The 136,225-nt window shown below is 46.6% G+C and overlaps 1 protein-coding gene across 1 annotated transcript; it reads left to right on the forward strand.

Moving 5' to 3' along the window:
* Positions 1 to 2,324: 2,324 nt before the first annotated feature.
* On the forward strand, positions 2,325 to 113,475 carry ADRA1B (adrenoceptor alpha 1B). Its single transcript, XM_066273180.1, has 4 exons — positions 2,325 to 2,461; positions 65,658 to 65,722; positions 66,207 to 67,353; positions 112,437 to 113,475. The coding sequence occupies exons 3-4, from the start codon at positions 66,405 to 66,407 to the stop codon at positions 113,030 to 113,032; spliced, it is 1,545 nt and encodes a 514-aa protein (XP_066129277.1). The 5' UTR covers positions 2,325 to 2,461; positions 65,658 to 65,722; positions 66,207 to 66,404; the 3' UTR covers positions 113,033 to 113,475.
* The last annotated feature ends 22,750 nt before the right edge of the window (positions 113,476 to 136,225 follow it).

The raw sequence follows: 136,225 nt of genomic DNA on the forward strand, positions 1-136,225 counted from the left end.
TTTTCCTCGTTCCCGGTCCAGTGCCTTTTTTATTTTTCTATACTAATTTGAGGTAAAATCCTTTTCCCCTTTTGCTCTAGTTTTTCTTTTCTTTCTTATTTATCAATATTTGTGTTTGTGTATTTGCTTATTTAATTGTTAGCCTTGTGCCTGGCACACAGACTCCTATCAATATTTGTTGAATGAAGGATTGCATGCACATATGAATGCACCCCCCTCCGAGGGAAAGCTTAAAAAGCCTGTTTGGGACCTTTAGAAACCTCCCACGTGGTACAAACACGATCTTGTAGGACAAACTGCGTTCTCGATGGAGGTGGAGGTTGCTAGATGGACGGCAGAACTGCAGCTGAATTCAGAATGACAAGGAGTGATGGCACGGGGGCGGGGCCACCTCCCGGAGGGTTCTGGGCCCCGCCCCACGGCCTGAGACCGAGAGCAGTCACCCAGAGTTTGCACCTTGGCAACGTTGCAATTGTTTCCAGCTCTAAAATTCTATAATCCGCCCCTACACCAGTTGACTAAATATTAGGGAATCACTGCTACAGGCCATGATCACATGTACACCCCCCAAACACTTAGCCGGATGTGATTTGGGAGAGGGGAGGGTTATTTTGATCCAAAAAAGCCACAGTGGTTTCCACCTAAGAAAGACGTCTCCGGACACCAGCCTGTCTCCTTGCAGCCTGTGCTTGTCTTTCTTAGGCTTTGCCTACCTGTCGTTAGCACCAGAGCCCTGCAAAGCAAGCCATAGGCTTTACCTTTGTTTATTTAAATTTTGCTCTTCACTAGCCATCCCTTTCTTTTCAGTAAAATGGGCTCGTTGGGAACACAGTTCTTTTCCAACAGCACAGACACTGACAATGAAGAACCTAAAAATCCCCGTCAATGTTTTTCTGAGCATCCTCCATTCCCGTCTCTGAATCTGCCATCCGGCATGTTCACCTCGTTTGTCCTGCCGCTTCCAGTTCTCTGCAACTTTGAGTACGCTGGGCTGAGTCCTCACTTAATTCTCTTAGCACCTGTGCACTGGCGATTATTACCTACAGTTTCCATGTTGAAAACTGAAACTCAGGGAAACTGTGACCTGCCCAAGGGCACACAGCACGTATGTGACAGAGCTGGGTTTCAAATCCGGGTTCACCTGATTCCAAAAATCAAGTCTAAAATATAGATATATAGTGATATATATTTCTACCTTTACTGTGTGCCAGACACTGTGCTAAATGCCTTATCTGCGTTATCTGAGACCTTTACGGACAGTTGATAAAGCAGCTTTTATTCTATTGTTGGGAAATCTGAAGCATGGAGAGGTTAAGTGGCTTGCCCAGAATTACACAGCTGGTGAAAGGCAGAGCCAGAGAGCAAGTTCAGGGTCTGACTCCTGAGTCCGCGCTCTGGACCAGGACACTACACGGTCCCCTCCGTTTCACCAGTCGGGGCAGATCTATGCACATATGGAGTCACACTCTACACACTGTGCTGTGACTTCTTTGTTTTTCTCATAGGTAAGAGTAGTGGATTTTCAATCCTTGCCTTTGAACTTGAGATGACATGACCCAATCCTGATCCCTTAGGCCAACCGCTGGCCCCTGCCCCACCTGGTGGCCCCCACTACTTCATCACCCCCCACACCCCGACCACTCATCAACCCTCTTGCTCTCTGTCACTCCTTGACTACTCACATCGGTCTCACCTTCAGGTGGTCACTTCACACCTACCTCTCAAACCGGGCACTGCATAGAGACCCACTGACCCAGACCTCAGCTTCCAAACGAACCCTCATCCCATGATTTGGCCACTCCGACCGCTCTGGTGGGCCATCTCACGCCATCCAGCCTGCTCCCCAGTACCCAAGTTTTGCTCTGCAAGTGCTCACCACCTTCCCAAGATTGGCCCTGGCTGAATAGACAAGTCAGCAACAGAAATTCTAACAATAAGCACCTAATTCCCTATAGCTGAAAAATAAGATCCAGTGTGACCACCTCCACACAAAAGGGAGACCAGAGTTTCCTAGTCAATATGCACCAACTACACTAGCCTGAGGTTGAATTATGTCCACTGTTTCGCTTGAAGTAATCTCACTGTGTGACTTTAAGCAAGTCACTTTAGCTCTCTTGCCATTAATTTCTCTGTCAAAAACAACAACAACAAAAAAAAACAGAGGGTCCCAGGCCCTGGCAAACTCTGAAATTCTGTTGTCCTATGATTAAAGAAATGGCAAGCCTAGTGGATATTACTCCTATCAGTTTCTGTCCAATCATTAACCAGACTACTGAGTCTGTTTATGCAATCCAGCTGCAAAGTTCACTGGGAGGGAGAAGGGGAGGAATCAGGGTAGCGGGACATTTCGGGACGTCGCTGGGGGCCGTTAAGTTGATGGCAGTGTGCTGGCCACAGAGAAAGGAAATCGGGGGGCTCCTCGCAGGAATGGGGTGCACTTTGGAATGAGGGAGCATTTTTGGTGAGTAAAAAACTGTCATTTGGCTGAAACCAAGATAAAATCAACTTTTTGAAAAAAATTTTTTTTAAAGTTTGGCTCAATCTCTTGTTTTTCTCTGTTCCTTATGTAATCTTGTGGGATGCGGCATCAAAAGTCATAAATCATTCATGGTGCTCTGAAAAAAATGTCACTTGTGCAAAGCAGATGCAACTTAAAATGAAATAGGAGAGTGTTTGCGTGAAACACAGAGGAAACTAACTCGGCAGTTCGTAGCCCACGCTGATCGCCAGTTCCCACAGTCGCTGTGTGGCTCAGTTTTGCTTCTGGCTTCTTGGCGTGCTTCATGTTAAATGGAGACTGAGTTAAAGATATAGCCTGTAGCCCTGGCCGGTTGGCTCAGCGGTAGAGCGTCGGCCTAGCATGCGGAGGACCCGGGTTCGATTCCCGGCCAGGGCACACAGGAGAAGCACCCATTTGCTTCTCCACCCCTCCGCCGCGCCTTCCTCTCTGTCTCTCTCTTCCCCTCCCGCAGCCAAGGCTCCATTGGAGCAAAGATGGCCCGGGCGCTGGGGATGGCTCTGTGGCCTCTGCCCCAGGCGCTAGAGTGGCTCTGGTCGCAACATGGCGACACCCAGGATGGGCAGAGCATCGCCCCCTGGTGGGCAGAGCGTCGCCCCCTGGTGGGCGTGCCGGGTGGATCCCGGTCGGGCGCATGCGGGAGTCTGACTGTCTCTCTCTGTTTCCAGCTTCAGAAAAATGCAAAAAAAAAAAAAAAAGATATAGCCTGTCACAACTGTACTGCATTTTCCGAGGTGTTTTAGAAAAGAGGCGGTAGTTGTGGCATTTGTGGGGATGACTAAAGCTGGCCGATTTTATCTCCTGCTTCATGAAACCAAGAAAGCCTCCCTCTTTAACCAAAAATCCCTTTTCCAGTATGCCCGTCACTGCATCACTGCTGTCCGTAATTCCATGGGTTAAATTCCCTTTGTAAATATAAATAGTCTTCCCTAAAACCCACGTACAAAAAGAAACCAAGCCCCCCTCGCACTGAGGTAACCCATATAACTAACTCCCAAATATTAGCTTTATAATTTTTAATGTGGCAGCTAGCTGTGATGAGGTTTCTAATAAACAAGAAAATTATGGGTTTCCAGAAATCTCCATATTCGTGAACTCATTCAAGCTTTGCAGAAGTAGCGAGGACAGGTAAATACTCATTCATTAATTCATTCCTACAACGAATTTTATTGGCTGTCAAGTGCTATGCTAGGGTGCTAACGGTACAGACAGGTAAAGCTGCTTGCCTTGAATGACTCACAGTATATGAGGAAGCACTTGTCAGAGTTGTGTAGAAGAGACTAAAGTTCTTGTAAACTGCTGAGGGCAGAACAGTAGCCACAGCTGGAAGCACCCTGGAAGCGGTTTTCAGCTTTGGTAAGGAAGAGCACCTCGGGTAGGAGCTTAGTGAGTCTGCATTGCCAGAAAGCATCTGGAGAATTAATTCTCAGCATAGCTGTAGGAGTCATTTCTGCACGGGCTCGGAAGTTACCCCAGAAGATATATACATGTCCGCCCAGCTCTGAGTCCCGAAGTCCCTCACTGTTTATCATGAGTCAACAAATATTTAGTGATGAGTGCTGACTCTGGGACCATCTCGAGCAGGTTTAAATCTCGATTCAGCCACTTTCTCACTGTGAGGCTTTGGGCAACTCAGCCTCTCCGTATCTCAGTTTCCTCAACTGTAAGATGGGAATAATAGTAGTTCCTGCTCATAGAGTCGCTGTGACGCTGAAAGGAGATGATTTATGTAAAGCACTCTTGGCCAGTGTCCAGCACATAGCACGCAGTCGATTAACATTAGACCTTGGTAGCAAGTTTCATCATAGCAGGTCTCAGACACTAAGCTACACACTCGGTCCCCAGGATTAAGAACACAAACATGAACCCTACCTTTCTTGAGTTTAAAGTGAGCCAAGATGTGGGAAAATATAAAAGATATTAAATGAAAAGCCACAAAAATACAAATACAGCTTTGAGCTATGACGATTGTTATGAAGGGGAAGAAAAAAGGATCCCGTGGATGCATATGATGGAGGAGAGAGGACTCATTTGGACAGGGAGGTGCGGGAAGAGTTCTTCGAGGAACTGTCTGACAGTTAAGCTGAGTTGCGATACAGGTGTAGTCCAGCGTCCAGTGGTTTGAAGAAGTGCCTCGGTGTCAGGCATTGTTTTAAGTCAACGGAGAAAGGAAGCCAGCTCGCTATCTGCAAGGGTCCCCTGTCCCTGTCCACCTGAGTCCCAATTTGTGCATCAAACCTCACATTATTCACTGTAAGTGCAGACTGGCTCTCTTTGCTTTAGCTATTAGTTTCCATTTGATTCTTCTCTTAAGTCTATAAACTCATCAGTTTATCCATCCATCCATTCTTTTTTCCAATCTGGGAGGGAGGGGGTTTCTCAGATAGGTAGTGCCCTATCTCAAGGAAGTCCCATAAGGGAGGCTGATGGGTGCACAAGTTCCTATATACATCGGGGAGATGTTATGGAAGTTTGAGGAAGCTAGAAATTCAACACAGATAAAGGGATAAAGGGAAATTTATTTTTAAGGTGGCATGTTGAAGCCTGCCAGGTAATTCGAAGCAAAGTCAATTTGAAGGAATCCAATCTTACTCAGCATTTGGATTCTAAAACCAAGGCATAAAGCCAAAAAATAAAATAAAGTCATGACAAGATAGCCAAAGTACCCTTGAAAATTGCTTCCGCAGGACTGGGTTGGAAAAATGACACGATATCTTTCAAGAAGTACAGTACAGTCAGTGTATCCTCTAGTCCTGAAATCAATTGCTGTTGCTTCCATTGAACATCAGATGAATGTGTGAGTTTGCCTTGAGGTGCCAGGTTGTGTGAGAAGTATGAATTCTTAACTGCAGGACGCACACAGAGTGCGAGGTCCACGGGACAGGAGAGCGGGCACATCCGGCGCCGCGCTCCCGCGCCCTCCAGGGCCAGCACTCACCACTCCCTGCGTGACTGGGGGGGGGGGGGCACGGACCCCAGTGGCCTCACCCTTAGTTCCCTCTTGCTGTCTGCCTCTTTCTACCAATCCATCCGTTAGCCTAGCTCTCTTTATTTTTGTTAGTTAAATTTGCATGCATTAAATCCAAATATGATATGCATTTCCAGCAGAGCATGGTAAAAGACCTGAGGTCAGCCAAGAGCGGGGCTTTCAGGAATAGCTCAGCGACACAGGATAGCTAAAATCTGGGGTCTGGGTTAGTTTTCTAGGGAGGCCATAACAAACCACCACAGAGTGAATGGCTTTAAAAAGAAATTATTCTGTCCGAGTTTGGAGGTCAGAAGTCTGAAGTCAGGGTGTCAACACGTCCACACTCCCTCTGGAAGCTCTAGGGGGGATTTTGTTCTTTATCTCTTGCACCTTCTGGTGACTCCCCAGCTCCTTGGCTGATGGCAGCGTAGCTCGAATTTTTACCTCTGTCTTCAAGTGGCCATCGTCCCTGCACCTCAGTGTCCCAAACCCCCCTCTCCTTTCTCTTAAGAGGACGCCAGTCATTGGCTTTAGGGCTCACTTTAAATCCAGGATGATCTCATCTTGAGGTCCTTCGTTAACATCTTCAAAGACCTCGTCTTCAAATAAGGTCACATGCATAGGTACCTGGGGTTAGACCTTGGACCTATCTTTTGGGGGCCACTGTTTAACCCACCACAAGGCTCAAGAAAGAGAGTGATAAAAATGGGTTGAAGCTCCGTCTTGACAGGTGTAGAATGCCCATTTTAGACGTCTTTGAGAGTCTAGTTCAGAAGTCCCCAAACCTTTTACACAGGGGGCCAGTTCACTGTCCCTCAGACCATTGGAGGGCCACCACATACAGTGCTCCTCTCACTGACCACAATGAAAGAGGTGCCCCTTCTGGAAGTGCGGCGGGGGCCGGATAAATGGCCTCAGGGGGCTGCTTTGCGGCCTGCGGGCCGTAGTTTGGGGACGCCTGTCTAGTTCTTTGCAGAATTGTGATGCTGGCAACTTTGACTTCCACTGCTGTTTAAACACTGTCAGGTCTCCTCTGCCTCTCTGCCACCATCTGACACCCTGAGGCCTTCCTCCCCTACTCTAGTTACTCATCAGGGGACCCTGCGGTGCAATAGGCCTTGACATCCTCAAACATCTGTTTTTCCATGTCCTCATCAAAATTCCCACCGCATATCCCATCCTCTACATGAGTGATGGTTAATCAACTGAAATCATCTTTATTAAGCACTGGCTTGTCAACGTTGTTAAAACCTGTACACGTAGTCCGTCAAGTGTGATCCTGTTCAACCAGCTCCACACTGTGGAGATGCAGCCGCTGCCAGAGACAGGACCTGAAGCTGGTGGGGAGAGAAATGCCCCCAGCTAGCCCCTTCTTCTTGTCCCCAGATCTTCTACAGTTGGCCAAACTCCGCTAGAAGCCAGCCGATCCAGGGCCCTGGGAGCAGTAGCTCGAGAGATGAGCTCCCGTGACACAGCAGAGGAGGGACGGAAAGGAAAAGTGCGGCGGTGCTCACATACAGTACTACTTTCAGTGACGCTGGACGCACACGTCATGGCTCCGGAAGCGCGTCGTATCACTTGTTACGGCTAGCAGTGACAAATATGGAACCGGACATTGACCATCTCATTAGCCATAAGCAGGCCCATAGTTCCCGTTGAAATATTTGTCAGTTTGTTGATTTAAATTTACTTGTTCTTTATTTTAAATATTGTATTTGTTCCCGTTTTTTTTTTTAACTTTAAAATAAGATATGTGCAGTGTGCATAGGGATTTGTTCATAGTTTTTTTTATAGTCCAGCCCTCCAACGGTCTGAGGGACAGTGAATTGCCCCCTGTGTGAAAAGTTTGGGGACCCCTGGAGTAGGACAGGGAACTCAGAGAAGGTCATTGATCTCCCGGGGCCACAGAGCTGGGAAGGATTACTGAGGCCCTTGAACCAGGTCTGCCTGAACCTAAAGTTTGTGTTCTTGCTCTGCTCTTGCACCACCGCAGACATCTTGGCGGCTTTGTCCAGCTGCCCTGACTGGGTACATTGCTCAGAACATGGGGCTCTGAGAGGCTGTCCTCTGACTGTCACATCTACAGGAGGACATTCTCTGGGTGTGCAATTTGGCTTTTGTGGAAGTCACAGAGATGCCCCACTGAGATCTCCCTTTAAGGAAGATCTCAGCATGCCTGCCGCTGTCAGTGCTGTGAGCTCACTTTGGCCCGTAGCCCCTTGGTCGACAGGTACTGGTTGATGATGGCTCACCGTGCGTCATAGTGGAAGCAATGAGGGTGGTGTCACCATCTTTTCCCTGAGGCAGTCTGTGAGTTTCCAGGCCTGCCCTCACCATGATTTTTCTGGATAATTTGGCCTGACAAGCAAGTAAAGCTACTACTATCAGATGGTGAGGCACTTGTTCATTTTCTTAATGACCATCCTTTGCTGGTTCCCCTAGAATGAGTTACCAGGAAAGAATTTGGTCTATGGAAATACAACCACCAACTCTTTAACCTCAGCTCTGTTTCCATACAGAGGCCGGGCAATGTCTTCTGAACAACTTACTATCTTGGTGGTGGAGACTAAAATACATCTCAGCATTCCTTAGCACTTCTGTCTGGGATGTTGGGGTCTCCCTAGAAGGGGCCAGGGCTGGGCTCTGCCTTTCTGAGGAATGCTCCTTCTGAAGAGCCCAGAATGCTTGGAGAAGTGCTCAGGGTCACTGATTTCTCACTGCCTGCCCCTGTTGTGACAAAGACCTGGAACTTGAAGGGGCTTCTGGAAGCCATGAAGTCTACCTCTCTGCCCTTGAAGGAGGACCCCTGTAGGAAGGAAGGAAGGAAGGAAGGAAGGAAGGAAGGAAGGAAGGAAGGAAGGAAGGAAGGAAGGAAAGAAGGAGGGAGGGAGGGAGGGAGGGAGGGAGGGAGGGAGGGAGGGAAAGAGAGAAAGAAAGAAAGAAAGAGAGAGAAAGAAAGAAAGAGAGAAAGAGAGAGAAAGAAAAGAAAGAAAGAAAGAGAAAAAAAGAAAGAAAGAGAAAGAGAAAGAAAGAAAAAGAAAGAAAGAAAGAAAGAAAGAAAGAAAGAAAGAAAGAAAGAAAGAAAAGAAAGATAGATCCTATTTATTTTCTTGGCGACCCAGTCAGATGGCAATGAGCTACAGAAGCTCTGGGGACTGTAGCTGCCTCCCCACATGCTGTTTTCTTCCCTGCCCACTAATCCTGCCTTAACCTTCTTAGGTGTGGGTACAGCACCTATTATTCGTCCTTCATTGACATTTCTTCTCAATCCCTGAAGCTGCTGGTGACTCACCTCTCTTTTCATCAAAGGGCAGCAGTGGGCTGTGCACAGTACACTGCGTGAAGTCTCTTAGCTTTTCTCTGATACCTTTCAACAGAGGCACTCCGAAACTTTCTAATTTGACGACCGAGAGGCAAACATGAAGATTTTCAGTTTTACAGCCTGTGGACTTAAATTAAGCAAGCTACCTGGGTCATGCAGGGACCAGGACTCTGGACTTGCCATTGGGGAGCAGAGTCCCCAGGTCCATGGAAAGTTAGCTTAACAAAGGTCTTCCCTTGTTTGAACTTACCCACCCACCAAAATGCTCTTAGCACAGAAGGAGAATGATACTTCAGTTCAAGCCCCTCTCTGAAAACAGTGTCCTTGGATTTTCCATAGGATATTTTTATTTTGCTGAAAAGAACTGAGCACTTATTGGGCTCAGTGGGACTGAAGAAGCTTGCTCCCAGACGAAAGCTGTGTCTACAAGCACTGATGGAGCCATATAGAGTAGCACTGTCCTAGGAGGCTGCAGTCGACTTCCTTGCCTCATGGCTGTTTGGTAGACTAGATTCTTTTCATCCCTGTTCGTAGAGCCTGAAGCATAACGATGCTTGGGTAAGTGAAGGGAACCTCTAATAGTGGGACTTACTGGAGAAAGGCACAGTGGCCCTTTCAGTAAAATCGCACACAAGACCTATGTGAAGAGAAGGTTTATCCTGCAGGGTAAAAGTTTGTTGTCCCTCAGACGTTCCACTTTAACTGCAGGCCAGAGTTCTGGTCCTTCTCCTCCCTTCCCCATCTTCTGTCTCCTATTTTTGTTTCACCCACACTCACAACCACAGCCCCACCCAACAGCAAAATCTGAAAGAAGTCACAGATAGCCCACACTTGAGATCAAGCCCAGGAAGGGATGAAACTCTGGGATTAAAGCCAGGTCACATCAGCGCTGGCCAGTTGGCTCAGTGGTAGAGCATTGGCCCGGCGTGTGGAAGTCCTGGGTTCAATTTCCGGTCAGGGCACACAGGAGAAGCACCCATCTGCTTCTCCACCCCTTCCTCTCTTGTTTCTCTCTCTCTCTCTCTCTCTCTCTCTCTCTCTCTCTTCCTCCTCCTCCTCCTCCTCCTGTAGCCATGGCTTGATTAGAGCAAGTTGATCCCAGGCACTGAGGATGGCTCCATAGCCTCTGCCTCAGGTGCTAAAAATAGCTCCAGTTGCAATGGAGCAACACCCCAGATGGGCAGAGCATCGCACCTAGTGGACATGCCGGGTGGATCCTGGTCAGAGCGCATGTGAGAGTGTGTCTCTGTCTCCCCTCCTCTCACTAAAATAAAATAAAAAATAAAAATAAAGCCAGGTCACAAATGTGTATTCTCTGGACTATACACAGTGCTCAGAAGTGCTGGTTAGGTCTGTTTGATGTCTCTATTTAAAATTTAAATGCACATATAAAATTGAGAGATTCCACATAAAAATACAGTTTTCAGATTTATCTTAAAGAATAAAAACATCTGGTCATGCCCTGCTAGCACTCCTAGCACTCCTGCATGGCCACCACCAGTTGGAGCTGAGTAGCCAGCACCAGCCCCTTGACAAGGAGCACTCACTTTCCAACTAGCTTCTCTAAACTGACCAATTTCACCTTTCTATAGTACTTCCCTGGCCCCTGCAGGCATCCAAGTTTGAGTCCCTTGGGTTATGGTAGAGAAGAGAGAAGAGAGAAAGAAAGAAAGAAAGAAAGAAAGAAAGAAAGAAAGAAAGAAAGAAAGAAGAAAGAAAGAGAGAAAGAGAGAGAGAGAGAAAGAAAGAAAGAGAGAAAGAGAGAGAGAAAGAGAGAGAAAGAAAGAAAGAGAGAGAGAGAAAGAGAGAAAGAAAGAAAGAAAGGAAAGAAGAGAGAGAGGGAAGGAGGGAGAGAGAAAGAAAGAAAGAAAGAAAGAAAGAGAGAAAGAGAGAGAAAGAAAGAAAGAAAGAAAGAAAGAGAGGAAAGAAGAGAGAGGGAGGGAGGGAGAGAGACAGAAAGAAAGAAAGAAAGAAAGAAAGAAAGAAAGAAAGAGAGGAAAGAAGAGAGAGAGGGAGGGAGGGAGGGAGAGAGACAGAAAGAAAGAAAGAAAGAAAGAAAGAAAGAAAGAAAGAGAAAGAGAGAGAAAGAAAGAAAGAAAGAAAGAAAGAAAGAAAGAAAGAAAGAAAGAAAAGAAGAGAGAGAGGGAGGGAGGGAGGGAGGGAGGGAGGGAGGGAGGGAGAGAGACAGAAAGAAAGAAAGAAAGAAAGAAAGGAAAGAAAGAAAGAAAGAAAGAAAGAGAGAAAGAGAGAGAAAGAAAGAGAGAAAGAGAGAGAAAGAAAGAAAGAGAGGAAAGAAGAGAGAGAGGGAGGGAGGGAGGGAGAGAGGGAGAGAGACAGAAAGAAAGAAAGAAAATCAAATGAGAAGATGTTTCCCTAATGTATTAGTCTGAATGCCTTGGGTTATGGTAGAGAAGAGAGAAGTCAAATGAGAAGATGTTTCCCTTATTAGTCTGAATGCTTTGGGATGCAAGTAACAGAATATCTGACTAAAAGTTGCTTGAACAATAAGGACTATCAGTACTTTAACATAAAGTTTACCAGCTGGCTATTGGATGCAGGGTTTGATTAGTGGCTCAACAATTTCAACGCTCTAGGTCACCTTCTCTGCAGTGTTCTTGGCCTTCTCCTCATGGTGGCAAGATGTCTGCCACAGCTCCAAGCAGCCTATCTTTACCCAATGACATACAAAAGAGAGAAAAGAGAGAAAAGTTTCTCCTCCCATGTCTCTCTCTTATCAAAGAACAAAATCTTCCCAGAAGATTCCAAAAGACTTTGCCTCAAGTCCCATTGGCTAGAGCTGGGCCACATGACCACCTGTAAAACAAATGTTGGCAAATGAGAATGGACTTGTCATGTTTAAGACCAAACATGGTTTATCTCTGGATCTAGCAGAGGGGTTCACCTTAGTCCATTGCTTCCCACATAGTTCTGCTAAAAAGGAAGATGGTGAAGATGGTGAAGATGGTGAAGATGGTAGGTGTTTGTAACACCTACCACCTGTGAAAGGTGTGGACAGGTAGGGCATCCTAAGATTCTACTCTAATGGCCCCATGTCAACTGGAATATTGAGGAAGAACTGAAATGTGGCTAAGGGGCATCAGCCGCTGTGTTTGAAGGGGGTATAGGATAAGGCTGGAAAACAAAGGAAAGGACTATTTGTGCCTTCTTCTGGATTCTGTGTGCCCAGCTGACAGTAAGACCATTTTGTTATCAACTCCCCAGCCCTCCCTTCCTGTCGGGGGCCTGCTTCCTGTGTTCCAGGTATTTACTGCCCGATAGGACAGCCGGTTTCTATGCTGACCCAGCCCCAGCATTTGCTCTCTGGGCCCTCTTCCCGCTGTGGGGTGCATCAAAAGGGCTCGCCCTTGGGAGTGGGCCTGGGCCTCAGTCCTGCGGCCAGAGGGCAGTTCATTTGGTTGAATTGCCTTCCCAAAGGGACTTATGATACAGCTTTTGGAATGGGAATCTCGGGTCATAAATCAGGGCTTGTTGCCTGGTCCTTTGTCACTTCGTCTTCGGCTCACTCAGTCCCAGGCAGCCTCAGAGCCACAGGCTCTTGGAAGCAGCGAATAAAACTTTAGCTCCTGGTCTGACATGCCCTCCTTACTTAATAAACCACTCTGCTAAGCTGAAGAACCAAACAACACCAGTGGCCTCAGAAGGCCCTGGGGCAGGAGACAGACCTTCTCAAAGACCCCCTCACTGCACGTGGCTGAAATGTCATATGGAGCCAGGTGCCCAATCCATATCCAACAGCATGTCAGTTGGCAAATTTCAAAAACCAAAAATAAAATAATTAGCTTAATACTCTATGTGACGTCATGTTCTACAGCCTTCTTTTAAACACATTCAAATCTGTTATCTCATTGGATCCTCCCGACAACTCTGAGCAGCCACCAGGACAGAGGGTAAATACAAAAATAAATCTCAGGCATCGTAACTACCATATTATTGGCTGCCTACTGCGTACCAGGCATTGTGCTAAGTGCTTGATATCCATCATCTCATTCAATGCTGTCAGCAGCCCTGTGAGACAGGGACTGGTACTGACCCCATTTTATAAGTGAGAGCCTAAATCTCGGAAACATGGTGCCGCTCACCCAAGGATCACACAGCCAGCAGGTGACAAAGCCAGGTTTCAAGTTCAGGTCTGTCTGGTTCAAAAGCCTGTGCTTTTAATAGCCACCACTACCCTCTTCTCTCGGTCTAGGAAGTGGGGTTTTAGTGGTGGCTGGAGTGAATACTCTTTATCTCAAGAGTAAGGATGGTGGTATACCATTAAGGTGACTGTTCTCCACTTCCTGACTCTTCTTTTTCTTCTCAGCCTCACTCTGGCTCTCTTCTGCCCTCTGCCCGCCCCTCCCCCCAGGAATAACTTCAGAACTCCAGTGCTACATTTGGTGCTCTCTACCCCAGAAGGGCAGGTCCACGGCACTTCAGCATGGTCCCATCAGGATTCCAGGGCTAAACTAGGCTCAGGAATCAGAGATGGAAGCTGAGAGGCAGGACCAAAGGGCAGGCCAGTCTCAGGCAACCCTGACGTGTTGGGGACGTCAGGACCCGCACACCCAGATTGACCCACTTGAATCAACAGAGTTCAAAGACAAGCAGTGGCTGTTACCTAAGCCATGTTCAGGTCCAAGAGTCAAGGACCAAGAGGAAGAGGGGCTGAGGGCAGAACACAGTGTCCGCACTGACGATGCGTCCAGTCCCCAGGGTTTCCTCAGCCTGGAACAGAAGTTCAGACACACATATGTGCAGTGGGAGCTGAGAGGAGAACCCACACTCCAAACAGGGCCACAAATTAAAGGCCAATAGAACAAACACTCCCAAGCAGTCTTGGGGGGCTATCTGTTTCCTGCCAGATGCATTCTTGTCAATTAATTCAACTAAAGTAACATTGGCTGATAATAACATCACGTCCCTTTCTCCCAGGTGACACATATAGTGAAGTAACACGCTTGTACCATCTCTAATCCTAAGCACGGACCCCAAAACATGGTAGTTATCAGTGAGTTCCCGTTTTACAGATAAGCAAACTGAAGCTTAAAGAGATTAGGTGACCTGCCATGGTCTTCGAGGAAGAGGCAAGATTAGAGCCCTGGTCTTCCTGGCTTCCTATAAAATGTTCTTTCCTCTCTAGCGTGCATGGTCCCCAAGGACAGTAACTGGGATGCGCATGCAGTAGGAAATTAAAGAGATTTTGTATACCCACCTTCTGCGTGCTCCCTCTAGCACACTGGGTGCTAGAGGTGCCACAGTCGATGAGACACAAGACTGCCCTCGAAGAACTCACTTCCCCCCACCACCACCACCAAATTTTGCTGGTGCCTCTCAAAGCTCAGCGAAGAGTCAGCTGCCTCTTTCTACCCTCGCCCATGAAGGAAGGTTAAGTCCAGTGACATTATCTTCATACCACTTGCTCAATTCATTATATCAATATAAACCACAGTAGTGTTGACAGAGGCAGGACCATCAGGCCAATGGATTAGACTATCATTTTGAATCTAAACTGCATCCTCTGTGATCAGTGGCCTGACAGCCCAGGGAGGTTTCTGTTTGCTCAGAGCTGGGAGGATTTGCCGGGATTAGCATAGTGATTGCCTGTGCGCTGGGAACGGCCCCGCGGCCGCGGCCACCGCTGGGGCAGCTGGAACGCGGATGGCTCAACTCCTCCCCACGGACCCCAGTCCTGGAGTGACGCAGCACTTCTCTGGGCTCCTGCGGCAACAGGCGCCTGCTTCGGAGACAGCGCGATGGTGGGAATGACATCCCTCGGCTATCTTATCGCTCGCCATCACTGGAGCTCCTTAGGAATGAGTTCAGCCCCCCTCCAGCAGCTGGAGCTAAAAATAAAAATTCCCCGGAGATGCTGACTCCTGCCCTTCATCCCAGCCGCCTGTGACTCAGCCCACAGACAGATTCATCTTCCATTTTCTTGATTTTGGAGAGAGGGAAGTGGAAGTCTGCCAGTTGGTGTACTCGGGCGTGCATGGTCACGCTTGTCTGCATGCCATGTGCATTTACTGAGGTGCACGCATGTGCGTCTGCTCATGGAATTCCTCATGTACACCTGTCTATTCATGGCCCTGTGTTTCATCTTTATGAGTTGAGGCGAGGTGTATTCTCATACGAGTTTTGGTGTAGCAACTGTAAGCTAAGACTGCGTGTTAAATCTCACCTACTAGTACTTTTTAAATCCCTTCTCTGTGCACAGCCCTATGCTAAGCAAGGAAAACAAGACACAAACTTCATGGACTACTGCTGCTTCAAGCACATAAAATCCCTGAAATGGCAGCAGCATTTGAGAAAGCAGCATTTTGTGAAAAGAGAAGTCTGACCTGCAGCAGGGAAGAGTCAGGAATGCACTCACATACTGAGGTTCATTTATTCCTCATGACAACACAGTCATAGGCCATACCACCCTGAACAAGGCCGATCTCATCTGACCTCGGAAGCTAAGCAGGGTCGGGCCTGGTTAGTACCTGGATGGGAGACAACACAGCCGAAGGGTTTCTCATCCCCATTTTCACAGACAAGGAGACAGCCCCAGAGAAGTTAAATAACGTGCCTAAAGCCACACGAGCCATGAAGGTCCAAGGTCAGATTAGAACCTGGTGCTTTGGTGAACTATCTTAGAGGTCATCTCATCTGAACCCTCTGGTGTTTGCTTCTGCCCTGCAGAATCCCTGAACACTGGTCATTCAGCCCTTTGGTAGGAGAAACTCGACTCCTGAGACAAACTGTTCCGTGTTCAGACAGCGCCACACTGCAGGGAAGCTCTGTCCTAGGTTGAGTCCCCCTTCTCATTTCTGCCCATCAGTTCCCTTATGCCCTCTGAGGCTAACGAGGCATGTCTAGTTCCTCTTCTTGTCACTTCCCTTCAGATAGAGGTGACAGCCATCATCCTGCGGCTTCCTCTCCGAGCCAGGCCCTTCAACTGCTTCACATTTGAAATAATTTTGAATCCTTAAATGTTTGTGCATCACTGTGTCCCTCCTGCTGGTGTCCACAGTGCTGGCACATTGAGGTTACGTAAATATCAGTTGAGTGAATAAAGAGATGAATGGGCCCTTGCAGGGTAGATGGTGCCATACTTTGTTTCATTAAGTCTTTTGTCTTAATTAAGGGTTGTCTGGTTGCCAGGCACAGAGCCTGTTCTGGCTAGTTCAAGTGAAAACTCAGGTTTGATGGGAGGATCCAAGGGACTCTAAAGAAAGCTGAATGTAGGAAAATGCAAAGGTCTTGTGGAATGAGAACAATATCAGAAAGCACTTGTTCTCTCTCTCTCTCTCTCTCTTTCTCTCTCTCTCCTTCTCTCTCTCTCCTTCCCTTCTTCTCCCTCCCGTTGTGTTTTCTGCCCTCTACCTTCTTTTTGTGTGTCTTCTATGTTCTCCTCTTGCTATACTGCTTCCTCTATTGCTCGTGGCCCAACATGGCAGCTGTCCCAGAGCCATATTCCCATTTGGTTGCATGTCGATCAGTATCTAAGACAGGAGCTCTGTGTCTCACCGGAGAAGAGCTGATTGCTCACACTTGGGTCAAGTGGCCACTCCCGGGCCAGTAAGTGAGAGCTGGCAAGCAGAGGGAAGGCTCACCTAGTACAAACACACATTCTTTCGCACCTCTTTAGCAAGGATTCAAAGGTTTTGTTAGAGGGGAGAGAAGATTTTCTGGGAAAGGAGTATGGGTGAATAATAATGCTAGCTTCTCTTATATACCTTTATGTTTCACCAGTATTATAAATTCATCCGAAAGGCTTAGGGTGCTCACAGAGAATCATTTTATCCTTAGGATGTCCTAACATGTGTGTGAGGGACTTGGGGCCTTCAGAACCTCTTCTGCCCAAGTAATTCAGTGTCAGCACCATGAGCCATGAAAGGCCTGAGCTGTGGCCATAGGTCTCCTGAAGAGGGTTTAAGCTCTCCTCCTGCGGGAGGTTCTGCTGCTGGAATTTGTGATGACGACTCCTGAGCATCTTGTCAGTGATCCTGGTCATCTCCAAGTCCAGTCAGCACGTGCCAGACATGCAATCAGCCCGTTTTCTTCTTCCCTTTGTGCATGGGGAAGGAACGAGTACATAGAGTGATGAGGGTTATGGTTAGGGAAGGGCTGGAGAAAGGGGGAATGGAACTGTTCCCCTAAAGAAATGTATTGGATTATAGACCAGATAGTCCATTAGAGATCACCCTTCCATAGAGTTATCAAACTGCATTCCTCTAGGGCTCCCCAGCAGTACCTCAAGAGCCAAAAGGGGAAGTAGCAGGGAAGACAGAGCAGGGAGACTCCCACCCACTGCCACCACCTGGCCCGCCAGGGTGCTTTCAGCAACCAGAGCAGTTCTCGCAATTATGTGTCGGGCTGCCCTGTGTTGTTGACTCTTTTACAGGTGAGGAAACTGACTGTGGAGAGGTCGAGCAACTTTCTCATGGTCGCATGGCTAGCTAGAGCCTGAACTTCGCTGGCTGCCGGCTGTGCTGACTCCCAGAACCCTCTTGCTGCTGGCACAGGTCATTTTGAGACAAGAAAGAGAGCAGTGATTTTTGATAAGTATCATGGCAGCTAACCATCTGTGTTTTCATCCTGCAGTGAAGCGACAAGCATTCACTGCGGACACATTACCGTTGCCCGGTAGCCCAAGCGTGTAACCATGGTTGGCAGTGTTCAAGCAGCAGGACAGTGATGAACTGGTAGCTTCAGGGCTCAAGCCCTCTAAATGGTCATACTGGCTCCTTGGGTGTCTGTTTTGTAATTAGCTCATTCATAAAGGGACCCTAAAACTGTTAGGGTAATTTAATTGCAATCAACAGAACCCAATTCTAACTAGCTTGAAAGACAGACTGAGAGAGGATGTGAGGAGCTCTCCAAATTGACAATGTCCAGTAAGCATGGCTAGAATAAATGAAGGTCAACCAATAGTCCCCAGAGATAAGGTCCTCAATGAGGGAGATTGATGGATGAGCTTGGTTTATATGACCACCTTCTTAGTGGCCACTGACGCTTTGTCCAACTGCTATTCCAGGGCACCATATTTACTGCTGTCCTTGTGCCAAATCTTGGGTAGCATGGTTCCAGCATTGAGAGGCTCTATAGCTCAGTAGTTGGTCTGGCTCCTTCTCCCGTCTCCCAATCTGACCTGGTTCTTGTCATGCCTCCACCACTCCAAGAACCGTAAGACCAAACTCTTGTCAAGATCCCAGAGTTTCCTTGGTTTTTCAGTATCTCGTAGCCTGGGATACTGAACTTTCATTTAACTCACATATACCATTTCTCACCATTCTCTCTCCTCCAGGAACTTGGGAGAGGTTTATTTGGGATTTGAATAGAGGGCAAAAAGTGTAGCATCTAAAATTATCCCCCTTCTTTCACAGGCCTTCCAAGAACTGGGCTCAAACTTAGTCAGTTCAATTCAAGAATTAAGGGGCAACCGTTGTTCTCGTCTTGGTTCAAGAATTTTAGCCTAGAGCAAACAGTCAGCTCCAACATTTTCCCTCACTGGTTCTCCTAGAAGGCCTACGGGGACTTCATACAAACAGAATTTCTGTGTCCGAGTCCCTGGAGCAGACACAAATTGGGTCCACCCCCTGGAATTTGCTGCTCAAAAACATTTAAACGCATAACCTCCAAAGTCACTTGTAGCTCTAAAGTTTCATGACTCTCTGAAGAAGCAAGAGGGAATTTATTTCTAAGAAGGGGGTAATAGATATCTTACTCAATGAACCATAATTCACTCTGCCAGATTCTGGAGACTTCTTGGCTGATCATTGAGAGCACTCTCGTGGTGCTGAATTTCTGCCATTTGCCCGGGAGTTTATGACATCAGAGAGCAGGGTCTGATCTGACCCTTGGAGGAAAAATGTTTTCTAATCTATGAGATAATAGAATCGTTTCTACCCTCAGAACCAAACACATCACTTTCTGGTCAATTCAGGCCAGTTGATGAGCTGCTGAGGGGTTGCTGATGGTTGATTCAAGTGACTGCTTTCAACAGACAGGAGAAGCGATGCGTGCTATCTGCTCAACAAACAGCCTTCATTGTGGCCAAAAGCCAAAAATAAAAGAAAGAAATCAATTCATTTATGCATGTGGGACCAAGCTATGTTTTGGGGTGGGGGAGCTTTAAAAAATCAGTTACTTCATATAACTAAGGAATATCTTCCCAACCCCTAAATGGCATGCCATTATGTTTTGAGGTTTTTCTTCAAAATGGGAATGGTTTTCCACCAAGACCGCCCACACTGGTCCTTCTTTTTTAAAAAAAAAAAGTGAGTCCACAAAACACTGAGGAGCTATCTCAATGAGGTAGAAATGTTCAGATCTACCATCCTTAAGTCCAGAACACTATTTGAGGTGGTGGGTTTGCCATCTTGAGTTGAGGAAGCATTCCCTGGTAGGTTCCTGAAGTAGGAAAAGGCGATGCTTTGACATATAATCAATTGTATGCTCAGCTCAGTTACCCAGCTCACTGTTGTGAGTGACAGATGCTGGGATCTTGAAATCACTTTCCTTTGGCTGGTTCTTCGTAGCTTGGTTTGAGGTATCTTTAAGAGGGGAATGAAAACTGGAAGCAGAAACGGTACATTTCGGTTGCTCTCTCATCAGAAGAGCTAGGAACCATCTTAGCCCAGCACACACTTAGAATACTAAGTAAGAGCAGAGTCATGAGTCTCAGGACCAGAAGAGAATGGAAAAACAAGCAGTCCAAAGCAGAAACTGATTTAAAATAATAGTAATAATAAAAATAACAATAGTAAATTTTACTGATGGTGGAGATTTCAGTGAGATGCTTAGCCAGCATTTCTAACTCCCTTCTTTTTACCCAACATAACTTCAGTTTATGTTCAGGCAACCAACCAACCTCCTCCCATGTAGCCTCTGGTAAAGCTGACTGTACCCCTCAAGTCCTGTCTGAGTTCCATAGGTCAAGTGCTTCTTACAAGCACTTGTAGAATAGACATGTGACCCAGTTCTAGCCAATGAGATATAAGCAGGTTTGCTGATGGGATACCAAAAAAAAAAAAAAAAAAAAAAAAGAAAGAAAAGTTTTTCTACTTCAAATAGTCTTCAGAGACATGTCCTTCTGCCCCAGGACACTGACACGTCTAAATATGGTACCTGGGCATGAGGCAGTCACTCTGAGACCAGCCTAAAAGTGGAGCCAACACTCAGTATCACAAAACAGGAACATAGAACCAGGTTCTTGATGACATTACTGAGGAATTAATTTAACCAAACTTGAATATTTCCTCTCCTTGAACTTCTGATGACCTGAGCTGTTCCATTCCCTTTTATAAGCCACTCTGAGCTGTAGGTTCAATTACTTGCAGCCAAAAACATCCTAAGTCAGAGAGAATGATTCCCATCTGCCAGTGCTTGGTACCCACTAAGCATTGTTTCTCTTAATCCCTGTGGCAACCCTATGCATATTATAGTTATCTCGTTCTAAAGTTGAAAAAACTAGCCCTTGGGGAAGTTAAATAATTTGTTCAAAATCAGTTGGAAGGGGCAGAGAGTAGATTTAAAATTGAAGCACTTCGACTACAAGAACTGCACCCTTAACCTCCTTGCTTTACAACCCAGGAAAAGGAAAGACTTTCTCCTAAAGCACCGTAAGTCGGTATCATTCAGAGATTGAAACTGAGGCTCAGTGTTCTTTCGATGCTCGTGTGAATGGTGATGATTTTGGAGCTCAGGAGCCGCTGTGGTCTCTTCCACCACCCTTTCCCTAAGGCATCTCTTCTCATGGAACCCATGGTCTGGCTTAAATGACTGGCTTTTCTTTCTAATTGTTGGCTACATTGCTGGTTCTCTGTGCTCATCTCCCTTCCACCTCCTTCTTCATTTCTGCCTTTTTAGCTCATTAATTGACTTCTTGCAGCCACTGAAGACAGACGTGTCATTCTCCTGGAAAAATCCCCCAGGGCAGGGGCAAGATCATTGCCAGTGGGGAGGGATTCTCACCAGCAAAGAAATTAGTCTGCCGGCTGGGCGAGGAGGATGAGTTGGCAGGTTTCCCATGCTAATTGGTTTCAGTCTTGATTCAGTGGGTCTCCCAAGCCAGGTGACAGCTCAGTGGTGTCCAGCAGTTCCAGACATGGAAGGAAGGCAAACACTTGAAGTTGCTTCAAGCAGAGGATGAGTCACCAGGACCTCCACCACAGGAACACACAGACCTGGGACTGTCCGTCCGGCTGACGATGGCATGACAAACTGACATCATGGTGCTAATAAGACAGACAGGATTGAGAAGCCCACCCTTGTGTGGCGGGGTTCTGGAAGTGAGAAGGCAGTAGGGTGCCATGGTTATGAGCGTGATCCTATAATTAATAAGATGTGGATTTGACTCCAAGTTCAGTTACTTGCTAGCTGATGAATGCAAAAGAAAAGTGAGTAATGGAACTTCTCTGAACCTCAGTTTCTTCCTCTGTAAAAAAATAAGAGTAGGATGCTTATGGGAATTAGATATGATGAGCATTATGCCTGGCACATAATAAATGTTCAGTGCCTTTGAATACAGTGATACTGGCTGCAAAGATGATGACAATAATGATGAAAAATTGAGTGGATAGCAAACGTGTTCTTTCTTGCAGTCCAAGTTTCTCCTCCTTAATGGCATCTCCAGCCAGGTCCCAGCCTCTTTTGAAGAGGTTCTTGTCTTCTGTTTTGCCCCACGTTCCCATGTTTCTCCCCTCCTTAAGGAAAGCACAATTCAGTACACTCGAGCGTTACTTGAACGTTACCCGAACAATCAACCAGCTCTTCTGCAGCTGGCTACAAAGATGATTTTCTATCTTATCGAGCTGTGCTAACAGTGAGCACTCACCTCCACTCAGTCGGGTCAATTAGTCAGACCACACACAGAATTGGAAAAGGTGAACCAACACCAAAACAACTAATTTCAAGAGGGAATATTTGTTGTGGGGTAACTGAGGCTCAGTACTCAAAGCTTGTATAATGATCTGTCAGTACTACGGTAAACTGTTGGGCTATGCTTATTCAGATATCTCCCTAGGATTCCATTTACATCTGCCAGTGAGTATGGTGTGCTTTTCCAGTTGGCCAAAGTTTACATGTCTTATTTGACACACAGCCTTGGAGAAGATTTGTACCCAAGTTGCTAAATGTGTTGGTTGAAGTAAGGCTGTGTGCAGGCTGTACTATTTGAGCAATATTTAATTGGCTCACCAACTTGTTCCTGTATGTGTAAAGCAGAAATATACAGAGGATGTGGTATCATGCAGAGGATAACTTTTCTGCACAGAGCCCTAGAGGTGCGGCGGGCGTGTCACCAAGGGCTTGTGACAGAGGGAGCACTGGAGTCCACAGAACTCTGCAACGCCCACCCTTGTCCTCACCCAGAGCACCTATTTCTGGTTTCCAGATTAAGCTTCTACCTAATATTATTCACAACGTAAAATAAAATAAAGTTAAGAAATTACCCTCCTGATTGGACTCACTCATTTTTCAGGACAGGAAATTATAGCCCAGAAAAGTCAACTGACTTGTCCAAGGTTACACAGCCAGCTACTAATGAAATCTAGACGACCCTACCAAGGGGGACTGGAATCTGTGCTTTGCAGGGGTCCAGGCCCTGTGATGCAGAGCAGGGAATGGAAGGGAAGAATGGTGCTCAGGATAAACAGGCAATTAACTAGTGTACCATATTTTCTAACTGATGTTCTCCCCAGAAGTTTCTCCAGGGCCTGTGCTCCCTGTCCCCTGCAAACACACGTCGGGCCACTGATGTGCCCACAGAGGAACAAGTCCAGAGCAACCCAGTAGTGGACGTCTTCCCAGTACCCGAAACCTCTTCCTTTTGGGCGAATCCCCCATTGTACAAACATGAAACTCTAGAGCCCTAACTTGCCAGCTCCTCTTGCAGCTAGGTGGTGGCACAGGACCAAGGCTCAACTAATCAGATGCATCTGTTTCTAGACTTGAAACTAGGAGCTGATGACACAAAAAGTAGACACATGGAGGTTCCATCTTGATAAATAGCCACATTCAGATTCCATGGGCTGTGGCAGCTGTGCCTTTACTGAGCTGGTTCTGTCATATGATTGGCCTTTAATTCCTCGCCTTCCCACGGTTTTGAGAATTATCCAAATCTTTCCAATAATTTCACTTTCATCGTAATTCATCTGTTGCTTGCAACCAAGAACCTCTACTAGCATTAACTCTTCCCTTGTTTAGTGACCAGAGGTCTTCTTACATCTTGAGTCTAGCACTATGATTGCACATAGGTTTTAGGGGACCTCCTCTCCTACAATATCCAAGAGAAATGGGCATGGAAGTTAGATAGGTCTTAGCACAGAACCCTTCAGAAGTACTGAGAGGCCGGGGTATGCTGGGAGCCTCCATCTCCCAGAGGTGTGAAAGCATGCTCTATCCAACCATGATGATGGAGAAGAGTCATTTTCCTTGAGGACTAAGTTCATAACCCAGCAGCAGAGTCTGAGTCATCTCCGTGCCTGTCCCACAAAGATCTGTCCCACCCAGGAAGTTCTGGGCTTTGTTGCAGCTTCTGCCCTCTCCCAGACCAGGCACTGTCAGAAATCTGTGACCTCTACTCCCCTTCAATTTCAGAAGCTCCAACCTCCTTGAAATATCAGCCAAGGATCTCCAAAGGGTCAGATACTTGCTCTGTTTCTCCTATTCTAAATGGCCCTCTATTAAATTGGTCATCTATTGCTGTATAATGAACCAGTTCAAAACTTGGTGGCTTGCCTGACCTGTGGTGGCGCAGTGGGATAAAGCGTCAACCTGGAACACTGAGGTTGCCGGTTCAAAACCTTGGGCTTGCCTGGTCAAGGCACATATGGGAGTTGATGCTTCCTGCTCCTCCCCCTTCTCTCTCTCTCTCTCTCTCTCTCTCTCTCCCCCCTCTCTCTAAAAATCAATAAATAAAATATTTTTAAAAAATAAAACTTGGTGGCTTAAAACAACAGTAGTCAGGTATTTCCTCTCATCCTTTCCAGGGGTCCAGAGTTTAGTCAGGGCACAGAAGGAATGACTTATCTCTGCTCCACAATGTTTGGGGGCCTCAGCTAGAAAACTTGAAGGCTGGAGGTTGCATTCAGCTGAGGGCTCATTCACTCAGACGGTAGTTGATGCTGGCTGTAGGGTGGCATGATCTACTGAAACACCTCCCACACATGGCCTCTCCTGGCTTGTGCCTCCTAACAACATGGCAGCTGGGTTCCATGAGCCAGGCAGAAGCTGTGTGGCCTTCTGTGATCTAACCTCGGAAGTCGCATGGCATCACTCCTACCGCCTCCTGCTGGCCAAGACAGTTACTAAGATCCACCCCATTTCAAGGGGAGGGGACAGAGACCGCCCACTTCTCACATTGTAAGGCAAGCCTGTGACATGGGAGAGCTGTGGGTGCAGGCCGTCACAGTCCCCTTCAGTAATTCCTGGGGTGAGGAGGCCTCCGTGGACTCACTCTCCTTGGATCATGTAGCAGCTCACTCTGCACCTGTCCTACATATAGTCACCATCAGTGAGTCTGGAACACCCTAGCCCACCCACCTCCTAAGACGGGGACTGCACTCAGTGAGTCCCAGAGTGTGTTCTAGGTCCTTCTTCAGAAGAAAAACAAATAAATGCAAATGGCATCTCAGCAGCACTCCCTGCTGCACACGTGACCCCCAAAGATACCAATGTCAATTACCCCTCAGAGCTGTGCACGCTTTATAGCTCACACTGTGCTTGCTTTTGCTTGCACAGGCTCATTTAATCAATAAGCTCCAAGATGACTTTTCAGAGGAGAAAAGTAAATAAATAAAACTACACAGTGTTAAGTACCAACGTGGCTCGCAAATCACTCACGCTACACTTCCCCGGCTTAACTTCTGCCGCCTTGAATTATATTCATGAAGACCCAGTCCCCAGGGGGCAGACGCCTCAGCGTGAAATATGTTCCACATCAACGAGCCTGTTGAGGTGGGAGAGGAAACCCCGCAAGAAGGTGTCGTATACAACAGGAAGAGGAGGTCCTGGCAAACTTGAGTTAATGTTCCCAAGCTAAAGATCATGCAGGGGCTGGATAATTTGGAGGTAGAAAGGCACCAAATAAATTGACTGTGCTTTTAGCCCTCAGGCAAAAGCATCAGTGATTCATTGCTGAGAATGTTCACAACACCCTCCCGCAGCCTCAGTTCAGTTCTTCGGCTGGAGGCCAGGCCTGACTCCATCTGAGACCAGGGCAGGGTGGTGTCAGGGAAGCCGGAACTGGGTACTCACTCTAGGCTGCTCAACAGCCTAGAGACTCTAGGCCCCAATTGTGGTCGAGGGGAGTCTCTTTAAGTTTCTACCGTGATCATAGAATCAGAGTCACTCGAACTTGTCAAAAAGCTTGAGTTATCAATACTGAATTTTGAAATGGGTTCCTCATGGCAAATGAAAGTAATAGTTATCCTTTGGAGATGTTTGGTTCGTGCCAGCCACTGAACTATGGCCTTTCTAGGTATAGGCTTCAGCAATGTGCTTCCATAGAACGCCCAGCTCTTGTATCTATTCCCCAGAGTTGAATGGCACCAATCCTTTTTTTTTTTTTTTTTTTTTTTTTTGTATTTTTCTGAAGTTGGAAATGGGGAGGCAGTCAGACAGACTCCCGCATGCGCCTGACTGGGATCCACCCGGCACGCCCACCAGGGGGCAATGCTCTACCCATCTGGGACGTCACTCTGTTGCAACCAGAGCCATTCTAGCGCCTGAGGCAGAGGCCACAGAGCCATCCTCAGCACCCGGGCCAACTTTGCTCCCGAGCCTTGGCTGTGGGAGGGGAATAGAGAGACAGAAAGGAAGGAGAGGGGGAGGGGTGGAGAAGCAGATGGGTGCCTCTCCTGTGTGCCCTGGCCGGGAATCGAACCCAGGACTCCTGCACGCCAGGCTGACACTCTACCACTGAGCCAACCGGCCAGGGCCAGCACCAATCCATTTTAAGTCATCAAATGTGTCCCTGGAATTCCCAGGTATCCCTCCTGATTCAGGAAAAAGGTGTGAGCTCGGGAAAGAGAGGAAGAATCTGACGATCTACTGTTCACCAAAGGTGGGTGTGGGAGGGCAGAAAGGAAGGAAGGGCCACACGGGTCCCTTATTTCTCAGCATTTGGAAACAATATCATGTGAACCAGCTGCAAGTTGAAGAGCATGTTAGGTCTGCTGTCAAATCCGTTCGTTTCCTGATGTGGCCATCTCAACGTAACACAATCATCAACCATGCTCCACTAGAATCTCAAATCTCTGAGCCCCCGTGACAAAATGGTCAAGGACAGCACCAGGCAGAGAAATCATCTTAGCTCTCCAAGTCACCAAGACGGAAAGATGCAGGATCACTGCATATATTCCATCAGATAACAGGTGAGAATGCCTAACTTGGAGCCCGGCACATTGGAATCAAGAATTTCCTTCTGTAATGAAAGAGCTCCAAGTAACCAAACTCTGTCTAGATCTCAAATAATGATATATAAATGGGAACATTTAGAAATTGCTTACCTTTTCCTTTTATTTTCCTCCCCAGCAACCCTCTGAGGCAAATTGGCAATGGCTTTTTTATCTCCAAGCAGCTAGAGGAGAAAATCAATGGTCAGACAACCAAGGAAGTGACCCAAAGTCACACAGCAAGGGGGTGGCATGGCCGGGGTGCAGCGTTCTTGACCCCAAGGGCTGTTTTCTCCTCTGCCTCCAGCATTGGCTGATTTGGCTCTGTGTAGAATCCCGCCCATGAATGAAGCAGGTAGTCATTTAAGCAGAGTGATTTTTGTTTTGTATTTTTCTAAAGTTAGAAGTGGTAGGGAGGCAGTCAGACAGACTCCCACATGCTCCCGACCAGGATCCACCCAGCATGCCCACCAGGGGGCGATGCTCTGTCCATCCAGGGCGCTGCTCCGTTGCAGCCAGAGCCACTCTAGCGCCTGAGGCAGAGGCCATGGAGCCATCCTCAGCGCCCAGGCCAACTTGGCTCCAATGGAGCCTTGGCTGTAGGAGGGGAAGAAAGAGATAGAGATAAAGGAGGGGGGAAAGGGTGGAGAAGCAGATGGGCACTTCTCCTGTGTGCCCTGGCCAGGAATCAAACCTGGGACTTCCACACGCCAGGCTGACACTCTACTGCTGAGCCAACAGGCCAGGGCCAGAGTGATTTTTTAAAAAGAAACTCTCTGCTCCCCAAAATGTCTTATCCGAGGCCTTGTAAGGTACCTGATATCCTTGCTCACCTCTCTTTAAGGTCAAATACTAATAGGTAACCCTCCACAGAGTGGCCTGTATGAGTCTTCCAAACAGCCCAGGCCTGTGCCTATTGGTGAATAAGATTTTGCTTCTGGACTCCTGGTGCCTCTATCTAAAAAATGAAGAGCCTGGGTCAAATGATCTTCAGAGTCCCATCCTGCTGGGACATCCTCTGTCACTCTGATCTAACTGGACATCTAAGGGGATGGCTAGCTCATCTTTGTTCACTTAGAAAAGGCCCAGTAACAGGGTAAGGACATGGGGCACCGGTGCCTGAAAATACCAGTTCCGGCCAGAGACTGGCACAGCCCCCTGTTCCAATCCTTCAAGCTAATAAAGCTCACCACCCCATCCTGCTCTCACCCCTCGCTCTGCCTGGTCACACTGGCAAACCCGGGCAGGGAGGCCCCGGGCAAGGCTGCTGATACCACCTGAAGAAGCCAGCTGTGCTGGTGTCTGTGGTCCCGCCCAGTGTGTGCAGCTGCCTCTGCACTGCCCGTGAAAGCATGGAAGGGTGGCCTCCCCTGCCACCTGCCACCACCACCACCACAGCCCCACAAGTTCCCTGATTTCCTGTGAACCCAGACAGCTGAGGGGGGTGGGGAAGAAGAGAGAGAGAAAGCAGAGAGACCGACTCAAGAGATGGCCATAAGACTTAGGACAGAGGTGACGTCACGGAAATGGCGCCGTGAGAAGCACGTCCGACAGCTCTCCCCTAAATCACAACAAATTTATCAACTAGAAACAGAAAAATTTATCCTCGAAGCATTCCGGAGTTCCACACAAACTGAAAGCAAAAGGACTGTTATCACTTGAATCTGAGAGACGAGGGTGTGGAGGAAGCCACCGCAGCGACGCTCATTCAAGCCGCCAGGGAGTGCGCCTGCGGTGAGTCAGCCCATATACTTGGGAACCGCAAGCCGCCGCAAGCGGCCGACCGCGAGCCCCCGCGAGCCCCCGGGAGCTGCCGCGAACCCCCGTGAACCACCACCGCGAGCTGCCGCAAGCCCCCACGAACCGCCACCGCGAGCGGCCGCCACGAGCGCCGCGCGCGCGCGCCCGGTCCGGTTGAGCACCGCTGACGTTCCCAGCGGCCCGCACACTGCGAGTGGGGGTCGCCGGCCACCGGTGCCCGGAGCGCCCCATTCGCGCGCGAGCCTTGGGCATTCCACGCGCCCAGGGCGCCCTACTGGCCCGCACACCCAGGGGGCTCCATTATCCTGCGCCTGGTGCGGTCCAGCCGCCAGCGGGGCGAGCGGGAGAGGCTTGGGAGATTCTCTCCGTGGGCGGGGCACCTCACCCAGCCATTCAAGCTAACAATCAAGCGTTGGGGGAGGGGCGCGCGCAGGCAGCCTAAAATACCTTCGGAAGCACAGCTGCGACCCAATCACTGAAATTAGCTTAACCCATAAAATCTGCGCACCCTCGGTTCTAATTGATAAGATCTCTCTCAGTTCAGCGATCCAAGACAAGAGGCGTGATATTTTTTAGTGCCTCTCGCTAAAGGGGCGGGGGCAACTTCTGATTGATAGAGCCTCCATATTCAGGGATAAACGCTAACAAGAAGGACTTGGCAGATAATAAGGTCTATACTACACTAGTCGTAAGCAGAGACTAGTGCCTCTTCTTCCCTGCAAAAACAGGCTACAAAGTGTGGAAAGCCTGGGTTGAGAGGTCCAACTAAATGCTAGGCACTGAACAGTCACCTTGACAACAATTGACTCCCACCCCCGCCTGATTACACTGGAGGCCCTGACTGTCAGAGCCTTTCCCAAAGCCTTGCACTGAGTGGGGATAGAGTGGGGATTTCCCAGCTCTTTGAGCCTCTTACTCCCCAGGCAGAAGCAGTTGCAGCCTTATAGCTGGATCACCAGGCTGCTAATTCAGAAAGGGGGGACTAGGAGAGAGAATCCAGGAAAGCAAACTCTCTCATCGTTGGACCCTGCAAACGCCAACAAGCCTTTACTTCCAGCAAGACTAAAGCCAATTATATGACATTGCCATAGAATCCCATCAACTGCAAATCCCTACCTAAGAGTGACACAGGGGCAGAGCCTGGGGTACAGAGTCACCGACTAGGAAGAGGGAGAGAAAAGAAAAAGGAAGAAGTTAACCTCTCAAAATCAAGAAAAACCCACAGACTTTACAACTTGATCCACTAATTTTTTTTATTGTTGTTGTTGTTGTTGTTTGTTTCTTCTATCTTTTTGCCTTTATTTCCTCCACCTCAGTCCTTCTATTCTCTGCCCATCTTATGCTTCCCCTTTCTTGAACTACACTACCCATGAGTGTTGCATTTTATTTTTCTTCTTCATCCTCACCCTCCTTTAAGGTTATACTCCAAAACACTTAACTCTCACTCTCTCCTCTTTTGTTTTTTTTTTGTCTTGCTTTATTTTGTTTTTTTCTCCTCCTATTTTATTTCTTCCTTCGTTTTTCTCTTTTTCTTATTTTTTCCTTTCTATTCGTTTTTTCTTTTCTCATTTTACTTTCCTCCCATATAATCCTCAATCACGAACAAATTAGTTAATTTGGGACTCAAGGCTTTTTTTTGGCTTTATTTCTCTTTTTTGCTTTTGTTTTTATTTTTTTTTCTCTTGTTTGTTTATTTTTGTGGCATTTTGGGTCCTCCCAACCCAAGGTCTCCATTGTATTTAGTCTTCGCTCCACTTAATACAACAGATTTTTACTTATTATTTTTATTTTTTCTTCTTTATTATTCTTTTTTGGTCCTTTTTTCTGATTCCCTCTTATCCCTCTCATTATATCTCTTAGTTGACCATCACTTACAAGCAAATCATCTTATGCTTGTCTAAGATTTTCTTCCTTTTTTTTTTTTTTTTTTTTTTTTTTTTGCATTCAGTAGGTCCCTACTCCCTTTTTTTGCCCCTTGAACTCTTCACCCCAAATCAGGCCCTCCATTATAGGCACGATATTTCCCTGAGGAGGGGAGAGGAGGGAAAGAGAAGAGAGAAAAAAAAAGGGGGAAATAATAAATTATTACTGTTTTTTTTTAGTGGGGTGTTTTACCCTTTTTTTTTTTTTCTTCTTTTTTTTTTCTTTTTTTTCTTTATACTCTTTATTAATTCTAATTAGTGCTATCAATAAGACCACCCTCAGATGCCGATAAGAAAGAGGAAATCAAATATTATGGATACAAAAGAAAGAGAGGTAACACAAATAGATGTGGAAAAATCTATGGAGAAAAGACTATACATATTGGAAGCCTTGGAGCTAAATGACAGAGAATTTAAAATAGAAATCTTGAAAATACTCAGAGATATACAAGAAAACACAGAAAGGCAATATAGGGAGATCAGAAAACAACTCAATGAACACAAAGAATATATTACCAAGGAAATTGAAACTATAAAAACAAATCAAACAGAAATCAAAAACTCAATTCACAAGCTGAAAAACGAGGTAACAAGCTTAGCTAACAGAACAGCCCAGATTGAAGATAGGATTAGTGAAATAGAAGACAAACAACTTGAGGCACAACAGAGAGAAGGAGAAAGAGACTCAAAAATAATAAAAAATGAGAAAGCCCTACAGGAATTGTCTGACTCCATCAGAAAGAATAACATAAGAATAATAGGTATATCAGAGGGAGAAGAGAAAGAAAATGGAATGGAGAATATACTCAAACAAATAATAGACGAGAACTTCCCAAGCCTGTGGAAGGAACTAAAGCCTCAAATTCAAGAAGCAAACAGAACACCAAGTTTTCTTAACCCCAACAAACCCACTCCAAGGCACATCATAATAAAGATGACACAAACCAATGACAAAGAAAAAATTCTCAAGGCAGCCAGGGAAAAGAAGAGTACAACATATAAAGGAAGGCCTATTAGATTATCATCAGATTTCTCAGCAGAAACTCTACAAGCTAGAAGAGAGTGGACCCCAATATTTAAAGCCCTGAAAGAGAGGAACTTTCAGCCAAGAATACTATACCCATCAAAGCTATCCTTCAAGTATGAAGGAGATATAAAAACATTCACAAATACAGAAAAGATGAGAGAATTTATCAACAGAAAGCCCCCACTCCAGGAAATACTAAGGGGGGTTTTCCAACCAGATTCAAAGAACAAAAGAAAACAACACCACAAGTAACAGCTCCACCAAGAACACAATAAAACCAAACTTAAACTGTGACAACAAAGGAAAAAAAGGGGGGAGAGGATGGAGATTAACAGTAGCAAAGGATGATGAAGTGCAGAAATACTTATAAGATAGGGTACTACAATGAATATGGTAGGTACCCTTTTCATTACTTAATGGTAACCACCCTTAAAAAAACCACCACAAAAACACTTGACTTAAAAAAGGTAGCAACAGAGGAAAGAAGTATGGAACACAAACAAACAAAAACAAATGATAGAAAAACAAAAGAGAAGAATCAAACTAGATACAAAACTAACAGAAAGCAATTTATAAAATGGCAGTAGGGAACCCACAAGTGTCAATAATTACACTAAATGTAAATGGATTAAACTTACCAATAAAAAGACACAGAGTAGCAGAATGGATTAAAAAAGAAAATCCAACTATATGCTGCCTACAAGAAACACATCTAAGCAACAAGGATAAAAACAAATTCAAAGTGAAAGGCTGGAAAACAATACTCCAAGCAAACAACACCCAAAAAAAAGCAGGTGTAGCAATACTCATATCTAATAATGCTGACTACAAGACAGAAAAAGTACTCAGAGACAAAAATGGTCATTTCATAATGATTAAGGGGAAGTTGAATCAAGAAGACATAACAATCCTTAATATATATGCACCAAACCAAGGAGCACCAAAATATATAAGACAGCTACTTATTGACCTTAAAACAAAAACTAACAAAAATACAATCATACTTGGAGACCTCAATACACCGCTGACGGCTCTAGATCGGTCATCCAAACAGAGAATCAATAAAGATATAGTGGCCTTAAACGAAATACTAGAACACCTGGATATGATAGACATCTACAGGACACTTCATCCCAAAGCGACAGAGTATACATTTTTCTCTAGTGTACATGGAACATTCTCAAGAATTGACCATATGTTGGGCCACAAAGACAATATCAGCAAATTTAGAAAAATTGAAATTGTCCCAAGCATATTTTCTGATCATAAAGCCTTGAAACTAGAATTCAACTGCAAAAAAGAGGGGGAAAAACCCACAAAAATGTGGAAACTAAACAACATACTTCTAAAAAATGAATGGGTCAAAGAAGAAATAAGCGCAGAGATCAAAAGATATATACAGACAAATGAAAATGAAAATACGACATATCAGAATCTCTGGGATGCAGCAAAAGCAGTAATAAGAGGAAAGTTCATATCACTTCAGGCCTATATGAACAAACAAGAGAGAGCCGAAGTAAACCACTTAACTTCACACCTTAAGGAACTAGAAAAAGAAGAACAAAGACAACCCAAAACCAGCCGAAGAAAGGAGATAATAAAAATCAGAGCAGAAATAAATGAAATAGAGAACAGAAAAACTATAGAAAAAATCAATAAAACAAGGAGCTGGTTCTTTGAAAAGATCAACAAAATTGACAAACCCTTGGCAAGACTCACCAAGGAAAAAAGACACAGGACTCAAATAAATAAAATCCAAAATGAAAGAGGAGAGATCACCACAGACATCATAGAAATACAAAGAATTATTGTAGAATACTATGAAAAATTATATGCCACCAAATACAACAATCTAGAAGAAATGGATAAATTCCTAGAACAATACAACCTTCCTAGACTGAGTCATGAAGAAGCAGAAAGCCTAAACAGACCAATCAGCAGGGAGGAAATAGAAAAAACTATTAAAAACCTCCCCAAAAATAAAAGTCCAGGCCCAGACGGTTATACTAGTGAATTCTATCAAACATTCAAAGAAGACTTGGTTCCTATTCTACTCAAAGTCTTCCAAAAAATTGAAGAAGAAGCAATACTTCCAAACACATTTTATGAGGCCAACATAACCCTCATACCAAAACCTGGCAAGGATGGCACAAAGAAAGAAAACTACAGACCAATATCTCTAATGAATACAGATGCTAAAATCCTAAACAAAATACTGGCAAACCGAATACAACAACATATTAAAAAAATAATACATCATGATCAAGTGGGATTCATCCCAGAATCTCAAGGATGGTTCAACATACGCAAAACGGTTAACGTAATACACCATATCAACAAAACAAAGAACAAAAACCACATGATCTTATCAATAGATGCAGAAAAGGCTTTTGATAAAATACAACACAATTTTATGTTTAAGACTCTCAACAAAATGGGTATAGAAGGAAAATATCTCAACATGATAAAGGCCATATATGATAAACCATCAGCCAACATCCTATTAAACGGCATAAAACTGAGGACTTTCTACCTTAAATCAGGAACAAGACAGGGTTGTCCACTCTCTCCACTCTTATTCAACGTGGTGCTAGAAGTTCTGGCCAGAGCAATCAGACAAGACAAAGAAATAAAAGGCATCCATATCGGAAAAGAAGAAGTAAAGCTATCACTTTTTGCTGATGATATGATCCTATACATCGAAAACCCGAAGGACTCCACAAAAAGATTATTAGAAACAATAAACCAATACAGTAAGGTCGCAGGATACAAAATTAACATACAAAAGTCCATAGCCTTTCTATATGCCAACAATGAAATATTAGAAAACGAACTCAAAAAAATAATCCCCTTCACGACTGCAACAAAAAAAATAAAATACCTAGGAATAAACATAACAAAGAACGTAAAGGACCTATATAATGAAAATTACAAAGCATTGTTAAGGGAAATCGAAAAAGATACAATGAGATGGAAAAATATTCCTTGTTCTTGGATAGGAAGAATAAATATAATCAAAATGGCCATATTACACAAAGCAATATACAAATTTAATGCAATTCCCATCAAAATCCCTATGAGATTTTTTAAAGAAATGGAACAAAAAATCATCAGATTTATATGGAACTATAAAAAACCCCGAATAGCCAAAACAACCCTAAGGAAAAAGAATGAAGCTGGGGGCATTACAATACCTGACTTTAAACTATATTATAGGGCCACGATAATCAAAACAGCATGGTATTGGCAAAAAAATAGACACTCAGACCAATGGAACAGAATAGAAAGCCCAGAAATAAAACCACATATATATGGTCAAATAATCTTTGATAAAGGGGCCAACAACACACAATGGAGAAAAGAAAGCCTCTTCAACAAATGGTGTTGGGAAAACTGGAAAGCCACATGCAAAAGAATGAAACTCGACTACAGCCTGTCCCCGTGTACTAAAATTAATTCAAAATGGATCAAAGACCTAAATATAAGACCTGAAACAATAAAGTACATAGAAGAAGACATAGGTACTAAAATCATGGACCTGGGTTTTAAAGAACATTTTATGAACTTGACTCCAATGGCAAGAGAAGTGAAGGCAAAGATAAATGAATGGGACTACATCAGAATTAAAAGTTTTTGCTCAGCAAGAGAAACTGATATCAAAATAAACAAACAGCCAACTATATGAGAACTGATATTTTCAAACGACAGCTCAGATAAGGGCCTAATATCCAAAATTTACAAAGAACTCATAAAACTCAACAACAAACAAACAAACAATCCAATAAAAAAATGGGAAGAGGACATGAACAGACACTTCTCCCAGGAAGAGATACAAATGGCCAACAGATATATGAAAAGATGCTCAGCTTCATTAGTTATTAGAGAAATGCAAATCAAAACTACAATGAGATACCACCTCACTCCTGTTAGATTAGCTATTATCAACAAGACGGGTAATAGCAAATGTTGGAGAGGCTGTGGAGAAAAAGGAACCCTCATTCACTGTTGGTGGGACTGTAAAGTAGTAAAACCATTATGGAGGAAAGTATGGTGGTTCCTCAAAAAACTGCAAATAGAACTACCTTATGACCCAGCAATCCCTCTACTGGGTATATACCCCAAAACCTCAGAAACATTGATACGTGAAGACACATGTAGCCCCATGTTCATTGCAACACTGTTCACAGTGGCCAAGACATGGAAACAACCAAAAAGCCCTTCAATAGAAGACTGGATAAAGAAGATGTGGCACATATATACTATGGAATACTACTCAGCCATAAGAAATGATGACATCAGATCATTTACAGCAAAATGGTGGGATCTTGATAACATTATAAGGAGTGAAATAAGCAAATCAGAAAAAAACAAGAACTACATGATTCCATACATTGGTGGAACATAAAAATGAGACTAAGAGACATGGACAAGAGTGTGGTGGTTACCAAGGGTGGGGGGAGAGGGAGGACATGGGAGGGAGGGAGGGAGAGAGTTAGGGGGAGGGGGAGGGGCACAGAGAACTAGATAGAGGGTGACGGAGGACAATCTGACTTTGGGCGAGGGGTTTGCAACATAATTTGATGACAAAATAACCTAGACATGTTTTCTTTGAATATATGTACCCTGATTTATTAATGTCATCCCATTACCATTAATAAAAATTTATTTAAAAAAAAAAAAAAAAAAAACTTAGGACAGAGAGAATTATCCCCTCTGGATTTTAAAAATCATTATATCACAACACTTGATTTCTAGAAGGCATGTGTGTGTGCACACACATGTGTATGAATTAAAACTCTCGTAAACATCTAACTTTCAACAATACTTAGAAATCTCACCTTTAAGGTTTAGATCAAGAATACAGGCAGACATTAGGGGCTGTTAGCACATCAAACATGTACATAGATTCCAACAAGTTGATTTTTAATATTTTATTATTAAATTACTAATTATTGACCATTTATAAGATGTGAGTCACTATCTAAGGATTTTACCTGTATTACCTCATTTAATCCTTAAAACATTCGACGATGCTACCGTGGCTGCATTGACAGTTCTGTTTGGGAGTTCTCTCACTCTCTGAAGCTGGTGTCAATGTTTAGAAGCTCAGTGGACGTTTGGGAGGGGATTCATTCTGAGGACAGATTTGAGCTGCTCTCTTCAGTACAGGAAAGCAAATAGATTTTAGCTCAGGTGCCAGCTGCAGTTGAAAACTGGTGCGAACCTGGAAGGTTTGGGTGGAGAAAACTTCTGAGATAAAATCTGAGCTTGGTGGGAAGGAACAACACGATAGATAGGCAATGCCCGTCATGGGTACTCGAAGGAGGCGTGTCACTACACGTGACAAGAATTTGCCATCCCTGCTGAAAAACAAATTCCAGATCTATTCTTCCATGTCAGCTTCCTACCTATGCCCCTACAGGTTGTGCTGTACACAACTCTGGATGGCGCCATTCATGTGGGTTTCGGTTCATCAGAGCCCCCTGAAATTGTGCAGTCCACAGTTGTGTAGCTGCAGCCCCGTGCCTGTGATCGCTCAGGAAAGTGAAAACTGAGGTTGGGGAGGATGACCTGGGCTATAGAGATGGGTCCTGAAAAGGCAGCTGCTTCCGTGCAGAGAGCTCCAAACAGGCAATAACAAGTCCTTGACCCTGCTCTGAATTGGTTGTGTCCTGGGGCAAGCTCTTTCCCTCCTCTGGGCTTCAGTTGTACCACTTATGAAATGAGCTCTTTAGATCACAGGGTCCCCAATGTGTATGTGGTGAGCTTTGTTGTTGATTTTACCATTCCAACATCGCCTTCTCCTCTTGTGACATCATAGCCCAGTGTTGTTTGGGGGAACTGCCCTCCTCGTTTTAGCTTTTAAACTTTACTCTGGTTATGAGCACATGGTTAAGCTCAAAAGAGCAATGTGTCTCATCTACCCTGAACCTCCAGCCACAGTGACTGGTTCAGAGCTGAACCTATAACCCACACAGGGCCAATGAGACTCAAATCCAGGGACTTTTGTAAAGCTAGCATAGAGGGGAGCTTCGTCTCTCCTATCGTATGTCAACCTGGAAGGATGTAGTCCCAAGAAGTGTTGGTAGTAATTTGGGGGGACATGAAGAAAAATCCTGATTATAAATAGAGTCCTTAGCAAAGAGGCAAAATCAAAAATTAGAGAATTGTATACTGGTTGTACTGTCTGAGTCCTGAACCAAGCTTCCCCTGAAGCCAGACATTCTCAGATATTAATCGATAAATTCCTTTTGCTTAAGTAGTCTGATGTGGGCTCTCCAATCAAAGAATCCTAATTGAAAAGGTATGGATTTATGGATCGAAAGAGTGACTGTTGCAGCTTCTATCTCTGGCTAAAACTAGTCTTGGATCACTGACAAGAGCCCTGTGGAAATGGGACATGTGCCTGACGCTATGAGACGCTCAGGATGCATCCCAGATTCTCATGAGTGCTGCTCTCACACATGTCACACACACATAATGGAACTGGGAAATGAGATAAGTTATTACCATGCTTTCCAAGCCTTCCTCTTCCAAACGAGTGCTGTCATCAAAGCAGTCACCTGGGTAAGGAGGCTGTGGATTTACTTCTTTTTGTCAAAAATGTTTCCAGTACTCCTTTTTTTTTTTTTTTTTTTTTGTATTTTTTTGAAGTGAGAAGCGGGGGCAGGGGGGCAGCAAACAGACAGACCGAGATCCACCCAGCATGCCCACTAGGGGACGATGCTCTGCCCATCTGGGGTGTTGCTCCGTTGCAACTGGAGCCATTCTAGTGCCTGAGGCGGAAGCCATGGAGCCATCCTCAGCGCCCGGGCCAACTTTGCTCCAGTGGAGCCTTGGCTGCGGGAGGGGAAGAGAGAGAGAGAGAAAAAGGAGAGGGGTAAGGGTGGAGAAGCAGATGGGAGCTTCTCCCATGTGCCCTGGCTGGGAATCGAACCCAGGACTTCCACATACCGGGCTGACACTCTACCACTGAGCCAACCAGCCAGGGCCTTCTTTTTCTTTTCTTTTCTTTTTTTTTTTTTTTTTGAAGGCCTGCAGATCCAATGTGCAAAACCCCCATCAGAACACTCTAGATCAAAATCACAACAAACCTTTCTTGACCCACCTGTGAGGTGGAAGAGGCTATGACAAGCTCTGAGAGATGAGCAAACAACAACAAAAAGAACTCTAGGACCTCAAAGTATTTATAATTTAGAAGGAAAAAAAATAAGGCATGTGGCCAATCCATCCAAACATTGTACTCCTGCTGGCTCCTAAAACTAATCTGCAAATGTTAGGTGGTTTCCTAGGCAAGCCCTTAGGCTCTGCTCCATCCCAGTTTGGACCCTGTGGGCTCTGTAGTGAATGCCATGTCGCACCTCTTTTCTAAGAACTTCCCTCCTCTTGTCTATATAGTCACCATGGAAGCCATCCAGGAGGATGTGACCCTTCTCCCCTGGCCCAGATTGGTGACCCAGGGCTAAGCAGTAAGAGAACCATTGCCTAGTGACAGCTGTTGGTCCAAATGTAAGCTCCCGACCCTCAGACTTGTATGAGGACAAGAGTGGTGTACGAGAATCAGGATTTTTGTGGCTGCCTATGTTCTAGAAATGTAAAAATCAGGACTTTTGTGGTCTTGTTTCTCATCATGTGAGAGAAGAAAAGGGTTTCATCCTGTGGGAAGAAAAGAAGGAAACAAAGGTGAGATGTGGTGTGAGGCGTTATCCAAAAGGTCTTAAATCCTAAAGCCCAAACCCAGGTTTTCAATTGCTTGTTATACTCAACTAACATAATAAATTCCTGTTTTTGCTTAAGCCAAGTTTTCTAGAATCAAGAATCCTTATAGGCACATGGTCCTGGTAGGTCTGATGTTTCTGGTTCCAGTTTAAGTCCAACCAGCCAGATCTGGTGCCCTCCCTAATTTCTGCCCTTGGACCTGCCATGGTTGTGAGCATGCTCAGTTTCCCCTCCAACTTGATGCCTTCCATTCTCTCAGGTGGGGCTTCCCCACCTGCATGCGAGCCAGCAAAACTCACCTTGATTTCGCTGTGAAGGGAGAGAAAAAGGACAAGAGGTTCCCAGGACACTGTGACACCTGGCCGCAGGTGTGGACTGTGCTGGATCCGTGTCCATGGCACCGGGGGAGCGCAGAATAGGGAGCAAGCGGGCCTGACTGCAGGGAGGGGGAGAGTCCACGGGGACCTAGCCAACCCTGGAAGGCTGGGTAGAACTTTCATAGGCACAGAGGATCGGGGTTGTTAGGAGAAGGGCATCTTGGAAAGTATTTCCAGCAGAAGGAAAAAAACAGGCCAAAGTTTGTGGGAAAATGGATGAGTACAGTGTGAGTGGACCTCTAAATAAAATAAGCCTTCTATCTTGAGTCTTACATTATTTAACAGACTTGGCTCCAATTGACTGTGCCCTTTCAAAAACAATTTTTGGAGAGAGAGGGAGACAGTCGATTCAATGTCTATTGTTTAGAAAAGAAAAGAAAACTTATAGAAAATATGGGGGAAGTATGAAATCACCTATAATCCCTCCAACTACTCAGACGTAATTCTAGCAAATATTTTGTATGTATACCTATTACCTCTTTCTAATCATCTAAACATTTACATATTATAAAAGTGACTTTGATTATTTGCACAGTTTAGCACCGTAGGTTTTTTTACTTTCAATATTTCGTGGATGGAATGTCATTGAATATATACTATGTCATGAGTTGACATCACTGTCATTTAAATGGCTGCATAGCATCCTCCATGGGGAGTTACTGTAACATCTTAACCAATTCCCTTCTGGCAGATGTTTACCTGCTTCCAATTAGGTGTGTGTGTGTGTGTGTGTGTGTGAGAGAGAGAGAGAGAGAGAGAGAGAGAGAGAGTGTGTGTGTGTGTGTGTGTGTGTGAGAATGTGCTTTTATAGCAAAATTGTGATGAGATCTCTGTACATTTCTTTGCTTGTTTTCTTAAGGTAAATTCCAACAGGTGGGATTGCTCTGTCAATGGAATACATATTTTAGAATCCTTTGACACATTTTGCCCTTTAGAAAAATGTGCCAATTTACACGCCTACCAACACTGTGTGAGACAATTGATTTTCCTTCACCCTTTTCAGACTGTTCACACTCAGTTTTATTCCTTTCTGCCTGCCCAATAGGTAAAACCCAGATATCATTGTTGCGTAATTTGTATTTTTTTATTACTGCACAAAGTTTTGTATGATTATTGATTATACACGTTTTATTTAAGATTTACCCAATTTTGTCCTTTCCACATTTTTATTTGGATGTCATCTTTTTGTGACTGATCTATAAGGATTTTTAAGCAATGTAGAATATTAATTATCTATTATTCATGTATGTTGAAAAATGTTTTTAATATATCCTTTATGTTTTAACTTGATAATGTGGGAGGGTTTTTTTTGTTTGTTTTTTCTACAGAGACAGAGAGAGAGTCAGAAAGAAGGATAGATAGGAACAGACAGACAGGAACGCAGAGAGATGAGAAGCATCAATCATTAGTTTTTCATTGAGACACCTTAGTTGTTTATTGATTACTTTCTCATATGTGCCTTGACCCTGGGCCTTCAGCAGACCCTTGCTCAAGCCAGCGACCTTGGGTCCAAGCTGTTGAGCTTTGCTCAAACCAGATGAGCCTGCGCTCAAGCTGGCGACCTCGGGGTCTCAAACCTGGGTCCTTTGCATCTCAGTCCGACGCTTCATCCACTGCGCCACCACCAGGTCAAGAGATAATGTGGGAGGTTTTACCACATACATTTCACATTCTGATTTATACTCATACTCTTTCTTTTATGGTTTCTGATTTTTTTTTTTCTTATCAAATGAGAGGCAGGGAGGCAGAGAGATAGACTCCCGCATGGGCCTTGACTGGGTTCCACCCGGCAACCTCCGTCTGGGGCTAATGTTCTGCCTATCTGGGACCATTGTTCTATTGCTCGGCAATCGAGCTATTGTAGCACCTGAGATGAGGCCATGGAGCCATCTTCAGTGCCCAGGGGCAATTCGCTCATTCAAGCCACGGGAGAGGAAGAGAACTGAAAGAGAGGGTGGGGAGAGTTGGAGAATCCTATGAGTGCTTCTCGTGTGTGCCCTGACTGGGAATCAAACCCCAGACTTCCACATGCTAGGCCAATGCTCTACTGCTGAGCCAACCAGCCAGGGCCTGGTTTCTGATGCTGATACCATTATTAGAAGGTATGCACTAATCCTAAGAAGCTAAAACTACGCACTTATCCTTTCTTCTAGCATTTTTATGATTTAGATGTTTACATTTAAATCACTATGTATCTGGAACTTTTATATTCTATGTAAGGTGAAAAGTACGGGTCTAACTTAATTTTTTTTCAAACATCCCAGTTTGACAACATTTGTGAAGAATGGAAATGTCTCATATCAAGTCTCATGCATAGTTGGACCTGGTCTTAGAAGGTCTATTCTGTTCTAATAATTCTAATAATCTGCTGGCCTAGCCCTTTGCCAGTCATATTATCCAGCATTTTAATCTGGTAGGCAATTCCGTCCACATAACCCATTTTTCTCTAAATTTGTTTGGCTACTTTTATGCATTTATTCTTCCAGAAGCACTTCAGAATCATTTTGTTAAGTTCCCTCCAAACTCATTGATATTATGGATGGAATCATCTTAAACAGACTCCATTGTGGGGCATTGACATCTTTACAGTCCTTCCAGAAGCGTAACATATCACCCCACTCATTCACGTCCTCTTTCCTGCTCGTCACTAAAGTTTTGTCATCGGCTCCGTATAGTTCCTTCACATTTCTTGTTACAGATATTGCTGGGTATTGCATATCTGGTTGCTATTGTGAGTGAAATCTCTTTTTTTATTATGTTTTATAGCAAGTTCATACAGGTATATAGCAAGCTGTTGAGATATATAGTATATATATGATTAGATATATACATGATATTTCTGGTGGAGCCAGAGCCTTGGAAGTGATGAACCTTTACCAGAAATAGCCCCCAAGAAATAGAGAGTGGGGAGTATGTGAGGGAAAGGAGAAAGCGGGAAATGTCCTGACTGCTGTTTCTCGTCCTTTTGCCATGCCCCCCACTGACCAAACCCTGTAGGGTGAGGGGTTAGCCCCCAGCCATTTAGAACAGCACAGGGAAGTCGTGGAAGGGATCGGAGACAGACAGGTGAAGGGTGAGGGGGCTAAGTGCCTTCATGAGGACTATCTGTTGCTCCTAAAAATCACATCTGCTCTCAGACAGTGAATGCTGGACTCCACCATGGTGTCCCAAGAAGCTGCACTGCTTTAAGAACAGTATTGAAAGAGGAGGGGGGAAAATAGTTTTAATGGGATTATTGAAACAAGCTTTTCACCTCCTGAGTTAACGTACTCAAAAGGAGAGAACTTGTATATAGACATATTGGTAGTATTTTTAAGTAGGCACATTAATATGGAGTTATTCTCAATATTAAATATGTGTGCTACTCCAAGAAGCTCTGGAGTGGAGACCAAAGATAGTTTCCCTTCTGCAAGGACCCAGTGCAGCCAAACCAGGCGGTGGCACAGTGGATGAAGCACTGGACTGGGATGCAAACGACTCAGGTTCAAAACCCCGAGGTTGCCAGCTTGAGCGTGGGCTCATGGTTTGAGCAAGGCTCACCAGCTTGAGCCCAGGGTCTCTGGCTTGAGCAAGGGGTCACTTGGTCTGCTGTAGCCCTCATTCAAGGCACATATGAGGAAGCTATCAATGAACAACTAAGGTGCCACAACGAAAAGTTGATGCTTCTCATCTCTCTCCCTGTCTGTTTGTCCCTATCTGTCTCTCTCTCTCTCTGTCTCTCTCTGTCTCTGTCACCAAAACAAAACAAAACAAAAAACAAAAACCAATGAAATCTCATTTTCTATTTTATGCCTTTGAGTAGTGAGCTCAACTTCTGCGGGGGAAAAGAGAGGGAACTTCTCGGCTGGTACATCCCCTCCGGCCTCCGGCACCAGCCAGACAAGCCAGTAGGAACACTACTCTAAGAATAAAGACTTGCTACACACCGGCATGAACTAATGAACCCGCTATAACATGTAATTTCAATTCTGTATCATTCAACTTTCTTAAAAATCAACCTTGAGAAAAATTCAACATCTTTCTAAAAGCTTCTCAAGGGATTCCTTGTTCGTCTCAGCTGTCCTCGGCACCTAGTACGTGCTGAAAGAATAAAGCGAGCTTGAACCATTTGAATACAGATGATTGACATGTTCACTCTGGAAGTCATCCCACACTTGAAATCCCACCCTTGTGACAGTCCCTGTTCCGTGACTTATCCTCCTGTGTAATCAGTAGCATTATTGAGTCTGTTTTTCCCTTATCTGCATTTTCCACACAACCTAACATAGCCTGGCACAAAGCTCAATGAATGTTTGTGCAATAAATGAAGGAGTGGATGGAATAGGGCCTCAGTGTTCCCATCCATAAAGTGGGAGCCTTGCATATTTGCCGTTTGAACAGTCTGCATGATGGCGAAATTACTCTCAGTCTCTCTACTTGTCATAGGTGAGGAAGAGGGGGGTGTCTTCCTTCTGTGCCACCCACGGGTGTCTGCTCCCTCCCAATGAGTCATATGGGAGCCAGACACCATCCGTCTCGAACAAAACCTGTCAGGTTCTTGCTCAGGAGCAGCAGGGCCATGAATCTGTGCTGCATCCCTCGTGGTTACCTAGGGAACACTGGGACACAGCCAGGAAGGGGGCACCGCAGACAGAGAGGGCTCTGGCCAGTGTCCCAGTCTTCTCGGTGACAGCCCAGCTGGGCTTCCCACTCTCTAGGTTGGAACCGGTGTCCTGTCCCCTGCAGAGGGCAAGGTGGCCCCCAGCCAAGAGGGTTGGAAAGCACCAAGATCCCCCTACCAGGTATTCAAAGACACAAAAGGCATCAGTTAGCAAAATGGCTGTGCCAGGAATCGGGCCCTGCGTGTCAATCTTTCACCTTTACACAAACAATCATAGCAGATCTCCCGTTCATTCTCTGTAGGTGTGGCGATGAAATCACATGCTTGGCATAAGTCCTGACCATAGCAAACAACTAATAGAGGCAGCTGTAAATTTTATTTTTTGTATTTTTTGTAGTTTTTTGAAATTAGAAGTGGGGAGGCAGTCAGACTTCCGCATGCGCCTGACCAGAATCCACCCGGCATGCCCACCAGAGGGCGATGCTCTGCCCATCTGGGGTGCTGCTACGTTGCAGTCAGAGCCATTCTAGTGCCTGAGGTGGAAGCCATGGAGCCATCCTCAGGGCCCGAGCCAGCTTTGCTCCAATGGAGCCCTGGCTGCAGGAGGGGAAGAGAGAGACAGAGAGGAAGGAGAGGGAGAAGGGTGGAGAAGCAGATGGGCGCTTCTCCTGTGTGCCCTGGCTGGAAATCGAACCCAGGACTTCCACACGCCGGGCCGATGCTCTACCACTAAGCCAACAGGCCAGAGCCAATTTTATTATTATTATTGGTATTGATAAAACTAGCAGTATATTATCCTCATCATAATATCCCAAGTAGTATCTCACTTTACAGATGAGAAAACTGAACTCTGATTAAGTGACTTGCTCAAAGTCCTTCTACTAAGAATTGGATCGATCCACTGGTAACAGGACCAAGCTACTCTAAAGGACGGGGTTATCCTTGTGGGAATACTTCCTGTGGAAGTGTGTGAGGCTGGACAGTATCACTGAGCTCTGTTCAGCACCCCTCCCGTACAGACACCCTCACTGTGGCCTCAGGATGGCTGCAGTGCCTCCAGAACTCGCTCCACTCCTACTTCCCCTCATCTTTGAATCTCATGGCAAAGAGTCCCTGGGCTCTCACTGGCTCTGACTGCGTTAGGGCCCAGCCCACAGCCATAGGAGGGGACTAGCTTGGGTCTGAGACCTGGGGAACTCAGGGAATAGCTGGGGGTACCAAGAGAGGTTGAACAGAGCCAAAGGATGCACTTGTGTGTTCATGTGTGTGTGTAAAGTCTAGAAAATATTTGGCAAAACGTTTGCAGTGATGCATCCTCTGAATAGTAGATAAAGGGTGATTTTCCTTTTGTTTACTTATACCTTTCCATAGTTTTACCAGTAGCACCATTTGCTTTGGTAGTTTTTTTTTTTAATAATAATTTTATTTTTTTAATGGGGTGACATCAATAAATCAGGATACATATATTCAAAGATAACAAGTCCAGGTTATCTTGTCGTTCAATTATGTTGCATACCCATCACCCAAAGTCAGATTGTCCTCTGTCACCTTCTATCTTGTTTTCTTTGTGCCCCTCCCCCTCCCCCTTTCCCTCTCCCATTCCCCCCTCCCCCCCCCCCGTAACCACCACACTCTTATCAATGTCTCTTAGTTTCACTTTTATGTCCCACCTACTTATGGAATAATGCAGTTCCTGGTTTTTTCTGATTTACTTATTTCGCTTCGTATCATGTTATCAAGATCCCACCATTTTCCTGTAAATGATCCGATGTCATCATTTCTTATGGCTGAGTAGTATTCCATAGTGTATATGTGCCACATCTTCTTTATCCAGTCATCTATTGATGGGCTTTTTGGTTGTTTCCATGTCCTGGCCACTGTGAACAATGCTGCAATAAACATGGGGCTGCATGTGTCTTTACGTATCAATGTTTCTGAGTTTTTGGGGTATATACCCAGTAGAGGGATTGCTGGGTCATAAGGTAGTTCTATTTTCAGTTTTTTGAGGAACCACCATATTTTCTTCCATAATGGTGGTTCTACTTTACATTCCCACCAACAGTGTATGAGGGTTCCTTTTTCTCCACAGCCTCTCCAACATTTACTATTACCTGTCTTGTTAATAATAGCTAATCTAACAGGTGTGAGGTAGTATCTCATTGCAGTTTTGATTTGCATTTCTCTAATAACTAAAGAAGATGAGCATCTTTTCATATATCTGTTGGCCATTTGTATTTCTTCCTGGGAGAAGTGTCTGTTCATATCCTCTTCCCATTTTGTTATTGGATTGTTTGTTTGTTTGTTGTTGAGTTTTATGAGTTCTTTGTATATTTTGGATATTAGGCCCTTATCTGAGCTGTTGTTTGAAAATATCATTTCCCATTTAGTTGGCTTTCTGTTTATTTTGTTATCAGTTTCTCTTGCTGAGCAAAAACTTCTTAGTCTGATGTAGTCCCATTCATTAATTTTTGCCTTCACTTCTCTTGCCTGTGGAGTCAAATTCATAAAATGCTCTTTAAAACCCAGGTCCATGAGTTGAGTACCTATGTCTTCTTCTATGTACTTAATTGTTTCAGGTCTTATGTTTAGATCTTTGATCCATTTTGAGTTAATTTTAGTACAGGGGACAAACTGTAGTCCAGTTTCATTCTTTTGCATGTGGCTTTCCAGTTTTCCCAGCACCATTTATTGAAGAGGCTTTCTTTTCTCCATTGTGTGTTGTTGGCCCCTTTATCAAAAATTATTTGACTATATATATGTGGTTTTATTTCTGGACTTTCTGTTCTGTTCCATTGGTCTGAGTGTCTATTTTTCTGCCAATACCATGCTGTTTTGATTATCGTGGCCCTATAATATAGTTTGAAGTCTGGTATTGTAATGCCCCCAGTTTCATTCTTTTTCTTTAGGATTGCTTTGGCTATTCGGGGTTTTTTATAGTTCCATATAAATCTGATGATTTTTTGCTCTATTTCTTTAAAAAATGTCATTGGAAGTTTGATGGGAATTGCATTAAATTTGTATATTGCTTTGGGTAATATAGCCATCTTGATTATATTTATTCTTCCTAGCCAAGAACAAGGAATATTCTTCCATCTCATTATATCTTTTTCGATTTCCCTTAACAATGGTTTATAGTTTTCATTATATAAAGTCCTTTACATTCTTTGTTATGTTTATTCCTAAGTATTTTATTTTTTTTGTTGCAATCGTGAAGGGGATTATTTTTTTGAGTTCGTTCTCAATTGTTTCATTGTTGGCATATAGAAAGGCTATTGACTTCTGTATGTTAATTTTGTATCCTGCAACCTTACTGTATTGGCTTATTGTTTCTAGTAGTCTTTTTATGGATTCTTTGGGGTTTTCAATGTATAGGATCATATCATGTGCAAAAAGTGATACCTTTACTTCTTCTTTTCCGATATGGATGCCTTTTATTTCTTTGTCTTGTCTGATTGCTCTGGCAAGAACCTCTAGTACCACATTAAATAAGAGTGGAGAGAGTGGACAACCCTGTCTTGTTCCTGATTTAAGGGGGAAAGCCTTCAGTTTAGTGCCATTTAATATGATGTTAGCTGATGGTTTATCATATATGGCCTTTATCATGTTGAGATATTTTCCTTCTATACCCATTTTTTTGAGAGTCTTAAACATAAAATTGTGTTGTATTTTATCAAAAGCCTTTCTGCATCTATTGATAAGATCATGTGGTTTTTATTGTTTGTTTTGTTGATATGGTGTATTACGTTAACCGTTTTACGTATGTTGAACCATCCTTGAGAATCTGGGATGAATCCCACTTGATCATGATGTATTATTTTTTTAATATGTTGTTGTATTCGATTTGCTAGTATTTTGTTTAGTATTTTAGCATCTGTATTCATTAGAGATATTGGTCTGTAGTTTTAAAATTCGCTGGTATAGCCGTCAGGGCCTGGACTTTTATTTTTGGGGAGGTTTTTAATGGTTTTTTCTATTTCTTCTCTACTGATAGGTCTGTTTAGGCTTTCTGCTTCTTCTTGACTCAGTCTAGGAAGGTTGTATTATTCTAGGAATTTATCCATTTCTTCTAGGTTGTTAAATTTAGTGGCATAAAGTTTTTCATAGTATTCTACAATAATTCTTTGTATATCTACGGTGTCCGTGGTGATTTCTCCTCTTTCATTTTGGATTTTGTTTATATGAGTTCTTTCTCTTTTTTCCTTGGTAAGTCTTGCCAAGGGTTTGTCAATTTTGTTGATCTTTTCAAAGAACCAGCTCCTTGTTCTATTAATTTTTTCTATAGTTTTTCTGTTCTCTAATTCATTTATTTCTGCTCTGATTTTTATTATCTCCTTTCTTCGGCTGGTTTTGGGTTGTCTTTGTTCTTCTTTTTCTAGTTCCTTAAGGTGGAAAGTTAAGTGGTTCACTTGGGCTCTCTCTTGTTTGTTCATATATGCCTGAAGTGATATGAACTTCCCTCTTACCACTGCTTTTGCTGCATCCCATAGATACTGATATGTCATATTGTCATTTTCATTAGTCTGTATATATCTTCTGATCTCTGCACTTATTTCTTCTTTGACCCATTCATTTTTTAAAAGTATGTTGTTTAGTTTCCACATTTTTGTGGGATATTTTTCCTCTTTTTTGCAGTTGAATTCTAGTTTCAAGGCTTTATGATCAGAAAATATGCTTGGTACAACTTCGATTTTTCTGAATTTGCTGATGTTGTTTTTGTGGCCCAACATATGGTCAATTCTTGAGAATGATCCATGTACACTGGAGAAAAATGTATACTCAGTCACTTTGGGATGAAATGTCCTGTAGATGTCTATCATATCCAGGTGCTCTAGTGTTTTGTTTAAGGCCACTATGTCTTTGTTGATTCTCTGTTTGGATGACCGATCTAGAGCCGTCAGCGGTGTATTGAGGTCTCCAAGTATGATTGTATTTTTGTCAGTTTTTGTTTTAAGATCAATAAGTAGCTGTCTTATATATTTTGGTGCTCCTTGGTTTGGTGCATATATATTAAGAATTGTTATGTCTTCTTGATTCAGTGTCCCCTTAACCATTATGAAATGGTCATTTTTGTCTCTGAGTACTTTTCCTGTCTTGTAGTCAGCATTATCCGATATGAGTATTGCTACACCTGCTTTTTTTTGGATGTTATTTGCTTGGAGTATTGTTTTCCAGCCTTTCACTTTGAATTTGTTTTTATCCTTGTTACTTAGATGAGTTTCCTGTAGGCAGCATACAGTTGGATTTTCTTTTTTAATCCATTCTGCTACTCTGTGCCTTTTTATTGATGAGTTTAATCCATTTACATTTAGTGTAATTATTGACACTTGTGAGTTCCCTATTGCCATTTTATATCTTGCTTTCTGTTATTTTTGTGTCTTGTTTGATCCTTCTCTTTTGTTTTTCTATCTTTTGTTTTTATTTGGTTGTATTCCATACATCTTTCCTCTGTTGCTATCTTTTTTATTTCATGTGCTTCTGTGGTGGTTTTTTCAATGGTGGTTACCTTTGAGTAATGAAAAGGGTCCCTACCCTGTTCATTGTAGTGAACTATTTTGTGAGTACTTTAGCACTCCATCGTCCTTTGCTACTGTTAATCTCCATCTTCTCCCCCTCTTTCTTTTTGTTGTTGTCACAGTTTAAATTTGGTTTTATTGTGTTCTTCTTGGAGCTTTTACTTGTGGCTCTGTTTTTTTTTTTGTTCTTTGTATCTGATTGGAGAATCCCCTTTAGTAATTCCTGGAGTGGGGGTTTTCTGATGATAAATTCCCTCATCTTTTCTGTATCTGTGAATGTTTTTATTTCTCCTTCATATTTGAAGGATAGCTTTGATGGGTATAGTATTCGTGGCTGAAAGTTCCTCTCTTTCACGATTTTAAATATTGGGGTCCACTCTCTTCTAGCTTGTAGAGTTTCTGCTGAGAAATCTGATGATAATCTAATGGGCCTTCCTTTATATGTTGTATTCTTCTTTTCCCTGGCTGCCTTGAGAATTTTTTCTTTACTGTTGGTTTGTGTCAATTTCATTATGATATGCCTTGGAGTAGGTTTGTTGGGGTTAAGAAAACTCGGAGTTCTGTTTGCTTCTTGAACTTGAGGCTTTAGTTCTTTCCATAGGCTTGGGAAGTTCTCATCTATTATTTGTTTGAGTATGTTCTCCATTCCATTTTCTCTCTCTTCTCCCTCTGATATACCTATTATTCTTATGTTATTCTTTTTGATGGAGTCAGATAATTCTTGTAGGGCTATCTCATTTTTTTTAATTTTTGAGTCTTTCTTCTTCTCTCTGTTGTGCCTCAAGTTGCTTGTCTTCTATTTCACTAATCCTCTCTTCTATCTGACCTGTTCTATTAGCTAAGCTTGTTACTTCGTTTTTCAGCTCATGAATTGAGTTTTTCATCTCTGTTTGATTTGTTTTTATAGTTTCAATTACCTTGGACATATATTCTTTGTGTTCATTGAGTTGTTTTCTGAGCTCCCTAAATTGCCTTTCTGTGTTTTCTTGTATATCTCGGAGGATTTTTAGGATTTCTATCTTGAATTCTCTGTCATTTAGCTCCAAGGTTTCCAATATATTAAATTTTTTCTCCATAGATTTTTTTCTCATCTAGCTGTGTTACCTCTCTTTCTTTTGTATCCATGATATTCGATTTTCTCTTCCTTAATGGCATCTGAGGGTGGTTTTGTTGATAGTATTAATGAGATTTAATAAAGAATAAAAAGTTAAAAAAAATAAAAAAATAAAAAATCGAAAAGTTGTTTTTTTAAAAAAAAATAATAATGAAATAAAGAAAAATAAAATTAAAATTAAAAAAAAAAAGGAAATTATTCCCCCCCTCCTTTTTTCCTCTCCTCTCCTCTCTTCTCTTTCTTGAGAAAATCTTGTGGTGAACTGTGAATTATAACAAACAATGCCTGTGATGGAGGGCCTGAATTGGGGAAAAGTAATAAAGGGGCGAAAAAAAGAAAAAAAAAGGAGGGGTATGGACCCACAAAAAGAAAATAAGGAAAAAATTTGGGTCAAGAATAAAATGATTTGCTTTTAGGTGTTGGTTGTCTAAGAGTTATGATGAGAGGAATAAGAGGAAAACAGAAAAATGGGGGGACAGATTAAAAAAATACTATTGTATTTAGTGGAACAAGAGCTAGATAAAATGGAGAGCCAGGGATGGGAGCACTGCTAGTGAGTTAAAAAGGTGAAGTAAAAAACCCCCAAAATGCCACAAACATAAGTTTGAGTCCCAGATAAGATAATTTGTTTGTTATTGAGGTTTGAATGAGAGGAGATGTAAAGGAGAAAGAAGAAACTAATATAGAGGGAGAAAAGAAAGAGAGAGAGAAAAAAAAAGAGGGAACCACTAAAAGAAGAAAAAAAGAGAGAGAGAGAGTTAAGGGTTTTGGAGTGCAACCCTCATAGAGAGAAAGGAAGAGGAGAGAAAAGATAATGGGAGATGTAACACTTATGGGTAGTGTAGTTCCAGGAGAGGAGAGAGTAAGACCGGCAGAGAGTTAATCGGCCAAATTGGAGGAGGAAAAAAAGTATCAAGAATGAAGATAAGAGAAACAAACGAACAAATATAATAAAATGGAATAGGTTATAAAGTCTGCAGATTATTCTTGATTTTGAGAGGTTATCTTCTTGCTTTTTCTTTTCTCTCCCTCTTCCTGGTCGGTGACTCTGTACCCCAGGTTCTGCCCCTTTGGCACGCTCAGGTAGAGGTTTGCAGTTGATAAGTCTCTATGGCAATGTCATGTATTGTGCTTTATTCTCGTTGGGAGTCGAGGCTCATTAGCATTTATAGGCTCCGACAGTGAGAGAGTCTGTGTTCCTGGAGCCTTTCTCCTAGTCTTTCCTTCCTCAATTAGTAGCCTGATAATCCAGCTATGGGGTTGCTGCTGCCTCTGCCTGGATAGTAAGAGGCTCAAAGAGCTGGCAACTCCCCACTCTATTTCCACTCAGCACAGGGCTCTGGGTAAGGCTCAGTCAGTCAGAGCCGCTAGCATAATCAGGCGGGCTTTCCGCACACTCACAGACCTCTGGCTCTGCCACTCTGTCCGGTAACACAGGCGGGCGCCCACTTCCGGGGCGCTTGAAGGAAACTCTCGCTCAGTATCTGCGTGCGCAGACCAGGATATCCGGCCAGCAGTCTCATGCTCTGAGTGAAACCCCCAACCGCATGGAAAAGTTGCAGCGTTGGAATTGGCTCTCGCTCCGTCCCCGTGCGCGGCTTTTGCAAGGCGCTGGGGCGGCCCGAGATTCCACTTTGGCCCACACAAAGGCCCCTGACTCTGCCCCTCTGTGCGATAACACGGGTGCGCACTGCCGAGGCACTCGGAGGAATCTCTCACTCACTGTCTGCGCGCGCAGACCAGGATATGAGGCCGGCCGCGTTTCCCTCTGAGTGAAACCCCCACCAGCATGGAAAATTTCCACCGTTGGAATTAGTTCTCGCTCCCTCCCGTGCGCGGCTTTCCCAAGGCACTTGGGCTGCCCAGAGATTCTGCTTTCGGCCCACAGAAAGGCCTCTGACTCTGCCTCTCTGTGGGGTAACACGGGCACCCACTCCCGGGGCTTAGGAAGAAATCTCTTGCCCACTAACTGCGCACCAACCAGGAGATCAGTTAAAATGGCTGCCCCGGTTGTCTTTCTTTGTTTGGGTTTGGCGCAAGTGTTAGCTTGTATTGCCCGGGTTGCCATAGGATCAGTTTTTCCTCGGCTTGGATCTCCGTGCCACAGCCTGGTTCGGCCGTTTGTGCCGTGGCCTGGATCTATTCACCCCCTTTGCCTGCCTCAGTTTCTATATTCACAGTTACCAGAGAAAGCCGCCCTGTTTAGGTTAGTGAGGAAGGCAGAGCATTTCTTACTCCCTATTTCCTTCGGGGTTTGGTTATATATTTAGCCAATTTTTCACTCGACCATACCTTCGGGTGTATTGCGAAGCATCTGGAGGCTCCAAGTATAGGTTTTTCTGTTTCTGGTTGAAGATCTTGTTGAGTTTTGGGGGAGATTTATCAGTATCACTTCCTACCCCGCCATTACTCTGACGTCATCCTGCTTTGGTAGTTTTTTTTAAAAGCTATTTTCATTTGCTTAGTCATTAAATAATGTAAATAATATATAGACAGTAAGTATATTTATTTTTTAAAGTATTGGGCTGGACGTTAGAGGCTTCAGTCCTGGTTCTGGCTCTGAGTGACCATGGTCACCTCACTTGTCTGGCCTCAGTTTCCCCATCTGTGAAATGAGAGAAAGGCTATACAATTTCTCCAGTCCCTCCCAGCTCTGATTCTAATAGAAATTGATTCAAATAGAAATCAATTCATAATACAAGGGGGTACATTTATGGTGTCGAAAAAGCATCTTCACAAGTTGACTGTGCTCCCCAGAAACGCAAAGAGAGCAAGCAGCCCTCCTCAGTGCAGACCAGCTTACTCTCTCCAGCCCTGAAAATCTCTCCCTCCAATAGAGGGAAGAAGAATGAACATGACTGAGGGGGCCTACTGCGTGTCAGGCCCAATACAAAGTGCATTATGCACGCAATCTGATTTAAACTCACAGCACTTGTAGTCACTGTCATTTGTTTAGCAAGCAACCAAGTCTCTAGAAGCATTATTTAATTACCACACTGTTATTAAATGTGAGTACAGGATGCCTCCATAAACATCCATGAGAGGACCCTGGCTGGGTTGTTCAGTGGATAGAGCATTGCCCCAGCATGCCAAGGTCGAGGGTTTGATCCCTGGTCAGGGCCCATACTAGAAGCAATCAATGAGTGCACAACTAATTGGAACAATGAGGTGATTCTTTTCTCTCCCTCCCCCTCTCTCTCTTTCCCTTCCCCTCTCTCTCCCTTTTTCTCTCTCTCTCAAATCAACAGAAAAAATTTTTAAAAAGATGCATAGGAGGAAAAAACACTTTATTTATTTTTCTATGTCCCTTAGACCCCAACACGGGCTCAGTAGATACTTGCTGATCATTAGAATTCTCTTCCCAGTGCCTCGTGGGCCCCATAGAGGATGACCCCTCATATCAAAGGTCTCACCTGCTCACTGGAGCACACACCTTGGCTGAGAAAGTAATGAGCTTAGTCCACATTAAAGGAGAGGAGGAGGGACAACAGATTAGGCCATGCTCCATTGTTGGCAGAAAGCCGTCACTTTGAAGAGTGGTCCTCACACTCACCAGGACTTCAGGAAGTAGGGCATTGGACTGGTTGACTTTGCCCGGGAACAGGAGGTTAGAAAAGGTCAGGATTCGGGGGGTGGCGGAAGGCCACATGAGGGCATTGGGACTTTGGGCAAGGGTTAGAGTTGAAAAGAAGAGAGGATCACATGGAGGAGACTGGATCCCCAACATAAAGTTGGCTGCAATAAAAGGAAGATTAAAGGAATGGTAGAGAGGAGATACAAACAAAAATGAAAGCAAGCAAACCCCCTCCTACACCGTGTTGCCTCCAGGAAGCTCTGGTTCCAGGGATAGATGGGTGGTTGGCATCAAAAGGCGCAGCCACAAACAAGACCAAAAAAAAAAAGTCTCAAACAAGCAAGCTCGCTGAAACACAAAAGTTTCACAAGTTTTGCTTTATTCTGACTTGTAGTTAAGACTGAAATCAACCTGCCCTTTTCATTCATTCGCACATTCACTCCGTCATTAACTTCCTAGCTAATAAATATTCACTGAGCACCTACTCTCTATCCATCACACACCGTGCTGGGCCCTTGGACAAGCAGAAAGAAACCCCCGGCTCTCCTGGAGGCTGAAGTCCGGGGAGGGGGCAGATAAGGACGCAGTGATCACATGGGGCTGTGTGTGACCACCGACCAGCGTGAACGCTGTGAAGGAGAGGAAAGTGGTTTCCGGAGAGCAGAGGAGAAAGGAACCTCACCTGGGCTAAGGTGGGGACGAGCCAGTCTTCCCTGAGCTCGCGACCCCTGATTCGAACCGTGAAGAACAGGATGGTCCCTGGCAAGGAATAAGGAACAGCAAGTAGGGGCCAGCTGAGGCAAGACTAGCGGGACAGGTCAGCCAAAAACCGGCATTGAGACCCAGACCCTGCAGGAGCCCTGTCTGGGAGACACTCAGCCGAGTCGTCTGTACTCTCTCGGCCTCGTGGGGTGATCTGTAAATAAGGGGGACGATGGACTAAAATAATGTTTCTCAAAACGTGGCCTGCCAGTCTTCTGCAGTAGAATCATGTGGGTGACCTGTGGAAAATGTGAATTCCTGGACCCCACTGCAGACCTAGCGTGGCTGGCACCCAGGAATCTGAATTTTAAGGCCCCCGCTGGGTGACTCACGCCCAGAGAAGTCTGGGTGTCTCTAGCTGTGTATGCAAATCTTGGTCAGTTCAATGGCTCCATATTTTTTCTTCCTAAATGCCCAGGCTCCCGAGGGAGCAGCGCCCAGCAGGGGTCGCATGGGCAGTCCCCCTGAGGGAGCAAAGGGACATGCCAGCATTTTCAGGTGACGACAGAGGACAGAAATTTCACACCTAGAGCTGGTTCAGCTGTTTCAACAAGTTCCCCAGCTACACTTGAGAGAAAAGAAAACCACCTCCAGACCAAATACTTTTTTTTCTTTTCACTTCTTCACGCAGGGTCTGGAATTCAACTGAAAATATATATTCTCTGGAGTCTGTTCTCCATCCTTTTCCATCCCTCTGCCTCTCTCACAGAGCTGGCCTTCTCTGCAGTGTTGGGGAAGGTAGGGGTTCCTGGGCCCCCCTTTATTCCCCGTTGTTCCAGGGCACAAATTGTTGGCCTCTGGTGTGATGGTTTATAGTCTGTGAGCCTCTTTGGTCTGATTCACAAGGAAAATTCCTGTTGACACTAATTGTACCGGGGACCAAGAATTGCAGGTTGAGAGCCGCTGCCTCTGGACCAAGCTGTTTCCCTTTCCCTCTGCACACAGAGCTCACAGGGCCCACGCCCACCACACGCCTCTCCCCAAGCCCACCAGCGCCCATGCGGGCTTTGTCTCTAAGCTTGCTAGGACTTCTCTGCATAAAGTAATACTTCCAGCAAGCCCCACCTCTCTGCGTGTGGTAGAGACAATTTCAGAAAATGCATCTCTAGCCAGACATATTACTTCTGCCTACCTAGGATTCTTGTATTAAAATGAGACAGGGCGTGTAAAGCCCATAATACAAGCCTAGCACACAGGAAATTCTCAACAAATGTTAGTTAAGTGTTATTTGTATCATTGTATTTTGTTTTGTTTAGTACTATATATTATATATCATGGGGGAGAAAGGAATTAATTCTATCAGTTGGCAAGTAAAGCATTGGGAGATTCACTGAGAGAGTTCAACTAGGAAAATTTGTACCTTACTACAGATTCTAAGAAACCTGTTTGTTCTTGTGATTACACAAGATATTAACAATAACTTATTTATTGAAAGCTTTCTAGCTACCAAAGTACCACCGAATCCTGACAGCAACACCATGGGTAATACTGTTAAAGTATTCATTTTACAGAAGTTTAAATAAATGAAGTAACTTTTTTTTTTTCTTTTGAGAGAGAGAGATACAGGAAGGGAGAGAGATGAGAAGTATCAAGTCTTTGTTGCGGCACCTTAGTTGTTCATTGATTGCTTTATCATATGTGTGTTGACCGGTGGGCTCCAGCAGAGCCAGAGACCCCCTTTGGTCAAGCCAGCATCCTTGGGCTTCAAGCCAGCAACCATGGAGTCATGTTTAAGATCCCACGCTCAAGCCAGCAACCCAGCACTCAAGCGGGCAACCTCGGGGTTTTGAACCTGGGTCCTCAGCATCCCAGGTCGATATTCTATTCACTGCACTACCACCTGGTCAGGCAAAATGAAGTAACCTGTTCAAGTTCACAAAGCTAGGAAGTCCCAGGTACTAGATTTTGATCTGATAATAAGCTATTTCCTTAGGTCTGACTGGCATCTCTCATGCTATGTGTGGAGTCTCTCTCTCTCTCTCTCTCTCTCTCTCTCTCTCTCTCTCTCTCTCTCTCTCACAGACAACAGGAGGTTGCCATCATGACCTCAATTACCCTTGCAGTCCTTAAAGACAATTATTGGAGCAGGTCTTCCACTCTTCTTCTTGGAAGACTTGAGATTCCAGCCTGACACAGCCTTTGCGCTCACTGGAGTTTCCCGGGGAGGGGTTATGAGGAGAGATGGGACCTCACCCAGAGAAGGGCCTGGGTTTGCTGTGTAGCAGCGCACAGCCCAAAACAACTTCTGCCTCTCTGAATCGAGGTCCCTGGCCTGCTGTGGTTTGTCCAGGAATTCCTGCAGTTTTATTTAGTGGCTTGGTCAGCCGATAACCAAATGTGGGTAATGTGGGAGGTGAGAAGTATCAATTTTGAGTCAAACTCTCCTCTAATCCCATCTCTGGGTCATCTTGGGTATGTTAATTAATCTCATCCTCAGCTGACTTCCCTGCAAATCAAAGCCAACAATGTCTTCCACAAAAGTGTTGTTTGGGGGATCAAATGAGATGTTGCCTGTGAATTGTTTAGCAAAAAGCCTGATGCATAACTGTGCTCAGTCATAGTTAATTAAAACAGGGCCACAGGAAGAGGGCAGTGCCTACCTCTCACTGTATAGCACTCCATTCACACCATGCAGCTAGCTGCCATTATACCAGGCTGCTCCTGTCTAGAAGTTTCTACAAAATCTTCCCAGTCTCCACCCCTGAGCACTCACCAGTGCTGTCCCACAAGAGGTGGGAAAACTAAGGCTCCTCCTCCTTCTCCCTTCATCTTTCAGGGCTCCCAAGGCAACTTTCCAAATCTCTCGGTTTGGCGTCCAGTAAACAGCTGAGAAACGCTGGGCATTTCCTGTCCCAGCGTTCGTCAGTACACGAAGGAGATGGGCAAAAAAAAAAAAAAAAAAAAAAAAAGCTGCCTCTCACCCCCTGCCCTCCTTCGCCATGCCCATGGGGTCCGAGTGATGCACGCACCATTTCCCGAGCCTGCCCTCCCCCATCCAGGGTCCTGCCCTGTCGTCTCTGCCGGGGAAGCAGTAAGAAGGCAGAAGTCACCCAATGACATCACCTCCTTGCCTTGCTCCCCAGGGGCCTGGTCTCTCCTCTCCAAAGCTGGGCTCTAACACTTTATCCAGACACAATTTTTAGATATCCCCAAGGAAACAAGGTTCCCACCACTTTCTGTGGACCTTTCTGAACTCGGTGGCCACCGCAAGTGAAAATCCCCCAAAAGGGTTGGGAGCTTTGGTTCAGAGGGCCACACGAGAGGAAGAAGAGGAGGGGCGGAGATGTCTGAGACCTCCGTCACATATTTTATTTGTTTCCTTATTCAACTCTCACCCCTGTTTAGTGTCAGACACAATTCTCCGTGCGTCCTCAGATGCACACTCCCGTTGCTCCTCTTAGACTGTGAACTCCGGGAGGACAGAGGGCCGGCACTCGTCACTTTCTCCCGTTCAGATTCTGCTCCATCGTGAATAAGGGAAACACTGGATCCGTCCTGTTGCCCAAGACTGAACATACAGTTAGTAGGGGAGAGGCTCAGCAAACAAAAATAAGAAGTAACAAGTGAAGACCAATTAACCAAGGGGAGCTGCCAGAAACTGGGCCCTGGAAGGCCCCTGGGAGGAATTGGGGAGAAGAGAAGTGTGGAGTAAAGCCATGTGTCTGCAACTTTCAGTAGGTTCTCACTGAGACCTGAGACCTAGAGAGTTAAAGAACCACTAGCAAGGAGTAGCCCTTTCCCTTACGAAACTTAGCGTGGGAGGAAGATTAATGCATATAAAATCATGGGACATCAATATCACAATAGTAGCCTTGGGATTGAATGAGGTTTATTTATTTATTTATTTTTAATGGAATTTATTGGGGTACAGGTGTAGGTGTGCAACTCAATAGAACATCATCTTTACACGGCATCATTCCAAGCACGTAACCCTCACCCCACCCTCACCCACCTCCACCTGGCTCTCACCACACTGTTGGCTATGTCTGCATGTTTTATATATATATGGTTTTATTTTTTTTGCTTAATCTCTTCACCTTGTATCATCCAGTCTCCCAATACCCCTCCACCAGCAGCTGTCAGTCTGTCCCGTGTATCCCTGTCTCTGTTTCTATTCTGTCTGTCAGTTCACTTTGTTCATTCACTTCCACATATAAGTGAGATTATATGGGGTTTTTACAAACCAGTCCCAGCCTACGCATTGCAGACTCTAATTGTCAAAATCACCTAGTAGTATGTGCATTATCTCAAGAAAGAGAAAGCATTGTCCCCAGGTCTCACTTAAAAAAAAATGGAGTCTGAGAGAGTTTCTGTGGCTTGCCCAAGCCATACATCCGGCAGCTAGAGCTGGGATTCACACTCAGAGCCTGTTCCAGACAGCAGAAACAGGTGAGGACAAGCAAGAGTCCTGTGGTAGAATTAAACCCCCGGGCTACTGACGCTGGCTCTGCCTTAGGCAAATGCCCCCTTTCTGGACCTTTGTCCCCACATGTAAAATAAGACTAGACCGAAGCTCAACAAATGATTTCTGTGAAGGGTTAGAGAGCAAACAGTTCAGGCTCTGCAGGGCACAGGGTCTCTGTTGGAGCTAATCAGCTCTGCTGTTGTAGAATGAAAGTACCCATAGACAATGTGTAAGTGAAGGGGTGTGGCTTGTGTTCCAATAAAACTTTATTTCTAAAGAAGGCACAAGGCTGGATATGTTCCAAGGGCTGTAGTTTGCTGAGTCCTAGACTGGATGGTCTATAGGGTCCTTCTGATTCTGACATTTCACAAGTCCACAATCCTAACTGCAGCAGTGTGGCCTTGAAAAGTCACTGCAGGGAGCCAATTGCCATAAGTTTTGTTATGTTTTACTTTAACCTTTAATGGTTTCAGCAGCGTGATTAGAAAGTGCATTCTGGCAGTGGCAACACAAAGGCAGCTTGGGAGCGCCTTCGTGCCAGGAAAACCTCTGTCAGCTTCCTGCCCCCGGTCTTAGACATGGACAGTGGCATCTGTCGTGTGGAAAGCATGGTGCAGACGCTACTGCACACCCAGCTTCAAACCAGGTCACAACCAAGACACTTCCTAGATTGATGTTGGGGTCACCATAGATTCCTGGGCAAAGTGATGGGCAAAGTCCACAGCCACAAAGGGACTGCTAGAGTCATTCAAGAAAACGGCACCCTGTGCACCGTGGGCTGGTGTGGCACCCTGCTTCTCTCGCCCCGCCCACTGGAGGAACTGCTGGGGCCCCAAGGCAAACTGACCCCTTCTCCAATTCCAGAGTGAGCTGGTGTTTCACCTTCCACAGACCTGGGCCCCGGGCCCTCACGCCTCAGCCCCCAGTCCAGGGCTGGGCCCGAACACGGACTGTGAATTCAGCCCCCGGATGACCTGGCGTTTAATCCTCCCCAGCCTGCTGCAAAGGACTGCTCGTGAGGTCCCCATCTCACCTGGAAAGGCTGTGAGGCGAGAATTTCCGTGGTGGGGAGAATTCGTGCTCGGCAAAGATTGACAAATTGTAATTACCAGAGAGAAAGGCAGGTTTTCCCAGAAGGAGCTGAAATCCCTCCCGCCCGGGAGCCTCTGACCTGCTGCGTTTGGAAGCAGAGGACATGCTTCTGCTGAAACCACTGGCCCCTGCCCAGGAGAAAGGGTGTTGCTCATCCTCCCTCAAGTCCCTGGAGACCCCAGGATACCTCATGAAGCAGATGCCTCCCACCTCCAATTCTTTTTTTCCATTTTTAGCCTTATCCACTGCGTGCTTTGTATTCCAGCTGTGCCAGCTGCTAGCCCTGTGGTCTTGGGCAACCCTTCTGAGACTCGGTTTCCTTGGAGTCTATCAAATGCCAATCATAATAGCATCCACCTCATAATATTGTTATCAGGATTAAATCAGATAATGTCCATAAGGCATTTTGGGTGCAATGCCTAGCACCTAGCCAACACTTAGTAACTCTTAGCTGATATTATTACTGTTACTCTATGCTAGGCACTTTACACACATTATTGCATTTAATCCTCACCTCAACCCTGTGAGGAAGGGACTATGGCGATCTTCATTTTACAGATGAGGAAACTGGGGCTCAGAGTGGTTAGATAGATGACTCGCCCAAGGACACACAGCTAATAAATTAGCAGAACAGGAACATAAATCCAGGTCTGTTGGACGCCAGAGTTCAAGCTCTTAATCACTTTACTCTGCCGCCCAAGGTCACATTTGTAGCTATTAAATGAGGGAAGCGGGATTAGACTCCAAGTCAGCTCTCCAATTCTCGGCAGACGGGGCGCTGGCCACGGAAGCCTGGCCGGAGGAGCCCCCCTGCAGGGCCTTCTCGCCTGGCCAGTTCTGCCTTGGCACCCCCTTCCTGACCTCTGCCTCGCTCAGGAACCTGATCACATTCTGTCTTCTGCTGTAATTTTCTTCAAGGCGAACACTGAACCTTCTGCTGCCTTTTTTATTTATTTTTTTTAAATCTCAGTCTGGTGCAGAGAAAAGGACGCAAGCTTTGGAGCCAGACAACAATGCTCGGAATACCAATGCTGCTTACTCACTCAGTACACTTGGCCATGTCACAGGACCTCTCTGAGTCTCAGTTTCCTCGTTTGCAAAATGAGGATAATTCCTTGCACGGTTGTGAAGACTTGCATAAATGCACACGGAGTACCTAGCCCAGTGCCTGGCACATAGTAGGTGCTCTCTGAAGGGTGCTCTACCATCCTATTCTATCCTATCCATTGCTCACAACACCTAGATCAGGGTTCGATTGTTTGCTTGATTTAATTCATCTTTGCTTCGCCCACAGCACCTAGCAGGGTGCCTTCCACAGAGTAGGTGGCTCCTGTACACGGCTGCTTGAATGGGAAACCGGAGAGAGCAGGAGAGGGGGCGCCGTGCAGAACTGCATGGTCACATGTGCGAGCACTCCTCCCGTAGACTCTCTAAGCAGGTCTCCGATTCTCCCATTGCCTTGGTCTCCCCAGAGCTCCGCCTCAGTGGCAGCTTCTCCTAGAGGGCTCGCAGAAATGGGAGTCTGCCACACCAGAGGTTTCTAATGTAATCATGGATAATGAAAAGGTTTTTCTTCCCCAAGCCTCGAGTGAGTCAGAGCTCTGTGCTTGGCTTTGCCCCAGGGAGTACCGAGAAAGTGAAATATTGTCTGTATCCTCATGACACCTAAACAAATGGTCAACTCCATGGGTCAGATATCAGCCAGGGTGGTTAAGAGACATCTCCAGTGAAAGGAGGGGAGGAATAGCAAGGAAAGGACCATAAACAAAGGTTGCCTTGGTGGGATCCTGACACATGGCTGCTATGAAGGCTAATACCTACTTGCCTTATGGTGGGATGTTTGTTTTGTCTTCGTGAAAGACACCAGTAAATGACAACATGTCTGAATCTACAAGGATTTTGAACCTCTCGATGTGGCTCAATAATGCCGTCCACATCCTGACAACAACCTTTATCAAACATTAGTTCTCATCGAGGTAACACACTCTTCTCTTTCAAAACAAGTATTATAACCCACCTCTGAATCTCAGATTTGCTCTTTTTCTTTTCCTGGCCCTTTGCCACCACAGAAAAATGTCTGATAGTCTGAGTTTGCACACTGCAGCTGGTTACTGTGATTATGTAGTCACAGCCTCTGTAAATTTAATGGTGTGCTGCTGGCTGTTCAGTAGCTGGTGAGATGATGCCCAGGGAAGCGGGAAATGGGCCACCGTTGAAATGTAGGCTCGGAGCTCGCTCTCCACTCTGCCCAGCTCTTCCTCTCCCCCATCCCTGGCTTCATATAATCGCCAGCTTCCTGGCATTCGTCCTCTTCCCACTCCCCCTTGGGAATAAACCAGTTCAAGAGAAGCACCATCATCCTAGACTTGAAGAGACATGAGAATGGTGGGAACTGAGTGTGTGACTGCGCTCCTCCCACCATGGTGGACGAAGGGGAGTTCGGGCGGCAAGCTTGCCCTCAGGAGCCACTCCACCCAGCAAGGTTAGCTGACTGTCTAGAACTAGAAGACCCCAAAGTTCCATCTGGCCCAGCCCCTCTCTCCAGAAAGATTAATACATGAGCCACCCCGGACCGAGGACAATGTCCCCTCTTCCTAGAGACCCTTAGCAGAGGGCTGCCCACGCTGTCCCAGCCTCACCCCTGCTGTGTGAGTCATGAGTAGCTGTCATGTGTGGCTTCCCTCTGGGGCAGCGGGAGGAGCTCAGCTCTGTGGGCCAGGGAAGCAGCGTCGGATCACCAGCCCTGCACCTGACCGGCCGTGGGGGCTTCCCAATTCCTGCTGCCTCTGACCACCTCCAAAATGCTGAATTGGCAAGCAATGGTTCTGATAACTCTCGAAGAGTGAAATCACCATAAGTCTGTGAATCTCTTACTTTAAAATCTTCAAACCACTTAAGCCAGTTTAATTAAAATAGCAATATATATATATATATATATATATATATACACATATATATTTTTTTTCAGGGCTCTCTACTACAAATATCTTAATCTCAGGGAACCCCTTAAAATGGTATGTTTTGTGCATTTGGGAAGTCTGTGCATCTTGGGAAAGATTAAAACCTTATGTATGTAATAACCATCTATCCCCAAAAATATATAAAAAAAACAGACATTCAGAAGATTTCTTTAAGTTGAGGAGCTTTAAATAGAATTCACCCTGCATGACTTCCTGGTTACCTAGCCCTAGATAGCAGCTAATAGTGATTACCAAGGAGGAGCTAGGAAGTCCCAGATGCAGGCTGTGGACAGGAGGAAAAGAAGGCATCATCAATCAGGCTTTACTTTTCAGTCTCCCTCTATCACTACCCATGGCTCTGCCACGTGTCTACTAGTCGGATGACGTCAGGAATATACAAACTCTCTCTGAATCATGGTTTTCTCATCTGTCAGTGGGGAGTGGTTATACTTCTCTCAAAGTGTTGTTGAGAAGCCTGACTAGGCGGTGGCGCAGTGGATAGAGCGTCGGACTGGGATGCGGAAGATCCAGGTTCGAGACCCCGAGGTCACCAGCTTGAGCATGGGCTCATCTGCTTTGAGCAAAAGTTCACCAGCTTGGACCCAAGGTTGCTGGCTTGAGCAAGGGGTTACTCCGTCTGCTGAAGGCCCGTGGTCAAGGCACATATGAGAAAGCAATCAATGAACAACTAAGGTGTCGCAATGAAAAACTAATGATTGATGCTTCTCATCTCTCTCAGTTACTGTCTGTCTGTTCCTATCTATCCCTCTCTCTGACTCTCTCTCTGTCTCTGTAAAAAGTGTTGTTGCGAAGAATAAAGGAAAATGAGTAAGTGTGTGGCTATCCATAGGGGCTCAATAAATGTGGGTTCCCATCCAGCACTAGTTGCTTGGGGTCCCCAGAAGTTAATACTTGGAAGGCTGCTCTTTCTATAATAATCAATCCACCCCCTATCTCAAATTTAAACTAGTATAGTCACTAGTCCTCAAAAACTTAAAAAATAGAATTACCATTTGACCCAGCAATCCTACTTCTGGCTATGTATCCAAAGCAAATGAAAATAGAATCTCAACAAGATAGCTGCACTCCATGTCTATGACGTCATTATTGACAATAGCCAAGATTTGGTAACAACCTAAGTTCATCAACTGATGGGCGGGTAGATAAAGACATGGTATATGCGTACAATGAAGTAGTATTCAGCCATGAGAAAAAGAGGAAACCTGCCATTTGTAGCAACATCATGAGACGAGAGGGCATTATGCTAAGTGAAATAAGTTAGACCAAAAAAAGAAAAAGACAAATGCTGTATGACATCACCTATATGTGTAATCTAAAAATATGGAACTCATAAAAATGGAGAGGTGAGTGAGGCTACCCGGGGTTGGGAGAGCGGAAGGGGAAGATATTGGTCAAAGGGCACAGACTTCCAGTGATTAGATGAGTAAGTTGTGGGGATCTAATGTAAGGCATGCTGATTATGGTTAATGATACTGTACTGTGTACTTGAAAGTTGCTAAGAGAGTAGATCTTAAAAGTTCACACCACAAAAAAGAACTGGTAATTATGTGACGTGATGGAGGCGTTAGCTAACACTAGGATGGCTATCATTTTGCAATTTATGAGTATATCAAATCAATATGCCGTATACCTTAAATTTACACAATGTTATATGTCAGTGATATCTCAATAAATTTGGAGGGAAAAAGCCACCCCTTACCTTGCTTCTGGGGGAAAGGTGTGACACAGCAGCTAAGTGTACATCTTGGGGCAGACCCGGGGTTGGGTTCAATCCCGGCTCCTCTCCCTGGTGGCTGTGTGGACTTAGAGTTAAACTGTGCTGTGTCTTGGTGGCCCATCCACAAAATGGAAAGGATCATGAGAATATCCCTTCTCTCCCAGGCTCATGAGGAAATGCAAAGAGTATTATATTAGCACGCGGTCTGGAACAGACCAAGTTTTGGATAATTGTTAACTAGCATAAGACTCTCCATCAGCATCTTTTGGCCCATACCTTCTCTCCTAAGTACTATTCACCCACTCTGGGGAGTGTGGCCCTATAGCTGAATGTCCAATGTGGATAAAAGGGGAACAGGGGATTATTTAATCCAGATTCTATTAAGTCCCTAAATTCCTTCTCCCGAGTCTGGAAGTCTCTTACCACCACCATAATCCCCCCCCCCTGCCGAGAGCCCACTAGCTTGCTTCTCATTTCTTTCAGGTCTTTACTCAAATACCATTTCAGTGCATCCTGAGCACCCACCCAAATTTTCAAATACCATCCCCCAATACACATCATTCCATTTCCCCCTCTTCGCTTTGTTTTCTGTTATACTTGCCTGGTATGTCAGCACAGGACAACCCTCACAGTTGCCTTACTTTCTTAATGACTGTCTCCTTTTAGTAGAATGTAAACCCCTGGAAGAACAGGAGTCTTTTGTCTACTTGGCTCAATCGCTATGCCCACAGTGCCTAGAACAGTTAACAATCTGTTGAATGAAGGAGTATCTGAGTAAGTGAATGAATGAGTGAAGAGAAGCCTTATTTTTATTTTCATGGGCAAGTAAAGGATGTGATTGGTCTCAGATCTGCCTCAAGTCCTTCCCACATGCCTAACTTCCTAATTCTTTCTCTTTTAGGTACTGCACAAATTGCATAGCCCCCTAAATCTGGGGACTGACCCCAGACGCACCCTGCATTACAGGTAAGCACCCTCATCCCACTTTTTAAAATAGTCAGTAGGAGGGAAAAGAATCCCAGTGGGCCACCCCGGGGTGGGGGGCAGGGGCGACCCCATGCTCAAGTCGATGTTCCTACCCCCTCCCGCAAGGCTTGCCCTGGGGCGGCGGGGGCGCGGCTGGCGGAGCAGGCCGGCGGCGTCGGGGCTGCGGGTGCCTTCCCTAGACCCGCATTGCCCCCTAGTGCCGCGCGGAGTCAGGGCGCCGGGCTCCCCCGCCTGATGTCACCGGCGTGCATTCAGCCCAGAGGCGGCTCATTGAAAGCAGACCCTCCTCGGCGCTGGCTGGGCGGAGGCGCCGCTGTCCGCAGACCCGTGGGCCGGGCCGAGCCGGGCGCCCCCCGCGCGCGCCCTCCTCCCGCCGTTCCCCGCGAGCCCGGCCGGCGCGCCTGGCGTGGACCATTAACTTGGAGCTGCCGCCTCGTCCCCTCTCTCCTCCTCCCTCTGACAGGCGACAGGCGAGCGAGCAGCGCGGTGCAGGAGGAGACGCGCGCCGGGCTGGGCTGCCGGTGGAGATGCCGCCTCTCCAGCGGGGCGCCTCCGGGAACGCGACCACCACGGGGGAGGCAAAGTTTCGGGGCAGCTGAGGAGCCCGGCTGCAGCCCTTCCAGCCCTGTCAACCCCCTGGCTATGGAGGGTGGACTCTAAAATGAATCCCGACCTGGACCCCGGCCACAGCACATCAGCACCTGCCCACTGGGGAGAGTTGAAAAATGCCAACTTCACCGGCCCCAACCAGACCTCGAGCAACTCCAGACTGCCCCAGCTGGACATCACCAGGGCCATCTCCGTGGGCCTGGTGCTGGGCGCCTTCATCCTGTTTGCCATCGTGGGCAACATCTTAGTCATCTTGTCTGTGGCCTGCAACCGTCACCTGAGGACACCCACCAACTACTTCATCGTCAACCTGGCCATCGCCGACCTGCTGCTGAGCTTCACCGTGCTGCCCTTCTCCGCGGCCCTGGAGGTGCTGGGCTACTGGGTGCTGGGCCGGATCTTCTGTGACATCTGGGCGGCCGTGGACGTCCTGTGCTGCACCGCCTCCATCCTGAGCCTGTGCGCCATCTCCATCGATCGCTACATTGGGGTGCGCTACTCTCTGCAGTACCCCACGCTGGTCACCCGGAGGAAGGCCATCTTGGCGCTCCTCAGCGTCTGGGTCCTGTCCACAGTCATCTCCATCGGGCCCCTCCTCGGGTGGAAGGAGCCGGCCCCCAACGATGACAAGGAGTGCGGGGTCACCGAAGAACCGTTCTACGCCCTCTTCTCCTCGCTGGGCTCCTTCTACATCCCTCTGGCGGTCATCCTGGTCATGTACTGCCGCGTCTACATCGTGGCCAAGAGGACCACCAAGAACCTGGAGGCCGGAGTCATGAAGGAGATGTCCAACTCCAAGGAGCTGACCCTGAGGATCCACTCCAAGAACTTTCACGAGGACGCCCTCAGCAGCACCAAGGCCAAGGGCCACAACCCCAGGAGTTCCATAGCTGTCAAACTTTTTAAGTTCTCCCGGGAAAAGAAAGCAGCTAAGACCCTGGGCATAGTGGTCGGGATGTTCATCTTGTGTTGGCTTCCCTTCTTCATCGCTCTACCACTTGGTAAGTTGGGGACTGGAGGGGGGACCCTGGGCATTTTCTGTTCGTGACTTTACTGACAAGCTCACTATGAAGTTTTTGTGTGGGATTTTTTTTTCTTTCTTTTTTGGTTTGTTTTTTTTTCTTCTATGCAGTCTGTGTGTGTTTGGAGACTGGAGAACACTGTTTGTTCTGCAAAGGCTTTGCAGATTGGGTAGCTGGCTAAGAACCAACTCAGGTGCTAGTGGAACACGCTGAGGTACCAGTCACTTGAAATAGAACCACGAGAGGAAAATCTGGTATGCGGAATGATTCATTCAGCAGCCTGCGTTTAATAATTTAAAAGGCCACTGGACTTGAACATCACACCAGCGTTATTTCAGTAGTAATCATGTGTCGGCTAAGGCAGCGTCACGAATGCAGCATACAAAGTAGTTTGTAGTCACCGCAGACCCGGCGTTTGGGAAGCAGGGAGGCAGCTCGTGCACAGACAGGCAGTTTTCATTCAGCATTTCCAGGGCTGTTGCAGAGTGCCCCACACGGCTCCCCAGCTTTGCAGAGGCGGCGTTCCCTTCGCCCCCTCACGCCTGGCTATCGCTTCGGTGCACTCCCTTCGTTATGAGTTAATAAGAGCAGTTTACAGCCCCAGAGCCCCAACTCTCCTGTAAGTTATCCAAAGCCTGAGATCTGAAGAGGAGGAAAATGACCTGAGGATCACATGTTCTCGGTTTTCACCCCAAAATGTCCCCAACTCTGGGGATTGGTGAAATGACCAGAATTAAATTATAGTTGTCAGACATCAAATCCTGCTAGGATGAAATTGAGCCCTTCCTCTTCTGTAAAAACATGTCCACCTCCTTTTGGTTGGTGGTCCTCCTGCAGCACTGTTCAAAAGGCTACCTGATTGATTTCCTCTGAGGAAGTAGAGGTCTGGTTAAGAGGCAAACCCAGAGGAGAGTGTGACTCGCTATCCGCATGGCCTGGGAAACACCTGTCCCTCCTCTAAGGCGCTGGTCTGCTTTGATTTCTTCTCCTGTCTCTGGGGGCCAGTCCAGAAAACTGAATGGAGGCAGGCGACCACGGCAAAGTCATGTGCCGTGGCACCAGAAGAGGTAACAGCTGCTACATGCCATGGGCCACACTCACCTGCAGTTACCCCAGGGGCTCAGTTAGAACCCAACACAACCACATGCCTCAAGTATCTAAAATTCTGAAGACACACTGCTTTTAAGAGAAAGAGGCCAATGAAAAGAAAGCAAACTGGTATCAGGAGTTCCCCTTTTAAATAGATAAAGGAAAAGGCGGTTTAAACTCCTCTCCACATGATCACTTCTAAGGCTGGCTAACGCCGGGCAGAAATGTTTTCAGTGTATTAAGTGGAAAGGGTTTAAAGCTCTGCCTGCCCCTGCTCCCCACAAGTGATTACATCCCACTGCAGAGAAGCTGTCTTCTCTTTCCCAAGGTCTCAGGGTCCTTCTGCATGCTTGTGGAGTTAAAGTGGATGACAATTCACCCTGCATCCGGCCATACAAAGATCGTGACTGTATGTAGAAGTGATTTGGCCACTTATTATTAAGTTAAGTGACCTTGGGCAAATAACAGCTCCTCTGTGAGCCTCAGTTTCTTCACCTGCATAATAGGGCTAGTTATGATGTGTTTCACAGGGTTTGCCCTAGTGCGTGGATAAGACTTGGTATAGTGTCTGGTGCACAGCAGATGCTCTAGGAAAGTTAGCTCTTAGTACTACAAGCCCAACCCAGTCACCTCCCTGCTATAACTGTGTGTTTTCTCCTCTACTCATTTGCCAGCCCACACCTGTTATTAACGGCTCAGAAGAGAACTGGGCCTGTTTTCCTTCTGCTCCTGCCCACTGGCCTGCGGAGGCTCTGACCAGAGCATCCTCAGGAAGGAGCAAGGCCCAGCAGGATGCAGGGATGGATCAAAGGTGCAGGCTCTCCCTTCAGAGGCTAGGGAAACAGCTCCAAACAGGCGAAGAGGCTGCCAGCACGCTGAAATGCTGTGGGGCCCGAGCAATCTAGTCTGCATGTGAGCTTTGCCATCAGTTAGATCTGTAGCCTCGGGCTTGTTGCTTTACCTCTGTGGGCTCCAGAGCTCCCTTCCAGAGAGCCTCAGGGTTGGGCCAGATCAAGAGCTCTCAGACCTTAATAAGGATCAGAATTGTCTGTGGAACCCGATAAGCATTCAGCTTCTTAGGCCTACCCCACAGAGAATCTGACTCAGTAGGTCAGATGGATTCCCAGGAGTCCACGTGTTTACCCAGCCCACCAAGCGATTCTGAAGGGGTGGTCCACCCACCAGGCTTTGAGAACCACTGGTGGGGCGCCCTCTCAGCTTCCTGGAGGCCCCAGCTTCCCGGAGGCCACAGTTTTAAATGCCGAACAGCTTAGCCCTGCCCCTGCCACGCTCAGTGCAGCATGATGGGGCTTCTCCCTGGGTCCTGCTCTTCAGGACCACCCTCGGTTTCTTCTCGCTCACACTCTCTCCACTTTCCCCCGTTCTGTCGATGCCTTTCTGAGACCTTATCTCGCTAACACCCCAGGTCCTTGGCTTCCACGCCGTAAAAAGTGAGATGTTCTTGCCACCATAATGCTCTCAGAGCTTGTTTCTCCTCCCCTTGCTGTGAAAACTTTCTGCCTATCCATGCTGTTCTCTCCCGAGACATCCCGGCGTGCTGTCCCTGAACCGACCCCACCCACATCCTCACCCCTGGAAACCCAGGCCTTAGCAAATGAGGAATATGGACTCCAGGCTTTGGGTTTGGGATGGACTCCAGAAGGTACCCAGGAGCGAAAGGTGCCTAAGAGAAGATGCTTAGTGACCGTGTTCTTCATAATTCAGCAAGAGCATCCAAGCAAAACTAAGATGCGGGTTTCTACTCCCTCTGAGTCCAAATAACACCCAAGTAAAAGTAGCACGATGTAGAACAATAATTCCTTTGGAATCTGAAGAAGGTTCCAAATTCTAAATTTTCCATGAAAGGCTTTCCACGCATACGGAGAGAAATCGGATCTGGGGAGACCGTGGTAGGCAAACACGAGTGAAGGAAGGGGTAACTTCCAGTGGGCCATAGACTTTCAGGGGCCTGAATGGCAGGAGATTTCCATAGCCGTGTTTTCTTCTCCACGGGAGGGAAGGGCTGGGGTCCCTCTTGGGGAGGAGGGAAGATAGCCATGCCACCTGCAGGGCCCTGGTTAGGGGCCCCGCTTGTTTACCTTCCTCCCTTATTTTTATTTTTGGGAGCAGGGCTGGGCTGCCTGCGGAGTGGGGCCTTGCAGCTCCTGCAGGGCCCTCCCCACCTGGAACACACACACCCCCACCTCCTCCCCACCCTTTCCCTGCGGCGCCTCAGACCGAGTTGGGCCTGGGACCAGCTCTCACTTACTGGGGAGCAGGGATGGACGCCACCAAACAAGGGCCTCTTTATCCGGCCCCTGGAATCAGGCCACGGAGGGACAGGAAATAATGGGAATATAAAATTTCTACTCATTGGGTCATGTGCACGATGTCCAGGGAATCTTCAGCTGCCCAGCATCATGGCGAAGGCCAGCTCCCACCTGCCTGGGCAGGCCTGGTCCGGGCTGCGAGAAGAGGCTGGGCTGTTGGGGGAAATGCACTCTACTGGGGGGAGGGAGAGGGGAGGGAGAGGGGAGGGAGAGGGGAGGGAGAGGGAGGGAGGGGGTAGCAGGAAGTACTAAGCAGCCAACTGGTAGCTGGGCTCAGTACGTTGTTTAGAAAACACTGGAACCTTGCCTTGCTCCAAATCTTTCTTCCATCTTTTAAAATGCTGAAAGGCACCAGGAAGCCATTATTGAACTAACCGCTTTCCCCTCCAAATAAATGAAGGTCAGTTTCAAAGAAACAGTTGTGCTCTCTATAGTGCTGGAACCAAATAGGAATTCCTCTCACCATTGATTTGTTTCTCCAGTCCTCTCATTCAGACTGGGGCTGGTGAATCCCCTCCTCCCACAAGAGCACAGGGATGGCGAGGGTCTCAGAGATGATTCAGGACAGAGCCTCCCCCACAAGCACACACTAATCCTCCAGCTCAGAGGTTTCAAAACACAGGAACTTGAGTTGCTTACAAGGAAAACAGTTGGTTTGAGTGAAGAGAAATTTTTATGCACAGGGAATGCATCCTGAAAGAGGGAAATCCTCCGGAAGGAAAATACATTTGACCAGTAACTAAATCATTAATAAAGACTTCCTAAAGCACCTACTATGTGCTAGGCACTATATTAATTACTGGGTTGTTGGGCCAAAAACAAACATGGCTGCTGCCTGCAGGAAGCTTATAGCTTAGTCAGATTGTATTATCATGGAGCACATCTGATAAGCCAGACATTCTGCAGGCCCTTTACAGACATTGTCTTATTCCTCACAGATACCCTGACAGGGGAGAGGAATTGCTCCCTCTCTACAGAGGAATACACCGAAGCTCAGAGAGGTTAGTCTTCTTGCTCTAGGTCACACAGCAAGTAACTGATGGCACCAAGAGTTGAACCCAGGTCTGTCCAAACAGGCACATGGAAGTTCCACTGTGCCCAGGAGAGCTCTGGCCCTTTCTGCTCTCTGGTCCCAACCTGCTCTCAGAGGAAGTGTTTTTCAGGGACCCAGAGACGCCTTGTCAAAAGATGGTTATTGTACTTTTATTAGGAACTTCTACCTTTCTCCCCCTCCCCGCTCCCTGCTGAGAAAAGATGCACCCATAAAATGTCAGGGAAGTTCATCCAACGGTCTAGCCCAGGGCTGGATTTTCTCTACACCTCCTGCACAGTGTAGGAGGGGGGTCTTTCAAGGGTGGGCTTTTCCTCACCCCAGCCAGAAGCAAAATGTGGGACCTTGCCCTTCTCTAGGGGTCTAGCTCTACCTCTTTAATCAGTCATTCATTTGTTCAGGCACTCATCCATTTCGCTGAGTAAGCATGCATATATTGCACGCCTCCTGCGCCCAGGCATTGTGCTAGAGATATAGTGAGGAGCAAAACATCTGTGTTCCATGTTCTCGTAGGGTTTAGTTCTGGTGGAAAACTAGTTGCATTGGAATGAAGGGGCTGAAGCAGGCAAGAGAGAGGGTCTGAATTATGTCTTTAAGAGACAACTCGGGCCACCATGTGGAGCACAACCCAGAGGCGGGGCAGTCAGGAGGCCACAGTCCCAGGGGGAGCTGGTGGGAACTCAGACCACACCGGTGACTCTGGAATGGAGAGAAGTGGGCAGGCTCAAGGACTTGAGGATGAGTGGTCATGATGTAGGAAGGTTAGTGAGAGCAAGAAACGTGTCTGGAATAACCCTGAAGAGTCTGGGTGACGGGGGTACTGTTTGTTGAAACGGGGACAGTGGCGTGAAATACACAACCAAGAGAATTCCTCTCAGGAGCTTCTTTGGACCCCATTCATGAGGGCCCAGAAGACTCTGACTAGGAATGATCTGCCCAACACTTATGAGTTGAGTGGTCAGAGTGTCCCAACCCACAAGCCAGAGAGCCATGATCAACAGCTAATGTAGTGATCATCAGAAACATCAGGTGGGGAGGGGAGGTAAACATAGATCGTTGGACAGCCCCCCACCCCCACCCCCCGCAGACCTGTTGTATCAGAATCTCTCCTGATGGAGCTGAGAATCTTGACTATTAACAGTTCCTGCAGGTGAATCTTATGCAGTCAGCATAGATAGCAGCCGTCCTCCCATGCCTGGGCACTCCCGGAATCAGCATCCCATGGAGAGACCAGAAAGCTTGATTAAGCCTCCCCTGGCAGAGCCAGAGCATCCCAGCCTTTCCCAGTCCCGTGGACCAGTCCGCAGAGAGGCTGTCAGGAAGGAAGGTGAATCTTAAACTAGAGCTTCCCTGGAGAAGGGGAGGACAGTGAGCACGGAGGAAGCAGCATCTCCCACGTAGCGGGTGCACTGCTCAACACTGAATGCTCTGTATCGCCAGTGATTGTCACAGCCCCTCTGCAGAGCAGGTATCATCCTCCTTGTGCTTATAGGTGAGGAAACAAGAGTTCAGAGAAGTTTGGTAACTTGCCCAAGGTCACACAGCCAGTAAATGGTCAAGTACATCAGACTCCACATTTGGCACTCAATAAACATTCATTATATCATTCCTTTTGCAATTACAGTGCTTCCCAAACATTTGTCTGAGGTCTGGTGCCCATGGGTGATAAAACTTTTACTGCTCATGACAAAACAAGAAAACAAACTAGAAAAATTCTGTGTTTTTCCAAATGTATTCAGTATAAAATGACTGTCCTTTTATTCTAAAGACTATGTCCTTTCTATTTTCGGACGCTGAAATAGCATTTTATTTTGATGGGACAATGATAATAAGTGGTGGAGACGGGTGTGTGTGTGTGTGTGTGTGTGTGTGTGTAATGCCTTACTTGCAAAATAAAAAGTTGGTAACTCTCTGTACCTTCCAAAAAATGTTTTATGAAATTTTGCTGTGGAGTCCCCTAAAGTCTTGGAATCATGGGAGACACTATGGTGTTTGGAAACAATAAATATTTGTAAGAAGAAGCAGAGAGGGAGAGAAGGACAAGAATGGAAAGCAAAAAAGAAAGGAGGGAGTAGATAAATGTTAGCCTGGGCTTCGCGGTGAGACCCAGGGGGGGGGCGGGGGGCGGTGGCGTGTGGAGGGCCACGCCTGTCAGGCACCACAGCACTAGGGGCCACCCAGGGCTGCTGGGCGAAACAGGCCACCGCAGTGCCGGCGGGTGCTTGTGCTGCTGCAGTGACCTCACAGATCGGCCTATTAAGATCTGTAATGCAGGAGATGCCTTTACCTGAGTTATGTGTGTGGCTCATAAAAATAACTGATGGCCTCCAGGCCACACTGGGAAATTGATTTCTCCCGTGCCTGCAGGATACTTCCACAGCCGCTGTGCTTCCTGACCACGTCTGATGATGATAATACCAAGAGCCACCATTCATTAGGCCTGGCGTGTGCCGGGCTCCGTGTGCTGCACCAGCCTGGGGTGCTTTCTGTGCCTTCTCTCACTCGCTCCTCCCCAGAGGCTAGTGAAGGGGGCGCTATTATTTTCCCTGTGTTATAGATGAGGAAACTGACACTCAGTGAGACGGAGGGCGCTGCCTCAAGCCACCCAGCTGATTAGTGACAGAACCTAGATCATACGTAGGCCAGCAGCTGACGCTAAACAGTTCATCACCAGGGATCCCCTAGGTGTGGGGCTCTGAGCCCGCTTGGGGAAGCCCAAGAAGGAGCTGGGGAAACCAGAGTCTATTCCGAGGAGGAGGAACGGAGGGGTCCAGGCTGCCTGTGGTTCAGCAGCCAAGAGGTACCACGTCCTGGTGAGAACACAGGGAACATAAATATAATTGGGTCTCCTTTCCCCTAAAAGAGAAAACAAAATTTCTCTTTTGTTATGGGGACTCCAGACTTTGTTCAGCTTCAAAACTTAGTATTGGTCATTTCACATAACATTTTCAAGATTTTTATGAAACGTGGGAAAACAGCAGATTTGGAAAAGTTTTTCACAGTTTAGTTTCTCCCTCACCCACATCCGTGTGGCCCCAGCACCACAGGACTCTGTCCAATGAGGGACCAGTCTCTGGTCCTACCCTTCGATGTCATAAGACCGGGTGAGTCGGTATCCTGGACAAGAGAGTATTTCTAGAAGCTGTTTTTCCACTTGCCCTGACTGGCTGGTGATAAGCAGAAAGAAGAAACCGCCAACCACATACATGTATTCAGCAGAACCCAAATGAAATGGATCTGAACTCTCAGCTGGTTCTCTAAATTGCCTGTGGCCCCTGTTCTGACACCCACATGAGGGGGGATCTGACAGATGGGGGCAGAGGGCAGGTAGACAGTGGTCCTAACCAATTGCAGTTAATAGATGTTACTTTTGAAAACTTTACAAAATCATATAATCATGAGAAAACAGTTCTGGGTTCCTTCCGGGGCCTCAGAGGGCCCTGAGGCTATTTAGGCAACCCTCGTCTACACCCAGACACCACGGGAACGGCTCTTTCTAGCAGCCTCATGACTGATGGACTTCCCTGTCTCTCCAAACTGTGCCTTCTCCAAGCTATGACCACACCTTTCTCCTCTGCCTAACACAGTTGCTCACTAGTGATGTACTCACCGTGAGTTCAGTAGAATTAGGAACATACTTTAACTCAAAATAGGATTATTTGCCATTTCACAAATAAAACCTTGTCTCTTCCTTCCCCTGTGCCTTTGCTCAGACTGTTCCCTCTGCCAGGAATGCTTTTCCTGTACCCTCTGAATATCCAAATCCTGCCCACCCTTAAACCCCCAGTTCCGGGGATATCTATCTCTCTCATGGTCCTTCCTGATTCCTGCTCCCTTTCCTGGCAGTGACCACTCCGTTTATATCTTATGGTACTTGTCGCATTTGTCCATGGGGATCGGGACTGATCTGCACACCTTTAACAGAGTTCCCTGGCTGCAGAGCCCTGGGGAACGGGGTCTAGGTTTGAAATATGTTCTTATCCCCCCACCCAGAGACATGTACCGAGCTGACTCTCAGAAAACAGAGCAAGTGGAGGTATGATCCAGTTTGTGCCTGACTGTTGAGCCTCCCAACAACCCATCAGATAGGTGTCAGTGTTACGCCCGTTTCATAAATGAGGAAATGGGCTTGGGGGGAGGGGGAGGTGACTCATCCCATTCCTCGAAACCACCAGCAGCACATTGAGAGGGTCCTGAGAGGGAGGAGGAGAGAGAGCCTGACACCTGGCTGCCACAGTCCAGGGAAAGATTCGTAATGAGAGAACGAAGTGAACATCAATTTCCGGAAGAAAGATGCGACTTTTACGTGTGCGTGCGCGCGCGCGTTTGTGGGAAATAGGAGTTATTGCAAACGTTGGTCTGACATTTTCAAATCTTCAGTTAATTTACCCTGGTTACCCGAGTGAGTGACTGAGCCGGGATCTGAATCCATGGCCGGCTGACCCTACTACTTAGAGAACGGGTAACTGAAGGGACGGGCGTTTGCGGCACAAGGCAGAAGGTGTGACCGGAATGATGAGTGTCTCAGGAATGTCGGGGAGACAGGAGGGAGGGTGGGCTAAAACAAGGTCCGGGGGGAGGAGAAGGACGCGAGCTGGGCCTCGAGGACTTGTCAGGCTGGAATGACTGGAGGGGGAGGGCATCTTCACCCTGTCCGTCACCCTCCCCCCTGGCATGACGGAGCATGAGTCAGCCAGGGTGCAGTCCTCACTGGCGGGCTGGTGTTCTCAGGACTCTGTCAACAGCACCCTCGTGACCACCCCTACCCGCAGCACATCTGAGCCCCCTTTGAACGCTCAAGCACCCCTCTCTGGGGTTAGCAGGCAGACTGTGCTATAAAAGTTGCACCGATGAGCAGTTCAGGCCAAAATGTTCAGAAACAGAATGTTCTAGTACATGCAAGTGGACTGTTCCTCACAGAGCCCCATTGAATTTTTTTCATGATATAGGCCCACAGCAACTTGTCCCCCTGATGCGGGGATGCATCTGGGGCTTGGTTTCACGTGCCTTCTAAAGAAACTTTTATTGAATTGATTGGGGTGACATATGATAGTGAAATCATACAGGTTTCAGGTGCACAGTTGTACAGCATCTGTATAGTGCACTGTGTGTCACCACCCCAAGCCAGTCTCCCTCCATCACCACCTACCCCCCACCCTCCTTCACCTCCCCGACTCCCCTCTGTCCCTCCTGCAGTCCCCACGCTGTTGTCTGTGTCTGTAAGTTGTGCATGCTTTTTTGAAATTCTCCTTTAAGATAGAGTTTCCTGTCAGGCTAACGTGCATCGCTTAGAGGCTGAGCTCAGCACCCTGGCCCAGCCCCAGAAGGAGATTAAAACGGGACCAAGGGCAAGCCGGGCTCACTGTCATTCACAGGCCTGGGCCCCAGGCACCAACGCCACAGCACGGGGCTGGGCAGAGGTCCAGGGAGGCAGCTGGTTAAGGGGGTGGTTCCAAATGGAACCAAAACAATTACATCTCCAGTTTATATATTCAGGCCATAAATCGCCCCCTGGCATCAAGAGGAATTGGTGGGGCCCCTCTTTCTGCTCGCAGGTACACCCTCACAGTGTCTATTTGTGACTTCTTGTCCCTACCCCTTCAGAATTTATCTTAGCACAAGGGTTCCATGAGCCCCTTTGGCAATCTGGCGAAGCCCCTTTGCACAATAGACAGAAAATAAGAGGCCTAGGATTTCAAAGGAAACCAATTAGGTTGAAATAGTTATTACAGTGTTGGAAAAGCAAATTTATTATAGAGTAAAACAATGTTCTTCGTTACTAACATATTAAATAAACAAGATCCAGCAGCAAGTCAAATAAATAACTTCTATAATTTTGAAGTAGTGACAAGTGGAAATATTTTAAGATATCTGCAACTAATGTAATGAGATATCATAAATCTGATTTCTATTGGTGAAAAATTCTGCTAATGCTACTATGGTTTGTTGCCTACATTTCTACTGAAGAAAATACTAACTTTCAGGCAAAGATTAATTTTTTTATTTAAAAATAAATAAATAAAAAGGTGGCCCTGGCCACTTGGCACCCCACATGCAGATGTCCTGGGTTCAATCCTTGGTCAGGGCACACATGAGAAGCAACCATCTGCTTCTCTTCCCCTCCCTCTCCCCCTTCTCTCTCTTCCCTTCTCGCAGCCAGTAGCTTGATTGGTTTGAGCGTTGGCCCTGGGCACTGGGGGTAGCTCAGTTGGTCTGAGCCTTGGTCTCAGGTGCTGAGGATAGCTCGTTGAGTCAAGCATCAGCCCCAGATGGGCATGGCCAGGTGGATCCCAGTTAGGGTGCATGCGGGAGTCTGTCACACTATTTCCCCTCCTCTCACTTAAAAAAAAAAAAAAGAAATTTTTTCCGTCTTAGTTTATGGTCCTCTAGAATAATAACCCTGCCTCCCAACATTATAAAGATGTACTTCAGGCCATGAGGCTTTTCTATGTATTTTTATTTCCAAAAACGCAGTCTTAGGACCACAGGGAACTTGGACTATGCCATTGTGCTTAGTAACTATTTTGCATGACTACTTGTGGCAATTTTAGTTTATTTATTAAAAAATAATGCATAGATTTATTTAAATCAGAAAGAAAAAGAAAGCAGTGGAAAAATTCTTCTGCCCTCACTGGACCCCAGGTTTAGTGTCATTCTGCATCCTCAATTTTTTCCTCCAGAAGCAAACACTGTTACCACATTATTTGTGTATGCTTCCAGAAATATTCCACTTATTTATAAACATATGCAAGTATGTGTATATATTTGAGTGTGTGTATATGGAATGTGTGTGTTTCCACTCTGTTTATTTTTATAAATAGTATTTTATAAACATTATGGTGAAGGTTACATTTTACACTCAACAGCACATCTTGGACACAGTTCTATGTCAGCATGTTTAGAGTTACTGCTTCCCTTGTCATGGCTGTATAGTAATCCATGTATGGAATATCCTGTTTTACTTAACAATTTCCCAATTCATTGACACTTCGGCTATTTTTAATCTTTTACTACTATAAACAGTGTTGCAATGAATACTTTTACATTTATGTCTGTGCGCACATGTTCAGGATAAACTCATAGAAATGGAAGTGCTGGGGCAAGGAATATTTGGTATTTTCGGTTTAACCTAATTTGTTCAATTTCACTAAATAAAGGATTTAAAATATAGTAAAAGAGAAAGGGGTGTTAAAACACATAGGTTAGATCTATGTCCACTAAGCTATCATTTAGGAGGGTTGTTCATGATATTTACATTTAAAAAAATCGTAGAGTAATAAGTAATCAATCTATTCTTAAAAGCTATTAACTTAGTCACCTCGGCCCTGGCCGGTTGGCTCAGTGGTAGAGCGTCGGCCTGGCGTGCAGAAGTCCCGGGTTCGATTCCCGGCCAGGGCACACAGGAGAAGCGCCCATCTGCTTCTCCACCCCTCCCCCTCTCCTTCCTCTCTGTCTCTCTCTTCCCCTCCCGCAGCCAAGGCTCCATTGGAGCAAAAGATGGCCCGGGCGCTGGGGATGGCTCCTTGGCCTCTGCCCCAGGTGCTAGAGTGGCTCTGGTCATGACAGAGCGACGCCCCGGATGGGCAGAGCATCACCCCCTCGTGGGTGTGCCAGGTGGATCCCGGTCGGGCGCATGCGGGAGTCTGTCTGACTGCCTCCCCGTTTCCAGCTTCAGAAAAAAAAAAAAAAAAAAAACTTAGTCACCTCAGGGAGTAAAATGGTGTGAGCAGAAATGGGTTAACTTTTTCTATATACCTCTGTATTATTTCACATGTTACAGTGAGCACATACTCTATTTGTGATTAACAAAATGTGATAGAATATAAATTCAGGCCTGACCTGTGGTGGCGCAGTGGATAAAGCATCGACCTGGAAATACTGAGGTCGCCGGTTCGAAACCCTGGGCTTGCCTGGTCAAGGCACATATGGGAGTTGATGCTTCCAGCTCCTCCCCCCTTCTCTCTCTCTCTCTCTCTCTCTCTCTCCCCCCCCCTCTCTAAAAAAAAAATATATATATAATGGGGACTCTTACATTTTTATGATTGTAAGAGAAAAAAATCAATGGCCAGCGAAGAAATGATGATTGTCCTTAGTCATTTTGAATCATGACATACATTTATATAATTTTACTTGATTAAAACATACACGCACACACACACACATATCCAGCTATGTGATTACCAGCTCTAGAACATTTAGAAATTACTTTGACCCCTCTTCTGCTGGGTATAGCCTCACCCACTCCCCCAGTTCAAAAACATGTTCAGTTGCTTACTGATTTTTGTTTTTATATATCATATATATTTTTTTAGCAAGAAGAATTTTCTCTCTTGGTAGCAAAAATAAGTAATTCACACACAACAACAAGATAAAGAAAAGTCATCCATAAGCCTACCCTTTATATAATTATATTAAATATTTTCATATGATACTTTAAAGAATTTTCCATATGTGTGCAGATGTGTGTGTGTGTGTGCACATAAATACAAATCTGGTCACCTGGCACTTTCATCACTGAGCTTCAAGCATGGATTTCTTGACATTTCAATAAACTTGAATCTTTTCATTTTCATACATTTTTCACATCCTTTTAATGCCGCATTGCGTTCCATAATAGAACCTATCATAATGTACTTAACCAAACCACATATGACAGCCCAGTTATAGAAGTAGGTGAGACATCTACATAGTACATCCATGAGGCCCAAGTGTAGAGTGAAAAGAATGTCCCCCCACTTTGCTGGCCCCCAGCCATCTGATTTCACTCCCACCAAAAGACAACTACTACTACCAATTTCTTGCCTATTGTTTCAGAGATATCCTATGCATATAAAAATATATTTATATGCTCTTTTTAAAATACTATTTCGCACCTTGCATTTTTCACTGAGTAATGTATCTTGGCAATGTTTTTACCTCGATGTAAATAGAACGACCTTATTCTTTCTATAGTTGCATAGTAATCCACTGTAACTCTTTTCAAATAGACCTTTCTTGAAAGACATTTATGTTGTATCCTTGGCTGGATAACTTGGTTGGTTGGAGCGTCGTCCTGAAGCACAGAGGTTGCCAGTTCGATCCCTGGTCAGGGCACATACAGGAACAAATCAGTGTTCCTGTCTCTCTGTCTCTCTCTCTCCCTTCTTCTCCCATTAAAAAAAAAATATGTATGTTGCTTCAAACCATCTGTTATTACAAACAATACTGTAGCAAACATTCTTGCACATACTTCATTATTTCCATACTATCTTTATTTTTAAAATTCTGGAGTGGACTATTCTGAGTTACCTTTTTTTCTTACTGTAAACATGACCGAACTTTCCTCCATCAAGATTAACATTTCATAACAAACATTTGAGAGTGCCCACACATTCTCCGAAAGTGTGCAACCAAACTTTTTCATCTTTGCCAAAGTGACGGGTGAAATGCTTGGGAATAAGGTTCATCATCTTTCCATGTGTTAAGATAATCCTTCCCCTCTTGGTGCACGTTTGTTCTGAGTTTTCCCCTGTGACAAATATTCTCGTACACACATGTTTAATAGCTTTTGTGCACCTGCCCTGGAGGATCCCCTTAGGATAAAACGCACTTTCAGCGGCTATCAGGTGTCCCCAAACTACAGCCGGCCGGCTGCATGCGGCCCCCTGAGGCCATTTATCCAGCCCCTGCCGCACTTCCGGAAGGGGCACCTCTTTCATTGGTGGTCAATGAGAGGAGCACTGTATGTGGCGGTCCTCCAACAGTCTGAGGGACAGTGAACTGGCCCCCTGTGTAAAAAGTTTGGGGACCCCTGGTAGATCAAAAAGGCAGACTTCCTGCGAAAGGCTTTTCAGACATGGATTGTCAAGTAACCCTCTGGAAGGGTGTAACAGTTTGCACTCTGTTAAGTGCGTCTCAGCACAGCTAAAGAAACCGCTTTTTACACTGACAGCCCCTCCCTGCCGGAGGCACCTGCGTGGCAGGTCACCTTCCCCTTTGGGAGATAAGATGGCTAGAAAGCTTCAGATCCCTCCATCTCACCAGGGGTCAGCTTCCCAAGTTCAAGGCTTGCAAGCTGCCCTCTTGGAATACCACACCCTGTCCATCAGGGGAGCCAGAGCAGGCTCCCTGATCCCTGCCTTGGAACGTGTATATTTTACCCCGGACCCGAGAACAAAAAGCAGTCACCCATGGTGTGTAAACGGATTTGATCTTTCTCGGGGCTGCCAGGCCCTCCACGGTCCACATCAGTGATTCAAGGCTCCGGGGCTGACGTCCCGACTTAAAATCATAACAAAACAAAACGCTGAAAAACAGTCGAGTTTGCGGCATTGAGAGGATGAGTTCATAAGGAAGGATTTCTCTGGGCATCCAAGCTGGCCCCACCCCACCGTGGGGGCCCGTGCAGACCCAGGGAACGCAGTGGACAGCCTATATTTAGACAAAGGCAAGGCAAATGCACCACATTTTAGTTGCAAAATTCAAATTGGCTTTGGAAGATGTCAGCCTGGAGAATTAAAATTGAACTGAGCACTGTTCAAGAAGCAGGGAGCTGGCCCGCTGAGCAGATTCTGCCGGGGAAGGAGGCTTCTCGAGAGGCACATGGGTCCTGGTCAGTCAGGGGCACGGTTTAATCGTGACCTTGACCGGCTGCTCTGAAAGGAAAGGCAGAGTTATTTTCAGACTGCACTAAATCTAGAGGTGTTGGCACCAACATCTAGGACAAGGCTGGAATGGGGTGAACTTTGACCCACTGCCACAGGGTCTGGAGATCAAGTTGTCGTTAAACCAGGGTCCCGGGATCAACCAGCCATTTTCAGGACCTGACTAGAAAGCCTTTTCTGCCACCTGTCTCTGTCACTGCCATCTCACTCTCTATCCTGTGAAGAGGGCCAGTGCCTTCCCTCCTCTGGGACATCCTTGTTAGCCTTCCGTGACTCCTGTTTGAGTGGCAGCTTCGAGTACTCACAAGAACAGGGACACAGAAATCAGGCGAATCCAAGTCGGAAGTCCTGGCTCTGCAGCTCCTCTCTCTAAGCCTCAGTTAATTCATCTGTAAAATGCAGCTGAAGTCATCTGCTCATAGGAGTGTAGCGGGGAATAAATAAGAAAATGGACGAAAAGAACTCGGCCAGGTGCCGAGCACTAGTGAACAGTTCATAAACATCAGCTGTTAATGTATGTGAAGCGTCTAATACACTATCGACTTTGGAGGAAATATTTAGTAAGCTATCTGTTGATATCATGCTTATGACTGATTCTGTGAATGGGCTATGTCTTTGGAGAAAACAAAAATTGTACCAATTCCTTCTCATTAAAAGATTAGGGGGGGGTCCCTCTGTTAAGAAAGGCAAAAAGAATTTAAAAAACGAAGTAAATAGAGTGCTGAGTGTGATGGTTACAGGCACAGAAAATATCAGAAGACTTTAACCCACATTGCTATTCCTGCTGCTCTCTTCTTAAAATTGTTTTGATATTTAATAATGAGCTATCTCACTTATTCCAAAAATAATAATAATTTGAGAGACACCCAAGACTCCACCCAGATTGAACAAATGTTAACATGTGACTGAATTTGCTACATATCTTTTTTCTTCTGAGAACTAAAGTATTACAAATTCAGTTGAAGTTGCCCTCCTCTTCCCATTCATCTCTCTCCTTCTCAGAGACAACGACCAGGATGCCCTACACCTTCCCAAACATGTACTTTCAGAAGCAAGAAGAAGAATGGTCAAGACTGAAGCTCTGGATCATGTCAGTCCCGGGTTCAAATTCTGACCCTGCTCCTTTACTAGCTGTGTGGTCTTTGCCAAATCGCTCAACCTCTCTGTTCCTCCTTTTCTCTCTTTCTACAGTGAGACAAATAATAACACTTCACTGGGTCGTGGTAAAGATGAAATAAGATTATGTAAAGCAATGGTTATTGATCAGGTATGATTTTCCTCCTGTCCCCAAGGGACATTTGGCAATGTCAGCAGACATTTTTGATTGTCACAACTGGGGTGTAATACTGGCATCTAGTGGGAGAAGCCAGGGATATTGCTGAACACCCTACAGTGCACAGGAGAGCCCCCACAACAAAGAATTCTCTGGCCTAAGATGTCAATAGTACCGAAGTAGAGAAACCCTAATATAAAGCTTGTGGTCACTGTTTCATAAGGGCTCAAAAATAATTGTTCTATAAACATAACAAAATATAATTTTTAAAAAAATTTTAAGATATCATGCTAGGTACTTTCATATATATTTTTATCTCACTAGTATCCAGTTAAATCAAACAAACAAAAAAGACAGAAGGCAAGCACTGTTGCTTCTGCCAGTCTGAGAATATCCTTTTCATGGAATCCGTGATAAACATTCAAAATGTAAAATTTGGGGCTAATAGATTAACTGGAAGTTGTCATTCAGAGCCAGCCCTTCCTTGCTCTCTGTGAAGAACAATGGTATTCGCACTTTCAGCCACAAAATTGGTTTGCTTAAACCACAAAGCAGGCCCAGGGACTGGCATTGCAAAAAATAAGGCATCAGAATTAAGTGAACCCTTTTGGCCCCTGTTTGTAAGGACTGACTCCCAAAGGCTCAAGAAACCACAGAAGCAAGGTAGAAACTGGGGAGGAGGAGAGAGGCCTGATCCCTGCTCCTCTGAGTCACCCCAGGCTCGGTGGACTCAGAGGATTCCACCATGGTCCTCCCAGGGATCAGAGCCACTGTCTGTGCTGGCCAAAGAGCACCTACTGTGAGCGCCCTTCTCCAGTGGGTCTCTGAGTGTGGTCCCCAAGTGTGCTCCCCGGCCCAGCAGCATCAAAATGGCCCAGGAGCTCATTAGAGGTGACAATTCTTAGGCCCCCCAGACCTACTGTATCAGAAACTGGGCTGCACCCAGGATTCGCCCAAGCCCTGAGTGTGATTCTGATGCAAACTCCAGTTAAAGAACCACTAACCCAGCGGTTCTCAACCTGTGGGTCACGACCCCTGTGTTTTGGTCATTCGACCCCCGCCGGGGTCGTGACCCACAGGTTGAGAACCGCTGCACTAACCTAATAAGACCAGATCCCTCTGTCCCTGTGGGTTCATGTCCTGTTGTCCATGGCCGTCCTGCTGGAGCCATGCGGCTCACCAATTCAGAAGGGCAGGAGCCATTACTGACCAGCATTCTCCTGGGGCTGGGTGCTTGACAGATAGCCTTTAACTTTCACAGTAAGAATATAAAAGAGAGACCTTATCCCTTTTCCCAAATGGGAACATCGCAGCTGACAGAGCTAAAACAGCTTGCTTAGGGCCGTACCTACAGAAAATGGCTGAAACCACACCCTGGATCTGGGAGAGACAGAACACAAACAGATCAGCCCTGTTGGGGCCAAATTGTGAGCCCTTTCAAGTTTGTCTTTCATGCCCCTCAGTCACCTGTTCTGGGGGTCCACCTGCCCACAGGTAGTCAGTCCCTCAGGGTACATAACCGCCAGTGTCCTGATACTGCCCCCTAGAGGCCGTTTCCCCTACTGCAACCCTCTCCTAGCCTTTGCCTGATGTTCTGAGACTTCAGATCACCACTCTCCCTCTTACTGGGTGTGTGACTTGAAAGCCAACTTAACCTCTTTATGCTCCTGATTCACATCTGTAAATCAGTTATAATAATTCCTTCATATCAAGGTTTTTTAGAGAATGAAATAGGATGATGAACATGAAAATATCTAGCCCCGCGCCTAGTGCCTAGTAGAACGTTGACTCTTGCCTTTTTCCCATCTTCCTCTACACACCAACTGTGAAAACTCAATCCAGGATTGAGTCTCCTGGAGTCTCACTTATTGGCCATCATATCCGCTAACACGATGAGCTAATTCTCATCAAGGTGTTAGTTCTCCATAGTGGTTTTCTGTGTTGGCCTCTGAAACACCATCGGCACTTCAACCAGGGGCCCTTTGTCCTCAAAACCGTGCAGATTGGGAGTGATTAACAGTGGACATATTAGGGACGACGGATGGCCAGTGGGGAGCCTTTCCACATCCTTCACATGGCTCCCGTGGGCACGAATCGCAGAGAAACGAAAAATGAGGTTTAGGAAAAGAAGAATATACCTTTAAGGTTGCACTGGGCTTGGGAGAGAGGGGAAAATGAATTAAAGGCATTTGAATATCAGGATAATTGGGAATGATACAAACAAAAGAAGTGAAATCAAAGACTAATGGGTCGTTTGCCCACATTTAACACAGTTGTTTGGGACCTACGTACTTGAATGTAATAAAGCTTCATTAAAAAGTAGTTATCACAACTAATAAGACCCCAATTAAATTAGCTTTCACTGGGCAAGCTGCTTGTGAGGCCCTAACAAGGTTATTCGTTGCCATCGGCCTGGCCTGAAAACGAGAGAGGACTCCGCCATGTCTTCAGTGACGCCTGGAAAGCCGGGTCCCTGGCTTCACGCAGGAAATGCTAAGAGGCTCTCGTTTTGAGGGGCAGCCAGTCCATGACTATCTTAGCTCCCCAAAAATTATGGTGTGTAGCCAGAGTGAACTACTCTAATAGGTCCCACTGCTCTCAGGAGCTGGCCAGTTTTAAAGATGGAAAGGCCATTTATAGATGAACATTCCATGAATTTCATTTTACAGAAGAGGAAACAGACCATGAGGAAGTGATTTATCTCAGATCCCCGCGTAAGGAGCAATGTCCCCTTCCCCCAGCCTCGTTCACCACGGTCCGGAATGAACCAGGACTCCAGCTGCCAGGACGGATTTTTCACTTGGGAAGAGAGAGGGAAACAAAAAGTGCTGGATTCCCAGAGGCTCTTATCTTTGAGACCGTGCGTGTGTGTGTGTGTGTGTGTGTGTGTACACACGTGTGTGCGCGCACATGCAGAGTGGTCCCAGGTAAACTGCTGACCTGTTTACAGTGTGGGTTGAGCTCTCTCCAAGCCTGTATTAGCATCGTTGCCACAGCGGTCTTCCTCAAACACAGACCTGGTCACACCAGGATGAACTTCCCACGGTGTAGCTTCTGAATGCCCGCACAGGGGAGAAAAGTCCCTTCACACCTGGGCTTCAACCTGCCTCACCCCTCACGACTGAGCTTTGTGCTCAACACACTAGCACCCCAGCTCTAACCCTCACGAGCAGCGCAACCTGGGGCACATGACTTCATCTTTCTCAGCTTCCACTTTCTGCCCATAAACATGGCAGTGACATTTCACTCAGGCTACTAGGAAAACTAAATGGCCATAAATCAGATAAGCCACACATGACCCACATGGGAGCAGTCTTTCATACCTGAACATGCCTGGCTCATTCAAGTCCTAAGTCTTTGCACATGCTGTGCCCTCTGCCCACGACATCCCTTGACCTCTTCTCTGCATCACCAGTCCTTCCGATTCAAATTCTCGTTTCCCCTCTGCAGTCTTCCACAACTCCCCGAGCAATGACTGCTCCTCTCCTGTGCTCTCTCCGCCCTCCCCCCGTCCCCATCAGAACTGTCACGCTGGGCTAGAGGGACTTTTGATGTCCATCTCCCCCCAGGAGACTGGGTCTCACCTCACCCGGGCCTGGCATACAGTGAGAACTCAGTAAGTGGATCAAATCTGATCGCAGGAACTATGAGGAGCAACTGTGAGGAAGGAACGAGATTGGTTCCGACGTCATTTCTGCTCCTGTCCCCAAAACTGAAACACACACCCGCTAATGTCAGAGTAATAGCTGTGGTTATTTTCTTCTTTTTCTCTGTAGTGAACATGTATTGCTCTTGTCATAGAAACAAAGTGATAAAAACATTCGTTAAACCAAGAGGGCTGAAAGCCTAGAGCAGACACATGAAGTGAGAATTCCAAACACGCCCCGGAAAAAGTTGGGGGTTACCCGCATTTCAACGTGTGCATCCCCGATTTAAGGCATCGCAGCCTCTGAATTTCTTCTTTGTGATCCTGTGACAAAAGCTAGTTTGGAGCTGTGAGGTACAGACTAGAAGGAGGGTCAACTGCCCCCAGTATCTTTAAGGTGACTTTTGGGGAACAGTGAGTGTGTACAGAGAGGAGAGAGTAAGTGTGTCCACTGCAGTAGTCACTGGCCACAGGAGGTGAATCAAATTTAAATTCATTATAATTAAATGCAATTTAAAATTCAGCTCCTCCGTCATAGTAAGTCTCCTTTAGTTAGCCACACAGGGTCCCATTACATTGGACAACCCAGATTCGGAACATTCTCATCCCCACAGACAGTGCACTGGGCAGTACTGAGGGTGCTTCCAGCGCCCTGCGAACGTGGTGGGTGAACACATCCATTTGCACCGTGAATATGTTCTTTCTTGTTTTAAATATATATATAACTGTGGCAATGTAAAACAATGCAGCCACTTTGGAAAACAGTTTGGCACTTCCTGAAAAAGTTAAACATAGAGTTGCCTTATGACCCAGCAATCTCACTCCTGCTAAATACCCAGCAGAATTGAAAACATCTGCTCACATGAAAACGAAGACGGCGCACAGTGCGTAATTAACAATGAATTTTTAAAGCTCTTGATGAAAAGAGAAGCATACGTTGAGAGAATCTCTGTAGGAGGCGAAGAGAACTAGAATAAGGAGCAACTTTTAAAGAAACTACCTGAGAGCAATCAGATACTTTGTTAATTGAGCTCTTATAATCTCCCAAGGAAAACAAATTCAGTCTTAAACTTTGCCTGGCCCTGAACTCTGTGGGGTTGAAGCTATCCCCACGGGGCTACTTCCTTTGGTTTCCAGGGGAAAAGAGCCCCAGACCTGAAGGTCTCTAACGCCCCAGCTCCAACCTGATTAAAAGTTGTTAGTTGGATGACTTCCTGTCTGTGTCACCTGTCATCACCTCACACTAACCAGATCTCTCTGGGTAATGCCTGGAAATTCTTTATGCTTCCTGCAGCCTGTCCTGGGCCGTGAGGACTGAGGACAGTGCGTGTGACCTAGTTAGGGGAATTTTATTCCCAGGGGTCAGGGAAAAGAAGAGATTTGCTTTTCATTTGATTTCTCCCCAATTTTTTCCCAACCTTTTCTTCCCCAGATCACAAGGGGAGGGAAAAAAAAGATAAAATACAAAGGAACACAATGGAACACTTTCTCATTTTGTAGCTAAAATTCTGTGATGATTTTCTTCCAATCAGTGTATTATTACCTGGTGACTGACTGACAACCACAATTGGCTCTCATTCTCTCTCTCTCTGACTCTTGCTCCTTGTTTTATTTTTCTGGGTTCTCTCTTCCTTTCAAATCAGAGTAGCTCTTTATCCTTTGATGAGCTTCTTTACCCAAGATTTGCCCATTTATTTACATGGACATCTTTGTGAACTTCTTAAAGCAGACAGGCCTGTTCCCTCTGAACCTTTCCAGCGGGTTTTTTCAATTTTCTTTCTTTTTTTTTTTTTTAAACAAGATGCTTCTAAAGACACCAATTATTCAGGATGCCCCAGGAACAAATGGCCCCATTTGTTACAGCGAGAGCCTGGGCAGTCTGCTTCCTCACTGGACACCCTCTCCTGGCCTGAGGTCGTGCTCCGATGTTTTCGCTCTGTCCACGTCTGACTGGGGCGCAGCGGCCTGCGGGCTGCTCGTTCTTCTAGACGTGCATTCCGTCTGCCCTGCCTTTTGAAGAATGATCGAAGTAGCACAAGGTCTCTGTTCATCAGTCGATACTTATACAACACGCGGAGAATGGCTAACGCTGAGCCAAAGACACATCAGAATAATGCTGCGCAGCCTGGTCTCCCAACACGCCGTGTTACACGTTTGTCAGAGTGCCCCTGATAGAAGATGACTGATCGTGATAAATGCATCGGAGGCCTTGAGCTGGTGTACGACTCACACAGCCCTGCATTCAGCACCCAGGGAGCACGGGCCCCGTTTGTGCACTGTGCCAGCCCAGTGTGTAAGTGCCCTGCGTTCGTTATCTCCTGTCACCTCCGCAGCCACCCTGGGGGTGGGAGGAGAGGCTTATCATCAGTCTAATGTCACAGATTTGGAAACAAGTTCGGAGATTGAGAGGCTTGTAACGATCACACAGTCAGATCTCTATTGAGTACCTACTGTGTGTTGGGCACTCTGTTAGGCACTGTTGGTGCAAGCGTGAACCAGACAGTCCAAGCGTCCACCTTCATAAAGCTTTTCGCCTTGGGGGAGTGGGGGCAGAAGCTAACAGTCAGTGTGTACGCGGACAACGTGATACCATGACAACGGGATAGTCATTGGAAGTACTGTAGAGGGAATAAAGGAGGTGCTGGGAGGGTGCCTTGAGACCACAGGCTGAGACCTGAGTGACTAGGAGGGGCCAGCGCGCAGGGATACAAGCATCGCAGGCAGCAAAACCGTGAACGCAGAGGGCCCCGGTGGAGGGGTGTGCTTGGCATGGCTGAGCAGGAAAAATGGCAGCCAGGGTGCTGGAGTGGAGCAGGGTGACAAGTGGTATCAGATAGAAAGATAGCATGGACGTCTTGTACCGCCTTATGGGTCTGGATAAAGAGTTGAGAGATTCCACTAGGTGCAGTAAAAAGTCACCGGAGGGCTTTGGAAAGGGAAATACTCTAATCTGATTTTCGTTTTTTACAGACTTCTGTGGAGAAATAGAGAATGGATTGTAGAGGCTCAAGAGTGTGCTCAGGGTGGCTGCTCAGGAGGCTGTAGCAGTGGTCCAGGGGAGGTGATAGGGGCTTGGAATTGCACGAGAAATCTCGACCATTCAGGGAACAGCATGACCTAGGGTTTAGGGACAGTCCTCCGCCTTCTGGATCAGTTGTCATGAGACGCCTTCAGGCTTTGTCCTGTGGTACTGAACGTGTACAAAGTGTGTGCCACTTATTTTTCTTGAAACTTTTCACTAAAGCGTGACATCAGTACAGAGAAGTACACTAGCTGTAAGGGTAAGACCTATCACAAAGTGAACGCATCCCTGTAAGCAGTCCCCGAAACAAGAAAGAAAAGATGGTCCAAACCCCCCAAAACTTCCTGCATGCCCCCTTCCGGTCGGTCTCTGGCTTCCGACTGTGTTTTGCCAGAATGACATTCTGTAAATCATTTTGCTCAGGCTTGCTTAACCCATGACCCCTTTTTCTAAACTGAAAGTCATGTACCCTGTGCAGTCAGAGACTCCCTTATCCCACCAGCCAAGAAGATTCGAGCTTTGCAATCCACAATGCATATAATGAAGACAATTGGGTCTTTGCATTAAAGACTATAAAATAATATTGAATATGCTTTTTTCAAACGACATAAATTCTCAATCCCAGATTCTGGTATGCCCCTCACCCCATCTTAAGAATCACACGTTGCAAATTCTGGAAAGACTACAAATTGCCTTTGTCTGGAATCTGGACATCCAGTGGCACATACAGGACCAGGATTATGATGCAGAACAATGACATGATCTCAAGACTTTGTTCAGGGGACAAGACACTGGCAGAAAACTAGTATTTACTGAGCACTTACTATGTCCCTGGCCCTCAGTTAGGTATTTTAATATGTTATTTCATCTCCACAACCCTTTAATGGTGGTAGCATTCTCTCCATTGTGCAAATAAGAAATCCAAGGCTCGGAAAGCTAAAACAACTGGCCCAGGTTCTCCAGGGCTCCTAGGTGACAAGAGCCAAGCTAGGAACCAGCACAGTCTGCCCCCCACCCCCTGGTATCCTCTGCTCATTTCCCTCAATGAGAACAGCCTCTCTCAGACTTTCTTCCTTTGATCTATACTAAGTCAATTGAAAACGCTGGTCTCAACATTTGGCTTCTGCAATAAGCCCCATTTCTTCAAATGGTGTCCCTTCTACATTCTTTTTTAATACACTGACTTTCAAATTAATAGTAAAGCTCTTCATAAATGCAATAGGGCACCTGGCTATAACTTTGCATCTTTCCAGAAAGCAAGGGCTCTGTAAGCCTGATGAAGTTTAATGCTTGCTATAAATCTAGGAAAGAAAGGAATGATGAGCACAATTTAAATGGCCGAAGCCAGTCTGGCTGCCTGAGGGACACGGGAGCCACATTGCATCACCATATTATTGGTTCCTGAGGAAAGAGCCAGCAATTAGCAAAGCAATCTAGATTAACCATGTTAACATCTCTGGGGGAGCGGTTCATGTTCCCCAGCTTTCTGGAAGCTCTTCCAAGCTCAAGCTGTCCCTGGCTTCCTTGGCTTTGCATCATGAAGGGAATTGATTTGATCAATTACATTGCTGCTGCCTAATTAGTAAGCGTGGCCACACTCACCCACCGGTTTCACAGAGATTAAACTTGGGATCCAGACTGCAGATCAGTTTTGGTAGCTGAACATCGCTGAACCTTTCATCCTCAATCCATACTAAGTTGGCCCAAGTTCATAACAGGATTTAGCCCAGGAGTGGACGCAGGTCTTTGATGTCCAGATAGCTGGGCTCCTGGTCCTGCGTTACCACGCAGACTAGTTCGTGAAGGCTCCTCAGGATAAGAACCCCTGCCTTTCTGCGCCTGCCAGCCACCCCATCCTCCACAAAGCACTCCCCCCCTCGCCCTTTCCTTTGAGTCTCCCTATATCTCAAGAAGGAAAGAAGGTACAGCTTTCACTTTAGATACTAGGAGAACCTTCACAGAAATGATGACTTAAAGTCACAAAGCGGTTCTCAACTCAGATTAGTTATCCTTTAAAAAAAAGATAACTTTTATTGGGTTCATTTTGTCTTATTGCAACAAGTTATACGTGCTTATTGTAGAAAATTTAGAAGATACAGAAAATCAAAAAAAAAGAAAAGAAAAGAAAAAGCCATCCCTCGAGCATAACTCCTGAAACATTTAATGCACACTTATTCCGCTGTTTTTCTATGGGATGATATCGTACGTACCATGTTGGAACCTGTTCTTTGCCTTTTGATGTTCTATGACCATTTCCCAATCACATTCACTAATTTAATCTTTCATGGTTGAGCTGTAAAAATAATTAAACCAATCACTTATGCAAGATATTTAGGGTTGTTTCCAATTTTCAGTTATGATAAGTCATCTGGCCGCAAAATTCTTATAATCTAAGTCATGACTGATATTGACTTAATATGTACTGTGTCTCAGGCAGTGTTCTAGGCATTTTATTACTGTCTAGTTTAATCCTTTCAAGAACCCTATAGCACCTGACCAGGTGGTGGCACAAGTGGATAGAGCGTCGGACTGGGATGTGGAGGACCCAGGTTCGAGACCCCGAGGTCGCCAGCTTGAGCACGGGCTCATCTGGTTTGAGCAAGACTCACCAGCTTAGACCCAAGGTCACTGGCTTGAGCAAGGGGTTACTCGGTCTGCTGTAGCCCCCAGGTCAAGAAACATATGAGAAATCAATCAATGGACAACTAAGGAGCCGCAACGAAGAATTGATGTTTCTCATCTCTCTCCCTTCCTGTCTATCCCTATCTGTCCCTCTCTCTGACTCTCTCTGTCTCTTCTACAAAAAAAAAAAAAAAAAGGAACCCTATAGATAAATAATATTACCTCCACTTTACAGATGGGGAAATGGAGGCCTAAGTCAGTGACATAAATAATGACTCCAGAGCCAGCACCCTTAACCATTAAGATAAATTCTTAGAACTGCAACTTCAGGGTAACTTAATGCATGACATTGTCAGATCTCTGAGTCATATTACTTAAGAAAGTGTCCCAGTTTATACTCCCACAATCTAGCTGTGACCGCCCATTCACGTACCTCATTGCAACATGAGGCACTATTAATGTTTATTGTTCATTAGAGAAATGGAGCCCAGACTTGTCACGGCTTAGTCAAACTCTTTAGAGCATGCATGCAACCCAGCTCCCGATCGGGACATTGATTTCCTTTCAGTCAGAGCTTCTTATCCTTTTTTTGGTCCACGGGCCCCTTTGAGAGTCTGCCGGAAGCCATGAAGCAGCTACAGACACAATGCACATGTGCACATCAAATGACCCTTTACTTTGCAGGGGTTCAGACACTGTTAAGTACTCCTGTGCTTCCTGGAGGATTGATAGCTCAACAACATTGAAACTCAAACTGAAAACAGGACTAAGAAACCCGGTAAAATGCTGGTTTGACCAGATTGTTCTATTAAACAATCCTGCTGCGTAAGGAACCAGCTCAGAAGAGGCTGGAATAAAATGCCCCCGGCACTATCCGGGTGCGTTTGCCACGTGGGAAGGAGTCACCTAGGTCAAGACTCTCTCCTTAGGTCGTGCTGTCCTCTACCAACCCTGCAAGACCTCCCAGCAGATGGACCAGCCAGCACCGACCAGCCAGCCCCGACCTGCCTCCGTGTGTGCACTTGACCAACCTCGAAAGAACTAGCCTGGGATCCTCCTGCCAAACGCACTTCTTCACACTCTGGTGTTTTTCGTTGTCTCCGCCCTTGCGTCCTGCTCCTGGATGATTTGGAAAGCCTCGTCCCAGATCAGTCAAGCCTCCACCAGCCCCAACCGCCCCTCCTGTGACAAGCACTGGCTTAGGACGGCGGGGGCAGGGAGCAGGAGATGCAGGCCCTGCCCATCCATCCGCGGCGGCAGCTCCGCCGCAGGTCTGCCTGGGAGCCCTCCGTGCCTCTGAGAGGAACGGGGCCGTTTTCCATAAAGATCCATCGAGACTCGGGGACATTTCCGGCCTCAGGGGTGGAACATTTAGTCCCAACCTGCCAGGAAGGACGTGGAGGAGGACTTAGCACACTTGAGCGAACTGCCCTTTCGGGTGAGCCAGCGGAAAGGGGAGCTGCGTCTGGACGGACGGGCCGGGGCTGCCTGACCGCTGGGACGCCCGCCCGCACGAGGAACGCAGGCGGCTCCTCGGCCAGCCAAGCCTGCGTGGCCCCCGGTGTGGCAGCGCCCCGGGGCCACCTTTAGGGTCTCCCTTTGCATACGGCTACCAGGTCCTTTTCGGAGCATGCGCAGGGGTACTGATGGGAACGGGGCGTGCTTCCCTTTTATTTCCTGGCTTAAATCTACCTTCTGACCTCTGTTTTTCTCCATCCTATGAAAACTTACCCTTTGCCCTACCCTCTCTCTTGTTCTTGGCATTGCCCGTCTGCAGATGATGGAAGAATTTCTGAGTTAAACATTCTTTCTCTCCCCACCCCCACCCCCGGCCTCCTCGTGCCCAGGACGTACTTTCACGAGGCCAGGAGATGGCAGAAGGGTGATTTTTCAATTCTAAATAATTACAGTTCCTCCCAGAGTTGGCTGGGAAGATGAGTCATCTGAAAACTGTATTCACGCCCAAGCCTGGCTCTTCTTCCCCCTTGCACCCTGCACTCCCCCGTGGAATTTGCTCCACTTTTCAAAATGTTCTTTTAGTCCTTGGTTTCTCAGTGACCCGCCTCCCACAGTCAGAACAGCAGAAGAGGGGCAGGCAGGAACTCGTGGGTTCTAACGAGACTCTACGACTGAAAGGCTCTGTGACTCTGAGCCAGTTGCTTCTCTTCTAAGCCTCAGTTTCAACATCTGTAAAATGGGGACAGTAACTGTAGCACCCACAAAGAAGTGTGTTGGGAACAGATCATGCATGCTAGGAGTGAGGTACAGCACTTGCCACCTATAAGCCCTCGAAAGACGATAACTGCTATTGTTGTTGTCATTGTCCTTCAATTCAGGTCACTACCATCTTCTATATATTTTCTTTGAAAACACCGCAGGGGTCCCCAAACTTTTTACACAGGGGGCCAGTTCACTATCCCTTAGACCGTTGGAGGACCACCACATACAGTGCTCCTCTCACTGACCACCAATGAAAGAGGTGCCCCTTCCGGAAGTGCGGCGAGGGCCGGATAAATGGCCTCAGGGGGCCGCGGGCCGTAGTTTGGGGACCCCTGCAAGACTGAACCCGTTTCTAACTGTTGCGCGAGTCTGCATGCATGCTCCACCTTCCTTGTGATCAGGCCTTCTCTCCCAAGAACTAAATCAGCTGCCAGCTCTCTGAAACACACTTGCCCATTGCACCCTCACCCACCAAGGGGCTAGGGTGCTGTCCCGTGCTCTTCCAGCCCCTGTCTCCTCAAAATGTATAAAGATGAAATCATACTTTGCAAGAAAGTTCTCTGAAAGTAGCAAAGTCAAACACCACCTCCTTCTTCAACTGTCTCCCACCACATCTGTCCTTTCCTACATGTAACCAGCACCCCCTAGTTTTCTTCTAAGCAGCTGCACACCAAATGTTCCAGGGAAGTAACAGGTCACCCATCTGTGGGAATCAGCACTGGAGGGGCGGAGGGTGAAAACGTCCATTGCTCCGGGGCCAGGCCAGGCGTTGAATCCTGACTCCAGCACTATATAATCTTGAAGCAATTTTCCTTGATCGCTCTGAGCCATAGTTTATTTCATCCCTAAAATGGGCATAATAATTATATTCACCCGGTAGGCTTGTGGGGACTGAATAAAGGAACGCTGAAACCTTGCTTCCCCAGCCAAGGTTAATCTTCTGGGTGAAATGATCGGCCAGGAGCAGGCTCCTAGGAGATGTTCCGGAAAGACGCCATGACACAGGGCAAAGCTTGGGGACCACCCGCTGGGAGCAGGACTCAGAAAACAGAGCGTTTGTTTACATGCAGAGGGGTGGAAAGAATTGTACTGCCTCAAAATCTAGATGTTCTTTGGGGAAATACTTTAATTAGAGCTGAAGGTGGAAAGTGAGACCCATCTCCTCCCATCAGCACCCCCATCTCTCTCCTCCCTGCTACCCTCAACAGGGCTGATGCCAGAGCTACTGAAGAGAGATCAGAAATGCTCGCCTTAAGAACAGTGAGAATCTGGAGCCCCCTGGGACGATGGGAGCCGAGATGGGAGGGGGCGAGGAGGGGGCGCCGCATCTGGTCGCAGTGCTAGAAGCAGAGCCGCTGCGGAGGGGCGGCGCCCTAGGAGAGGCTGGAATGAAGTGAATGCCTCTGCCCCACGCTGGAGACTCCCCGTGGTCATGGTAAAGGAACACTCAAGAAAATGTCACCTCGCTTTCCCAGGGCAGGAAGGCCCCCCAGCCCACGGGGGACGGGGGTGGGGGGGCTGCGCCTATGAAAACAGCCCAGGCGGTACCGCTGAATATTCCCCCGTGGCCGCAGCAAGCCCAGCCTGCTGTCGGTCCCACAGGTCGTCTCTGAGTTGAGCACTGAATTGTCCTCCAGGCACCTTCACCTGGAAAGTTTCCTAGTGGGTGAGGAGCCTCCGAGCTGTGAGAAGTGTCACTCTGTGGCATGCCTGTGGACCTGGAGTGAGAAGCAGGAGAAATGCCCACTTTGCAAACATGGTTGGGGCGGGGGGGAGGGGGTACGTGTGCAGCAGGAACGACTAATTGTTTGACTTACAACACTGAATTCAAGATACCAGCCGTGTATGTGTTCTGGCTCTCAGGGTTCAGAATGGCAGGTGAGGGCTCTGGCGAGAAGACAGGACACCCTAGAGAGAGCCAGCCGGCAGCTCACTCTGGGGTTGAGAAACTCCGAGAGCAACAGGTGACAAGGAGGGCATGACCCCCAGGTGGGGCCCCCTCAGGTAGGAGTATGTCCCAGACTAGACCAGACAATTGGAAAGAAGACACAGATCTGTCCAGAGGTCCCAGGCCAACCTGAACCTGGCCAGCCAGTTTGGATGTAAGGAAACGTGTTGATTCTCCGCAGTGGAACGACAGAACAGAGGGGACGTCAGAGAGGGAAAGGCAGGCAGTGGGGACCACTGCCGAGAGGAGGGATGAGAGGCCTCCCACGGAGCCTCGGGCCCGAGCGCCCAGCCTCAGAGTCTGACCGTCTGACTCCGCCAGACCGGCATTTGTCCCTGTCCCCGTGTGGAGCCTTTCATCCAGAGACACCGGGCCTCGCGCCAGCCAGCAGGGTCACCTGTGACCTCAGAAGGAAGGATCAAGCCCTAGACGGACACTTGTTTCAGGGCGAGGCTCAAAGACACTCCAGCTGCAGGTGTCTTTGTCTCTTCTCCCCAGTTTCCATTCCGCCTCTAAGCTGAGGCGAATACAAAGCTTACCATCTGAGATCTGGGGAGGGCGGTCCTAGTGGCTAATGGCCCCTTGTTTCATACACGAGAAAAGCGAGGCCCAGAAAGGTGATGACCTGGCCTAAAGGTCGACCAGCTCCTCACCTGTACTGGTTCCCCCCCACACCCTCTCTCACTCTCTCTTGCTCTCTCTCTCATACAAAAGCAAAGATTGTTCATTGCAAAAAGAATCTCATACACAAAGTGAAAATCTTGCCACAAAGCCGTCCCCCAGAGATAACTACTGTGAACAGTTAGTTTGGTGATTTTTGTCTTCCGTGAACATATTAAAGCACATATAGGCACATATACACACACATTGTTTTTTATAAAAGTCAGATTATACTTCAGCATTCTTTCCTGAAATTGCTTTTTTTCTACTTGATTCTGTCATGGACATCACTCTGTGCGGAATAGCTTACCATTTTAGTAGATGTGTGGAGGGCGTTTCATGTCACAAACGCTGCATAATTGGTTCATTTCACAATCCCCTATGTTAGAACTTAGGTTAGTTCCAATTTCGGGGGTGGGGGGGGACATCCCTGAATTTCCTTGTGTTTTTATCTTTGCTCCCTTTTAAGAGTACTTCTGTAGGATCAATTCCTGGGTGCGGAGTGCTTAGATCAAAAGCTGTGCACATTTTCATTTTATTTGATAACACCAATTTTCTAACCCAAATGTATGTCCCTGCTCAGAATGTATGAACATGTCTTCTTTCCCACACCTTTGCCAGATTGAGCACCAGCAGTTTTTTGGGGGTTTTTTTTGCCATTCTCCTCATTGCTCCTGTACACTCTGCCCCCCTGACTCGCCCCACCCACAGGGATACGTGAAGCTCTTTCATGCAGAGAAAGTTTGCAAATTCTGATCCCCTGCCTGCAATGCCCTCCCCTGCAGCCTCTCTCTCTGCCTGGCCAGTTCTGCTAAGCTCTTCTGTCTCAGAAAGGCCTCTCCCTAGCAAAACAGGGACCCCCCCCAAACCTCATTTCACTTTGGTTATGATTTAATTTTCCATTAAATAAATAAACACTTAGACTACCTTCTAATTCTAATGTCTGGGCATTCTCAATTTAAATGTTTTTAGTATCTCAAGAAATTTTTAAAATATCTTCCAAACTAATAGACCTGTAATATTTTGCCATTTTTTAATTTGCATTATTTTCTAGAGGCATTTTACTGTGTTTTTAGTCATTCACTGGCTGTCCACCGTACTTATGATTTGCTCTGTCTTCTGTTGAATTGTTTTCTCCTCTTGGTTTGAAATATATTTTCGTGTATCAGAAATATTATTCATTTTACTGTTGTTGGAATTATAAATATTTCTCTTAATTCTTCTTTTGTTTTTGACCTTATAGAAATGTCTGGGCAAACTCATCAATACTTTTCTTTACAGACCTTAAACTTCTGTCATGCTTAAAAAGGTCTTTCCTAGGCCCTGGCCGGTTGGCTCAGTGGTAGAGCGTCGGCCTGGCGTGCAGGAGTCCTAGGTTCGATTCCCGGCCAGGGCACACAGGAGAGGCGCCCATCTGCTTCTCCACTCCTCCCCCTCTCCTTCTTCTCTGTCTCTCTCTTCCCCTCCCACATTTGAGGCTCCATTGGAGCAAAAGATGGCCCGGGCACTGGGAATGGCTCCTTGGCCTCTGCCCCAGGCGCTAGAGTGGCTCTGGTTGCAACAGAGCAACGCCCTGGATGGACAGAGCATTGCCCCCTGGTGGGCATGCCGGGTGGATCCCGGTCGGGCACATGCGGGAGTCTGTCTGACTGCCTCCCCGTTTCCAGCTTCAGAAAAATACAAAAAAAAAAAAAAAAGGTCTTTCCTGTTTCAAAATTATAAAGATATTCACTTATATTGTCTAATATTTTAATAATTTTTATACTTGAAATCTGGGATCCATCTGGGTTGGGTTTTGTTGTTGTTTTCTGTTATTGTTATTGTTTTTTACAAAGACAGAGTGAGAGTCAGAGAGAGGGATAGACAGGGACAGACAGACAGGAACGCAGAGAGATGAGAAGCATCAATCATCAGTTTTTCATTGTAGTACTTTAGTTCATTGATTGCTTTCTCATATGTGCCTTGACCGTGGGCCTTCAGCAGACCAAGGGACCTTGGGTCCAAGCTGGTGAGCTTTTGCTCAAACCAGATGAGCCCGCGCTCAAGCTGGTGACCTCGGGGTCTCGAACCTGGGTCCTCTGCATCCCAGTCCAACGCTCTATCCACTGCACCGCCGCCTGGTCAGGCTGTTGTTGTTGTTTTTGATGTAAGAAATAAAATAGAACAACAGCTTTATTCTTTTGTAAATGGCTAGCCTGTTGTCTCAACACTATTTATAGAATAATCTCTTTTGTTCCCAGAAACATTGAAATGGCATATAAAATTCTCATGGATATATGGTTCTCTTTATAAACTGCCTAATCTCGTTGATCTAGCTGCTTTTTCTTGCACTTCGTGTGCTAGTGTTATTTTATCTACTGTGATTTTACGGTAGGTTTTAATATCTGCAGGGGTGGGGCGACCCATCCGCCTAATACCAGCCCCATCATTCCTCTTATTTATTTTTCATCGACTTGGCTGGTTTTTCACGGTTATTCTTTCATATTTCGTATTCTTCCATATATTTAACTGTGGATCATTTAGCTTCCCCCTTCAAAAAACACCACCGCCTCCTGTTAGCATTTTAATGAGGTTGTCTTCAATTTCCAAATAAGTGTGGGAAGAACCGAGGTTATCTTCAGCCAGCCCTGGCTCTCCTTCGTGCAGATCTGTGTTTATGCCCCTTTATAAAGTGTTTAGAGCTCCCTTGGCAAAGCTCCCCCAGTGCTCAGTTTCTGTAAGTGTTCTACAGGGAAATTGCCATTTTCCGTGAGGTCAAAATGTGGGACACACTCAGTCTGGCATCAAAGATGGACCCTCAGGTGCTGCGGCCACCACTCCACCCCACTGACTCTCTGCTCTGGGCCTGAGCCAGGAGGCAGCCTCCCCTCTGGAAGATGGACCCTCAGGTGCTGCGGCCACCACTCCACCCCACTGACTCTCTGCTCTGGGCCTGAGCCAGGAGGCAGCCTCCCCTCTGGAAGATGGAATGGGTCAGTCACTGGGTAATTGATGGCACTGACCATATGCTCAGCCCTGTGCTAGAAATAGAGGACACAGACCCCATCTTTAAGGAGCCTTGGCCCTGCCTGGCTGAAGAGTCAAACGTCACATTCCCTTAATATAATAACATTCCCTGTTAACTCATGTGCTATGAACTCGGTTTTAATGGGAGATAAAGGGGAAGAGGCTTGGAACAGTCAGAACAGTTTTCCAGAAGAGATGGGAATGGAGCTGGGCGTGGGCCTGTGTTACCATTTAAATAAATAAAGAGAAAGAAAACAGAGTACAAGCAAGTGGTCACTCCACAACCACGTACTTGGCACCTGCTGTGAACACAGTACATGGAGAGGAGATTATGTGTTCAACAAATCTTTTTACACATTCACTATAAGCTGTGTTCTGAATTCGGTTCTAGAGAAACCAAGATGAGGAAGATCAACCCTGGTCTCAAGGAGCTTGAAACAAGGGAAATAGACAAGTCCAATAGCTGTTATGACAGAAATCTGTGGAGAGAATAGCAGAGACCCTTATTCTGGTGACAGTGTACCTCATGGGCACCTATGGATAGGATTCAGCAGGTCTGTGAGGCCCTGAAATTACAGGATCCCAAACTATTTGCATCATCAGCATTGTTAGGTCAAGAACGACCAGGGTAGAATGATTCAAAATTCTTGGCCTCTAGACACATGTATTTTAAAGGCCAGATAAAATATATGTAAAGACACCATTACAAATAGCAACTACACCAGGGGTCCCCAAACTACGGCCCCGCGGGGCCGCATGCGGCCCCCTAAGGCCATTTATCCGGCCCCCGCCGCACTTCGAGAAGAGGCACCTCTTTCATTGGTGGTCAGTGAGAGGAGCATAGTTCCCATTGAAATACTGGTCAGATTGTTGATTTAAATTTACTTATTCTTTATTTTCATATTGTATTTGTTCCCATTTTGTTTTTTTACTTTAAAATAAGATATGTGCAGTGTGCATAGGGATTTGTTCATAGTTTTTTTTATAGTCCGGCCCTCCAACGGTCTGAGGGACAGTGAACTGGCCCCCTGTGTAAAAAGTTTGGGGACCCCTGAACTACACAGTTCTAGCCTCCTGCCCAGCCCACCAGTGTTCTAAGAGCCCAGAGGTAATACTGGCTATTGTAGAAACCGCCCAGGTCTCAGACCAGGCAGATGTGGGTTGGAGTCCCAGCCCTACCATTTAATAGCTGTGTGACGTCGCGAGACTCCATTTCCACATCTGTAAACGGAGAGTTGAGAATGACAGAACCCACCCCTCCCTCCTGCCTGTTGTGGGGGTAAAGGCAGGTAAGGTGTGCGGGTCACCTGGGTCTTAGCAGGTCGACGCCACCCGCTCATCCCTTCCTCCTGCTTCCACACTTCGGGGGAAGCCGTGCATCGGGGGCTGTGGTTATGAGGAGGAGGAATCTGAGCCTGGAAAAGGTGCAGGGGAGGAGGGGAAAGGAAGGGACTTCTCACACCAGTGGACAGCGTGAATACAGGAAAAGGAGCCAGAAAAGTCAACTCGTGTTGCGAAGAATCAGACGGTTGCAGCCAAGTTGAGCAGGTTTTAAGTCCCAGCCTAAGCACTTTGAACTTGATAACTTTGTAAACTCCAGGGAGTGTTCGGGAAAGGGAGTCAATCCCAGGGTGAGCGGCTCTTGGCCCTGCCTTGGCTCCTCCACGAATCCGAAGACACCCAGAAAAACAGTTTTAAAAGGAAAATTGAAATGTGGGCTAAGGCCACGCCTCTCACCATGGGATCTCGTTAAAAAGCAGACTCTGATTCTCTGGATCGCCGAGACTCTGCAGCTCTAATGAGCACGCAGGTGCTATCCACGAGGCTTCTGCAGGAGCCTCACTGGGCGTAGCCAGGTATTAACGTATTTCAGTTTTATTATTTTGTTCACTATTATTATTCATGTCACACATGTTGGCTGAGTGCCTGTCATGTGACAGGCATGAGGCTGAGCCTGGGGAGAGAGAGACAAATCAGACGTGAATTCTCTTTTCTAGAAGCTCACGGTCTGATCAGGAGACATGAGGCATAGCCCTAAGCAACTGTATGTAATTTGAGGTAGAACATGATAAATGCCATATTTTAGGTTCAGATAAAGTGCTGTGACAGTTCAGCAAAGAGAGAGGTTGTTCCTAGTTGAGAGAGAAATTGCCTGGTGCTTAGGGAAATGAAAAGAAGCTTCTTTTTCTTAATATTAAACGATGAGTAAGAAGCCAGACTGCAGAGCTGTAGTTTACTCCTAGTTCCGCCACTCAGTCAACATGTGACCTTGTTAACCTCGGTTTCCTCATCTGTGGGATGAGACACAATAGGCGGGGCTCCCGGAAGGGTTGTGCGAGTCAAGGTTGCAGGCATGGTACCTAATAACTGATCCCTAGTTCATTGTAAATGGTGGCTCTGTTGGTGATTATTGTTTTGAGCATTTGCTTTAAAACTCGAAGTGGATCTGTTGGCCCCAAAGATATTATATTTGCTGGACAATTTTATGATCTCATTCCAGGGTTAAGTGGCTAATAAAAATGGGAAAAACCTTGCAGGGGATTTCCAAATGCAAGGAAACCTCCCTTACAAAGCTGGTGCTGAAAGAATCAGCAACTATTTCACATTTTTTTTGTTTTTATTAAGCCAAACTGGGGAGACTTGGCTTGGCTGTAGGTATAGCCAAGTGCTCCTAAGAAGACACACATTGTCAAGGAGTTCCACCCTGTTTACACGCTGATCAAAATGGTTCCCACCCCCTAGCTCCCCTGAGGTCATCGGCTTATCTGATGCTGACTCTAAAAGAAGTCACATCAAATTTATGAGCCTAGAGGCCCTGGCCGGTTGACTCGGTGGTAGAGCGTTGGCCTGGCGTGCGGAAGTCCCGGGTTCAATTCCCAGCCAGGGCACACAGGAGAGGCGCCCATCTGCTTCTCCACCCCTCCCCCTCTCCTTCCTCTCTGTCTCTCTCTTCCCCTCCCGCAGCCGAGGCTCCATTGGAGCAAAAGATGGCCCGGGCGCTGGGGATGGCTCCTTGGCCTCTGCCCCAGGCACTAGAGTGGCTCTGGTCGCGACAGAGCGACGCCCCCTGGTGGCGTGCCGGGTGGATTCTGGTCAGGCGCACGCGGGAGTCTGTCTGACTGCCTCCCCGTTTCCAGCTTCAAGACAAAAAAAAAAAATTTATGAGCCTAGAGTCCCAGCATGTTGGAGTCCAGAGGGATGTTACAAACCACCTGGGTGGGCCACGTAAATGATGCATTAGGTCCTCATGCTTCAGTCTCCAAGCCCTTACATTGGTCACTCTGTCATCCGGTATTTAATGAAGGCCTATGTTCATGAAGAATTAAAAGGGCCCCCTTTCTGCCTCACAGTATGGGGGTCCACAGGCACAGCAGGAACTAATAGAGGAGGCTGCTGGGCTTAACAACAACAGATCGCATTTCAAACCCTTACCTGTGTAGAACCCTCCTTCTGTGCCTCTGTTTCTTCTTCATCCTTCGCCACAAGAATAACCCACTTTGCTCATGGAGCTGTTACGCGAACTAGAACATAGAAAGCGGGCTGACACATAACAAGGACCCCAATAAACACAGTATCTCTTGGTTTGTTGGTTTGTTAAAAATAATATTCATTGGATTTTTCTTAATTACAAAAGTAATTCATGTTGATGGAGAAAATTTAAGAAAACACTGAAAAATACAGAGAAGGAAAGTTCTCCCATAGTTTCGGCACCCAAGGGTAAAATTGTTGGTTCTCGTCCATGTATATCCTTCCGGCCTTTATACATGTGAATGTACATCCTGTGTTTTCCCCTGAGCTGAACGGGTAGTGATCAAGAGGCTGCCCATCCTAACAAATTCTGTCACCCACCAGTGACCTTGAGCAGCTTACCTTCCGTTCCTCACAAGTGTAATAATAGTCATGGCCTCCAGCTGACATGTGCAGGTTGGACACAGTACGTCAAGGAGAGCTGTAGATGACAGTGTGGAATGGGGCCCCCTAGAACAGGGCACAGTCATGCCAGGCTGCCTTGGGAACAGTGGCTGTTGAAGGAGTAATTGGAAAACGATGGTTAAGCGTTAGGCCCAGTGGCTGACACAGACGGAGCTTGTTAAATGGTAGCTACTGTTCCACAAACATGCCGCGTGGTTTTGAAGAGTGCAGGTTCACAGAGACCTTGTGTTCACAGTTCAGATTAGTTTAATGGCACCTTCAGGCTGCCTTGCTGGGACCACATCCAGCCAAGAAAAGCTGCTCCCTGGGCCGATCCTGCTCAGCCTTAGTTTTTGACCCTTGAACTTCACAATCCCTCTAAATCGCCTTAGAACAGGCATGGCCTAAGAGCTGGGGTAGGCTCACTGCACCATCTGCTTGCGTCTTTATCCGTTCCCCTCAGACTCTGCCTTCTCCTCATCCCGCCCAGGGCTCCAGCTTCCCACTCCTCCAAGCCCTTTCAGACGTGTTGTCTCATTTGATCTGCTTAGAAAGCCTCAGTAAGAGGTTCCAGGAGGCATCAGAACGGAGCCATGGGACCTCCAGCCAGCGGTTTCCCAGAGTCGTGCCCACACTGCTACTCGAGTTCCGTACAGGTTTGAGTGGTATGCAGGACAGCTTGTCATGACAGCAAGACGTGGCACAAGGGGCTGTGCCTCACATGCTCAGCCAGTCATTGAGCAAATATTTGTTTAGCCCCCTAGTATGTGCCAGGGGCTGGGTTCTCCACTGAGAACATGATTCCGCACTCACTTCTCTTTCCACCCTTCCGGTTCCTCATAGAAGAACTCCTCTCAGTGTAGGGCCAGCGAGTCTTCAACACCCGTCAACCCTGGCGAATGTCCCTTTCTGAAAAAGAGAGCAGACCTCGGGCCCACCACTCTCTGAGATCTTTCTCTACTGTGACATTCTGTTTATAGCCATTGATGCAGGTTTTAAAATAGTGATAAAAAGCTTCCTTAAAATTTTCGTTTTAATTCAGATACCGAAAGTGAGCTGGCTTAAAACACAGGTGGTCCAGGTATTAGCGAGGCGGCTGCTTAGGAAGCTGTAGACCTGAGCTGGGCAAGGCTGAGCCTTCTGAGGGTTGCTGACCCCTTCAAGCCCACGACAGCTATGGATTCGCCCCCAGAAAAATGTGCACATGTCACATACAGTCTCAGCTGGCTCAAGCGTCCCCTGCATCCCAGGCCAGGGCTTGAAAAGAGCAGGGAGGTAAGAGTCCCGACACCCGGTGGGCACAGATCTCCCCTTCGGCTCCCTCCTCGTCTTTGTAGCAGAGACGCCGGCAATGACGGCAGTGAAGCAGTCAGCATGGCTGCACATGAGTGTGCTCAGCGTGTCAGGCACTTTCCACGCCTAAGCTCCTCTCATCCGTGCAGAAAGGAGCTGTCGCCATCCCCGTTTCCCAGAAGCTGAGCCTCACCCGCTCAGGTGGCTTCTCCAGGGCCCTGCCTACCTGTGACGTCTGAACAGCACTCTAGCCACTGACCCCCAGTGCCTCGACAGGTGTGGAACCCCGTGAAAGACAACTCGAACAGGTTCTGCCCGTCGCTCTGCCCTTCACCAGCTCAGTGACCTTGAGCGAGTCACTCACTCATTCTCACGGAGCTTCCGTTAAGGAAGGAGGTTTCCAGCGCGGGCAAGCCGTGATTCTAAGACACGGGGTGCTGCACCGTTTCATAAGCAAAAGCAGTGGGGCCAGGCTCGGGGACATACAGCAGTGAGTTTGGGATCCTGTCCCAGAGCCCAGCACAGCCCTGACTTCAGCAGAACGCGGGCTTCCAGGAACCCTCATTTCCTGTCGATATTTGCTCCCCTCTCCTGGCAGCTTCCTTGGCCCCCAAAGGTCTGTTTGGATGCCCAGGGGGGAAAGATGCCTGCCACGCTCCTCTCTCATGCCCAAGAGGCTCAGCACCTTCCCCAATGAACCAGGGTTCGTGGCTCCCGCCAGGGCAGGCCACTGTGGCAAACCGGGCCCCTAATCCCCGCAGCTACTGTGCTGCTGGGGGGAGGGGGAGGAGAGGGGCCAAAATATGCAAGGCATCCCAGGCGCCCCGTGTCCAGTCCCGGGCCCACACTGCCCCCGTGTGGTGGGCCTAGAGAAGGCCGCTCACCCCGGCAGGAATGGGCGGGCTTCCTTCCATCTCAGCCTTCACACGACTGAATGCTAAGGCCTGGGAGGACTCAGATCAAACCGCACACCTGGCGGAGAGACGGTGAGAGGGAAAGCGACTCACCCGAAATGGTACACTGAGTTACCAAACGTAGGGCTCACGCATGGGTTTCCTGGAATTAGATTTCCAGCCCAGTGACTCACAGAAATAATTATCCGGCCAGTGTTAATGCAGCGGTGGTTGGGGTGGCAGGCGCCTGGTAGTCCCCAACAGTGGATGGGAGGGTAGCCGGCGGCCGCCAGTTCAGACGGCAGTTTGGCTGGCTGTCAGCTGGCGCGTGGCACTGACCTGGTGACTCCTCAGATAGGAATTTATTCTACAGAAACACTCAGACGGCAGAAGGCAAAAGGCATGAGGCTTTTCATGATTGCAATTTGTAACAGCCAAAAGTTGGGAATCACCTATTTATTTGAGGATCATTGGGAAAGGGTTAAGTAAACTACTACATATCCAGGAAACAGTAAAATGTAATGTAACAGGGGGCAGGGAGGTGGGGGCGTGGTGTGGCCCTCTGTGTCCTGACATGGGAAACGTCTCATACAGATTCTAAGAATGAAGTCTGGAAAAAGGTATGTGTATGACTCCATTTTTAAAAATTCTAAAAGGATAAAAACAAAACTATTAACTCTGGGCCCCTTTACTTCAGTGGAGAAAGAATATTTGCTCGAAAAAAAATTTTTTTGGAACCTGTAATTTTTTAAAGTTCAGCATGTAAGCCTATTTATTTTAAGGGAAGTTTTCTTTTTTCTTTTTTTCTTTTTTTTTTTATAAATAATTTTATTTTTTTAATGGGGTGACATCAATAAATCAGGATACATATATTCAAAGATAACAAGTCCAGGGTATCTTGTCGTTCAATCATGTTGCATACCCATCACCCAAAGTCAGATTGTCCTCCGTCACCCTCTATCTTGTTCTCTCTGTGCCCCTCCCCCTCCCCCTTTCCCTCTCCCATTCCCCCCTCCCCTCTCCCCCCCCCCCTAACCACCACACCCTTATCAATGTCTCTTAGTTTCACTTTTATGTCCCACCTACGTATGGAATAATGCAGTTCCTGGTTTTTTCTGATTTACTTATTTCGCTTCGTATCATGTTATCAAGATCCCACCATTTTGCTGTAATTGTTCCGATGTCATCATTTCTTATGGCTGAGTAGTATTCCATAGTGTATATGTGCCACATCTTCTTTATCCAGTCATCTATTGATGGGCTTTTTGGTTGTTTCCATGTCCTGGCCACTGTGAACAATGCTGCAATAAACATGGGGCTGCATGTGTCTTTACGTATCAATGTTTCTGAGTTTTGGGGGTATATACCCAGTAGAGGGATTGCTGGGTCATAAGGTAGTTCTATTTTCAGTTTTTTGAGGAACCACCATACTTTCTTCCATAATGGTTGTACTACTTTACATTCTAAGGGAAGTTTTCTTAATAGGCTTTATTTTTTAGAGCAATTTCAGGCTCACACCCTGATTGACAGGAAGGTACTGAGATTTCCCAGATACACCCTGCCACCAGATGTGTACAACCTCCGCCATCACCAACATCCCTCCCCGGAGTGGTTTAATTGTGACAGCTGATGAAGTGACACTGACACATCATTGTCACTCCAAAGCCATAGCTTACATGAGGGTGCAGTCTTAGTGTGGTACATTTAATGAGTTTTGACAGAGTTACAATGACATGTATCCACCATTATTGTAACATATGAAGTAGTTTTGCTGACCTAAATATGCTCTGCCTATACGTCCCTTTATGTCTCACTCTTATAATAAAAAATACACAAATCTGGAGAGGAAAAGAAAGGAAATGAAGATGTAGTTCCTGCCCAGAAGGAATTTAACATCTGGGTGATGAGCAAAGACTTAGCCACCTCTGGGTGGCTTTGTCACTTACAGATAAGAGGATAAGATCTGCTTGCACCTATTCTGTGGCATAGAGAATAAAGAAGCCAATCTGAGGTGGGTGAGGTTAATAGGAACAGAGTCCCTGGAGGAAGGTGATGACCGGGCCAAGATATAAAGTATATTTGGAAAATGGCCACCATTTATTACTTTCAAGATGCCAGGGCCTGTGTCAAGAATTTTACATGGATATTTTCATGTATTCAGAATAACCTTATGAAACAAACATTGTCCCCATTTTATGGGTGAGAAAATTGAATATGAAAGGGCCAAAAACTTTTCTAAAGTCAAACAGCCAACACACACAAAAAAAGGGGGTTCAAAACTAGGTCTGTGTGATCCCAAACCCTGTGCTCAAGTCACTGGAGATGACCCAAACCAGCCAAGGGGAAAAAATGACGATGTTTGCACTTCCGCTGGGGACTTCTGTACAATGTCTTAATCCAAAGAAGCATGGGTGATGAGACGAAAACCTAACCAGACCACAATGTGCACCATCATCTGTCGCCCCTAAAGCTAACCCAGGATGTAGCCCATTCCCACAGTTCCCCCGAGGTGAGAAAAGAGGTCAGCGTCCTTAATCAGCACCCGTATCTGGGATTCATGGCCCTCTTTCCACATGGAACCCCTCTCTGGCTTAACCCTGTGCCAGGGCCCAGCCATCTCCCCCCAGCCACCACCCCTGGGGTGCTCAGCAGAGAAGTGGGATAATAGGCTACACCTCAAATAACCTAGAAGGTGAAGTGCCTCGGGGGGACTCAAGTGCAATCCAAAATCAAAGACAGGAGTTCTTGTGGCATCTGTGCCACCACCTGTGGGATCTCCGGCCACTCTCTGGGTCTTGGTGTCTCTGGCTGCAGGACAAGGAGTTTGGACACTATTGCTCACGTGCTTCCATTCATATAGTCTAGAGCAGGGGTCCCCAAACTTTTTACACAGGGGGCCAGTTCACTGTCCCTCAGACCATTGGAGGGCCGGACTATAAAGAAAACTATGAACAAATTCCTATGCACACTGCACATATCTTATTTTAAAGTAAAAAAAACAGAGCAGGAACAAATACAATATTTAAAATAAAGTACAAGTAAATTTAAATCAACCAACTGACCAGTATTTCAATGGGAACTATGCTCCTCTCACTGACCACCAATGAAAGAGGTGCCCCTTCCGGAAGTGCGGTGGGGGCCGGATAAATGGCCTCAGGGGACCGCATGCAGCCCGCGGGGGCCGTAGTTTGGGACCCCTGGTCTAGAAGTACGTGCTCTCTGTTCAACGGGTGGATTCACAGGCGATCCTTGGCGAGCTCACAGCCTGATAGAGGAGAACAGACAGGAATGCCAAAGGCAGAGTGCACGGTTAGGGACATGGATTGAACTTACAAAATGTTCTGTAAAGTATAAATATCATCTCATTTTAAGAAAATATTTCAATAAGAATATTCAACATAAAATAAAATCTGAAAGCTGCATGCACCAAAATGTGATTTCTCTGCATTGAGAGGTTATGTGTATTTTTAAAATAGTTTTTCATTTTGCTTTTTTATATTTTCTCATTTTCCAAAAAGGGTATTATTAGCAGCACTTAAATTTTTTTTTGTATTCAAACACAATTTAGTTTAGAATCCCAGCTATATTACAAACATGCTGTGTGACCTGCAGGTAACAAACTCTCTATGTCTCAGTTGCCTGGCATTTAAAATGGAAATTGTTTTTAATATTACCATAAAATATTTTTGGACCTCAAATTCAGAGGGGTGACTTAACATGTTTCTCAACTCATGCCACCTCACCATGATAGGTCTGCGTGGACGTCTTTATTTTGATTTACTTCATTTCATTCCCATTCCCTCGGCCTCCACTTTTGGCATCGATTTTGTGTTTCAAATGGAAGTATTTATTTTAATTTGAAAGTATTTTTGAAAAATGTGTGTGGTTGTTTGGCGTGTTACTTAAATAGTGTTATGTTATAAATCTTTTTGTTTCCCTCCTTTTTCACAAAGAATGATGTATCTCCTCCCTTTTCATATTGCTATATGGACTTATCGTCCGGGGCCTCTCAGTGCTGTATAATGTCCAGGCTGTGCCTCTACTGCGTTCCACCATTCTGTAATTCCCAGTGAGTCTTCTGCCACTCCCTGTCACCACAGACAACACTGCCCTGAGCATGGTTACACACTTCCCTTATGGACGTATGTAAAATTCTTTGAGATCTATGCCCTGGAACAGAATTGCTAGGTTAGGAGGTATATGTATACTTTTGTTTTTTTAAGTGAGAGGAGGAGAGACAGTGAGGCAGACTCCCACATGCACCCAGACTGGGATCCACCGGGCAACGCCATCTGGGGCCGATGCTCCAGTACCGAGCTATTTTTAGCTCCTGAGGCTGATGCTCAGACCAACCGGGCCACCCTCAGTGCCTAAGACCATGCTTGAACCAATCAAGACACTGGCTGCAGGAGGGGAAAAGGGAAAGAAGGGAGAGAGAAGCGGATGGTCACTTCTCCTGCATGTCCTGACTGGGGATCAAACCTGGGAACATCTATAAGGTGGACCAACACTCGATCCACCCAGCCACCTGCCAGAGCAGGTATGTACAATATATACTTAATTACACCACATGGTGGCAGAATCTTCTGCAGGTCTTCACAGCCTCTGTCCCACCAGCCATGCAGAAGGCTCCTGTGTCCCCACACTTGGCACTGTCCAGCTTTCTAATTTTGCCAGCCTAACACATATAAATTATACCTCTCTGTGGTTTTCTTTTTAATCTGTCTAATATTTTGAGCATCTTGTCATTTGCTCATTAGCCCTCAGGTTTATCTATTTTGTAAATTTCCTGATCATTTTCTTTGTCCATGTTTCTACTGGGAATGCTGTCTTTTTCTTGTTGATTTGCAGGAATCCTTAAATACTTGAAATATCAACCCCTTGACTGTCCTAGACATTGTAAATATCTTCTCCCACCCTTTTCTTGTAGTTTATCTTTTTGAGGTATTCGGTTATTTTTCTTCATCCCTAGATCAGAAAGATCATCCTTTTCATTGTCTTCTTATGCCTTTAAAGTTTTACCTTTCGAATTTAGGTCTCTAATATTGGCCATGGAAATAAATCAGTACCTACTTCATGGTGTATTGTGACGAATAAGATAATATAAGTAAAACGCCAGCATAGCGCCTCAGAGCAAGAGGAGGTGTCAGTGATTATTAGTACCATTTGGGTAGAAACTGGAGACATAGGAGCTTAGATGCTGTTCAGGTAGAGCAGGAAAGCTTTTATGGGAGGAGGGGACGTTATGGAGGTTGGCCCTATATGTGAATGTAGGAGCCATTCATTGTGCGACAGAAAAGCGAGCAATCCAGGCAGAGGAAGTGGCCTTGGGTCAAGGCCTCGCAGCACCTGCCCACGGGCAGTGTTTAGGCTGGAGCGGGTGGAGAGGCCCTGACTACTCACAAACTGCTGTCTGTCTTTCTGCCCGTGCCCACCCTGACCCTCCCCCTGCAGGCTCCATGTTCTCCACCCTGAAGCCCCCCGACGCCGTGTTCAAGGTGGTGTTCTGGCTGGGCTACTTCAACAGCTGCCTCAACCCCATCATCTACCCGTGCTCCAGCAAGGAGTTCAAGCGCGCCTTCCTGCGCATCCTCGGGTGCCAGTGCCGCGCCCGCCGCCGCCGCCGCCGTCGCCTGGGCAACTGCGCCTACACCTACCGGCCGTGGACGCGCGGCGGCTCGCTGGAGCGCTCGCAGTCGCGCAAGGACTCGCTGGACGACAGCGGCAGCTGCCTGAGCGGCAGCCAGCGGACCCTGCCCTCGGCCTCGCCGAGCCCCGGCTACCTGGGCCGCGGCGCGGCGCCGCCCGTCGAGCTGTGCGCCCTCCCGGAGTGGAAGGCCCCCGGCGCCCTCCTGAGCCTGCCCGAGCCCCCCGACCGCGGCGGCCGCCACGACTCGGGCCCGCGCTTCACCTTCAAGCTCCTGGCCGAGCCCGAGAGCCCCGGGAGCGACGGGGGTGCCAGCAACGGGGTCTGCGAGAGCGCGGCCGACGTGGCCAACGGGCAGCCCGGCTTCAAAACCAACATGCCCCTGGCGCCCGGGCCGTTGTAGGGCCCCGCGCACGGCTTCCTTTCCCTGGGGAGGGAATCGCGGGTGGGGACGGGGTGGCGGGGGCGGGGAGAGGGCAGCTGCTCTTCTGGCAGGGACATGGGTGCCAGGTACAGCGTGGAGAGCGGGGCCAAGCATGCTGAGAGCCTGGGGGACCCGACGCCGGCCGGGATTACGGCCCTCTGTGTGTGTGTACATACATATATATAAACGAGTCCCTCTGCACATGTATTTAACCGTGGGTCCACGTGCGTGTGTCTGTGCGGTGTATGTGTGGTCTGCATGTATGCGTGTGTGGGGCGGAGCGAGTGCGCGCCCAGGAGGCAGCGGGGGCCTTGTTCTTCTCGTGACTTGTACCTCTCAAGCCCCTCTTTGTACTACACTGAACGCTGGCACTTTGGTGGGGTTGGAAACAAGGTTGGACATTAAAGGTCATTTCTCCTGGATGGCTGTGAGTGGTTTGTGATTGGGGTGGCAGGCAGGGTCTGGCGTTGCCTTTCCCTTTCCCTTCAGGTTTGTCCCTCTTCCCTCCAGCCGTCCTGTGGGCAATAGTTGTGATGGCCCCCTTGAGATCCATTTCTGCCTTTGTCACTACTGCCCCACAGAGGTAACCAATTCTGACCCTTTGACTGCAAATGACTCCTTGGACTCCTCCCATAAATCCTGCTTGCCGGCTTTTGACTCAGCAGTATCTAAATCCTCCTGCTGTGGGCAGCACTGGGCAGTGTCTGGCCTGGCCCTGATTAGGACCTCAATCCTAGCTGGGGCTCCCTGGCCAGGACCCTACCTAGGTGGGCCCAGAGCGTTTGGGACCCAGACAGAGAAATGGGTTGGTGCCCTTCCCCTTCCCCTTGGCAACCCTAGGCCAAACACTCCATTGTTTGCCTGTGCTCACAGAACCTGAAAAAGAAATCCAGACTGCAGAATTTTATGGATAAGATATGGATCCAAGCAACACACACGGACCCAAGAACCCTCCTAAGCTAGCTGGCCAGCCTGCCAGGGAAGGAAGCACTGAGGAAAGTCATGTAGAGGCCTGACCTGTGGTGGCGCAGTGGATAAAGCATCAACCTGGAAATGCTGAGGTCGCCGGTTCGAAACCCTGGGCTTGCCTGGTCAAGGCACATATGGGAGTTGATGCTTCCAGCTCCTCCCCCCTTCTCTCTCTCTCTGTCTCTGTCTCCTCTCTCTCCCTCTTTGTCTCTCTCTCCTCTCTAAAAATAAATAAAAATAAATAAATTTGTTCTTTAAAAAAAAAAAAAGTCATGTAGAGCTGGACTGGACCTCAGAGAAGGTAACTTCAATTCTGCTACGGGCCCGCTGCTGATTACCGTGTGACCTGGAGAAAGTCACTCTCCCCCTCTAGATCTGTGTAATGATGGGATGATTCCACGGTCTCTTCGACCCCTCAAAGCCTCCGGTTTGCTAGGAGAAGAAAGGATGGGGAACAAAACAATTCAAAGAAAGCATGCGAGGAACATCCCAACCTCAATCCCTCCCTCTTTCTAAGTTGAACCTCATAATTTTTCAAATGGCAAGAGCCTCTTCCAATAATATTAACACATCTGTCTTTTGTTCTATAGGTGATAATAGAAAATGCTTGGAAGGAGACTTCACTTGGGGTGATAAACATACAATAAAATATACAGATGATATAGAGTTGTACACCTGAAACCTATATAGTTGTATTAATGTCACCTCAATGCATTCAATTTTAAAAAGGAAATAGAAAATGCTTTAAGGGAGGAGAGGCAGTTGTTCATGTAACTGAAAAATGGGGGTATCAGGCATGGCTGGATCTAGGGGTTTGAACAAGACTTTAGCTTACAGGCTCTTACTCTTTTATCTAGCTCCCATTCTTTAGCTCTGTTTATATGTTGCCTTTGTTTCTTTCTGCAAATACCCTTCTTACATAATTCTTACAATTTGAACCCCCCCCCCCCAAGAAAAAAAGATTTCCCAGCAGGTCTTCCAGGAAAAGAAAAATATCCTGGGAAGCTAGGGGTTCTGTATCACAGTCCTCTTTAAGACTAATGAAAACTAGATAGATACACTTCCAGAAAAATTTACATACCAAAAAAAAGTACATTTTCATATGATTTCAGGTGACTCACCCCTGTTTAAGATCTGATGAACTAAGCCTGATAGCCCAGATCCACAGATTATTTAAGCTAAGCTGGATTTCAGAATTATCTAGGCCAAGCCTGTCATCTTGATAGATGGGGAGACTTGACCACATCACGCTAAACTAGACAGGTCTGCTGCATCCCTGTCCAGTACCTTCTGTAGTCCCTTGAGCTGCCATCGTGGGCTTGAGTACATCATCCAACAGAGAGCAGGTCTCCTCTTGCCCCTATAGAGAAAAGGTCCTAGGGAAAGAGGAGCCTGCATCCCATTCCCAGGGGGAAAGAACAGTTTAGGGTAGTACTCTGAAAATTGTTTGTTGGCAACACAAATCTTCCAACCAGCCTTGCACAGAATTCTGCTGTAGGTGTGGCCCAGAGTGAAGCGGGGAGAGGAGGACAGAGCCTCGCCCCCTTGGGCCACTTCTTCCTCCTTCCCTTCTTCTGGCTCCTTCCCCTCCTCTTCCTCCTTCTCGATCCTGAGCCCTGGCCTCTGGCCTGCCTAAGCACACTAGGACTCCACACAGTGAGATTGGAGAGCCACGGTCCAGTGCAAGTGAATAAGACTGGGAGTCAGTGGACCTGGGTTCAAGTCTGCACTCTTTGTGATCTTGAGCAATTCACCTTGCCTCTTCTGGCCGGTTTCACCATCTGTCAAACAGATATGATTATCACAGTCCACCAGGGAGCAAAAAGGATTCAGTGAGATCACTGTGATATAAACACTGAACTGTCAATCGCTGGGCAGATGCAAGTTCTAATTTGGACCTCAGATAGCCGAAGCCACAGGCACCAAAGGCATTTCCTGAGCCATTCAGTTCTGATGACCTTACACATTGCTGGTATTTGGAGGTCACCCAGGCAGCAGAGGGAAGCAATGGCAGCTTCGTGCTTCTTTCCAGAGGAAGGTTTGCCAGGCGGTAGCTCACATGCCCAGAAAATGCTGGCTTCCAGATCTGCCTCCAGCTGAGCCTGCATTATGCTGACCTCTCCAGGTCACCTCCCTGTGGTCAGGCCCTTGAGGAGCTTTGTCAGGAGCCCTTGGGGCCAACAGGTCCTCACTACTCTGTCCCCCAGCTGGCAGCAAAGCAGCCCTGCTTCATCCTGTCCAGCTCCCCAAACACTGCTCATATACTTGTCATCACTGAGGCAGGCACAGGCGAAGCTAAGTGGCTTGTCAAGATCAATCCTACACATCTGGGCTCAAATCCCACCTCTGCCACTTAGTAGCTGTGTGACATTGGGCAACTCATGACATGGGTCTAAACCTCAGTTTCTGTAACTATATATTAAATAAGGATAATACTACTACCACTTCACGGGGACATTTGGAGGATCAAATGAGAGCAGAAGGGTAAAACAACACCATGCCAGTCACTTGGAGAACATCCAAGGAACAGTAGCTATTAGCAGAAGCTTTGAAGGACAATGCCTTCTGCCTGTTTAAGTGAAGGAAAAGGGGGTCAGGGCAGAAACATGAACGAAGGACACAAAATATCCAGTCTCACTACCCAAAAGTCCAATTGACCCCCATCTGAAGGGTGAGTCAGTATCGTGTGTGTGTGCGCGCGCGCAGTCCGGTATGGAGGGGTCCGGTGCACACAGCCAACGCGAGCTCCAGGCCACCCCGCACCAGCTCTTGCAGAGCAGGTATTAGTGAGGAAGCTCCTCCCTGCTGCAGCATTCAAGGCTGAGGCGGCCTCCTTCGTTCCCATACAATGCCCTGGTGACAAAATATGATCCTGAGTTAAAAACAGGATCATTCTGGCCCTGGCCAGTTGGCTCAACGGTAGAGCGTCGGCCTGGCGTGCGGGGGGCCCGGGTTCGATTCCCGGCCAGGGCACATAGGAGAAGCGCCCATTTGCTTCTCCACTGCCCTCCTTCCTCTCTGTCTCTCTCTTCCCCTCCCGTAGCCAAGGCTCCATTGGAGCAAAGATGGCCTGGGCGCTGGGGATGGCTCCCTGGCCTCTGCCCCAGGCGCTAGAGTGGCTCTGGTCTCAGCAGAGCGACGCCCCGGAGGGGCAGAGCATCGTTCCCTGGTGGGCAGAGCACCGCCCCTGGTGGGCGTGCCGGGTGGATCCCTGTCCGGCGCATGCGGGAGTCTGTCTGACTATCTCTCCCCGTTTCTAGCTGCAGAAAAAATACAAAAAAAAAAAAAAAAAATACAAAAAAGAAAAAACAGGATCATTCTGCTTGGAACAAAGCATGGTTCGGACACTGCGAGACCTGGAGGAAAGACACTTCTGTCTGGCCTCACAGGGTTTGCAGCTCTGAGAGGCTGGGGCTTGCACCGAAGGGAAGCAGCGAGCTCTTGCAGCACCAGGAAGCACACTTGGGGCTGGTCTTTCCGGCTTGCGGGAAGCAGTCCTTAAGGAGGTGGTGGGAGAAAAGGAACTCACAGGGGCCCCCAAGGGAAACTTTCTAAGAGGGCATGGGGTTTGAGAGATGGAGGATACCAGCCAGAAATATTGATTATTCACATGCTCATCACCTAGTGTGCATCCTCTGACTGGTGGGACTAGGGATAGTCAAGTTTGGGAAGAGACAGGTGCTAAAGAGGCTGGCTCTTATATCTGTACCAAAGGCTTTGATACCAAGAGTGGTTTTCAAACTTGGCGAGTAGAAGAATCACGCAGGGTTTATTAACACAGACTCATCCCACCACCTATGACCTCCTCCAGCTAATTTAGTAGGTGGAGGGAAAGCCCAGGAACCCGCATTTTAGCAAATGATTCAGATGGTCCTTAGATCACATTTTGCGAAGTACCGTGCGTCAGCATGCGCCCATCAGGAAAAGGACCAGGTTCTCCTCCCCTTGCCTACTGTCTTCTGGGACCCACTTTGCCAACCACTGAGTTGGAAGAGCCGCTCCCTTTCTCCCCTGAAGCCTGGTAGCACCGGGAGCTTGACGTATGCCAGCCCTCTGCCTTAAGCCCAGTATGGCTTCCGAGAAAGGAAGCCTCTCCTCTGACCCTTATGTCTCAGATTGTCCACACCCTCACCCCTGCCTCCATCGTGGAAGGAGCCAGGCCTGGGGGTTAAAGGGCGGTGTTGTAAGAAGCTCGGGGAGCTTGTTTTCAGAAATCAAACAGCAGTTGTTTTCATGCCTTTTAAATCACGCTGGGAGGTTTTAATTTCCTCCTGCTGCAGGCTCGCACGTATTTGGTGTTGGGTTTCTGTTTTCTTCCACTGCCAGGAGCTCTGACCGCAGGTCACCGGGCGGGGGCGCTGTGCGCGCCCAGGTGCGCAGGTCTCCCCTGCGGGCTCCGCCGGCAGGCGCCGCGGCGTCTCCAGCTGCGCGCAGCCAGGAGGACGAAGCCTCTCGGAGCTTAGCGCCCTTTCTCGCTACGTGCCGAGACTGGGAAACAGTTCTTTGGACGCTGCAGGGGCCGAGACCGCTCCACGCCCTCTTCCCCTGAGCAGGTGCTCGGAGTGGGGCAAACTCGGCCTTGAAGCGGACCCGGGCGCCACCTGCTGTCCAACGTGCCTGGACGACGGGGGTGTAAAGGAACCAGTTGCTTTGCAATTCAACTTGCGCTGTTCTGCCCACTTCCAGACCCCCATCGGTGTTTCGGCTGCAGCCGGGCATTCTAGAAATCTGGGTTAGTGATGCTTAACTTGGGAGTCGTGTGTTGGCTTCAGGGGGTCTGGGAGCCCCCTAAACAGTTGTGCGGAAGGTAGCGCCTCTGTACATTTTTCTGGAAGAATGGCGTACACCTTTCATGAGTCTAACTACTATCTTATGATCTGTGGCAACGTGGCCATTGGTGGTAAGTGGCGACCAGACTGGTCAACTCTCCTCGTGGACCTTACATGAACTTTACTATATAGTCTGTGGTAGTCGACTAATGGCCTCCAAACATGTCCACCTCCTAATCCCTGGACGTTGTAACTTACCTCTTCTGGCAAAAGGGACTCCGCAGATGTTATCAAGCTAAAGATCTAGAGGTGAGGAGAGTGTCCCGGGTTATCCCAGTGGACCCGACCTAAACACAAAGGGTCATTTATAACGAGGGGCACAGGGGGAGTCAGAGAGAGCAGGTGATGTGACAATAGATGCAGAAGGACAGAAAGAAACATATTTGATGACGCTACGTTGCTGACTTGAAAGACGTGAAAGGGGGCCAGGAGCCAAAGATACAGACAGCGTCTGGAGGCGGGGAAGGGCCAGGGGACAGAGTCTCCCCGAGAGCTGCCAGGACGACTGCTGTCACTTTCAATTTAACTCAGTGCCACCTTCAGGCTTCCAACCTCCAGAGCTGTCAGAGAATGCATTTGTGGTTGTTTATGCCTCTAAGTTTGTAGTCATTTGTTGCAGCAGCAATAGGAAACTAATACACATCTTAGCAGGCTCAGACCCTAAAGGTGGTGACATCCCATACTCACAGTCCTTTTCAGTGCTGAGGATCTCCACATGACTGGCCCTCCCCCTCTCCGGGAGGAGACATGTCGGAGTCAGAAAGGGCACCTAGCCCTGGGAAAGTGGATCTACCGAACTTCTCCCGGGTCAGAGGTAAGTCCACAGTACATCTGAGTCCCTTCCCTGGAGAGCTCTGGGGCGAAGGGGAGATAAAATTCAGATTGCATTTTTCTACCTGGGCTGTAGAGATGCACCAAGGACTCCACAAAGCTATTGGGTAAACGTGGGGCATCTCCTCGAGCACCAGTGTTACCAAATGAGACGAGATTTAAAACCTTTGGAACCCAGGCCTACCTCGGCGGTATAGCAGGTTCTGTTTCAGACCACTGCATAAAGAGAATTGTAACCTTTTTGCTGGTGGGACGTCTTGCCTTCAACTTGTAAAAAAAACACACAAGTGAAACGAGGTATGCCTATATACAACAAGAATGTTAGGATAAGCCTGACCAGGTGGTGGCACAGTGGATAGAGTGTTGGACTGGGATGCGGAGGACCCAGGTTCGAGACCCCAAGGTTGCCAGCTTAAGCGCAGGCTCATCTGGTTTGAGCAAAGCTCACCAAGGTCGCTGGCTCAAGCAAGGGGTTACTCAGTCTGCTGAAGGCCCGCGGTCAAGGCACATATGAGAAAGCAATCAATGAACAACTAAGGTGTCGCAACGAAAAACTGATGATTGATGCTTCTCGTCTCTCTCCGTTCCTGTCTGTCTGTTCCTATCTATCCCTCTCTCTGATTCTCTCTCTGTCTCTGTAAAATAAATAAATAAATAATAATAATAATAAATGTTAGGATAAAACAAAGGACGTCAATGAAATTTGTCTCCCAGTAGCTATTTGCAGTTGTGCCTCACAGATATTCCGGGTAATGCATTCATTCCCCCCTGCTCTTGGTGATACTTTGGTGGCTAAATCTGAAAAGCTCCAGATTAAGAAACAGGTGGCTTTGAATAAGCAGCAGAAGGTGCAGTTAGATAAGCCTCGACTCCGTGGAGGCCTCCAGGCAGAGAATGAGGCCGGACCCTCCAGGAAAACTGCCAAGAAGGGGAACTGAGGCCCACCCAGGAGGAAGGCAAAGTGACAGAGGAGGGAGAGGGGAGGGAGCACAGAAACCAACCCAGCTGGTTGGTTGGCCACTGTGTCAGTAGAAAAAGGTGTGCAAGGTGGCCTGGGTTCTGGAGGCATCTGGAAGCTCAGCGGGAAATATTTTTGAAGTTGATAATCTATTAAGAGTGTCAAAGGCAGCTTCTTACAGTGCTGGGGGTGGCGTGAGTTAGAGCCAACATTTTCAGGGGCGATCTGGCCATCTAAAGTATTTTAAATGGACGTTCCTTCAGCCGAGCACTTGGAGGGCTGTGAGCCACAGAACTACTCCTACAAGCACACAGGCTGTATGAGGGTGTTTCCAGCAGTGTCGTCTATAGCAGGGAAAAGGCAAATGACGTAACTGTCCATCCAGAGAAAAATGCTTAATTAACTTATGCATATCCATGTTGTGAAATTATGCAATGGTTATAAGCCTGCAGCCACTTCATCTATAAAGACATGCAGAAAATCTCTTAACACGTTATGGACACGGGACAAGGCAGATTAAGTAACCGTACATATAGTTTGATTCTATGTATCATGTTTTCAAGCCGTGTGTTTGTGTGATTCTCAGCGGGAAATGGGAATGAGAGTACCAGGAAGAGAAGAACAGAGAAGGTTTTCTCTTTTTATTTCGTGTATTTCTTGTCTGTGGAGGTTTTTTTTACTCAGATAACATATTCCTGAAGTACTCAAATAAGTGTATTTTAATTGTGGTAAAATACACTTACCATTAAATTTACCACCTTAACCAGTCAGTGTACAGTTCCATAGTGCTGAGTATATTTACGTTGTTATGCAACCAAACTCCAGAACATTTTCATCTTGCAAAAAATGAAACTCTCTCTCATTAAACAGCAACTCCTCCTCCACCCTCCACATCCCTGCCCCTGGCAACCGTCATTCTACTTTCTGTTTCTGTGAGTTTGACTTCTCTATATGCCTCCTATACGGTATTGGTCATTTCTGTGACTGCTTATTTCACATAGCATAATACTCTCCAGGTTCATCCTTGTAACATATACCACATTGTGTTTGCCCATTGTTTTGTTGGTGAGCGTTTGAGTTGCTTCTATCTTTGGCTTTTGTGAACAATGCTGCTCTGAACAGGGGTATAAATATCTCTTCAAGACCCCGCTTTCGATTCTTTAAGGTAGAAACCCAGAAACGGAATTGCTGGGTCATATGGTAATTCTATGTTTCATTTTTTAAGGAACTGCAATACCGTTGTCCATAGTTGCTGCATCATTTTACGTTCCCACCAGCCGTGCAAAGGGTTCCAGTTTCTCCATATCCTCACCAACACTCGCTATTTTCTGGGTTGGTTTTGTTTGTTTGGGGGGTTTTTGTAGTCACCATCTGAATGAGTGTGAGATATCTTATTGTGGTTTTGATTTGCATCTCTCTAATGATTAGTAATGTTGAACAACTTTCCATGTGCTCGTTTTCCATTTGTGTATCTTTTTTGGAGAAATGTCTATTCAGGTCCTTTGCCCATTTTTTTAATGGAATTATTTATTTCTTTGTTGTTGAGCTTCAGGTAAGTTATTTAGGTCAATTTCATTGGAGGATAATTTATATAAAATAAACTTTACCCTTTATTAAGTGTTATGGTCTGATAAGTTTGGACAATTGTCTGCAGTCATGAAACCAACACCAGAATATGGAATACTTTCATCACCCCAAAAACTCCTCCGATGCCCCTATGCAGCCAGTCTCCTACCCCACCCTCAGTCCTGGCGACCATGGTGTTTCCTATAGCTTTCCCCAGTCTCATATAATGAGATCATACTGTATGTAGCTTGCTATATCTGGTTTTGTCCATTTTGCATGGTGCTTTGAGATTCATCCATGTCACTGCATGTGTCAGTAATGCCTTCCTTTTTATGGATGAGTGTAATTCCCTTAAGTGAATAAACCACAATTTGTGTATTAAGTCCCCATTTTATGGACATGGGACTCTTCTAGTTTTAGAGTATTATAAATAAAGCTACTGCAAACATTTGCTTGTAGAATATATATATATTCTTCTTTCTCTTGGGTAAATACCTAAGAGTGAGGTCTCTGAGTTGTGTGGTAAGTGTATGTTCAATTTTATAAAAACTACCATTTCCCAAGTTTGCTATACCATTTTGCATTCCTACTAACAACACATCATATTTCAAGCAGCTGCACATCCTCACCGACATCTGGTATTGTTAGTCTTTTTAAGTTTAGTTGTTCTAGTAGATGCATAGTCTCCCTGATAGCTTTAATCTGCGTTTCTCTAATGACCAATAATATTGAACATTTTTTATGTGCCTCTTTGCCTTCTGTGCATCTTCTGTGATCATGTTTCCAAAACTTTTGCTTGTTTTTATTTTTATCTTACTGAGTTTTACGAGTTCTTCACTTTAGCTCCAATTCTTTTAATGTGTATGTACTTTGCAGATATTTTCTCCCAGTTTATGTCTTTTCTTTTTTAAAATTATTTATTTATTCATTTTAGAGGAGACAGAGGGGGGGGGGAGGAGCAGGAAGCATCAACTCCCATATGTGCCTTGACCGGGCAAGTCCAGGGTTTTGAACCGGCAACCTCAGCATTCCAGGTCGAAGCTTGATCCCCTGCGCCACCATGGGTCAGGCCTCTTTTTTTTTTTTTAAGTGTCTTGCAGAGCAGGCATATTTCATCTTGATGAAGTGCACGTTACCAAATTTTTAAATTTTATACTTCATGCTTTGTATTGTCCTATGACTAGTCTTTGAATTTAAGAAGGAGGCAACTCCAGCAGATACTGTTGCTTCCTCCAGGAGGCTTGTGGGGAGGAACAGTTGGCCTTTGAGCTAGGAAGGCAGAGAAAGGAAAATTAGTGTGGGCCTTCACGGAGTGGATTGAGGGAGAAGAGAGGAGACAGATGCTCTTCAAGCAACTTCCAAGGCCTTGTTGGCAGGTTCTGCTGCGTAGGCAAAGAGAAGGTGGTGTTCCCCCACAGAATCAAATAGTGCTATGGATAAACGAATAACTGCAGACAGGGGTACGTGTCACAAAGGACAGACAGACGCACTGTGCACCGAGAGCTGAGAAGCAGGCCTCTGGCCTCGCAGGAGGGGCGGGGTTAAGGGGTGACTGTGAATGAAGGGAAGGAGCTTCGAGGGGGTGGGAAGGGAGCAGAGCAGGCAGAGGGAGCAGCCTATGCAACAGCGGCTCTGGCAAAACAGTGCTTTCCGAAAGGCCCGTGTGATGGTGCTGGTCAACAGGCTGGCCAGGCCCAGGCCTGCAGGGTCTTGTAGGCATTGGATGTATCCTTGTCTTCATCCCCAAGAAATTGGGAGCAAAAAGGTGAGCAACGTCATCAGGTGTGCGTTTTGGGAAAATGAATCTACCTTCCGGTTAGAGAATGGATTAGTACAGGAACGGGAGAGTTAATGCTCCGTCAGCGTTAGTGGGTCCTCCTCCCTGAAATGACTGCAATTTAAAACAGTGGAGCTGAAACAAAATACACGTGTTGGAAATGACATGGAGAAATTGGAAACCTCGTACGTTGTTGGTGGGAATGTAAAATGGTACAGCCCCTGTGGAAAACGGATCAGCAGCTCCTCAATGAGTTAAACCTAGAATGACCATTGGACCTAGCAATTTCACTCCTGGGTATGGACCTCAGAGAACTGAGAACGGGACTCAGATAAAAACTTGTGCCTGCATGTTCATAGCAGCGCTATTCACCGTAGCCAAAGGGTGAAAATAACCCAAATGTCCATCAACAAATGAACAGATCAACAAAACGTGGTCTTTCCAGACAATGGAATACCACTCGGCCGTGAGAGAGGAAGGAAATACTGACACATGCTACAACATAGATGTACCTCAAAAACATCATCCTAAGTGAAAGAAGGCAGGCACAAAAGGCCACATTGTATGATGCCATTTATATGGAATATCGAGAGCCAGCAAATCCATAGAGCAAGAAGCCGACTAGGTCGCCAGGGCTGAGGGGCGGGGGGCAAAGCAGAGTGAGTGATCACAGGTCCAGGCTTTCTTTGGGGGTGATGAAAATGTCTGGAACCAGATAGTGCTGATGGTTGCACAACATTTTGAATGTGCCAGATATCACTCTGGTAACTTTCATGTCCTGTGTATTTTACCACAATTAAGAATTAAAAGTTAGTTTGTCCTCATTTCCCCCTTAGGAGCCTACTTCCTTTATCCACGCAAGAAGGAGGTTGATCTCATCGTGCCCGCCTGCTCCTACTTTCTTAAGATGCCAGAACTGCTCAGGTCCTGTACTTCGCAAGCTGCCTACTTTGTGGGATGATTTACGTAAAACCTGAATAGGCAGTAATATTGAACCACCAAATGAGAATGTTCTCTCTTTTCAGTGCCTTTTACCCCGTCTGATTATATCAAGTTGACAGTCTCATTTTGTGGTGCTAGAAAAATCTGCAACACTCTCCAATCTCTCTCCCTTATGCATATTTTATTTTAAGTAAGGAAATAGCAGGCGTTAGGCTCCGAGCTCAAATTTAATAATACTGTTTTACTTACTTTTCCTGAAAACTTCTCTTTAGAGGAAGCGGCACTGGTATTATGCAGATGACATCAAATCTTCCTTTTAATATAAATTTTATTAAGTGGAAAAGGATGGAACTGTTTTAAAATTTATGTCAATAAGAGAGGACCACAGAAAGAGCGAAAATCACCATGTGACTCTGCTAGTGAGTGAAGCACACTGTTCAATCACTGATGTTACTTCTCAAGGAATGATGGCCCAGCAAACCTTGAGAAATTACAGGCTGCAAAGTTCTGGCTAAGAACTCACTGTACCAGCCCCGTGCACCCCCACCCTGTCACTGTGTCACCATAATGGAGCAAGGGGAGCCAGCTGGGGAATTGAATTCCGGTTTGAAAATGAAGTCTGATGAGACAGGGGCTGGCTCTGGCTCAAGGCCTTCTGAGCTGACCCGGAGAGTAATTGGGGGTCTGCTGGGACTCTACCACAGAATTCCCAGCAGGGGAAGGGACAGACAGACAACCAAAAGAATGCCTGGTCAGTCTCACTGCTTCCCAAGGCCACCTCGCCCTCCAGAAGGGGCATGTTAGCCACCCCTGAGCCTGAGGCATGGCGAAAGCCGACCGCTTGCTGGGTAAAAGCAGGAAGGGAAAATAGAAAGGTTCAGCTCAGAGTACTATTTTGAGAGATTGTCCTGTTCGTGTATTTGTATAATTAAGTCAGCAGATTAGTCAGCTCAGGTGGCCCTAACAAAACACCACAAGCTGGGTGGCTTCAAGAACAGAAATTCATTTTCTCACAGTTCTGGAGGCTGGAAGTCTAAGATGAAGATGTCAGCAGGGTTGGTTTCTACAAGGCTTCTCTCCTTGGCTTGCAAGTGGCTGCCTCCACACTGTGTCCTCACATGGCCTTTTCTCTGTGAGCCTGTGTCCCCAGTGTCTTCTTCTTCTAAGGACATCAGTCCGATTAGATTACGGCCCAACCCTTATGAGTTAGTTCCTTTAACCTTCATTATTCCTTGTAGGCTCAATCTCCAAACACAGTCACATTGGGAGTTAGGGTTTTAACACATGATCTTCGGGGAAACACAGTTCAGCCCACAGCCATTAGGGTGGGGGAGTCTTCTGGAAGGAGAGGCAGCACACTGTTGTTAATATCACTTCTGGAGAGTGGTGGGTTCCAAGCTAGTCCTATTCTTCTACCTGAATTTTTTAAATGGTGTATTTTACAAGACGATGATGATAAAAGGATATTAATTGAGCCCTGGCCGGTTGGCTCAGTGGTAGAGCGTCGGCCTGGCGTGCAGGAGTCCCAGGTTTGATTCCCGGCCAGGGCACACAGGAGAAGCGCCCATCTGCTTCTCCACCCCTCCCCCTCTCCTTCCTCTCTTTCTCTTTCTTCCCCTCCCGCAGCCGAGATTCCATTGGAGCAAAGATGGCCCGGGCGCTGAGGATTGCTCTGTGGCCTCTGCCTCAGGCGCTAGGATGGCTCTGGATGCAACAGAGCAACGCCCCCTGATGGGCATGCCGGGTGGATCCCGGTCGGGCACATACGGGAGTCTGTCTGACTGCCTCCCTGTTTCCAGCTTCGGAAAAATGAAAAAAAAAAAAAGGATATTAATTGAAAGGGGTGACAAATTTTTTTAAACATTTTATTTATTGATTTTACAGAGAGAGGAGGGGCAGGTAGCGAGAAGTATCACACCTCATAATTGCTTCCCTTTAGATCATTGCTTGCTTGTCGTATGTGTCTTGACCGGCCAAGCCCAGGGTTTCAAACCAGCGACCTCAGCATGCCAGGTCAGCACTCTAGCCCCTGCGCCACCAGAGGCCAGGTTGGAAGGGGTGACAAACTAGACTACCCATTACGTCTAGAGAGGCAGGCCAGCCCTGAGTGTTGAGAGTCAGGTATCTCCCTGCTCGGCCCCCAGGAAGCCTGCTTTGCAGGCAGCATGCCCAGTGGTCCCCAACCCGTGAGTGCTAAGGGAAGAAAAAGGGTCCGGGGGGCCATACCACCACCACCCTGTGACCAGACTGTAGGCCAGACGTGTCTGTAGGAACCCCCACTGCCTCTGTACCCTCTGACGCCGTAGGCCCCGGGGCTGACACATGCCCTGTACCCCCCACATCCCCCCAGCCCTGAGGGCAGAAGGCGCAGCAGGGTGGCCACAGCAGGGTGGCACAGGGACCAAGTTGGGGGGGTTGGAGTCTGAAGGTCCTCTGCAGCCCTCCACAACCTTTCCACTCACCTCTCACCCCCAGTCTTCCTGTGAAGTCAGCCTTGCTGGTGGAAATAACATCTCGGGGACTCAGGCAAGAAATCTGAGGAATAAATGAGCAGTTGCTTTGGCCCCCTGGATTTATATAAACCTCCTAATAGCCTCCATGTCTGTGGTTGTTAGCCACTGATTATTAGCTGTTTTGTTTCCGTCAGCATTTTCATAAACTGTTCCTTTCTGTAGGACATGATAAGCATTTAATCAAGGCCGTGGAGACATGTGACAAGAGCTGCGGCCACAGAGGGCTGGAGCACGGGGGAGGGGAGTGATTTGGAGGCTGTGTGGGTCTTTCTTTCTTTCTCTCTCTCTCTGTCTCTCTCTCTCTCTCTTTCTCTCTCTCTCTCCTTCCTTCCTTCCTTCCTTCCTTCCTTCCTTCCTTCCTTCCTTCCTTCCTTCCTTTTTTGAGAAAGACAAAGGAAGAGACAAACGGAAACACCAATCTGTTTCTGTATGTGCCCTGACCGGAGATCAAACTGGCAGCCTCTAATATCGGGACGATGCTCTAACCAACTGAGCTCTCCGGTTGTGTGGGGTGTTGAAGCTATAAGCCAATATGGTAGAAAGGTCACTGAACAGCAATGCCCCAGAATAGTAATAGAACATATACTTTTCCATGTGCCAGGCATTGTGTTGCATCCTCTGTAACCGCTAATCTTTGCCAAGAAACCTTAAATGGAGCTCTTATAGGCAAGAGGCTCAGAGAGGCTCGGTCACCCAGCCGGGAAGAAGAGGGAGCCAATCAAGGCGTGAGTTTGGCTGCACATAACTGATATAATAAGCAGTGGTTTGGATGAGTCAGAAGATTTTTTTGTTTCTCTCACATGAGAAGTCTGGAAGTAGGCAGTCCTGGGGTAGTGTGACAGCTCTGTGGGGTCACGAGAGGCCCATGTCCCTTCCCTTCCAGTGTTTCCCTGCACCATCCTTCTACAGACGACTCCGCTTTCCAAACAGCCACTGCCTCTGCTTTGACCTGAACAGAGCGTGACAGAGAAACCAGTCTCCTTCCTGGGAGTGAGAAGATTTCCTCCCCTTCTAAGGGAGGCTGGGAGGATTCCGGGAGGAGGCAAACAGATGAAAACACTCAGCACAGCACTTGACACCTAGCCGGCCCCTTTTTCCTTCTGACCTCTGCCCTTGCCGCCCGCTGGACCCAAACTGGCCCGCGGCCTGAACTTGCAAAGGTGTGTACATCATCAGCTCAATGCTTTATGCTTTTAAATGGGCATTGACATTTAATAGAGAAAAATGAGGGTCAGAAGTCTGTTTCCTAGTTCGAACTACATTGTTTGGTCCCACTGATGGGTCTCAGAGGGAACAAATGCGCTAGTTCAGTCATTCCATTTGCCCTCGGGGCACAAACTCCCTTTCTTTGTCCAAATGACCAAGGTTGCGAGGGCAGAGGGGGGCTGGGCAGTCAGACTAGCGGGTGCAGGGTGCTCGCCTTGGCAGTCTTCTGCGTGGCTGCCTCCACGACTGTCAGGCTCTGCTTTGTATGGTGCCTTCATCTGCCCGTTAGAGGCCTCTTCTTTAACCGGGCTCTGAGCCATTTGCTTGACACTGAAAAACTGCTGAGTTTTCCTGCCAAGTACGTCTCCATAAATGTGTTTATAGATAAAGATTGCCTTCAAAACCTACTTCTCCTTTTTTGCAGTGAAGGTTACTCTATCTGCCCACCTCTTTTGTTCTTTAGAAAATATATACTTTGTGATTAGACCTGGCATTCTGTCCTTGGTTTGTCCCACTAGCTGTGTGACCTTGGAGAAAACGTTTAACTTCTCTGAGCATCCACCTTATCTTTTGTAATAATAATACCTAACAGCGTCATCCATTTATACAGTATTTCAGCGCGCGTTGTGCGCCAGGCACTGTGCGAGGTTCTGGGAGTTTCAAAGCAAGGAAGAAAGACACAATCTTGATCCTTGGTAGCTCTGACAGTCTAGCAGAGGGAGTTACAATAATCAATCAAGTAAATACGATTGTTACCGATGTGATAAAGGATATGAAGGGGATGGACAGGGTGACATAATACAGTGAGCTGCCGGAGTGGCACTGAGCCAACACCTGAAGGACGAGAATGAACAAACCACGGGAAGAGCTCTTAACAGCATCAGGCAGAGGAAGCCCTGAGCACAAGGCTCTGGAGATGGGGAAACACTGTCTCGGAACCACAGAGAGCAGCGTGCGGCCCAAGCGGAAATGTCTTATGGTTCGTGATAAGAAATTTTAGATTTGATTCTAATCAGAGTGGAAAGCCAATGAAGATGGTTAATCCTTGTACAGGACTCACGTTGTTAAAAGATCAGGCTGGCTGGCCCTCGCCGGTTGGCTCAGCGGTAGAGCGTCGGCCTGGCGTGCGGGGGACCCAGGTTCGATTCCCGGCCAGGGCACATAGGAGAAGCGCCCATTTGCTTCTCCACCCCCCCCTCCTTCCTCTCTGTCTCTCTCTTCCCCTCCTGCAGCCAAGGCTCCATTGGAGCAAAGATGGCCGGGCACTGGGGATGGCTCCTTGGCCTCTGCCCCAGGCGCTAGAGTGGCTCTGGTCGCAGCAGAGCAACCCCCGGAGGGGCAGAGCATCGCCCCCTGGTGGGCAGAGCGTCTCTCCCCGTTTCCAGCTTCAGAAAAATACCAAAAAAAAAAAAGTAAAAATAAAAAATAATAATAATAAAAAAAAGATTAGGCTGGCTACTGCATGTGGAAGGGGTTATAGGAAAGAAGCATTCAAGTGGGATGGCTGGGGTTAGGGTAAGACTGACGCACGGTTACAGACGGGAAGTAATGAGCACAGCCCCGGCACGTGCATGTTCTCTGTGATGTCCGTCAGCGGTCATTCTGGACAGTCTGAACCTGTTTCATCTGGCAGAGTGGACACCAGCTGTGTGCCTGCCTGTGTAGCATTTGAAATGAGGCGAGGACAACCATGCGCTTAAATTTCCCATTCCACTTCATTTTAATTAAATTAAACTTAAAGTTAAAAACTAATGTTTGATTCGGCCATTGGGAAATGTATGTTTAAAAACTTGGACATATGAATCTACTTTTCAAACTGTACCTGTTATGAAATCTAAGTAGAGATTCAAGTGTTTTCGACAAAAACGTCATGTCCGGATCGAGATGTGCTGTAACAGTACAATACACACGTCACCCCAGAGACTCAAGTATGAGAGAGAATGTAAAATAGCCTTTTAGTGTTTATATTCATTACATGCTTCAATGATAATATTCTAGACATACTGGGTTAAATAAAATATTATCTAAATTCATTTGCCTTTTACCGCTTATAATGCTGCCATATTAAAAACGGTAAATGAGATTACACCTGTGGCTCGTGTTTGATTGCTCTTGGACATGCTGATCCAAGGGAAAACAGAAATATAGACATTTAAACGCTCAGAATGGTAATTCTTGGTGGTATCTCCTATGAGAAATCTCGATTTGAGGCCTGGAACTGGGAAAAAAGAAAGAGCAGTAGCATCTTTGGGAAACACTGTGGGAATACAGGCTCTCTGTCTTAATTGTGCATTTTGTAGACATCTCCTCCTCAAGGGATTCTTCAGCATCCCCAACTATTCCTGGATATCAGACCTGCTATGGCAAGTTCAGGTGGTCCAGCTCTGGGGAAAAGTGAAGAATGGGCCCAGAGTGGGAAGCTTTGTTCCCAAAGCCAGGCTCCGGGAGCCTTGTGATATTAACACATCGACATTGGGCACAGGAAGGACTGAGTCGGTCTAGCATAGATTTATTCAATCTCTAGCTCCAGGGAGCATCGAACCTCCCAAAAGTTTAGCAGAATGTGTGCACAGTAAGTCACGGGGAGGCAGGAGTGACGTCCGTCTCTGCCTGCAGATTCTCTACAGAGCCATTTATTTTAAGTTAAAGTTGGTGCCAGGGCCTATAGAAGGGGTTTGGGTTCATTATCCCATTTAAGCCACATGAAACCTTACAGAGTAGGTATCAAGGTTCAGTGACTTGTCCAAGATCAGATCACTCAGCTGTTAACAGGCAGAGCGGGAATTCAAACCCAGGCTGTCTGACTGTAGACCCTGCACTCTTAACCACCATGCCGGACAGCAGTCCCATTGTCCTGCCAGTGACCCAAAGGATCACCTTGAGTGTGGGGCTCCCTTCTCTTGTCTCCTCCATCACTGCCCACCATGCTGAGACATGCTCTCCTCTCCCTCGTCCCTGCCCTGCTCCCAGAGGAGCTGGCCACAGACCAAGCGGGCATCTTCTTACGGACGGAGGCATAGGCATGTGCCATAAGAAATCACCCAGCTGCTCCCTCAGCTAGAAAAGCAAAGAGAAAATGGCTCCTTTTCTACTCTCCTGTACCCACTACAGGCTTTCATTCATTATTTATTCTTCCTGTTCAGCTCCCATTCTTTCAACTAGCATAAGTGCTTGGCACCCTGTCTAGGGATGTGAATGAAAGCTGCACAAGTATTATCACTATTAATCATATTATTATCATCAGTAACAATTTAATAATTGATCATAATAGTGGTTATATTGTGAGGCCTCATGAGTAATAATAATGATTACAGCCTGACCTGTGGTGGTGCAGTGGATCAAGCTTCGACCTGGAACACTGAGGTCGCCAGTTCAAAACCCTGGGCTTTCCCAGTCAAGGCACATATGGGAGTTGATGCTTCCTGCTCCTCCCCCCTTCTCTCTCTCTCTCTCTCTCTCTCTCTCTCTTTCTCTCTCTCTCCTCTAAAATGAATAAATAAATAAAAATTTAAAAAAATAATAATGATTACAGTAACAGCAAACGTTTATTGAGCACTTACTGTGCTAAGTGCTGTTAATAGTATTTTTTCTTTGTCAAGGACTTCACATTCTGTGTTTTAGATACGCCATAACATTGTTTAATTCTTTTTTTTTTTTTTACAGAAACAGAGAGTCAGAGAGAGGGATAGATAGGGACAGACAGACAGGAACAGAGAGAGATGAGAAGCATCAATCATCAGTTTTTCGTTGTGACACCTTAGTTGTTCATTGATTGCTTTCTCATATGTGCCTTGACTGTAGACCTTCAGCAGACCAAGTAACCCCTTGCTCAAGCCAGCGACCTTGGGTCCCAGCTGGTGAGCCTTGCTCAAACCAGATGAGCCCGCGCTCAAGCTGGTGACCTTGGGGTCTTGAACCTGGATCTCCCACATCTCAGTTCGACGCTCCATCCATTGTGCCACTGCCTGGTCAGGCTTGTTTAATTCTTACAACAATCCTGTAAGGTAATTCCAGAAGTCTCAAAATCTCTATGCAACTCATCAGAGCACTGAGTGTCCCACATTTGGACCGTTATTCCTGAGAGAGGATCATTCACCCATGTGACAGCAGGATGTTCACTGAGCCCTTACAACTGTAAACAAGACAGACATGCCCTCTATCCCAGGAAATAACAACAGAACTGCTGTCTACATGAAAAGCCCTTTTTTTTTTTCCTTTTACAGAGTGGCCATAAGTGCTAAGAGACAAAAATCTCCATCATTCCAGGAACGGATCAGTGGGCTCCCATCTGTAAAAAATCTGTTTCTTTGTGTCCTATACTTTAGTAACATCCCACTACTTATTGTTAAAATCGAAAGTAAATGTGGACCAGCCTTGAAGGTCCCCTGAGCAGGTAACACCACTTGAGTCATTCATTACTTGAGCGAACTGCTTCCTCCACTCACTAAATAAGCTGCTTTACAACACTTGCTCCTGAGCCTCATTTTACATTTTGGTTTGAGTGCTCTGGTTTGCAAGCTGTCTTTTTGGTGTGTGCCTGCTAAATTTTTACTGATTAGTACTACTTCAGTAATTCAAGTGTTTTACTTTGGCCGTTTCTGAACCTTTGACATCTCATGGCACCTGAATGGGCCCCAAAGATGAATCCCTGCAACCCCGAGGCAAAGCCAGTGAGCAAGCCAGGTGCCGGCACACAGGGAGCTTGTCCAGCTCACTCTTTCTCGCCTGCCCACCACGAAGTTCTTGGGTAAGTGTTTTTCGGACCTGAGCTCCCCCCTCTTTGCCTGCAGAACTCTCCGACTGTATTGTGCACATCTTGCCGTTTCTGTTTTGGTTTTTTTGGTATCTGTTTGTGTTGAAGCTTCTAGGTAAGTCACCCATCATGTTCAAAACGGGAAAATACACGTTTCCTGGTATGTCTGAATAGCTGTTGGAAAACAGGGCCCCTCGTAGGAAAACTGTTTTAGGAAATCCAGAAGCAAGATAGGTTCCACTTTGTCCCTGGATCAGGATCTTGTGCATTTCTGGGGAAATGGCTGAACTTTTGGATATCTGGAAGTGTGACGGCTATTCTGGGGAAACCTGGTTTTAGTTCCATCCACCTTAAGGAACACTCTAGAAAAGACAGGGTCTCAAGTCTCTGGGAGACAATGGAATGCATTATTTGGTGTGTAGAAGTTTATAGATACAAAATGATTCCAAAGATAGCTCTAAAAGGATCTTTATAGCATGCACATAAATACCTTCACTAAAAGACTCTGGCCATCTGAGCAGGTAAACTTAACTTAGCCCATCTGCCAGAAACACAGTTTGGATCTAACTCTTCTTTTGAGCTTGGTACCTGACACTTGGCTAATAAAGACACTTTAAAAGATCTCTGTTTGTGTCTGTCTACCCATTTATGTGTGTCTGTGTATGATATTATAGGTGTGTGCTATTCTTCTACCTCTAGATGGTATTGTTAAAATTAATTTGTAAAAAGCCCCATTCCATTGGTTTTAAGACAAACAAGCACTATATAAATTAAGTATATGCTCAGAAATACAGGAACTGACATGTTTTTCAAGCTCACATGACCTGAGATAATCTTTGATAAATAAAAGCTAGTTTAAGTTTGTTTAATAAAACCAGTCATGTCTTCAGAGTTTCAATTCTGAGTGTAATGCAAATGTATGACTTTCTCTACCTGAGTTTGCTGGTCAAGTAAGCTCATGTTATCTGTTACAAAATTCATCATCGAGAAAAGTAACGAGATGATGGTCAGCTGCTTAATGTCTAATCCAAAAGCAAGTAATCTAAGGATAAATAAGACAAAGGTTTATAACAAGGCAAACTAAATCATGGATAGTCATTGTCTAAATCATTTCCAAATAAGATAACTATTCCCCAAAATGCTACTAATAGTTTCATTAGATGTCCTTCAGCCTCTCCTCTTTTCTTCCTCTTAATGAGCTAGTCCTCTTTCACCAGCCTAACTCAAATACAGGCTTACCTCATTTTACTGTGCTTCACAGATGCTGTGTTTTTTACAAATGGAAGACAAAACCCTCTACCAGCAAAAAGGAATTACCCACTTTATTGCAGTGGTCTGAAACCAACCTGCAATACCGCCGAGATACGCCTGTATCTTGTTAGAGAAGACCTACCAAACTGGACCAATAGGATATGGGTTCTTCTTGGTGAAAAGAAGAGTTCTTTAGTCTCAGTGCCTTTGTCTTCCTCCCCACCCTACCCCAAAAGCCTGTGAGCTCCTGGGGAGGCAGGATGCCAGGGACGGTCTTATTTTGTCTTCCTTACCCAGGCTGCTGTCACATGTTATTGTTGTCTCTAACATCCATTAAACTCTACCCCCTATGCTCTTGTCTTCTTGATGATATCATTTCTTTCTCCCAATAAACTTAAGAAGGAGGTACCATTGTTACCCATCCCAATTTTTACATGAGGTATATTTATATACAATATTAAAGCTTAGAAGCATTCAGTAATTTTCCTCAAAGACACACAGCTAGTCAAGTGGCAGAGGCAGAATTAGAATTCAAAAACCTAATACACCTAATGCATTTTTCACAGTATGCGGCATCTCATAAGCATATAATCTCTAGTCGTTAGCTACCAGAATTATCATCCAAAGCCGAACAGCTAGTAAAATAAGAGTTGACATTGTAACTCCAGCTTAATTTCTTTATTTTGCTCCAAAACTCACCAGAATTTAGCAGGATTTCTTAAAGTTCCTAAGAGGCCTGACCACTTACATTTGTGAAGTTCCTGCTATGTTTAAAAATTAAGATATATTAAAAGGTTTTTAATTTTTTAAATATTTTCAATGTTTAGTATATTAAGGCTTTTGCCTTACACAAAAATAGCACTGTATGCATAACCTCCTTTAGACAAAAATTCAAGTTTGCTTCCCTTCCTGAACAAGCCCCTCCAGCTCTTTCTGCAATAGGTTCTGTGCACTACAGAAAACTAGTCAATTCTGCCCTTGCTGGTTACCTGTCTGGCGACCCAAAGGGATAGCTCAACTCTGAATTCCCAGCTCAATGCCTGGGGTCTAATAAACATTTCTTGAGCCCTGGCCGGTTGGCTCAGCGGTAGAGCGTCCGCCTAGCGTGCGGAGGACCCGGGTTCAATTCCCAGCCAGGGCACACAGGAGAAGCGCCCATTTGCTTCTCCACCCCTCCGCCACGCTTTCCTCTCTGTCTCTCTATTCCCCTCCCGCAGCCGAGGCTCCATTGGAGCAAAGATGGCCCGGGCGCTGGGGATGGCTCTGTGGCCTCTGCCTCAGGCGCTAGAGTGGCTCTGGTCGCAACATGGCGACGCCCAGGAGGGGCAGAGCATCGCCCCCTGGTGGGCAGAGCGTCACCCCTGGTGGGCGTGCCGAGTGGATCCCGGTCGGGCGCGCATGCGGGAGTCTGTCTGACTGTCTCTCCCTGTTTCCAGCTTCAGAAAAATGAAAAAAAAAATTTCTTGAACGTATAGGGCAACAGTTTGCTTTTGGTTTCAGGACCCCTTTAACTCTCTTAAATATTACTGGGGTCCACCAAAAGCTTTAGTTGATCTGAGTTATACTGATCAATATAT

This window comes from Saccopteryx bilineata, chromosome 4 (assembly GCF_036850765.1).
Source record: "Saccopteryx bilineata isolate mSacBil1 chromosome 4, mSacBil1_pri_phased_curated, whole genome shotgun sequence".
NCBI classification, from domain to species: domain Eukaryota; kingdom Metazoa; phylum Chordata; class Mammalia; order Chiroptera; family Emballonuridae; genus Saccopteryx; species Saccopteryx bilineata.

Coding starts and splice junctions, on each gene's coding strand:
- ADRA1B (XM_066273180.1), top strand. CDS start 66,405: ATGAATCCCGACCTGGACCCCGGCCACAGCACATCAGCACCTGCCCAC. Junction 67,354..112,436: donor CTTCATCGCTCTACCACTTG/GTAAGTTGGGGA, acceptor CTCCCCCTGCAG/GCTCCATGTTCTCCACCCTG.